This window comes from Zootoca vivipara, chromosome 12 (assembly GCF_965207765.1).
Source record: "Zootoca vivipara chromosome 12, rZooViv2.hap1.1, whole genome shotgun sequence".
Lineage (NCBI taxonomy): Eukaryota > Metazoa > Chordata > Lepidosauria > Squamata > Lacertidae > Zootoca > Zootoca vivipara.
Genome location: NC_142595.1, coordinates 49326858 through 49429046, shown reverse-complemented (window position 1 = coordinate 49429046; position 102189 = coordinate 49326858). Strand labels below are relative to the sequence as shown.

At 47.7% G+C, this 102189-nt stretch overlaps 2 protein-coding genes and 1 non-coding gene across 4 annotated transcripts; all 3 read right to left on the bottom strand.

Annotated features, from left to right (window-relative positions):
• Positions 1-1264: 1264 nt before the first annotated feature.
• On the bottom strand, positions 1265-30870 carry LOC118094283 (polyunsaturated fatty acid lipoxygenase ALOX15B). 2 transcript variants are annotated; one of them, XM_035134513.3, is made up of 16 exons: positions 30714-30870; positions 27313-27416; positions 25710-25870; positions 23769-23987; positions 21684-21888; positions 17732-17816; positions 15378-15500; positions 13239-13342; positions 11145-11317; positions 10353-10496; positions 8924-9127; positions 8392-8478; positions 6979-7148; positions 6630-6852; positions 4783-4953; positions 1265-2416 (listed from the first exon to the last, which is right to left on the bottom strand). In XM_035134513.3, the coding sequence occupies exons 2-16, from the start codon at positions 27404-27406 to the stop codon at positions 2237-2239; spliced, it is 2343 nt and encodes a 780-aa protein (XP_034990404.3). In that variant the 5' UTR covers positions 27407-27416; positions 30714-30870; the 3' UTR covers positions 1265-2236. The 2 variants fall into 2 exon arrangements, with proteins under 2 accessions (XP_034990404.3, XP_034990403.3); XM_035134512.3 differs by lacking the exon at positions 30714-30870 and having other exon boundaries at positions 27313-27802.
• A 10564-nt stretch (positions 30871-41434) lies between these two features.
• Positions 41435-77712, bottom strand: LOC118094284 (polyunsaturated fatty acid lipoxygenase ALOX15B). Its single transcript, XM_060281884.2, has 14 exons — positions 77362-77712; positions 62509-62713; positions 61280-61361; positions 59539-59661; positions 57102-57205; positions 56569-56741; positions 55590-55733; positions 54473-54676; positions 52611-52697; positions 50550-50719; positions 49246-49367; positions 47362-47462; positions 46439-46609; positions 41435-42989 (listed from the first exon to the last, which is right to left on the bottom strand). Exons 1-14 carry the CDS (start codon positions 77656-77658, stop codon positions 42810-42812), a joined length of 2163 nt encoding a protein of 720 aa, XP_060137867.1. The 5' UTR covers positions 77659-77712; the 3' UTR covers positions 41435-42809.
• A 21097-nt stretch (positions 77713-98809) lies between these two features.
• TRNAQ-CUG (transfer RNA glutamine (anticodon CUG)) lies at positions 98810-98881 on the bottom strand. Its single transcript has one exon. It is a non-coding gene; the product is annotated as a tRNA-Gln (tRNA).
• Positions 98882-102189: the final 3308 nt, after the last annotated feature.

The window sequence follows — 102189 nt, the reverse complement described above, 5'->3', positions numbered from 1 at the left end:
CCAATAGGAAGCTGCACGGGCCTCCTTTGCGCTGGAAGGAGCACTGGAAAGTGTGTTTGCACATGCGCGCGCACACTCCGGCCCACTGCTGCATCTGCGGGACCGTGAACCGGCCCAAGCCACAAAAACTTTGCCGACCCCTGGTCTACAAGGACTTCCCAGTGATGGGCCTTCTTCCTACAGTCGTTTAAGCCAGTGATGGCGAACCTATGACACGCGTGTCAGACGTGACACGCAGAGCCCTCACTGCTGGCACGCGCCCCATCGGCCCATTCACGCTGTTGTTGTTGTTTCCCCCCCATTTGTTCTCCCACTCCTCCTACAGCTTGTGTCCACTAGAGCTTCTCTCCGCTACAGCTTGTCTCCGCTGTTAAAACCTGGATCCATTTTTGTTGTTGTTGCTGGTAGCCAGAGATTGGTTATTTAAAGCTTTCTGTGCTGTTTGGTCAGCAGCTCCCCCAAAATCTTTGGTCAGCAGCTCCCCCCAAAAAGCTCAACAACTCTGGGCACTTTGTGATAAATAAGGGGTTTTTGGTTTGGTTTGGTTAAATAGTTAGTTTTTGGTTTATTAAATACAGTTATATATTACACTTATACATTTTTTGTTATTTAAACTATAAATATCGCAAAATTGTGGGTTTTTTCTCGAAGTGACACACCACCCGAGTTATGCTCGGTTTTTTGACGGATTTTGACACACCAAGCTCAAAAGGTTGCCCATCATTGTTTAAGCATTCGCAGCCGGGACGACTATCCCCAACTCATGGCAGAATCAGCTCGGCTCAGTTTGGCATTGTACAGCTTTCTTGGAGGACTCCTGGGGCAAAGCCCATCTGCTCTTTGAGAGTTCTCTCCTAATTTATGATGCTGGAACAGAGTGTGCCTTTTTGTATTGCCTCCACCAAGAATTGCAGTTCCCAGCATCAGTCACAGGACAAAGCCGCTTGCACATATAATTGCCCCTCCTCCGCAAACTAACATACCTTGGGATAGGTAAAGAGGTTTTTCCAGGCACATTGGTAGCAAGCAATCGAATGAATAGAGAGGACACTCTACGATCACTTGCAAGCAATCCTATAAATGTCAAGATTGTAAGTCCCATCGGATTTCTGGGGTGTGGATTCTAGTTCATAGAATCGACAAGAGGGTCTCAACAAAAATGACCATTAAAAAAGTTTGAAGGTGCCTTTCAGTTTATGTAACTTCACATTAGCCGGAGAGGAGTTCGGTGGGAGGAAAAATCTTAAACACTGACGAACATCTATTTTTGTAATATATATTAATTTTTATTAGAGTTTTTCCATAAAAACAAAGAGTTAAACAAAGATAAATTTAAACATACATGAACATAAACATAGACAAATATCCCACTATCCACTTCTTGGGGATATCTTCCTAAGTAACAAAAATATTTGGCCTTTGTTCCGCCGAACTCAGCTTCCCCTTCCCCCTACTTTGGTTTTATTTATCAAATTCTTACACCTCTCGCTCTTCTAAGTCCAAGCTTAATTTGCTTAAATATATTTCATCAGCATCCAAATAAACTCAGTTGTTACTGATGCAGGTGTTACCACATATCTGTGAGTGTTTTTAAGGTTTTACAATACGTATTAAGATATTCCGAAAATTTACACCACTCCTTTTGGGTTTTCTGGTCTTTTTGTTCTCTTACCCTTCCAGTTAACTTAGCTAAGTCTATATACTGTACTCTATCATTTTACATCTCCAATCTTCAATTGATGGAATCACTGACGAACATCTACATGCCTGCTACAGTACGTACAGAAGACAAAGGATCTTGTCGTGTCTCGTTTTACATTCTGAGCCAGAGAAGAACTTTTGAAAGGAATCGAAGAAGAAGAAGAAGAAGAAGAAGAAGGAGGAGGAGGAGGAGGAGGAGGAGGAGGAGGAGGAGGAGGAGGAGAAGAGTTTGGATTTGATATCCCGCTTTATCACTACCCGAAGGAGTCTCAAAGCGGCTAACATTCTCCTTTTCCTTCCTCCTCCACAACAAACACTCTGTTGAGGTGAGTGGGGCTGAGAGACTTCAAAGAAGTGTGACTAGCCCAAGGTCACCCAGCAGCTGCATGTGGAGGAGCGGAGACGCGAACCCAGTTCCCCAGATTACGAGTCTACCGCTCTTAACCACTACACCACACTGGCTCTTAGCGTTGTTTCCAAGATGGCCCGACTTTGTAACGCAGGTCAGGCTGACATTGCTGTACACACCTGAGACCTAAATCGAGATGCTGTTCTCGATCTGAGGTGGGTCCAGGTAGTTGTAGGGGAGGGGTAATGACTTGTTCCTCTCGTTGATTTCCTCAGAAATCTTCGCCAGGTCGTTCTGGAAGTCCACAATGAGCCGCTTTGGCTCGTCCTCAGTGAAATGTTCATCGGGATAGTGGCCCAAAGGTCTCTGGAAAAAGATTTGGGAGAAATCAGGGATGAAGACCGTGCCTCAAACTCCCATTCAAGTTGCAGTGAACTTCTCGCATTCGCAATCCTAAAACACAAACTCCTTGGACACCCCCACATTTGGAAATACAGTGGTACCTCTACTTACGAATAACTCTACTTATGAATGTTTCTACTTACGAACGGAGCTCCGTCCGCCATCTTGGATGCGGTTTAGATAGGGTTTTTTTCTACTTACGAATTTTTAGAAAGGGTTGCTTCTACTTACGAATTTTTTCTCCCAATGCATTCCTATGGGATTCGACTTACAATTTTTTTTCGACTTACAAATGTGCATTCGGAACGCATTAAATTCGTAAGTAGAGGTACCACTGTACTCAAAACGAAGTCAACTTTTTGTCCTGGTTTGCCTTTTAATGGGAATGCTAGGCCAAATGCCGACTGCTGTAATGCTGGGATGTTGAACTGGTGGTTTATCAGATGTTGCTTGACTACAATTCCCATCATCCATGATCACTGGCTATGCTGGTTGGGAGCTGATGGGAGTTGAAGTTTAACAACATCTGGAGGGCCACAGCTTTCCTGCCTGTACTTCCATGCAGTCCCCCGATGTAAGCTAATAAGAAATATATAGATTTAACGATTTGAGTGTTTTATGACGTCATAAGATCTGGAAGTTATCAATCCTATTATCATAGCTGTCAAGTTCTCCCCCTTTTTTTAAGGGAAATTCCCTTATGCTGAATAGGCTTCCTCGCGAGAAAAGGGAAAACTTGACGGCTATGCCTATTATTCAAATTTGTAAGGGATCTTACAAATGTTTAGGGAAGTTTTTAATGACTGACGTTTTAATGTATTTTTAACCTTTTGTTGGAAGCCGCCCAGAGTGGCTGGGAAAACCCAGCCAGATGGGTTGGGTAGAAATAATAAATTGTTGTTGTTGTTGTTGTTGTTGTTGTTGTTGTTGTTGTTGTTGTTGTTGTTTTAAAGCAATCATCAGGCATACTGTTGAAACCCTTATTCTCCCCACAATAATTCATTTTAATTAACAATTTAATTAAATGTATAATGATTTTTTTGGGGGGGAATAAGAGTTTCAATAGTATTGCCTGATATTATTCTTCAAGGAGTTTTGAAGCAGGCATTTTAATGTTTGTGGTTCTCATCCATTTTTTTCTCTTGTGTACCTTTCGTTTGTGGCATTTATTAAATTCCAAAAAATAAATTGTTTTATAGACTAATAATTTTGCAAAAATTCCATTTTGGGGCTGAAATTCAAGAGTTTAGCAACAACATGGAGCACTAAGGACAGATCCACAATATATACCTTGGAAGTCGACAGCTTAATTCCCGAACTTTTTGGCTTCCGAACACCGCAAACCCGAAAGTGAGTGTTTCAGTTGGCGAACTATTTTTGGAAGCCGAGCGTCCCGACGGGGCTTCCGCGGCTTCCGATTGGCTACAGGAGCTTCCTGCAGCCAATCGGAAGCCGCACTTTTGGTTTCCAAACATTTTGGAAGTCGAACAGACTTCTGGAACGGATTCCGTTTGACTTCCAAGGTACGACTATATTCAGAACACATTTGACTAACATTTAAAGCACATGACTTCCCTCAAAGAATCTTGGGAAATGGAGATTTCCCCTCACAGAGCTACAATTCCCAGCACCCTTAACAAACTACAGTTTTCCGTATCATCTGGGGGGAATTATGTGCTTTAAAGGTGCATCGAATGTGCTTTCAATGTACGGTGTGTATCTGGCCCTAAGTTTCTTTTTATTATTATTATTTAGTTTTTATTATTCACAAAAAAAGAAACAAACAAATAAAAAACTACAAATACATAATTTTACAATTACAGATTTACCGATTCGAAACCTGTATTCATCAAAATTATAAAAACAAAACTATACACCCGTGTGGCTTCCCTCCACCTCCACCTGACATCCTTACAACAATAATGTCTATTTCACACTGTGTACTTAAACTAATCATCATCTATCCATTGTTAGTCTTATTTTAGATTGATTCGTCTTTACATACTTAATCTAGGCATATCAACACATTATCTTTGGATCAGTGTTTTTTCATATAATCCTCAAAACATTGCCACTCCTTCCTCAAATTCTGGTTAGACTGATTTCTTACGGCTGCCGTTAATTTGGCCAATCCTATAAAATCACTTAATTTGTTTATCCAATCCTCCTTTGTGGGGACCGTCCACAAGATAAGAAAAGATTATTTTTATACATCACAGCCGCAGCTAGATTATAGCTGGCAAGGAACGGGAAAGGAGATCTGGCCCTAATTTTCTTTACACAGAAAATCTGGTACCTAACTGAGTCCTTCCTTCACTCCAAATCCTTACCGTGTCACCTGCCTCGTTGCTTAGCAACCACAGGGAGCAGAGGGCGATGCAGGTGGTGTTGACCTTGGGGAGGGTCTCCAGGACGGTCTCCAAGGTCTCTGTGCCCTTCATGGTGGGTGGGGGTCTTCTCATGGAGGGCGGGCTGTTGGGGATCCATGCGCCATAGTCATACTGTGGGCAAGCAAAGGACCAAGTTAAATCAGACCTTAAGTGGAAAAACTCTGAAAGAGCGATCTGAAGTTTACAGCCTTCTGGCAGTTGTGTGGCAATGTCCCCCCCTCCACAAGAAATAAGACACAAGACACAATGAATAAGTTTAAGTGGGTGAAAAGGCCAGAACTTTATTGGTTTCGGATGTGGAGCGGTATTGGCTTAGGCATTGGAACCTAACCGGCTATATCGGACTGTAACCCATGTGTCTGGGAGAAATTAACCACCAGAAAGGAGCCCGGTGATGTACATCTACTAGAACACCTCCTGTGGCCACCGTTGGGGGGGGGTGCCATAAGGCCCTGACCTCCGCAGGCTCAGGACAAAGCTATCACCCCCGGAATCCCTTTAACGGAATTAATTCTCCAATTTCTGGGCAGAGGATGACGTAATCTGCCCCCCCCATCTTCTTTATGCAAATTTCCAATGCCTAACTGCCAAACTAAAGTTGTGACGAATTCCTATGAGGTAGGCGAAAAAACCAGTTTGGCTAGCCCAAGTGGAAAAAGTCCTACCAGGCCCCTTGGCCAACCGAGGCGACCAACCGAAGTCCATAGCAGCGTTGGCCTAACCTGCCTAGCCTAGAGGGTGGGTGATCCGATGTAGCTGGGAGCCGGGGCGGAAAAGGCTGAGCTCCCGCCTCCGGCTCGCTTAAAAGAAACGAAGCCCAGCCTCCTGGCCGACCCTATTGGTCAGCCCGGGTCTGACGGAGGCGGGAACTCCCCCCTAGCAAGGGGGCTGAGCTCTCAGTCCCCATCGCGAGAGTTCGGTCGGGACCAGCCCACAACACCACCTCCGTGCAAATGCGGAAGTGGTTTTCCCTCGTTGCGAGAAGCCAAGTTACAGGGAACCAGACAGAGGGCCTTCTCGGTAGTGGCGCCCGCCCTGTGGAACGCCCTCCCATCTGATGTCAAAGAGAAAAACATCTGCCAGACTTTTAGAAGACATCTGAAGGCAGCCCTGTTTAGGGAAGCTTTTAATGTTTAATAGATTATTGTATTTTAATATTCTGTTGGCAGCCACCCAGAATGGCTGGGGAAACCCAGCCAGATGGGAGGGGTATAAATAATAAATTATTATTATATAACAAATAATCATACATATTTCAAGAGACAAAAGGAATCTTATGCATTTTCCCAAGAAGAGGCCAAATCTATGCTTTGCTGCTCAAGTGGGGAGTCAGTTGCGTGCATGTACGTTTCCGAGCACAATTCAACGTGTTGGTGCTGACCTTGAAAGCCCTAAATGGCCTCGGTCCAGTAAACCTGAAGGAGCGTCTCCACCTCCATCATTCTGCCCGGACACTGAGGTCCAGCACCGAGGGCCTTCTGACGGTTCCCTCGTTGCGAGAAGCCAAGTTGCAGGGTACTAGGCAGAGGGCCTTCTTGGTGGTGGCACCTGCCCTGTGGAACGCCCTCTTATCAGATGTCAAAGAGGAAAACAACTACCAGCCTTTTAGAAGACATCTGAAGGCAGCCCTGTTCAGGGAGGCTTTTAATGTTTAATAGATTACTGTGTTTTATTTTTCTGTTGGAAGCCGCCCAGAGTGGCTGGGGAAACCCAGCCAGATGGGAGGGGTATAAATAAATTATTATTATTATTATTATTATGGCAGGAAGGTAAGGGTGGCCTCTCACCTGGCCAGAGTTGACGGCAGCGTGTTGCGCTGAGCAGGTGAAGATCACCATTGTCAAGAACTTGGTCAGCTGTTCCATGGTCTCCAGAGACGAGGGAGCTCCGGAGGTCTCCCTGTTCTTGAAGGCTTCCTTGAAGATCTCACAGATCCAGGCCTGGAGTTCCGGGTCGCTCTGGACGCGGTCGTCACTCTTGTAGTAGATCCGGACGAGGCTGGCCACGAACCTGGGACATAAGGAAAGTGCATGCTGGGAGGTCTTGCCAGGTGTCGATCCAAGATGGCAGCCGCCCCCCAACCGGGTTCCCTCTAGGTGTTTTACGGCTCCCATCAGGCAGGCCTGGTGGCTTCACCTCTCGATGGCGGCCCATATCTTCAGCCCATCATCCCGGTAGTGGTAGTTTGCGACAGAGGCGACTCCGCGGGCCTCAATGTCGTCGGGGAGGCAGAGGGAGGCGTAAGTCATGCTGTAGGTTCCTTTCCCCACAATGGGCACGATTCCTTTGTAGCCTGCTGAGGTAGCCTGGGGGTGGAGGAAACAGTCAGATGTGAGTATCTGAAGGGTGGGACAGGACAGGGAGAAAATGCGTTATAATCTCCAAGCTCCCAGCATTGCGAGAAAACCAGGCCATTATAGTCCATTCCATTTCCAAATTGTGTGCCCCTTTTCTAGATGACCATACTGAAGGAGAAGGGTTGTCGGGTTCAGCCATAGGGGGCAGGTGAAATAAATTTCACAGCAATATAAATTTGCAAGTATCCCTTTCTCATTCTAAAGATAAAATGTGGAATGTTTTAGCTACATCATACCTGCCAAGTTGCTGTCCGAGAAATAAGGGACCGGGCCGGAAGTAGCAGACCGGAAGTAGCGCTGCCGCCATTTTGGAACTGGGCGGAGCATGCTCAGAAGTGACTTTTGATGCTGCTTTGCCCAGTTCCAAAATGGCCGCCGCGCCAGAACTCCCACTGCAGCCATTTTGGAACTGGGCAGAGCAGCATCAAAAGTCGCTTCTGAGCATGCTCCGCCCAGTTCCAAAATGGCCGCTGTGCCAGACTAAACCGGGGAGAAACAAAAAAATCAATTTTTTCAGCTAAGAACAGCTGGAAAAACGGGGATTTCCCAGAGAATACGGGAGACTTGGCAACTATGAGATACATCAGTATTCCAAATTATGGACACCGACGAATTTAGATGGGAGGCTGGGATGTGGGGACTAGACATTAAAAAGCAGAAATTAGCACACTGATATTGGGTTGTTTGTTTCAGATTTCCTCTCCTTTCGGATCCAAGGATCATAGTCGTAAGAGGAAAGTGATGAGAGGGTGGGGCAAATTTTTATATTATATGTTGTTGTTGTTGTTACAAAGTTCTCAGCCATGGATGATGCAGGATTCTGGTGTAACACGCTTAGGTTCATGAGATTTAGGATCCTGTGTTCAAAAATGTCCAAGTTGGAGAACAACTTTAGATACATTTCCGAATCTGACCCTTTTGGGCACAAATTTCAAAGAAAATCTGCCCATTGCAGACAGTGTTTTCTGCCTGGACGTCTCTCCCACTGCTCTCCTCTTGCTTATTTGTGCAATCCAGAGAGAGGGGCGTGGGTGTGGGGACAGCTAATCTGGCCGTGGTGCAAAAAGCTAAAGCAGAAGGGATGCACCTTCTCATTCGGGTCTCGAAATCCATCTCTGAGAGCAGGTAGGGGGGATGCACCAGACAGACAAGCAAACTCCAAAAGGGGAAAGGCGCCTTCTCTCTCCCTTACCTGGTCCATCATCCCACCTTCCATGATGAGCCTGACCCTGGCCAAAGCATTGATCTGGAGGGTGTATCGGAAGTGCGGGATCAGGAGCTGCAAGATGGGAAGGAAAACCTGTTGGAATCCTTGGCCGGGAGAGAGACCTGAAAGTCACGCAGCTGACCCTCCAGCGAAGGCACTCAAACCCCACGACAGTGGATCCTGCTTCCATTCAGTCCCAAAAGCAGGCAGCATGCTTGCAAACCTCTTTATAGCTCACAACGCAAAAAGTTATCGGGCTGTGCTCAGCTTATGAGTAAAACAAGCCCAGCCTTGCAGCAAGCAAGATCCTTTTGCGGGACACAGGTTCTTGTCGCAGTGCCCCTCCACCCTCATCCTGCCATCACTTTCCAAGATGGAGTCGCTCCCGTTCGACCTTCGGGTTTCCCAGGGGCTGCCGCAACGGCAGGAGGGGGAGCCCAGCGAAGCCTTTTCCTCGCCTTTTCTCTCTTGGCTGTGCGAATCCTAATCTGTTGCCCCACCCTCACCGCTGACCTACCTTGAAGACCGGGTGGCACAACGGCAGATGCCTCAGAGTGCAGATAGCAAAGACCTCGGCCAGCAGGTGCGTATGGAGCAGGTGGGAGATGTTCTGGTGGATGTGGAAGTCGGCGTTGCGGACCCACATCTTAGCCAGGGTCCAGTCCCATACGGAGTCACTGGGAAGGAAGATGGGGTTGTCGGGGCCTGGAGTTTGGCTCAGCTAAGGGAAAGAAGGAGAGGAGGTTGTGATGGGGTGGTCGGGGTGGCTGAGGAGAGAGGGTGGGGCAACAGATTAGGAAATGCCCCCCGCCAGCAGGTTTGGGGGTTGAGCGAAAGTGGTTTTTTTCTTTGCCAGAGCGCGTTGTGTTTGTGTTGGGGTGCGCCAAACCTCTCCACTGCCAGTAACCTCAAATACGGAGGAGACTGAGGCCACATCCCTTTCAAGTGCTACGATACCCCTTTAAACAGTCACGGCTTCACGCAAAGGATTCTGGGAGCTGTAGTTTGCTAAAGGTGCTGAGAGTGGTTGGGAGACCCCCCTACAAATCCCAAGTGGGATTTGTTGTCAAGCCACTCTGAGAATTGTATCTCCGCGAGGGGAATAGGGGTCTCTTCACAACTCCCAGCACCCTTAACAAACTACAGCTCTCATAATCCTTTGGGGGAAGCCATGACTGTTCGGTCGCATATTGTTTTGGATGTATGCTGTGGATGAGGCCTGAGAGAGAAAGAACGGCATGCATGAGCAAAAGGAGGAGGAAAGGAGACGTTTTGGGGAGAAGCGTTCCTCCTTGTCTTTGAAAGCCTTCCTCTCACCATCTTACTTATTCCACGTGGTTCCTCCAGCTGATGGGGCCAATTTGGCCGCCGGACGCCAGTTGCCAACCTCTACCATAAAGAAGGCTGATCGCCGAAGAATTGATGCTTTTGAATTATGGTGCTGGAGGAGACTCTTGAGAGTCCCATGGACTGCAAGAAGATCAAACCTATCCATTCTGAAGGAAATCAGCCCTGAGTGCTCACTGGAAGGACAGATCCTGAAGCTGAGGCTCCAATACTTTGGCCACCTCATGAAAAGAGAAGACTCCCTGGAAAAGACCCTGATGTTGGGAAAGATTGAGGGCACTAGGAGAAGGGGACGACAGAGGACGAGATGGTTGGACAGTGTTCTCAAAGCTACAAACATGAGTTTGACCAAACTGCGGGAGGCAGTGGAAGACAGGAGTGCCTGGCGTGCTCTGGCCCATGGGGTCATGAAGAGTCGGACACAAGTAAATGACTAAACGACTAAACAACAACCATAAAGCAACAGAGGAGGAATTGGAAGGCCTGTGGCCAGGCTGCGGCAAGAGAAGTGGGAAGACCCCCCCCCCAGAGAGTCAGGGAGTGGGCTGCAACAGACTCAGTTCTGACATCCTGCCGTGCTTACCTGGCTGGCTGCTTACCTGGATAGCTATGGGGAGGAGCTCCCCGGAAGGTGTCTGGTACAGGAGGCAGAGAGGGTTCGCCATGTACTGCCGTTGCCCTTGAATCGTGTTCGTCGGGATGCCCTGTAGGATCTTGTAATCCACGATGTAAACGTTCCCTTTCTTTTAGGGTCAGGGAGGAAGAAAAAATAAATGAGGGCTAGTTTGTGTCGTCGCTGTGCGGTGGAAATAAGCTAGCCCAAAGCAGCGTGATAAGAACGCGAGAAAGTAAGAATCCAGTCTTGCCCATCTGGTCATAGAATCATAGAATCATAGAGTTGGAAGAGACCACAAGGGCCATCCAGTCCAACCCCCTGCCGAGCAGGAAACACCATCAAAGCATTCTTGACATATGGCTGTCAAGCCTCTGCTTAAAGACCTCCAAAGAAGGAGACTCCACCACACTCCTTGGCAGCAAATTCCACTGCCGAACAGCTCTTACTGTCAGGAAGTTCTTCCTAACTGATCCTGCATCCTGCTGCCACAGTGGCCAACCGGAGGCGTCTTCTGGGAAACCCGCAAGACGGACCAGAGCCCAGGAGTGCTTTCCACCTGTGTGGTTTCCAGCAACTGGTGCTCAGAAGCCCCCACCGCCCCCAGCCACGGAGGGAGCGCATGGCCATGAGGGTCAGTAGCCACTGGTGCAGGTAGCCAGCTTTGGCAGGTGGGACATCCCAGCCGCCTCTTGAGACAAGTTTGGAGCCTCTTACGCTTCGGAAGGATGCAGCGGCTATTTACTTGGAGAAGCAAGGGATGAAAGAATTGAGTCACCTGGATTTCCTCCTGCAGGGTGGCGGATGCTCCGAGAGACGCGGCAACCATCTCCTGGGTCACGGGGAAATTGCTTGGGATCTGGGTGCACTTCCTGATTACCACGGGGTTGACGCCGTTGAGATACTGGGAGCCGAAGAAAGCGTCTTCTTGCCAGTGTTCGGCAACGTACTCTGGGGACGTAGAAAGGCTTTTTTAAAAAACGATGCGTCTCTCTCTCCAAGGCTGTGAGCCCGCTCACCTTTTATCTGGTGGGCGGCGTTGCAGCCAGCCAGCCGAACCTCAACAGTTTTCCGGCGTAGAGGGCGGTATGCGGAGCCCAGTTGCCCCTTCAGCTTCCAACATCTCCTCTTCCCAGTCTGCTCCCTCTTCTCCCTCTGACCACTCAACGTTGTCCCACCACCACTCCCTTGGCCCTCAGCCATCTTCCCTTGGGGGTTCCCCAGCTGGTTTCTCCCTTGCGTCCAACCAGTCTGTGACAGAAGAGCCTGGCCGCTGGATCAGGCCCGGAGCGAGGCTCATCTAGTCCAGCATCCTGTTCTCCCAGTGGCCAAGCAGGTGGGAAGCCTGAAAGTTAGACATGAGCACAACAACACTCTACCTGTTTGCGATTTGCAGAATACCACCTGCAGCACTGGAGGTACTGGGCAATATTTGGCAGGATCCTGTTTCCTCCTCTACTCTGCCCAGAAGCCTTCTGAGGAACAGGAACCCTTGGACTATGTTTGAACTTTTTTTTTAATCTTGCAGGGCTCATGTACTTGCGTCAGTGACAAGATAGGTCTGAATCTGGGAGAGGAAGCTTCCCACTTCAATCTAGTTCCCTCCCTGGAAAGGCTACACCTGTTGAGTTTCGGCCTGTAGAAAGCAGCAAGGTGGGGAAGGGCTGTAGCATCTCATTTGCATGCTGGCGGTCCCAAGTGCAGTCCCCAACGGCATCTCCATTAGGGGCCTGGAATTTCCTGTGCCTGAAAACCTGGAGTGTCGCTGCCAGTCAGTGTAGACAATATTGAGCTAAATGGACCAATAATGATAATGATGATAATGATAATAATAATAATAATAATAATAATAATAATAATAATAATAATAATTTATTATTTATACCCCGCCCATCTGGCTGGGTTTCACCAGCCACTCTGGGCGGCTTCCAACAGAAAAATAAAACACAGTAATCTATTAAACATTAAAAGCCTCCCTGAACAGGGCTGCCTTCAGATGTCTTCTAAAAGTCTGGTAGTTGTTTTCCTCTTTGACATCTGTTGGGAGGGCGTTCCACAGGGCAGGCGCCACCACCGAGAAGGCCCTCTGCCTAGTTCCCTGCAACTTGGCTTCTCGCAACGAGGGAACCGCCAGAAGGCCCTCGGTGCTGGACCTCAGTGTCCGGGCAGAACGATGGGGGGTGGAGATGCTCCTTCAGGTATACTGGACCGAGGACATTTAGGGCTTTAAAGGTCAGCACCAACACTTTGAATTGTGCTCGGAAACGTACTGGGAGCCAATGTAGATCTTTCAAGACCGGTGTTATGTGGTCTCGGCGGCCGCTCCCAGTCACCAGTCTAGCTGCCGCATTCTGGATTAGTTGTAGTTTCCGAGTCACCTTCAAAGGTAGCCCCACGTAGAGCACATTGCAGTAGTCCAAGCGGGAGATAACTAGAGCATGCACCACTCTTGCTAGACAGTCTGCAGGTAGGTATACAGCTGCCCTGGACACAGAATTGACCTGCGCCTCCATGGACAGCTGAGAGTCCAAAATGACTCCCAGGCTGCGCACCTGGTCCTTCAAGGGCACAGTTACCCCATTCAGAACCAGGGAATCCTCCACACCTGCCTGCCTCCTGTCCCCCACGAACAGTACTTCTGTCTTGTCAGGATTCAACCTCAATCTGTTAGCCGCCATCCATGCTCCAACCGCCTCCAGGCACTCACACAGAACCTTCACTGCCTTCACTGGTTCTGATTTGAAAGAGAGGTAGATTCCAATGACCCAAAGATCCCGACTGCTCCTCCTTCAAATGTGCCTGTTCTATCCTGGGCAAATGGCTTCCATCGTCATATTTTATAGCGCTCGTGCATGTGTAAAGGGGCACCTACCGGAAACGGGTGTCTTGTTGAACCAGAAAACCTTCCGGATGTCTTCCAGTTTCTTCCAAGACTCCTGGCAGTTCATGAATCCCTTCAGTTTCACCTCCATCAATCTAAAGGAATCACAGAATCATAAGAGTCAGAAGGGTTCCCGGAGGGTCATCTAGTCCAGCCCCCTGTGATGCGGGGAGAAGGGCAGCAGTGGTGGTGGTGGTGAGAAGAATGGGTGACAGTTGAGGACCGTGGAGCTGAGTGCCAATAGCTGCTGCTTCATAGCAAATAATTAACAACGAGGGAATGGGGGCAGCTGGAGATCAGCTTACTAGGAATGTGGCTGGTCCCCAAACAGCAATCCTTTGCTTTCGCAATGCAAATTGGCACTCGGTCTTGCTAGCTGAACTGGAAACGGGGGGGGGGGTTGCTATCTTAAATCAGGTCCCCTTGCGAAAGAGACCTTGGGGCGGGGGATCTCGGCGACAAATTGGCACAGCAAATTGCACAGTGACGGCCAGCAAAGTGGTTTCGGACTTTGGACTTAAATTGTAGAGTTGGAAGGGACCCCCAAAGCTCATCTAGTTCAACCCCCTGCGATGCAGGAGATGGCCCACGTGCATTATGATGTCATGTGACTTCCAAATGTGGTAAGACAGCCCTGCTGGGTGTTATTTTTTTGGGGGGGGGGGTTATTTTCATTCTGCTTAGTGGGGCCCCGGACTCCTGCCCTCAAAGGCCTGTCCGCTTTTGGTTTCCTCTCATGAAAATTCAACGGCCTGTGTAACGTTCAGTTGTGGTGCAATGGTGTCAAGACCAGGACCTGGGAAACCAGAGTTCAGATCCCTACAAGGCTGTGAAGCTCACTCGGTGTAACCTTGGGCCAGTCACTGCCTCTCTCAGCCTAGCCTACCTCGCAGGGTTGCTGTGGGAATTAGATGAGGAGGGGGAGAAGAACCACATAGCCAATGCAATTCTGCATCAATAGAAGTATAGCATCTAGATCTAGGGAAGTAATAGTACCTCTGTATTCTGCTCTGGTCAGACCTCACCTGGAGTACTGTGTCCAGTTCTGGGCACCACAGTTCAAGAAGGATACTGACAAGCTGGAACGTGTCCAGAGGAGGGCAACCAAAATGGTCAAAGGCCTGGAATCAATGCCTTATGAGGAACGGCTTAGGGAGCTGGGTATGTTTAGCCTGGAGAAGAGAAGGTTAAGGGGTGATATGATAGCCATGTTCAAATATATGAAAGGATGTCATATGGAGGAGGGAGAAAGATTGTTTTCTGCTGCTCCAGAGAAGCGGACACGGAGCAATGGATTCAAATTTCAAGAAAGAAGATTCCACCTAAACATTAGGAAGAACTTCCTGACAGTAAGAGCTGTTTGGCAGTGGAATTTGCTGCCAAGGAGTGTGGTGGAGTCTCCTTCTTTGGAGTTCTTTAAGTAGAGGCTTGACAGGCATATGTCAAGAATGCTTTGATGGTGTTTCCTGCTTGGCAGGGGGTTGGACTGGATGGCCCTTGTGGTCTCTTCCAACTCTATGATTCTATGATTCTATGAGCTCCTTGGAGAAGAAGGTGGAAAATAAATGCAATAAGCAATTTTTAAATGCATAATGCACTTTAAAACAAAACAAAACAAAACAAAATATTATTCTTTCCAATATAATGCATTTTGTGTGTGCTTTTCCCAGTCATTCTTATGCACACTTTCCCCTCGTAGATGCATGTTTGTGTACATTATTAGGGCAACTGCCCTGGAAAATTTGGGGTGCATTTCTGTCTCTGACTTTGGAGGCAGAGCCTAGCCCCCATCCTGTTTTGCAAAGAAGTGAGAGTTGCATTGGTCGCTGCAACGCCAATTTTACTTCTGGATCGGCCCACCCACTGGCCTGAGGTCCTTGGAATGTTGCTGAAGACTGGATGTGGCCCTCGGGCTTGGAAAAGTTCCCCTCCCTGCTCTTGTTTCGGTTGCAAAAGGACCGATAGCAACTGTGATAACTGGCTGTGATAACCCCTATTCACCCAAAGCATCGCAGCACAGGACCCAAAGGGAGCAGACCAGCTTGTTCGACACCCGAGAGTCAAGACAGATAGAGAGCCGGTCAGATCCTGACTGCCAAATGATGGCTTTCCTCGGCTTTCGGGACTCACGTGAGCTTTGACCGCACCAGGAAGGAGCTGAGCTTGGTAAAGGAAAACTTCACGTTGGTGTTCAGCTCCTCGATGTTCTCCACAGCCAGGCAGTGAGGCATCCCCGGCGCAAATTCTGCCCACCTGGTTTTTAAAATCAAGATTTTAATGGGGAGAGGTTTGCTTTAAAATCTCTAGTGTCTGGTTTTCTGCCACTTCAGAAGGCAGGCGAGAGATCCTGTGCTGGAACGCCCCTCTGTTCGAAGTAATGACATGGCGTCTGCAACAAAATGTTGCAGCGTGGGAAGTTCCTGCTCACCATTCCAGTCATTCGGGCTCCATTTCCCCTCCACCCTGGTTTTCTATCCCCACCCCTGGTGATATATGCATTATTGACGAAATATCTGGCACTTGGCCTAGCTGTACCCCAAGAGGCCAGTTCTCAGCTCAGAGGTGCAGCCTGGCTGGAGGAGTTAGCTACCGCTCTGCGCAGGCTCCTAGGCCTCATTGAGGATAAAGTTTGATTTCCCACTAATCTTGTTGTAGTGGGTTCATGCGAAATAGCAGAAGATGAGATACCCTCTACAATAGCAAACCCCCTCCAAGTGTCCCTGTTATCCAGGGGCAGTTCCAGATTTACAGAAGCCGTCTTGGTTTCTGATTTGATCCCGGAATGACTTGCTATCCCTTAGGACAGGGATGCCCAACTTCCAGGAAACTGCGATCTACTCCCACTATAAATAAACTGGCAGTGATCGACCCATTGGATTGATCAGAGTTGTTGAGCTTTTTTGGGGGGGGGGGTTTCGATTGATGGAGTTCATTCAACCAGGATCGAGTAGGGACAGCCTGCGATCAACCGGTAGATTAGTAACTTATACAACCTTTAGAAGACATCTGAAGGGAAGTTTTAAAATGTTTAATGTTTTATTGTATGGCTGGGGCAACTCAGGTGGGTGGGATATAAATAATAAAATTATTATTATTATTGAATAGGACGTCCCTATTTTCATCAGATAAATGTTGGAGGATATTCAATAGTCTGTCATCAGTCCATACCCAGGAAGAATGTTAAGTCCTTTCTGGGTTGTTGAGGTTTTTTTAGGGTTGTTTAGGGTTTTTACTCCCCCAACACCTATATAGCTTCTGCCAAAAAATACCTCCTGCTTCGACATGGATGGTGCCATTTTGGCTAAGTGTCCCTGAGCTTGCTTATTTCCTCCTCCCTCCCACTCTTTTTGTGCTGTATCCTTTTATAAAAAAATTGGAAGCCAAAAAGCAGGGAATGCCTTCATCTTTATACAATCTATAAACCGCTCGGGAGTTTTTTTTATCTTTGGGGGGGATTAAAAAAGTAAAATCATTTCAATAATGCAGAAAGCATATGTGACACAAGGATTGGCACTCAAACCCTTAATCCTGGAAACGGACTAGAACGTCATCATCCCCGCACATAGAAAACTAGGTTAAAACCCTTCTCCCTGACATGCTAGATTTATAGGTGCGGGGATTCTACATACACACCCCGCATTCATGCTCCCCATAATCATGTGAGCTCTTAAACTGCAATCTGGAGTAAATTGTTCCAGGTGGGGCAGGCTCAGTGAGCTCCTTGGAAGTCAGGGAGGGAGACTAGCTCTTGACAAGTGTTAAATCAAGATGTTTAAGGACTAGTATTGCAAAATTCACCCCCTTTTAAAAACAAAAAACAAACTCTGTCCTTCTGGGGTGGGGGTATTGTTTAGAGTTTTTTTTCTTACCATTGTCAGTATTATTATTATTATTATTATTATTATTATTATTATTATTATTATTATTTTATTACATCTTTGTTCTTATAATGATTTATGTGGGAATTGTTCAATGGCAGCTGTGTGCTTTTTGACGTGTTTTATTTAACATTCATGGCTCCTTGGGTTATTTGTGTAATTATGTGGGCTTTTTCATGTTGTAAACCACCTTGAGCATGGCTTTGGCTATAGAAAGGGGGCATACAAATTAAATTATGATGATGGAGATATTTGGAGAACGTCAAATGAAGTGTAGGCAAGCACGTTTTGTTCCGCAGGGTTTGCTGAAAGACTATTTCACTGGGAAATATTTCCGCCGATTTGGCCGACATGCAGCAGCAACGAATGACCCATTGCATGTCGGGAGAAGGGAAGCGAAGTGGAGACAGATATTTAGGAGAAGCTGCTCTCTAAAGAGTTGGGTCATTGGCGCATCGAGCTCAACTTTGCCCACATTGGCTGGCAGCAGTGGCTTTCCAAGGTAACTCTTCCAGCCCCGCCTGGGGCTTGAACCAGGGCACCTTCTGCACCCAAAACAGGTGCTGTTCCCGCTGAGCTACAGCTCTGAAGGCAAGACCTCCTCACCTGTATGCCACCTGTCTCGCCTTCACCTCCTCTGCCCGGTGGTGCAGAAGCAACTGGTTGCCGTCATCGTCACAAACAAGTTTGGCTGGAAGGAGAGAAGAAACGGAGCGCTGTTGTTTCAAAAGACATTAGCATTTGAAATGTGAAAACTTTCCACTGTGGAGGGTGGCTTAGCAGACACGGGCTTGCGAGGCCAGGGTTCAAATCCCCGCTCAGCCATAAAGTTCACTGAGCCCCCTTGGGCCAATCACCCTCTCTTGGCCTAAGGAACGGGGAGCTACGAATGCCAATGAATGAATAAGTCTGGGGTGGCTTTGAGCAGCAGCAACAGCATCATTTGACTATGATTATTAAAACTCTGACCCGCCCTTCGCCAACAGGTCCCAGAGCAGGTTAAGGCAACTGAAAATTCGGAACTGATATGCAAAACATGTTCACAGGGTGGTTCTGGAAAATACGCTTCTCAAGGCAGGGATGCCAACTTCAATAAAATATTGGAGGAGGGGAGCAGGTAAGCCCTGCCCCCACATTATATATATATATATATATATATATATATATATATATATATATATAAACTTTATTGAATTATACATTAAAAATACATTCACAATCACACCGGGGGGGAAATTAAAAAATAAACAAAATTGTTCAAATCATAACAACCAGTAACCAAACTTCTAAAAAACAAAAACAAAAGGACAAACAAGATCACACATTTACAAAAAAAGATAGAAATCATAATAATCCTCATAAACATAATCATAATCATAAATTAATTCATAAAGAACATAAACATAATCCTAAATTAAATCATAATTTTTTTAAACGAATTCTTACATTCATTCTCTCTTTCATACCCCAAAATTCCCATGTTGTCTTTTTTCTTAAGATTAAATCTTCTGTCCCCTACCCCCCCACCAACCTCCCTTACTTCCAGTCTTCCCTATATATTGAGTTATTCCATTCTTGATTAATGCATGCTTATTTCCAATTTCTCTCTTTCTTTAATTTCCTCACCCTTCATAAATCTGCCACAAGATTTGCTTTCTCTTGTTCTTTAAATATGTCTCAAAGGATTCCCAATTTTCCCCTGCTTTCTCTTTCCCTATTCCTTTGGAGATCCCATATTTTATAGCCAAATTTTTATATCCTATTAATTTCGTTTGCCAATCTTCTATCTTCGGTATTTTCTCGCTCCCCCCCCCATAATCAATCACATGTTATAGCACATACACGCCATTTGAATGGCAAAGCCCATCAACTTTTGGGGGAGGGATCCCGCCTTCTGAAATATTTTATCGGGGGTGCCAAAGGGACCTTGTCCCCGAGGAGTTAGAAAGTGAGGCATTGGGAGGGGCTGGCTAATAAATAATCTGTATGTAGCCAGTAATGAATGATGTGCATGCAACCAGTCGGGCAAGCCACACAGCCTAGCAATCTATAAATCAGTTCTGGGAAGAGTTTTTGAGAAGCTCGTGTACGGACTGATCGGCCGCAGGGCCGTGCAAACTGAGGCTACCCGGGGAAGTCACTTCACCGCTTCTTGAGAGCTTCCAAGTGGAAGGTTGAAATGCTCGCTTGGTACACATATATCGTTTGCTGTTTAGAATAAAATCTTTAATCTTTTCGCTCACTTGTGCTTTGTATTAGAATCATAGAATCGTAGAGTTGGAAGAGACCACAAGGGCCATCCAGTCCAACCCATAGCTGCCAAGTTATCCCTTTTTTAAAGGGATTTTCCCTTATGCTGAATAGGCTTCCTCGCGAGAAAAGGGAAAACTTGGCAGCTATGGTCCAACCCCCTGCCAAGCAGGAAACACCATCAAAGCATTCTTGACATATGCCTGTCAAGCCTCTGCTTAAAGACCTCCAAAGAAGGAGACTCCACCACACTCCTTGGTAGCAAATTCCACTGCCGAACAGCTCTTACTGTCAGGAAGTTCTTCCTAATGTTTAGATGAAATCTTCTTTCTTGTAGCTTGGATCCATTGCTCCGTGTCCGATTCTCTGAAGCAGCAGAAAACAACCTTTCTCCCTCCTCTATATGACATCCTTTTATATATTTGAACATGGCTATCATATCACCCCTTAACCTTCTCTTCTCCAGGCTAAACATACCCAGCTCCCTAAGCCGTTCCTCATAAGGCATCGTTTCCAGGTACATCGTTTCAGGTAATACATCATTTCAGGTAATACATCATATTACAGTGTTTTGTTCCTTTAATTTTTTGGGGGGGGGGCAAGAGAGTGGGGCCCTAAGCTATAGCTTGTTTATACGTAAATCCGGCACTGGTAAAAACCATCGCTCTGCCTCGCTCAGTACCGTACTGTCAACAGCACAGCCTGGCAACCTTTGTTCCCCAAGGTTTTAGGTGGGGGGGGGGACATTCCCAGCCCTACCAGTGTGGGGGTGGCACAAAGGGGCACAATATGTGTACCCTTGTGAAACCCAGAGTGTGCTGCTAATAGGGAAATTATGGTAGCCTGTCACTTTAAGAAATTGCTGCCTTAAGAAACCGTTGATTCTGCAAGTTCACGGTCTCCATCGGGGCAGCAATACAGCTAATAGTAAATCACAAGATATAGCACAAAGCTAGAACATAAGTTGCTGCAAGAAGAAACACAACATACAACAGAACGCAAATGGTTACACGGAACACAGGTTCCCATATACCAGGCACGTCCAACAGGTAGATCGTGATCTACTGGTAGACCACTGGATGTCTGTGGTAGATTACTGCTAGATTACTGGCTCCCCTAAAAAAAGCTCACCCAAAAATTCCCTCCTCCCTAAAAAAACAAAAAGCTGAACAACTAAGACCTAAAGCCCTTAAAGAAATGGGCCTTCCTCCGTCCTAAAATAAGCTCAACAAGTTTGACATGAATCCCCAAAAAACAGGGCTTCCCTTCCTTAAAAAAAAGCTCAACAGCTTTGACCTGAACCTGCCAAAAGGCGGTAGGTCACTGCCAGTTTTTAACTCTGTGAGTAGATCACAGTCTCTTGGGAGTTGGCCACCCCTGCCATATACCACAGGGGGGGGGGCTTTTGCAACAGCGTGGAGGCCATGGGTGGGAATCAAAAGTGTGTCAGCAGAAAGAGCCGGTGCTCATTGCGCAAGCGTACTAACATGAAATGCATCTGACAACTTGAATGAGGTAATGATTGTATATGACTGGGTGAAATTAAAATGCTTTGTAAAAGAGTTATAAATAACCCCCCTCTTGCCACGAGGAAGGGGGCGGGACTTGGCGGAACATACGCTGGCAGATCCATGAGTTTTACAGTGGTAAAGTGGTGCCTCGCAAGACGAATTTAATTTGTTCCGTGAGTCAATTCGTCTTGCGAAAAATTCGTCTTGCGAATTGCGGTTTCCCATAGGAATGCATTGAAATCTCCTTTTTTCTTTTTTTTTGCCCATTGGAATGCAATAATTAAATTTCAATGCATTCCTATGGGAAACCGCGATTCGCAAGACGAATTTCTCGCAAAACGAATTCTTCTTGCGAGTCACCTTCGTCTTGCGAAAAATTCGTCTTGCAGGGCATTCGTCTTGCGAGGTACCGCTGTACCTTGGTTTAAGAACAGTTTAGTTTAGGAACAACTTTGATTAAGAACGCTGCAAACCCGGAAGTAGGTGTTTTGGTTTGTGAACTTTGCCTTGGAACAAGAACATGTTCTTCTGAGCTATGACCCTTCCCAGGAGCTCGAATGCCCCCAGCCCCCCAGCCCTACCTTTGGGGCCATAGTCTGGAATTATTTTCTGGAGGGACGTGGGCCGACAGATGTCAGCCACCTCCAAGAGTTCACATATGACACAAACCAAGGGGGTGGAACCACGACATTATCCCTGAGATTGCAGGCAGAAGGGACTTGGCGACCTGGGAGCGTTCGCCCTGCGTCGCCGTCCCAGTGAAGGGCTTCTCTGCACAGATGCTACTAGCGTCTCACCTGTCCCTTCTCTCAGCTCCACGGTCGTGTACCCCTCGAGCCACTGGTAGCAGGGGAAGCGGTACGTCTCTCCCTGTGGGGTGACCAGCTGGACAAAGTTGCAGTACCAGCTGTCCTCGGGGAAGAAGAGGTAGGGTTCCTTGTGGAGGTGGACCAGCAGGATCGGTCCCAGCTCCCCATCGATGGGCACCTTGTATTCATCCACCTGCGGAAAGAAAAGGGACAACCGCCGATTCGCCACGGCACCCAGAAAGCAGGACTTCACCTGTTTGATTTGGGGCCTGTTAAAGCAGCTCTGGTCCGTGGGCCTATTTTTGGCCCACGTGGCCTCCCTCAATTTTGGCCCTTAGCCAAAAATGGCACTATCCATGTCACCATCCATTTTGGCCCGTGGGGCTGTTTTAGTCAAACCAAGCCCCTCCGGCCCAATGATAGTGAAGGATTTTGCTTGGATGAATTTCCCATCAGACTTTTTGACATGGAGGGTGTGTGTGTGTGTGCAGGAAACCAGCAGACAGTTTGATTATATTGCGCCGTTTGATTTTAAAATGTTGCTTTTATTCTTGAGCTTTGTTTGTCTTTATAATTGCAACCCCCCTTTGAAGGGGCTCTGCGCTTTTAATTTAAGTAATCACAATATGCGCTTCTTACCAAAGCGCCCCTTGCAAAATGGTATGAGACCAGCTGAATTTACTCCCAGGTAAACGGATAGAGCAGGGGTCCCCAAACTAAGGCCCGGGGGCCTGATGCGGCCCAATCGCCTTCTAAATCCGGCCCACGGACGGTCCGGGAATCAGCATGTTTTTACATGAGTAGAATGTGTCCTTTTATTTAAAATGCATCTCTGGGTCATTTGTGGGGCATAGGAATTCATTCATATTTTTTTTCAACATATAGTCCGGCCCCCCACAAGGTCTGAGGGACAGTGGACCGGCCCCCTGCTGAAAAAGTTTGCTGACCCCTGGGATAGAGGATTGCAGCCTAAACCTCTGATCAGTCAGGTAATGGGTCTGATTACGACTAAATTAGATGCATGTTTCCCCTGCTGGCCGTTTTGTGCTTTTTTTCAGATTTTGCAATTTGTAACGTATTTGGGGCGCCTGTGCATTTGCATTTATTCTTTGAATTATTTTACTGTTTTCATGTGCGGATATGGTCACACACAGAACGGTGATACTAAAACGCTTTAAATAAATAAATTCAATCCCTGCTCGATTTAGTAGCCATTCTAATCTACTGTTAACATTATGGTAGATCAGGCATCCCCAAGCTGCGGCCCTCCAGATGTTTTGCCCTACAACTCCCATGATCCCTAGCTAACAGGACCAGTGGTCAGGCATGATGGGAATTGTAGTCCAAAACATCTGGAGGGCCGAAGTTTGGGGATGCCTGTGGTAGATCTTAATTATCTTCCCATGCCTTTTAATTCTTTTTAACTGTTTCTATTGATCATTTCAATATTTCTGAATCGCTACGAGTTGGCATTGAATCGTATTAGCTACATGTTGCATTTACATGGGTTTTTAATTGTATGAGAAATTTTCTTCCTTTTTATATTTACTTAACTTTTGAGGTATTTTGTAATGGGTGTAATTAGAATTGGAAAACGTATAGAATGCTATGATATGAAGGTTAATTTTTTTGTTTTTGTTTTTGTTTTGTATGTTTGTTTGTGTTCTTATAAAATGAATAAAAATTATTTGATATAAAGGTTAATTCTGAAAGCCATGAGGCGGGAGGGAGGGAAGTGGACAGGCTCTAGAGCAGGGGTCAATAACCCAAGGCCCATGGGCCACAAGCAGCCCATGAGCCGCCCCCCAACCAGCTTGGCGAGTCCCCGCGCGCTGCAGTAAAATGGTGCAGCACGGGGATTCGCTTCCGCGGCGCTGGAAATTGCGTCTGCGCAGACAGAGACGCCGAAAATCTGTTTTGTGGTTATATATTGTTAAATGGAAAACTAATAAAAATTATTTACATATAGAAAAAGAATTGCAGTGGAGAGACGAGCTCCTCAGCCCCCCCCCCCCGAGCTGCCTCCCTGCCTCCCCACACCCCCCCCAAGTCCACCTCTGCAGGTCCTCTCACCGCTCCCTGGGCAAAGTCCTTCCCCGTATTGTTCAGCGTCTGCTTGGGGCTGCTGCCCCTCGAGCCCACCAGGGTGATGGAGACGGTGTCGAAGGTCCCCGAGCCCCAGAACGTCCCGGTTGCCACTTGAACCTTGTACGAAGCCATCAGGATTCCTTCTTCGCTGCTGGACTCGGCCGGCCGTCCCCTGCAGCAGCTCTCCTCTCGATGCTTCGTGGGCTAAAGGTGAAGTCCAGAGGGAGGTATGAGGGACTGCTGGACGAGCAAGATGCTTTCGGTGGAAGCTGGGAGGTGGCCGCAGCAGATCTGCCAGAGATAGCCCCTCAGCGTCATGTGGGCCAGAGGTTATCAGCGAGGGGCGAAGAAGCAGAGGGGACAACTCCCCTGGGGACGGCTGGGCAGGAGGCAGGGAGCCAACAGGAGGGGGAGCCAGAGGCAACGGCCGGCAGAGCCAACTAAATCTAGCATCGACCCTGTCCTCTTCCTCCCCAAGGAGCAACAAAAAGGCTAAGGCTGGAGGAAGCTGGTTGTAAGAAGGGGACTAGATCATAGCCCCGTTTCTCTAATGGTCCAGCCTTGTGAAACCAGTTGAGCTTAACATTCCTCAATGGGGTGGTGCGAACCAGTACAGGATGAAGACAGTTGGGTGTTTGAGAGGTAAAGGTAAAGGGGCCCCTGATCATCAGGTCCTGTTGTGTCCGACTCTGGGGTTGCGGCGCTCATCTCGCTCTATAGGCCGAGGGAGCCGGCGTTTGTCCGCAGACAGCTTCCGGGTCATGTGGCCAGCATGACAAAGCTGCTTCTGGCGAACCAGAGCAGCGCACGGAAACGCCGTTTACCTTCCCTATTTATCTACTTGCACTTGGATGTGCTTTCGAACTGCTAGGTGGGCAGGAGCTGGGACCGAGCAACGGGAGCTCACCCCGTTGCAGGGATACGAACCACCAACCTTCTGATCAGCAAGCCCTAGACTCTGTGGTTTAACCCACAGCACCACCTGGGTCCTTGAGAGGTAGCAGCCTGCAAATTCTTTAGCCTGAGGCACAAGTTCTCTAGAAGCTCCTTTCTGCGAGGTAGAGCTTTATGGCCAACCCACGTATCCTCTCCATCTGAGGGTTTATGGTGCTGACCTTTAAAACCTAAAGGGCTTCAGCACTATATACTGAAAAGAGCATCTCCACCCCCATCGTTCAGCCCGGACACTGAGGTCCAGCTCTGAGGGTCTTCTGGCTGTTCCCTCCCTGCGAGAAGCCAAGTTGCAGGGAACCAGTCCTGTACAGTCGTACCTCGGAAGTCAAACGGAATCCGTTCCAGAAGTCTGTTCGACTTCCAAAACATTCGGAAACCAAAGCGCGGCTTCTGATTGGCTGCCGGAAGCTCTTGCAGCCAATCGGAAGCCGCAGAAGCCCCGTCGGACGTTTGGCTTCCCAAGAAAAAAGTTCGCCAACCGGAACAGTCACTTCCAGGTTTCCGGCGTTCGGGAGCCAAAACGTCCGAGAACTGAGCTGTTCGACTTCCAAGGTACGCCTGTACAATGAAGTTTTTAATGTTTAATGTTTTGTTGTGTTTTAAATACTTTGTTGCGAGCTGCCCAGAGTGGCTGTGGCAACGCGGTTAGATGGGTGGGATGTAATAATAATAATAATAATAATAATAATAATAATAATAATAATAATAATTCATTATCTTTAAAACGGACCTGACGGCTCTTCAGGCAGAGACGCCTTTCCAACATTGGCCTGTCCTCTGACGGCTTTAAAATACAGGACTATCATCTGTGAAGGAGGTTGTACAGCCACATTGGGGGAGGGGGTCAGACGCAGCACCCCCCCCCAAAGACCTCGGGATATCAGACTGGCGGTCAAAACGTCCCAGAAGTCTCCCAAAACAGCTGCCCAAATTTTAAGATTCTGCTTTCTGCTGAAGGGACGGAAGAGTTACCTGAAGTTCTTTCTGGAGATGGGTGGGTTTCTCCAGGGAAGCAGCCCCCCTTCCTTGGGCACCCAGAAAGCCAGCAGGGATTCCAGAGCAACGGCAGGCCCCGTTCAGAGGCCACCTCCTCCCCAAAAAGGCCTCCATTTTCCACCGGGCGGCATCGTAAGCTACGGAGACAGGAAAATGTTTGTTTAAATCTCCTTGGCGGCTTGCTGGCCGTTTCCCACTTCAGGCAGACACTGCGTTTATTGATTCGGGGCAGGAGAGGAGAAGGGGCCTGGGGATGTTCCACGCAGCAGCATGGGGCCAAATGTTTGCAAATGAGCGACTTCTGGGCAGACAGCTGCAATCCTGACACTGTGACCCAGGACCTGGCCGATACCCGCATCCTATTTTATCGCTGCTTCCCCATGCTGTCATATAGAGGAGGGAGAAAGGTTGTTTTCTGCTGCTCCAGAGAAGCAGACGCGGAGCAATGGATTCAAACTACAAGAAAGAAGATTCCACCTAAACATTAGGAAGAACTTCCTGACAGTAAGAGCTGTTCGGCAGTGGGATTTGCTACCAAGGAGTGTGGTGGAGTCTCCTTCTTTGGAGGTCTTTAAGCAGAGGCTTGAAGTTGACAGGCATATGTCAAGAATGCTTTGATGGTGTTTCCTGCTTGGCAGCCAGGGGGTTGGACTGGATGGCCCTTGTGGTCTCTTCCAACTCTACGATTCTATGCTAGAGCTGTCGTGGCGCCCAGCGGCGATGAACTCGAACTCAGGGGTGGTTTCCACCCAATGCTTTGATGTGCAGGACCTCGTCGCACGGATTATGCAAATCGCTGTTCAGCGGGCGGTGTGCATGGCTGCACAAATGCAGAGCGGGCGACACTCATGACTATTCAAGGCGCTGATCCAACCGCAGCACACCCCCAGAAACCCCCAAAAAAGGTGGGCACAACTTGGCGCGGCTGGCTGCTCCTAACCTCAGCAGCCTGGCGAGTCTCCGAGAGGCCTGAATTAGCTGTTTCCCCACATGGAGGTGTGGCAAAGGGGAGGGGGCTTCCCCTGTTGGATTTCTGCCTGCCACACAACTGTCACAGGCGCAGGATTTCTGCCAGGGGAATAGCGGACGCTCAGATTAAGTACACAATTGCTCTGGGTGTGGACCGCCAGGCCAAGATTATTCCTTAGGGCAGTGTTTCCCAACCAGTGTGCCTCCAGATGTTTTGGGACTACAACTCCCATCATTCCTGACCACTGGTCTTGCTAGCTAGGGATGATGGGAGTTGTAGTCCCAAAACATCTGGAGGCACACTGGTTGGGAAACACTGCCTTAGGGCATGGGTAGGCAAACTAAGGTCCGGGGGCCAGATCCGGCCCAATCGCCTTCTCAATCCGGCCCGTGGATGGTCCAGGAATCAGTGTGTTTTTACACGAGTAGAATGTGTGCTTTTATTTAAAATGCATCTCTGGGTTATTTGTGGTGCATAGGAATTCGTTCATTATTCCCCCCCCAAAAAAAAATATATAGTCCGGCCCCCCACAAGGTCTGAGCGGCCCCTGCTGAAAAAGTTTGCTGACTCCTGCCTTGGGCTGTTCTTTCCACCCCAGAGACCATTCACCTGCTCCTGGAGATTTGCTGGTGGAGACGACTCTGCGAGCGCCCTCCAATCTCTTCCAGCGCTCTTTCACCTTCCAGAATACCCTCAGCCTCATCTTCGAGGTCCTTGGAAAAGAGAAAGGGAAAGGGTGGGAATCCAGGCAGGTTTTTCCAGGAAGCAAAATGCCACACATTCCTAACCTGGGGGTGGGGAATGTCAAGACTGGAACGCGCCGTTTTATTTTTAACTTTGCTGTTTGCACAGGAACGTGGAAAAGGGCCCGCTACTGACACAGACTGTTAGTTCAGTGCTGGCAACAGGGGCTGGCAACAATTCTGCTTTCTGAAGCCTTTGCCAGGATCAGGCCAGCGGCCCACCTAGTCCAGCATCCAGTTCTCACAGTGAAGCAGATGCCCTATAGGGAAACCCACGAGCAGAATTCGAACACAAGAGCAACACTCTCCCCCTCCTGTAGTCTCAGATGGCACTGCTGCCACTGACCGTGGGAGCAGGGCAGAGCCATTGTAGCATTATCATCATCATCATCATCATCATCATTGCTGGGAGCCATCGATGGCCCTCTCCTTCATGAGTTTGGCTAATCCTCTTTCTAAAGCCATCCAGGTCGGTGGCCATTACTGCCTCCTGTGGCAGGGAGTTCCGTAGTCTAACTATGCGCTGCGTGAAGAAGTACCTTTTTAAAACTGTCCCAGATGTTCCGACGCTCAACTTCTTGCAAGTGAGCCGTATCTGAACCAGTCCTGGCCTGAATTAGAAGAATGAGGGTTCTGGAGCGGATCTGTTCTAAGCGCCTTTTCACAGGTAGCCACCGAAATCTTAAGCATGCTTCCTAAGGAGTTTGCCGCATGGAGCAGGAGGGAGGGCTTAGGCCCCATCCACTGGCGGAGGAAGAGGGGGCGGGGGGAGTGCATCATGCCCCTGGGATACGCACCAGCCACGCCCCCAACTGCTCTACACCCCCCAGTGCCGGAGCATGAAGCTCCGCCACTGGGCCCATCCAAACGTACCTTTCCTCCACATTTTCCAGGTGTGGTCTGTGTTTTAAAGCCCCATGTCCGATTTCTCTTTCATTTTGTGTTTTTTTTTTAAGCTCCAGAGCTTTCCCCGCAGAAATCTGCTCTTTACCGCCGAATCGGAGCAAACAGCAATATGCAGAAAGCCCAAATTGCTGTTTGTTGCGCTTTAGCATTAAAGAGCGGGTTTTCACAGGGAAAAGCTCCGGAGGCAAGGAGAGACCATAAGAGTTGGAAGGGACCCTGACAGTCATCTAGTCCAACCCCCTGCAAAGCAGAAATAGTCAGCTGCCCCATATGGGGATCGAACTTCCAACCCAGGCATTATCAGCACCGTGCTCTAACCAACTGAGCTCTAAGCCCTTCGTTAGGGGTAAGCTCTTTGCTCAGAGTAAACATACATAGGATGACTCTGCAAGGAGGGAGGAGGGATGAATTCAATTCAGTTCCCATTTAAAGCTAAACTTTTTTTTTTGAAGCAATGCAGCCATTCTTGGAAAAGCTCTCTGAATTTTGCAAAGCAGTTCTCCAGTCAAGTACAAAAGCACATCTGGTAAGGGTATAAGTGCTCATATTGTAGAAGAAAGCACATACAAAGCACATTAGGAAAAGCCTAGTAGAATTGTACATGAGAGAGAACCGAATTTAAATGTTTGGAAGCTATTTTTTAATTTGTAAATTTCTTCTTTGTTTTCTTATTCTGTTCTTATTTTTTCTGTTTTTGTTTCCTTTTCTTTTTGCCGATTTTTCTTTTTCTTTTTGAATTTTTTTTTGAAAATTATGTTTGATTATATTGGATTATATTGGATTATGTTTAATTGGGTTTAGTTAGATTTGATTATGTTATGTTTATGTTGTGTTATGTTATGTTTTGTAGATTTTAACTTGAAATAAAATTAAGCTTTTTAAAAATTAAAAAAAACACATACAAAGCTCATTATATTAGAGGGGAAATGCAAAAATGTGCATATTTAGGGGAAACGAGATACAAAGACGTATTTAGACATTGAGAAAGTTGACGCGAGTCTTCACCAGTTTTTAGCTTATTAACTTTCCCCAAACCCTAATTCATTGTTGTTAATTCTTCTTGTTGTTTTTTTGCTTTATCCTTTTTTTGTAAACCGCTTTGAGGGTTTGTTTGTTTGTTTTGCAATCAAGCGGTATAATCAATTGTATGAAGTAAATAAATAATGCATTTTAAATATTTGGAGAAATTTTTCGCTGATGGCTTTCTCCCGGACGAGTCCCAAACAATCGCAGAAATGTGGAGAGCCAAACTTTCCTAAGAGCAGAAAAAAACGAGAGCAAGCAAAGCTGCCATATCCACGCATTCCCAAGCGCATAGCTCTGCCCCTTCCCAGCTGCGCCACGCAAGGCACCATGCTGAGACACAGGCCGTGCGGGGAAAGGTTGCAATTCTTTGATTACTGCCTGCGATAAAAGCAGCCTGGCTAGAATGCTGCGCTGCTCAAACTGCTGTGAATTGCTGCAGCTCAGAATGGAGCCTTTGCAGCATCAGACAACGTTAACGCGCCGCGAGCTAAACTTCTTGTGGTCTTGAGCCTTGACGGGGGAAACATCGAACGGCTAAAAGGGTGAGCCACGAGAGGGGCATCAGTATTATTGACTTATGGCATTCGCATCGCTCTTTTTTTCTCCAAGGAATTCGACGGTGGCACCCATGGTTTCCTCCCTCCTCAATTAATCCCCACAACAACCCTGCGAGGTAGGTTCGGCTGAGAGGCAGTGACTGGCCCCAGGCCACCCAGTGAGCTTCATGGCCGAGTGGGGATCTGAAGCTTGGCCTCCCAGGTCCTAGTCCAACACTCTAACCACTGCACCACACTGCCCCGCCGGTCACCAGTCTTTGCATATACAAATCTGTGGATCTATGCCTCTCTCTCTCTCTCTCTGCATTTTCCAAACACACATGCGTGCGCACACACACCATTGTGTTCGGCCAGTGGGTTTAGCTGCCACGATGAGGACTAGAATATTGCATGGGCTGTGGCTGCTCTTTTTGCAAGGAGCATTCCCTCCACGCCAGAGACATTTTGGCAGCTGAGGCAGAAAAAGAAAGCAGGCAATCATGGCGAGGAGAAAAGATGACAGAGAGCGAAACCCCCAAAGGACCATGCTCAAATGCACCCTTTGGTGGTGCCTCTTGGCGCATTGCAATCTCTAACTTCTGAGAGGCAATGTTGGGGCACAGAGGCAGGACCCCCTGAGAACAGAGAGGACCTACAGAGTTCCCCTGCCTTCTCACCCAGCTGGAGACTGGTGCCCTCTAGGAATTGGGCTGCCGTGATGCTGGGGGAGTTTGCCATAGTTTGGGGAGGGGGCTAAGTGGAATTCCCTCCCCCTCCCAGTCCTCCCCAGGGTCCTCACCCCTCTCTGGCTGCCTCGGTCAGGAAGGCAGAGTGGGCCACACCGGCTGGGGCAGTCGGGCAGCGCAGGCAAACAGCTCCGAGATGCACCGAACGAGTCGAGATATTTTCTCCTCCTCCAGCTGTCTTTCCACTTTGCTTCCTCTTTGAGGTAGGTATTGGGAGGAGCTGTCCCAGCTCGAGGGAGTGGCAGAGTTTGTGCTTTCGCTAGCACTCTTTGGAGAGGAAAGAGCATTCCTCGCAGAGAGGGCACCTAGCCAAGCACACGGTACAGACCTCTCCAGCCAGCAGGCCCCGGCTTCCAGGCCACGGGGTGGAAAGGAAAACCGAGCCAAGGGCCCTCGTGGCTTCAAGGAACGGGGGCTCCCACAACCTTGCCCTCCTCCAGGAAACCGGGCCTGTCAGAAGGATCGGCAGGGCAGGTGGGGATTTGCGCGGCAGCGGGGCAAGGAACATGAAGCCATTGAGGGGCAGAAATGGCCAGTGGCCTTGCCACGGAAGGAGCCACGACTGCAGTCCGTGGCGGCGTGGTTCAGATCCCCCAGTCTACAAAAGAGGGAACTGCTGAGCGCCAGACCGCAGAGTTCAGCCTGAGGGCATCGTCTTTTGGATGGACACCAGCATCTTCCTGAAATGTGTGCAAGATACATATGCTGAGAATTTGTACAGCTCCTGCCTGGTTTGTTTTTAAACTGAACAGGATCGGGCGCCCCACCAACAGAGAGTGGTGGACTGCAACGGTTAGAGTTTCGGACCAGGGCCCGGGAGAGGCCAGGGTTCGAATCCGCTCCCTGGGTGGCCTCGTGGCCGGTCACTGCTTCTCAACTTAGCCTACCTCGCAGGGTTGTTGTGAGGATTAAAGGAAGAGAATCGTGAGCTCCTTGGAAGAACAAATATGTGTTTGTAATAAATCAAATCAAAAGACATAAAGCTAGGCAGTGCCCCACCAATCTCAGCCAGCCCCCCGCCTGCCGGCCTTCTTGCATTTAGGGGGAGGCACCTCCTGCCTGCTTCAACCTCCTCAAGTCTCCATGTTCCCAGAGTTCCCTGGGATCCGTTCTTATCAACTATTTTCGGATGGCAGACACCATGGCTTTTTGAAGGAAGCTGGCATTTGGCTTGTTCTCAGTCCCCGTCCGGCATTCTGACACTTTAAGCAGTCTATGGTTTTCCCCCAAAGCCTCCTGGGAGCTGTGCCAAGGAGTCCTTTCACAAAGCTACATTTCCCATAGTTCCCTGGGAAGAAGGATTTCTCCTTAAACCCCTCTGGCAGTTGTAGCAGCTCTGCGAGGGGTATAGGCTCTCCTCCCTACAACTCTCGGCACCCTTAACAAGCTACCAGGATTATTCGGGGGAACCGGTTTAAAGTGGTCTAGGACAGTGTTTCCCAACCAGTGTGCCTCCAGATGTTTTGGGACTACAACTCCCATCATTCCTGACCACTGGTCTTGCTAGCTAGGGATGATGGGAGTTGTAGTCCCAAAACATCTGGAGGCACACTGGTTGGGAAACACTGGTCTAGGGGTCATAGCTGCCAAGTTTCCCCTTTTCTCGCGAGGAAGCCTATTCAGCATAAGGGAATTTCCCTTTAAAAAAGGGAGAACTTGGCAGCTATGCTAGGGGTTCTTGAAACGTAGTGTGTGGGTGTGACCTCCTTCCGCCTAATAGCAGAGCCGGCCCCCAGTGGGCGGCACCTGGGCAGGCCTACAGTTGCCTGCCGTCAACCTGCTTCTCAGGGACGGCAGAGCTCTCACCGAGGCTAAGAGCCACAACGATACCTGAGGCCAGGTGTTCAAGGACAGCATCAAAAGTCAAAGCTCTCTCTCTTTTTTTCCAAAACCAGGCCCCACCACTAAGCAACCTTCAGCGAGGAACTTGCCTCTGTTTATATGTCTCCTGGCTTGCTCAGACAAGCACATTTTGCACGGCCTTTCCCAACTCGACTTCTCAAACTGCGTTTGCCCTTTGGGGCGTGTGGGTTTCTTCCTTCTTCTTTTGTTTTAAACCGTTTCACAACGGCCCTTGTTTACATGGAAGACAGGTAAAACTGTCCTGACACACAAGAACCTTTATGGTGGCAGGGCTGCTTCTCGGAATATAAAGGAGGGGGGGAGCCCTTTGCATTGACCCACAGTTTTGTCAAATTCAGACACCGCTGCCCCATAAAACTCAGTTTGTCCTCAGCTAGCCCCCTCCAGCCTGTTTCATAGAATCACAATATACGGGGATCTTTTTGCCCAATGTGGGACTTGAACCTTGATATTCTTGTAAAGAAGCTGGTAAAATGTGGGCTAGACAATGCTACCATTCAGTGGATTTGTAACTGGCTGACTGACCGAACCCAAAGGGTGCTCATCAATGGCTCCTCCTCATCCTGGAGAGAAGTGACTAGTGGGGTGCCACAGGGTTCTGTCTTGGGCCCAGTCTTATTCAACATCTTTATCAATGACTTGGATGGTGGGCTTGAGGGCATCCTGAGCAAGTTTGCAGACGACACCAAATTGGGAGCGGTGGCTAATACCCCAGAGGACAGGATCACACTTCAGAATGACCTTAACAGATTAGACAACTGGGCCAAAGCAAACAATATGAATTTTAACAAGGAGAAATGTAAAGTACTACTGTATTTTAATCTGTATTTTAACTAATTGTTTTTATGTTTTATTGTGGTTCTGTTGGTGTCAGCCACTTATGGCCTACTTGAAATGAGGCTGCACTTTAAATTTTAATACTGTATTTTAATCTGTATTTTAACTAATTGTTTTTATGTTTTATTGTGGTTCTGTTGGTGTCAGCCACTTATGGCCTACTTGAAATGAGGCTGCACTTTAAATTTTAATACTGTATTTTAATCTGTATTTAAATTAATTGTTTTTATGTTTTATTGTGGTTCTGTTGGTGTCAGCCGCCCTGAGCCCGGTTTTTGACTGGGGAGGGCGGGGTATAAATAAAAGTTTATTATTATTATTATTATTTATTATTGGGCAAAAAAAATTGAAAGGCACAAATACAGGATGGGAGACACCTGGCTTGAGAGCAGTACATGTGAAAAGGATCTAGGAGTCCTGGTAGACCACAAACTTGACATGAGTCAACAGTGTGATGCAGCAGCTAAAAAAGCCAATGCAATTCTGGGCTGCATCAATAGGAGTATAGCGTCTAGATCAAGGGAAGTAATAGTAGCACTGTATTCTGCTCTGGTCAGACCTCACCTGGAGTACAGTGTCCAGTTCTGGGCACCACGGTTCAAGAAGGATACTGACAAGCTGGAACGTGTCCAGAGGAGGGCAACCAAAATGGTCAAAGGCCTGGAAACAATGCCTTATGAGGAACGGCTTAGGGAACTGGGTATGTTTAGCCTGGAGAAGAGAAGGTTAAGAGGTGATATGATAGCCATGTTCAAATATATAAAAGGATGCCATATAGAGGAGGGTGAAAGGTTGTTTTCTGCTGCTCCAGAGAAGCGGACACGGAGCAATGGATTCAAACTACAAGAAAGAAGATTCCACCTAAACATTAGGAAGAACTTCCTGACCGTAAGAGCTGTTCGACAGTGGGATTTGCTGCCAAGGAGTGTGGTGGAGTCTCCTTCTTTGGAGGTCTTTAAGCAGAGGCTTGACAGACATATGTCAAGAAAGCTTTGATGGTGTTTCCTGCTTGGCAGGGGGTTGGACTGGATGGCCCTTGTGGTCTCTTCCAACTCTATGATTCTATGACCTTGAGATTGAGCATCTCATGCTCTCCCGGCTGAGCTAGAATGCAGTCAGACAATGGCAAGCTGCAGTAGACCAGCCAGTTGCCACCAAGGCCCTGCGGTTAACAACCTGCAAACACCTGGGTGAACAGACAGGTGCGGGCAACACATCAAGGGCAACGCTTTCAGAGCGGTGGAGATTTTAATCTGGGCACCACAAACAAACAAGCAAACAAACAAGCAAACAAACAAACAAACAAGCAGGGGCTGGTAGGTCGGAAGGTAGGGAGGCCAACAGTAGGTGGTGCCAGAGCTGATCAGAGGCAGGGCCACCTGATTCCGGCTTGGACCCCATCTTCCTCTTTTCTGGGCTCTACAAGGGCAACATTGAGACTTAAGGAGGAGAAAGATGATGTCAAGTTTCACCACCTTGGGCTGCTTGCGTGTAATAAGGCAGGCAGGCAGAAACTGGCTGGGGTTAGGCTGAGGTTAATGGGGCAGCGCCCTAATAGACCAGCTCTCTTGGCTCCCGGTTGCCGGAGAACAAAGACTCCAAAGAAAGATTCCTTCCGAAGGCTTTAATATTTAGATCGCTGCGGTCCACATCCAAATCGTCCGACTTCAGGCAACGCACAGGGTGAATCCCGAACGCAGCTGCAACAAAGGCAGGTGCTTCGACTACACGAGCTCTGGAAGCCAATCGGAAACGGTTGTATCCCTTTGCTACCCTATATTTATGAATGGGGCGGGCCAGGGGATGGGTGGTGGGATGACAATGAATGGCCAGAGGGAGAAGAGGGAGCAGACCGGGAGGAGGAAGTGCCGGAAGCTGAAGAGGCAACAGGGCTCTGTGAGTGGGAAGAGGCTGTGGCAGAGAGCAGTCCGGAATGAGAGGCAGAAGAGGAGGCTGGATCAGAGGCTGGAGAGGATGGGGGCCAAGAGGCAGAGGTGAGGCAGGCTGGCGAAGAAGCCAGGGGGTCTCCTCCTCCTGCTGTGACTAGCTCCCCTCCTCCCTGGTCTCCCAGAACCAGGAGAGGTATGAAAAGGGAGGAGCAAAGACAGGCACCATGATGTAGTCTCAGCTTGCTTCATAACGATCTGGGAGAGGAGGAGAGTTTAACAACAAAAACCCTTGCTGGTTTTGCTGCAAGAGATTAACATGGCCACGCCTCGAGAAACCACACCGGAAATTAACGTGGCTTTAAGCAGGGATAGGATTTGTAAAAAGGCCCTCTAAGACTTCCCCAAAGGGGCTGGGGGGGGGAACAAGGGCAGTGAACCAGGAAACAACCACAAATGGAGCCAGCTGCAGAGCTGTCCTGGTGACTCTTGGGTCCTGTCTGTGACATTGGGGGGGGGGCAGAAGACACACACCCTCTCATCCTGTTTCACTTCCCTCCAGGCTTGCGGCGGAAGAAAGCCTTCTCAGGAAAGTTTATTTTCTTGAAAGCTGTGTTTTCTCACGAAAGGCACCGAGTGCGCCCAGGCGAGGGCTTGGGGGGCAGACGACGAGCCCACAGCCCCTCAGCAGAAATGGCATAAGGGACCCCAAACAATAAACCAGACCAAAGTGCCGTTGGTGCACGTTTTGATCATTTGCCCGGTGTTTTGATCCTCGCCCAGTTCTGGAAAGGAGTTGCACTCTTCCAGATAAGCCACCTTTGGCAAACAGATTGACGGCAGCACCTGCTGCTCTGACGCTCCCTCCCTCCCTTCCCCTCTGGATTACTGCAATGCCGTCAACATGGGGCTGCCCTTGAAGTCTCCCAGAAGCTGTACCTATCTTAGGATACAGCCGCTAGATGGTTAAAATCTGCACTACACATTCAGAGCGGTATCACAACGCTTTAAACAGTCCTGGCTTCCCCCAGAGAATCATGGGAACTTCCGCTCTTGTCGTTTTAGAAAATGTTTTGTCGTTATTTTAGGTCGAGTCAATCTCACAGTACATTGGTACGTACCTTGGTACTCAAACGGCTTGGCTCCCGAACGCCGCAAACTCGGAAGTGAGTGTTCCGGTTTGCAAACGTTTTTCGGAAGCCGAACATCCGACGTGGCTTCTGCTTGAGTGCAGGAACCTCCCGCAGCCAATCGGAAGCTGTGCCTTGGTTTTAGTAGAGTTTCGGGAGTCGAACGGACTCCCGGAATGGATTAAGTTTGAGAACCAAGGTACCACTGTATTTTGAATGACGGCTGATTTATTCTGGACTGTCGGCATATCAGAATCGTAGAATCCTGCGTGCAGCTATCCCTGGATGGGCTCAAACCACCAATCTTCTGGCTAACAGGCAGCTTTTGTGATGTTTTCTTGAAGTTACTGCACTATTGACACCCAGAAGGGACCCAAAAACCTGAATTGGAGCATTGATGGCATAGAGAATTTTCAGCGGGCACAAACTGTATTGAAATAGGGCATCTGCACACCTGCCCTGATAATACTGTCGCAAGCACAGCTTATTGTCAATGCTCAATAAACGGGGTGGTTAACTCTCTCTTCTGCTGTTGGGGCTTGAATGAATTTTATGGGGAGATAAGGGACGGGAAGCAGGTAGTTTATGGCAGATCTTATCGTTTCACAAGCAGGGTGGGGTGGCGGGTAGATCTGAAGCAGAACAAATGTACACAAAGCCACCAGATTCCTAGGAAGCCTTTGGCAGAATATGTAGCCTGGCAGGGGAGCGCTCTGTTTGCAATACTCAAGAGCTCCTTGTTGTCCCACACAAATGTCTTCTGAATGGCTTTTCTCTCGGGATCTCGCCAATTTCTTAAGCAAATACCCACGTTCTGCTTCTGGAAGAGGAGCGAAGGGGTGTTCACGGCCTCCAACATTTCTCTGATGAAAAACAGGGACATCCTCTTCTACACCAGAAAGCTTCTCCCCTGTTTGATCTCGCTGCACACATCTGTCACCTTGAGCCAAGTGAAACCTCTCAGCCTAACCCTACCTCGCAGGATTGTTGTAAGGAAAAAAATGTGCGAGGGAAGGGGTCGCGTGCAAAAACCGCCCACGGGTAAATAGAATGAAATAAAGTTTTAGCTGTAAGCAGCCTTGAGTCCCTGTCTGGGGTGGGGAGAAGGTTGGAAATAATAACAATAACAATAACAATAATAATAGAAACTGCAAAAATGATCACGAGCATACCAGAAAATCCTAGTGAACTCAGAGAGAATTAGTTCTGAGTAAAAATGCTTAAGATTTAAGAAGGCTATGCAGTCTTTACCTAGTTACCTGGGAGTAAGTTCCTTTGAATACAGTGGGATTTACTTCTCAGTAGACAGTGTAAGGTTTCATTTACAATGAAGGAATAAACACTCCATGTGCTTCCTGCGAAATAGCTGGCTGCTGAAGCATCGCAATTAAAGAGTTTAAAGTGGATTGGTAACCTTTTCCTTTGAAATTATAGGAAGGGCTTTGAATGCCAGCTTCACCATTTCCTTCATTTTTTTCCTGCGTGGGCATACTCCTAAACATTTTGTGAATCTAAGTTTGGCCTCGTGGAAGGCCAGTATTTCAATATGAGTAGGAAAATGAGAGTATCTCTAAACATTTTTTTAAAAGAAAAGAAAAGCACTGGGTGCAGGTTTTTTTTGTCCTTCTCTACAGTTCTATGGGATGCGGGTGGCGCTGTGGTCTAAAGCATAGAGCCTAGGGCTTGCCAATCAGAAGGTCAGCGCTTCGAATCCCTGCAACGGGGTGAGCTCCTGTTGCTCGGTCCCTGCTCCTGCCAACCTAGCAGTTCAAAAGCACATCAAAGTGCAAGTAGATAAATAGGTACTGCTCCGGCGGGAAGGTAAATGACGTTTCCGTGTGCTGCTCTGGTTTCGCCAGAAGCGGCTTAGTCGTGACGGCCACATGACCTGGAAAAACTATCTGTGGATAAACGTCAGCTCCCTCGGCCAGTAAAGCGAGATGAGCGCCGCAACCCCAGAGTCGTCCGCGACTGGACTTAACCGTTAGGGGTCCCTTTACCTTTACTTTTTTTATTTACAACAGTTCTATGAGTCTATGGCCACCCCTTTAGCACCATGAGCACAAATAATCATCAACGTGGAATGAAATGGATTTCTCTGGAGGGGTATCTTTGTAGCATTCTGACTGCTGAATTTTCTTTGCTCGCAATCATTTGGACAAACCAAAAGTGTCTTGAACTGGGAATGGAAGATGAACCAAACTAGCTCATTTGTTTGCAAAGGGACAAATGTGGTGCTGGAATTAGTTCCTTTTTAGAGATGCCAAACCAGAATTGCTTCCTTTGATGAACGAACTTCCCATTCTGGGAAATGTAGGTTTGCGCTGTGGAATTGGGTCGACACACGATGTCCACCCTAGAGCAACAAATCAATGTTGTTGTTTTTCTAAAAATGAGCTTTTTGTGGTTTGGAAAATGATGGGCAAATGCATTGCAAAGTGCAGAATGATTAACAGGAAGGGGTGTGTGTGTGTGTGTGTGTGTTTTAAAGGACCCCACAATAAAATCAATATGAATCTTCTTGGCTTCCAGCCTCCCTGCAAAACAAATCAGAATAAGTGCTCAGGATTTCATCTAATGTGCCAGCATTACTGAACTAGATGGACGAAAGACCTGACTCTGACCTAGCTGCCTTCCTGCGCTCCTGTCTTTTCATTCATCAGCCACGGAAAAAAGAGCTGGATAGGCCCTGAGACTTTATCCCTTCAGTTTCCATTGTTTCGCTAATCAGAAAGTCGATAGGACAAACACGGGTACAAAATTGACAGCGGCAAAAAACCAGTGTATTTTAACCTCCGACATTACTTGGTAAACAGTAGGCTAGGGGAACGAGGTTAGGGTGACGCAAAGGCCTCGAGAGAATTAGCAGAATTTCACATGCTGGGAAACGGAGAAAAAAGGGAAATCACATTTCTGGCAGAAGACAATCGGCAAGAGTTCACTGCTGGGGGTTCGGTCTGCAGAGTCTCTGAGCACATCTGGAATAAATCACACACACACACAAAACATGGCTTCTTGCACAGCACAATCACATCTTATGCAGGGGTTCGGTTCCCAGGGCCTCACAGATACAAAAATATGTCTATTTGAACTGCCCCCACCCTCGAGCATCCTTTGCCTTCTGGAGTTGGGATGCAGAGTGGGTCTCGCCTGCCCTCCTCAAGCAAGGAAGAGAGCTTAAAAGCATGGGGCTTTCCTGGCACAGAAAGAGCTCTTGAGCTCTTTGCCTTGCTTGCATTTAACATGTGCAAGGCATGTGAAAAGGATCTAGCAGTCCTGATAGACCACAAACTTGACATGAGTCAGCAGTGTGATGCAGCAGCTAAAAAAGCCAATGCAATTCTGGGCTGCATCAATAGGAGTATAGTGTCTAGATCAAGGGAAGTAATAGTACCACTGTATTCTGCTCTGGTCAGACCTCACCTGGAGTACTGTGTCCAGTTCTGGGCACCACAGTCCAAGAAGGATACTGACAAGCTGGAACGTGTCCAGAAGAGGGCAACCAAAATGGTCAAAGGTTGGAAACAATGCCTTATGAGGAACGGCTTAGGGAGCTGGGTATGTTTAGCCTGGAGTAGAGAAGGTTAAGGGGTGATATGATAGCCATGTTCAAATATATAAAAGGATGTCATATAGAGGAGGGTGAAAGGTTGTTTTCTGCTGCTCCAGAGAAGCGGACACGGAGCAATGGATTCAAACTACAAGAAAGAAGATTCCACCTAAACATTAGGAAGAACTTCCTGACAGTAAGAGCTGTTCGACAGTGGAATTTGCTGCCAAGAAGTGTGGTGGAGTCTCCTTCTTTGGAGGTCTTTAAGCGGAGGCTTGACAGACATATGTCAAGAGTGCTTTGATGGTGTTTCCTGCTTGGCAGGGGGTTGGACTGGATGGCCCTTGTGGTCTCTTCCAACTCTATGATTCTATGTGAGCTTTCAACCGTGCACAGTTGAAATCACACAAGTTAAACGTGTGTAAGGTATGGTCCTAGTGTACACTCAGACCTGCTGAGGTTATAGTTATAATAATCATAATCATAATCATATATTATTCATACCCCACCCATCTGGCTGTGTTTCCCCAGCCACTCTGGGCGGCTTCCAACAGAAATATTAAAATACAATAATTTATTAAACATTAAAAGCTTCCCTAAACAGGGCTGCCTTCAGATGTCCTCTAAAAGTCTGGTACTGTAGTTGTTTTTCTCTTTGACATCTGGTGGGAGGGCGTTCCACAGGGTGGGTGCCACTACCAAGAAGGCCCTCTGCCTGGTTCCCTGTATCTTGGCTTCTCGCAGTGAGGGAACCGCCAGAAGGCCCTCGGAGCTGGACCTCAGTGTCTAGGCTGGACAATGGGGGTGAAGACCATAGCTGCCAAGTTCTCCCTTTTTTTAAGGGATTTTCCCTTATGCTGAATAGGCTTCCTCGCGAGAAAAGGGAAAACTTGGCAGCTATGGTGAAGACGCTCCTTCAGGTTCGTGGACTCCACCTCCCAACAGGTCCAGCCACACTTCTGCAGGGCTACACACACACACACACACACACACACACACACACACACCTGCCCTAGCAACCAACAGTTGGCCAGTTGGTAGCAGAAATGTCTACTTGTTCGAGAGACTTAAAAGCAGCATCACTCAGGCGACAAGGTAAAAAAAGGAATGGGCTTGCTTCAAAAACCACCTGACTAAATATGGTTCCAAAAATAATGCTTGGTTGTGCTTAGGTTAATTTCACAGATATAGTAAGAAAAAATGAAGAAAGGAATACAGATTGTTGGTAACCAATGAGAAGTGTCGAAGCCGCAAAGAGGGAAGTCAACTAACATAACAGGGATTCAAACAAGTTTACTGGAACAGAAAGCAAGTGATTGTAAGGGAAGAAACAAAAGGAATATAAATGTACAGTAATTTCTTTCTGGGAGCCTTTTGTATAGAATATTCAAATTACAGTTTCTATCCTTTGAACAATTTTGTGTATGTCATTAATTCTTTTTCTTCTTCTCTTTATTGTTGTATTTTTTTCTTTTTTCTTTCTTTTCTTTTTCTTTTTGTGTATTCAGGTGTAATATTTATTCTTTCTCTGTAAATTTTCAAAAATGCAATAAATTTATTTTTTCAAGCAGCATTTTCTGCCTTGACCTGAAAGCAGTTCATTCGCAATCCACCATCCACAAGCTCTTACTGGGTGGGGAGTTATTGTTTTATTTTGTTTTTGCATTTTGCATTTTGATGTTGTGAACTGCCCCGTGGTCTTCAGATGAAGGGCAATATACAAATTTAACAAATAACAACAATAATCTTTTGAAGTCTCGCTGGAATCAAAGGGGCACAAAGCCAGCAACGGGTTTAAACTACAGTATGTATGCTTGGAAATTGAGTTTTTTGTTTGAAAAATCCGCTAAGGCACAAAGCTATCTGGATTGACATATTTTCTTTTCACTTAGCCTGAAATGGGTTTGGGTTGCTGGTGTGTGTGTGTGTGTGTGTGTGTGTGTGTGTGTGTGTGTGTGTGTGTTTATGACCTCCCCATGTGTTTTTGTCTAAACTTCTCCTACCACCATCCCCACTGCCTGCCAAATGGAAAGAAAACACGGCTCTGTGTTCGAATCACGCCGCCAAGTGGCAACCTGGTGATCTGCAAGTGGTTCTTCCCTCTCCAAACTCCTGATCCCTTTAAAGTACAAGGGTGAGGAAGGGTATGAAATGATACAGGAAATGTAATGTGCAGGAGAAGCTTCAGCTAGGCTCGCCTCCACAGTGAAGAGTGCAGTCTTAAAGGGCAGCCCCACACAGAGCGCATTACAGTAGTCCAGACTTGAGGTTGCACGAGAGAATAGGAAGCTGCTTTCTGCAGAGTCAGACCATTGGTCCACCCAGATCACTTTCCCTACCTACACTGACTGGCAGCAGTGGTTTCATGCAGAGAACTTCTCTCCCAGCTCTACCGGGAGACACCAGGGATTAAACCTCAGACCTCCTGCATAGAATACATAGAGTTGGAAGAGATTCCCAAGGGCCATCTATCTACAATTCTGTGATTCTAAGGAGCACCCCCAAACGGCATCCCTGCTCCTCCGGGAAGGATGCCGCCCCATTCAGAACAGGCCCTTCATATTTTGTGGATGTTTTTTTTTTTAGAGGGTTCTGTGAATCTTCAAGTTGCATGCTGCCAGCCTGAGCCTGCCTGCTGCAGAATTCCTGTCCTAGGGTCGTGTTTACAATCGCAGGCCCTAGCCTGCTGCACTCAAAGAAATCTCTAGCGATGTGGGGCTGCATAAAGAGAAACTGAGAAGCAGCCTTCCCCCAACCGGGCGCCCTCCGGGTGTTTTGGACTGGGGGCTGGTGGGAGTTGTAGTACCGAGCACCCGGAGGGCGCCGGGTTGAAGAAGGCTGCACCGCAGCATGGCCAGTGTGGTCTGGAAGCATGCGCTGCTTCTATATGCATGTGCTGTTCTCTATGTTGTCTGGGCAGAGGTAGGTGTACGGCAGCTTCATCGACTTGTTCCTGCTCTTGATTTCCTCGGAAATGTGCGCCAGGCGCTCTTGAAAAGCCGTTATGAGCTGCTTCGGTTCCTCCTCAACAAAGTGCTCGTCGTCGTATTGCCCCAGAGGTTTCTGCAAACAGAAACAGAGAGAGAGAGAGGCAGGGTCAGTTTAGTTCGAAGATGGGGTCACCTCTGGGAACTGCTCGATCGTCCAAAGGGATGTGTGTCTCTTCCCTTTGTGCAGAACATCTCTCTGCCTTCAACATGGACATTTTAAGAAATTAACCCCTGGAGAAAGCGCTGGAGGTGCCTCCTCTCTAGAGTGCCACGGAAGGGACAGCTGCCACCCTTCCTAATTGACAAACCACAAAAACAACCGGTTGCCAGCCTGAAAACTGCCGCCGCTGCCGCCGCCACCCCACTGCCATTGGCTGAGCTGCCGTGATGTCAGGGAATGTTTGCCAACCCCCCCAAGCTGCTAAGGTGCCGCCCAAAAAACCAACAACAGTTGCTGGGAAGGAAGTGCTGGGGGCCGGTGCGATGGACAGAGGAACTTTGCAAGGGACGCCGGAAAAAGAAAGGTTGTGGGTTTTAGCAGAGATGAGTAAACAAAGGTTTTCAGGGAGATGAAGTAGCTGAAGGCCGAGGAACTGACTAGTGGGGAAGGAGAGCTGAAAATAATGACAATGTATTTCACATCTGGCAACTGGTGTGCTCCTTTGGTGTGTTTTTTCTATTATTATTATTATTTATACCCCGCCCACCTGGCTGGGTTTCCCCAGCCACTCTGGGCGGCTTCCAACAGAAAAATAAAACACAGTAATCTATTAAACATTAAAAGCCTCCCTGAACAGGGCTGCCTTCAGATGTCTTCTAAAAGTCTGGTAGTTGTTTTCCTCTTTGACATCTGTTGGGAGGGCGTTCCACAGGGCAGGCGCCACCACCGAGAAGGCCCTCTGCCTAGTTCCCTGCAACTTGGCTTCTCGCAACGAGGGAACCGCCAGAAGGCCCTCAGCACTGGACCTCAGTGTCCGGGCAGAATGATGGGGGTGGAGACGCTCCTTCAGGTATACTGGACCGAGGCCATTTAGGGCTTGAAAGGTCAGCACCAACACTTTGAATTGTGCTCGGAAACGTACTGGGAGCCAATGTAGATCTTTCAAGACCGGTGTTATGTGGTCTCGGCGGCCGCTCCCAGTCACCAATCTAGCTGCCGCATATGGCAGATGGTTTCAGATGGTACACAGATAGAAGAGTCCAAAAAGCCCGGGACACAAATTTTCATGGCGCTCTAATGGATATGGTGGCTTGTTGTTGTTACCAGAAGTAATGTATTTCGTGTTAACTCTGAAAGTGCATGCTCGATTCTGACCAAACTAAGGCTCCTAGAGGACAATATACATCAAAATGCAGGCAGGCTGATGAAGAAGGCTGGGGGGGGGGGGTGTCTCTCCCTTCTGCTGTAACCAGCTCCTCTTTCCACTGGTCTCCCAGGACCCAAAAAGGGATGAAGAGGGTGGAGCAAAGGCAGGCACAATTAGATTAAATCAAACAAACAAGGAATATTCGGTGTTATGTTGGAGGGGATGCCAGGAAACCGGGAATTACCTTCTCATGTGGTGGGGGTGTAAATATGCACAATTTCTTTTGGCAAAGCATGTTTAAGGAGATAACAGAAACCACTGGGTTAAAGCTGACCAAAAGTCCAGAAGGTAGCATTGTTATAGATTTATAACGGGGTGGAAGGTTCGCAGGCTAAGAAGGACTTGCTCACAAATTTATTGACAGCTGCATGAATTACTATAGCTAGGCCCGGAAGAATCCGCAATCGGGGAGAGAAGCGACAGAAGAAGAATGGAAAGATTTTAAGTTATATTTTAAAAAATATGCAAAAGTGACATATTAAGATCAGAAATTAAGTTGTAAATAAACTGTGGAATTTATGAATATGTTAAATGAAAGGAGGAAAATAAGATTATACAAAGTGATTAAAATGGTTTAGAATTTGCTAAGTATAAACGAGCTAAAGAAACACAGGGGAAGGGAACCCGAGGAGGTCCCAATATACAATGTGAACAAACAGAGGAATAAGTATTTTTAATTGTGTATTTGTCTTTCTTTTTCTTTTCTTTTTCTTGCTTTTTTGCTTGTTTAGTGTTACTGTTATAGTTTTTTTCTTTCTGTGTCCAATTATTGTTGCATTTTTGAAAATTTTAATAAAAAGCATTATAAAAAAAAGAATTACTATAGCTAGGAAGTGGAAGGGGCAAGGGGAATATAAAATGGAAGAATGGTACAAAGAGGTGTGGGATATAGCTATTCATGATAAATTAACATGTGCCATTAAGGTAAGACGGGGAATTCGCAGGAGGAATGCTTTTGAGGAAATATGGAAGGTGTTTGCAGAATTTGTACTGCTAAAACGGAAAGGGGTCAAACCATCGCAAAAGGTGTTGAAATTTTGGGAGGTTGGGTAGTTACAATGGTCTCGGTGGCGGGATGCGCATATTTTTATTCTTATTTATTTATGATTATTACTTTGTCAAAATAAAAGGGGGGGGAATGAAGAGGGTGGAGCAGAGACTGACAAAGGGAAGCAGTCTCAGTTGCTGTGATCACTAGGCCTGGCCTCCTGAGCTTTGAATGAAGCGAGCTCACTTCACTGGTGCCATGTGATTTATTGCTGACCTGGTGGCTTAGGCCGAGAGGCAGCGAGGTCACCCAGTGAGCCTCGTGGCTGAGTGGGGATGTGGACCCAAGTCTCTCCCAGGTCCTAGCCCACCCCCCTCCCCTTGTCCATTTGCTGCCTTTCTTGTTGTTGTTTAGTCGTTTAGTCGTGTCCGACTCTTCGTGACCCCATGGACCATAGCACGCCAGGCACTCTTGTCTTGCACTGCCTCCCGCAGTTTGGTCAAGCTCATGTTCGTAGCTTCGAGAACACTGTCCAACCATCTCGTCCTCTGTCGTCCCCTTCTCCTAGTGCCCTCAATCTTTCCCAACATCAGGGTCTTTTCCAAGGATTCTTCTCTTCTCATGAGGTGGCCAAAGTATTGGAGCCTCAGCTTCAGGATCTGTCCTTCCAGGGAGCACTCAGGGCTGATTTCCTTCAGAATGGAGAGGTTTGATCTTCTTGCAGTCCATGGGACTCTCAAGAGTCTCCTCCAGCACCATAATTCAAAAGCATCAATTCTTCGGCGATCGGCCTTCTTGATGGTCCAGCTCTCACTTCCATACATCCCTACTGAGAAAACCATAGCTTTAACTATACGGACCTTTGTAGGCAAGGTGCGTATAGTTAAAGCTATGGTTTTCCCAGTAGTGATGTATGGAAGTGAGAGCTGGACCATAAAGAAGGCTGATCGCCGAAGAATCCTTCATGGATCATTGCATTGTCGTGGCGAAGGGGCTTGAATAACTCAGAGAAGCTATGAGCTATGCCATGCAGGGCCACCCAAGATGGACAGGTCATAGTGGAGAGTTTTGACTAAACGTGATCCACCTGGAGAAGGAACTGGAAGCCACTCCAATATCCCTGCCAAGAAATCTCCATGGACAAAGACAACAGGCCGCCTTTCTTACCATGTCAAAATCCTCGTTCCGCAAGACCCAGATGACGGCAAGGACTTGGCTGGTGGTGTTCATCTCGGGGATGATGTCCAGGTACTCCTTCAGCGTCACTGGGGCTTTAACATCGGGCGGAGGCTTCCTCATGGACGATGGCAAGTTGGGCATGAAGGCACCCAGTTCGAACTGTAGCCCAGGGGAGAGAGAGGGGAGGACAGAAGAAAGTTAAAGAGAGTCTGCAAACTCAGCGCCTATCTATTGATTTAAAAGCACAAGAACATAACACTCCTCCTTTCTGTTGTTATTTCGTTTTACTATCCCCAAAGATCAGAAAGGATCTTTTTTTTTGGCAGGCAGCGAGACAAATTGCATCTTTTCTTTTCTTTCTTTTTGCAAAAGTCGAACTGGAGTGGAACAGAAACGCCGCTGTGACAAGCATGTTTTGGAGCTGGAAAGATGAGAAGATACCTAGAAGGGAGGACTTGGCAGATGAAATCATTGGACGATGCAGAGATGGCAAGACTGACCGGGAAAATCGGAAATCAGGAAGATCAAAACTTCAGTACAGAATGGGGCAAACACAGAATGTATTTAAAAGAACACTGTAAACACTAGAACTCTTTGGAAGGCTTTAAATAACTCTTGCAATGGCACAAAGACTTTGGATATAATGGAGGGTTGTAATTTGGATCAACTTATAATACGCAGTTGATAAAGTTATTTAAAGAACCCGCGGAGAGGAGGAGGGAAGTCCTACGATTCGGAGGAATCTCATGTTAAATTCTAATATTTGTAAGAATTTGATTTGTGTGAATGAACTTGTAAAACCAAAAGAAAAGAAAAAATATTAGCATGTTTCAGAATGGAAATCGGTGCCTTCAAACATCCCTTACATAGATACTCTATGTACTCTAAGGAAGGAGAGCAGATTCACTTACCTGCCCACTGTTTACGGCCGCGTGATGGGCTGAGCACGTGAAGATCGCCATGGTCAGAAACTTGATGAGTTCCGGAACAGAGCGGATGGAGGAAGGGATGCCTGTACAGAAGCGAGAGGACAAGTCCTTTACAACAGGTAAAGGTAAAGGGACCCCTGACCATTCGGTCCAGTCGTGACCGACTCTGGGGTTGCGCGCTCACCTCGCATTATTGGCCGAGGGAGCCGGCATATAGCTTCCAGGTCATGTGGCCAGCATGACAAAGCCACTTCTGGCGAACCAGAGCAGTACACGGAAACGCCATTTACCTTCCCGCTGTAGCAGTTCCTATTTATCTACTTGCATTTTTGACGTGCTTTCGAACTGCTAGGTGGGCAGGAGCTGGGACCGAGCAACGGGAGCTCACCCCGTCACAGGGATTCGAACCGCTGACCTTCTGATCAGCAAGCCCTGGGCTCAGTGGTTTAACCCACAGCGCCACCTGGGTCCCACTTACAACAGGTATCTTCAACCAAACATAGAATCATAGAGCTGCAGAGTGGGAAGGGACCATGAGAGTCAGCGAGCCCAAGGCCCTGCCATCTTTTGCTCAAACTCACCACCCTGGGGTTTAACCCAGCCATGCATATTGGGAGCCGTTTCTTAATCTTGTACCATTGCAAGGGGGTTGTGCTCCTGTTGCGACCCACAACAACTCACTTGCAGGTCCTGACCCACCAGTCGAATACTGGTCCCTTTACAAAGCATGTTGGATTTTGACAGTGGAACGGACCCCCCTCGGAAGAAGGCATTCCCTCCTTCGTTGGAGGTTTATAAACACAGGTCGGGCGGCCCCAAAGTTGATAGCCATTGCCATTCAAATGGGTGTGTGTGTGTGAGAGAGAGAGAGAGAGAGAGGGAATCTTGTGATCAATTATATGGGGTGAAGCTTGCCTGCCCACCCCACCCCCAATATTTTATTCAAGTTGGCTGGACACAGGGACCCTAGGGCAGAAATAGGATTGGGTCTTCCTCCCTTCCCTCGTGACCATAGCTGCCAAGTTCTCCCTTTTTTAAAGGGAAATTCACTTATGCTGAATATGCTTCCTCGTGAGAAAAGGGAAAACTTGGCAGCTATGCTCGTGACCCCAGACCACTACAGCAGTGTTGGAAAAGGACAGAGACAAAACTAGAATCCGCCTGCTCTTGGCTCTGGCGCCATCTAGTGTTGGGCTCCCTGGCTTCCATCCAAGGGGGAAAGCTCAACAACTTTGATTTCCTTTAAAAACAGCAACATCTTTGGCTGCCCCCCCCCCCAACAAAAATCCTGGCTACGTCCCTGCTTCCATCCTACCAACTCTAAAAGGTACCAGGGGCCACTAGCTGCTTCCATGGGCCAGCATCTCATCATTCCAAGTCCCTCCGTATCTCCTCCTGCCCCCATAAACTGGAGGAAAGAGCCTAGGAATCTGAACTGCAGCTTCAACTGCCAGGGGTCTCGAGACTCTGCTGTGACAAGTACCCCCAATCTAACTGCACCTTCCTTCATGCGTTTTCACATTGTGACTTGCGTTGAGGCTGAGGCGTGGCTGAAGAGCATAATAAAACTGGTGTGCATGCTAAATGCACATTCCTGCAGGGGGTTGGACTAGATGACCCTGGGTGTCCCCTTCCAACTCAACAATTCTATGATTCCATGAAATGGTGCATCGCAGCTGACTGCACACCAGAGGTATGGGGCAGCGTGACGTTTTGCACTCCTCCGCCAGGTTAAAGGGCCTACAGGAAAGCGGATACTTTTTATAGGTTTCCCAAAGTTGTGACGGGCTGCCTAAACAAGTCCCGAAGGAAGGAAAACAGCGAGCAGAACAAAGAAGCAGCAAGAAATGGTTTTTGGCGGAGTACCTGACGAACGCTTGGACAGGAAGCCCTTTGTGAAGATGTCGCAGATCCAGGCCTGAAGCTCATAATCTCGCTGGACAGACAAGTTGTTCTTGTAGTACAGTTCCACAATGCCAGAGACGAAGCTGTGGGGGGAAATGAGAAGTTAGGCTGGCTCCCCAGGCAGGCTGTGTGCGGAATTGTAGCTCTGTGAGGCGTAAACTATAACAATAAGAACAACAAACAACAACAACAACTACAATTTATTTACACCCCACCCATCTGGCAGGGTTTCCCCAGCCACTCTGGGCAGCTTCCAACAGAATATTAAAAACACAATAAAACATTAAAAACTTCCCTAAACAGGGCTGCCTTCAGATGTCTTCTAAAAGTCAGAGAGTTGTTTATTTCCTTGACATCTGATGGTGGGGCATTCCACAGGGCGGGTGCCACCACCGAGAAGGCCCTCTGCCTGGTTCCCTGTAACCTCACTTCTCACAGGGAGGGAACCACCAGAAGGCCCTCGGAGCTGGACCTCCGTGTCCAAGCAGAATGATAGGGATGGAGGAGCTCCTGCAGGTATACTGGGCCTTTGAGGCCGTTTAGGGCTTTTAAGGTCAGCACCAACACTTTGAATTGTGCTCGGGAACGTACTGGGAGCCAATGTAGGTCTTTCAGGACTGGTGTTATATGATCTCGGCGGGAACTACCACCCCCCAGGATTTGTGTCTGTGCATTACATGTGCTTTGATGCCTTGCTTTTGAGTAGCAGCTCTCCCCACCCCTTACATGGTGGCAAACTGCTCTGGAAACTGGGAGCAGAGCTTGAGATCAGGCATGCAGTGTGAGGAACAGGTGGGCACGGGGCCATAGCTGCCAAGTCTCCCGTTTTCCCCGGGAAACCCCCGTTTTTCCGGCTGTCCCCAGCCGAAAAAACGGATTTTTTTGTTTTCCCCCGGTTTATTCTGGCGCGGCGGCCATTTTGGAACTGGGCGGAGCGTGCTCAGAAGCGACTTTTGATGCTGCTCTGCCCAGTTCCAAAATGGCTGCAGTGTAACTTCTGGTGCGGCAGCCATTTTGGAACTGGGCACAACAGCATCAAAAGTCACTTCTGAGCATGCTCCGCCCAGTCCCAAAATGGCCGCCGCACTACTTCCGGCATGCTAATTTCGGTCCGGTCCCTTATTTTTCAGAGAGGAACTTGGCAGGTATGCACGGGGCTGATGTTTGAAGAAGACGCCAGCCATTCCACTGCAAGCACCCAGACAATACCTGGGCACCTTCCGTGAGCCCGTCCAACATTTCCTCGCGAATCCTGTTTCTCTTACCTCTCGATGGCATCCCATATCTTCAGCCCGTCGTCCCTGTAGTAGTAATCGGCAAGAGAGCTGACTCCTCGGGCCTCAATGTCCTCAGGGAGGCACAGATCTGTGTAGGTCAGGTTGTCCAGGCACTTTTTAAGAAGCACAGCTAGCCCTCGACGCCCGGTCGCTATGGCCTATGGTGGAAAGCGGGTGGGGAGGGGAGAAGACCACTCAGCACACTCCCAAATGAGGCACATTTGGAATTCTGCCCCAGCTGAAGTTTCCAAACTGTCTTCAGAGGCACCCCTGTGTATAATCTATTTCCAGGGTGTCCGCAGCGGCAGAGGCCGTTTCTGCGCACTTCCGGACATGCGTGGAGGCGACTTCTGGCACTGCGGACGTGTTGGGGGTGGGCACGGCGGCATCGGGGGTCGCTTTTGCGCATGTCCGGAAGTGCATAGAAGCGACTTCCGGTGCCGGCGCGGCACCAGAAGAACATGGCCGCCGGCAGGAGTTCCGTAATCCGGGGGGATATGGGGTATTTTGCCATTCAGGACACATGTGGGAAACAGTAAGAAAATACGGGGGGTTCCTGGGGAAAACGGGGTACTTGGCAGTTATGCTCCTGCTGCAACCAGCTCCCCTCTCTTCTGGTCTCCTGGAACCAGAAGAGATATGAAGAGAGAGGAGCAAAGACAGGCCCAGTGAGGGAGCCTCAGATTGTTGGGGAGGTCCCAGGGAAGGAGGAGACTTAGACAAGTGTGGGAAGGTGGGGAACGTCAGTCCCTACAACTGCCTCATCATCATCATCATCATCATCATCATCATCATCATTTTATTTGTATGCCGCCTTTCCATAGTGAAAACAATGCTCAGCATGACAAGATTTACATAATCATATCACAAAGTATCAAATGTGGTGACAATATTCCAACTCTATGATTCTATGATTCTATACTTGCCAGTGCTGATCTACTTGGAAACAATTGCTATAATTTAGATACCTTTTGTCATATGTGGTGGACGTGTCAGGTAACAAAAACTTTCTGGGAGATGATATATAATGAAATGAAAAAAATGTTTAAAATAACATTTGCTTTAAAAAAAAACCAACCAGAAGCTTTCTGATTAGGAATTATAGGTACCGAGATCCCAAAGGACCAGAAAAGACTGTTCATTACGCGACAACAGCCACACGGATGTTATTTGCCCAGAGATGGGAGGAAAAAACAATCCCGACCAAGGAAGAATGGCAAACCAAGTTGATGGATTGTGCTGAAATGGCAAAATTAACTAGGAAGCTCGGGAACCAAGAGGACAAGAACTTTAAAGAAGAATGGGGGGAAATTATAATTTATTCAGGAGACCATTGCAAGCAAATGAAAACATTAGCAGGATTTTAATCACACTTGTAATGTAACAAAAACTATGGACAATTTAGATGGATAAAAAAATGTGTATTGTGGACTGGTTGATATTAGGACCCATGGAGGGGATGGGTGGGTGGAAGTCGTGAGATTCAGAGTAATCTCTTTATATGGATTTTAAATTGATTTTGTTATAAGTTTATATTTTTAAAAAACCCAAATAAAAACTACTTTACCAAAAAGAGAGAGGAAATAATTGCTATAATTTAAATTGGGTTGTACTCTGTTAACTTGTACTCAGAGCACATCCATTGAAACGGACAGTCTTAAGTTAGCTACATCTATCAAATTCCGAGTAAGACTAACCTGGGATCTATCCCCAATGCATTTCAATGTGGCTCAACCCGCTCCCCAGGTGTTAACCTTGGGAGGAAACCTCAAAGCTCCCCAGTGAATCTCCCCTTCTTAGGGTTCTGCATCTTTAAACCAAACTGGGCAGCCTTCAAAGGCAGGGCACTTCCAAACAGAAGACTGCCCTCAAAGTCCTGCAAAGCAGAGAGGCACTCCCAGAAAACAACTCCCCAAGTCAGCTGCGAATCACCCTGTGGTGGAATGGGTGGGATGTGGAAGTCCCTGGGCCTGAAGAGCTGGCTCAGTGCGGAAGGCATTCCACAGTGGCGTCATTCCTCCAAGGGCGTCCCACGAGTCTCCCACTTACCCGGTCAAAGGTACCTCCTTGGCTGATAAGGTAGGTTCTGGCCAGTACGTTGATATGGATGGAATAACGCAGGTGAGGAATCAGAAGCTGGAGGGGGGCAGAAAGGGAACACGTGTGAGGATTGGGGGGGGGGTGTCTCAAAGTACGCAGAGAAGGTCTTGTAACTGAAGTCATAGCATGTTCTCTCTCTGATTCTCCCCTTCGCAGCCCCTCCACCCCCCACACACCCCTCTGTGGTTTTCCTATACAGTGGTACCTTGGTTCTCAAACACCTTGATACTCAAATGCCTTGGTTCACAAACGCCGAAAACCCGGAAGTAAGCGCTCCGGTTTTTGAACGTTTTTCGGAAGCCGAACGTCCAATGTGGCTGTTGGCTATTGTTTCCGGGGTGCCTGCACCAATCAGAAGCTGCACCTTGGTTTTCGAACATTTCGAAAAGGTGATTCTGGATGGATGGAGGCAGTTTGGAGGGTCTGTTGACCTCCACCGAGTCTCATTTGGTGGGCGGGTGCCTGCAAACCCTCGCAAAGCTAGCTTCCTGCTCCTCCCTCCGACATAATAATGCAAAAAGAGTCTCCCGGATCAGGCCAATGGTTCATCTAATCTAGCATCCTATTCTGGGAGTGGGCAACCAGATGTCCCGGTGGGAAATCCATGAGCAGGACCTGAGGGCAAGAGAATTCTCCCTTCCTGTGGTTTCCAGCTGCTGGCCTGCAGAAGCATTTCGTACAGGCAGAGCCCAGCCGCGATGGCTAGTAGCTATCAATATCTGTCTAGGCTCTGTCAAGGCTTCGGGAAAGCTATTCCTCCCCCCAGTTGCAGCCAGAGCAGAAAAAACAATGAGTTTTATTCAATCCTAAGAGCGAGAGACGGAAGAGAACAACAAGCCTTAACAATGGCATTGCTCCAAACTGGGCTTCCTCCTCCCACATGCCTAGCAACAGCATCTCCCTTTACGGTGGCAGCTTGTAGCCCAAAGTCTCTGATTCCGTTGTCCCTGCACTCTTAATGAATGCTGAGTTCTGGGAGAAGGGGGATCAGAGATACTCTCCAGTGACAATGTGTCAGCTGGCTGCCCTGTCACAATCCCCCCCCAACACGTCCCAACTCTTTTGTTCATCTATCTCTGCGCTGTGACCTTCCTCAAACTCCTCAAAGCCCTGCTGTAAATCAAGACTGTCTCTCTCTTCTCCTGCAGCGTCAAGAGAAGGGGGGGGGGGTCCCCACCAGTTCTCCCCCTCCATCTCTCCCTCTTGAGCCCAATCCCTGACAATAGTCCTCTCTCTCTCTCTCCATGAATTTGCCTGGTCCTCTTCTTAAAGCCTTCTAGATTCTTGGGTCTGCAGAAGCGAGTTCCACAGTTTAACTATTCGCTGCACCAAGAAGGACTTCTTTTTATTTCTCCCCAATCTTCCAACTTTCAGCTTCACGAGATACCCACAAGTTCTTTTTTTATAAAAGGGGGCAAAGTTTTCTTTCAAAGCCATCAGGGCCTTCTCGGTGGTGGCGCCTGCCCTGTGGAACGCCCTCCCAACAGATGTCAAAGAGGAAAACAACTACCAGACTTTTAGAAGACATCTGAAGGCAGCCCTGTTCAGGGAGGCTTTAAATGTTTAATAGAGTGACTGGGTAAACCCAGCCAGATGGGTGGGGTATAAATAATAAATTATTATTATTATTATTATTATTATTATTATTATTATTATTATTATTATTTCCAGGCTGGTGACATCGCTGCTTCCTCTGGGAGAGGCAGCCTCCCCCCCCCAGACGCGGTTTGTTTCCTTCAAAAGATAAGAGGATGTCGAAAACATCCCTCCCCGTACTTGCCGCTAAATGCCCCAAACTTAACCCCTCTCACCTTGTACAGGGGGTGACACATGGGGAGTTGCCTCAGTGTTGACACCGCAAAGACTTCCGCCATCAGATGTCCACGGAGCAGGTGGGTGTTCACCTCGTGGATGTGGAACTCGGCATTTCGCACCCAGGTCTTGGCTAAGGTCCAGATCCACTCTTCATCGGTGGGCAAGAAAATGGGACTTTGGGGACCCGGGCGTTGGCTCAACTGAAAGGGGGAATCACAATGGAATAAAATGAACAACGGCTGTCTCCAGACTGTCCGTAAGACAGACTGCCCCATGGCCCGTCTAGGCCATCATCCTCTTCTTAAAGGTAAAGGGACTCCTGACCATTAGGTCCAGTCGTGACCGACTCTGGGGTTGTGCGCTCATCTCGCATTATTGGCCGAGGGAGCCAGCGTATAGCTTCCAGGTCATGTGGCCAGCATGACAAAGCCGCTTCTGGCAAACCAGAGCAGCACATGGAAACGCCGTTTACCTTCCCGCTATAGCGGTTCCTATTTATCTACTTGCATTTTTGACGTGCTTTCGAACTGCTAGGTTGGCAGGAGCTGGGACCGAGCAACGGGAGCTCACCCCGTCTCAGGGATTTGAACCGCCGACCTTCTGATCAGCAAGCCCTAGGCTCAGTGGTTTAACCCACAGCGCCACCTGGGTCCCTTGCATCCTCTTCTTACAGTGCCCAAGCAAATGCCTGTAGGAAATCCACAAGCAATAGAGCCCTCTCTCCTCTCGAGGTTTCCAGCAACTGGGATTCAGAAGCTGTGGAGGCAGAGCGTAGCCCTCAATGCGTCTGGAGGTCCTGGGCTGCCCAGACAACAAGACACCCCCCCTCGGCCTCACAGGTGTGGTCCAAAGGAAAGCAGAGCAAGACGTTTGGCGCCCGCATGGTTGCAGGAGTTGCTGGATGGAAGGAGGCGTACAAGGCTCCATCGAACTGTCTTAGGGACTCCATTCCGGATTTGTGTAGGGTTTACTCCTTGTGTGCTAAAGATCAACCGCCTCCTTGGTCTCGTCGAATATCTTTTGACTTCCCTTAAGTGAGGGGGAACCTCCTAGCTTGTTTGGAATCCTTCTGGTGAATTTTCCCCTGATTGCTTTTTTTAAAAAAATAGCTACCTGAATGGCTAGAGGAATGACTTTTCCACAAGGCTTTTGGTGGAGCAAACACAGAGGGGCAGCAATGTATTGCTCTTTGCCGTTCACCAGGATGGTAGGGATATCCTCCAGCAACTTGTAATCCGCTAGGTAGATGGTTCCTTTCTGAAAAACAGAGTTGGAGGGGGTTGGAGAAGGGAGGAAAGTTTGACTCCCATCTGACATCAGCCAGCCCAGCCATTTTGGTCTAAGGTTCCCATCATAGCTGCCAAGTTCCGGCCTGAGAAATAAGGGACTGGACCGGAAGTAGCAGACCGGAAGTAGCGCTGTCGCCATTTTGGAACTGGGCGGAGCATGCTCAGAAGCGACTTTTGATGCTGCTCCGCCCAGTTCCAAAATGGCCGCCGTGCCAGAATAAACCGGGGGAAAACAAAAATAATCCGTTTTTTCGGCTGGGGACAGCTGGGAAAACGGGGGTTTCCCGGGGAATACGGGAGACTTGGCAGCTATGGTTCCCATCCCCCAGCCACCATGCTCCTCTGGTGACGGCTGCATTCTTGGTTCTTTAGAGCTATTTTGGTTAGCTGCCTTGGATACTATTACTGGGCTATGGATATTTCAAGACATATGACATATACAGTCATACCTCGCTTTAAGTATGCTTCGGTTTGAGTATTTTCAGTTTAAGTACTCCGCGGACCTGTCTGGAACGGATTAATCCACTTTCCATTACTTTCAATGGGAAAGTTTGCTTCAGGTTAAGTACGCGCTTCAGTTTAAGTACTCTGCAGACCCGTCAGGAACGGATTAATCCACTTTCCATTACTTTCAATGGGAAAGTTTGCTTCAGGTTAAGTACAGACTTCCAGAACCAATTGTGTTTGTAAACCGAGGTACCACTGTATATGCATAGAGAAGGGGGGGGGGGAACACACACACAGACAGAGGGAGGGAATGTGACTCTGAGATACAACCAATGACTAAGAGAGCAATGAACGACCTTCAACTCTTCCTTGAGGGTGGTGGATTCTCCCAAAGGCCCGGCCACCATCTCCTGGGTCACAGGGAAGTTTTCCGGGATCTTTGTGCATTTCCGGATCAACACAGGGTTGATTCCATTCAGATACTGGTAGCCGAAGAAATCGTCATCTTTCCAGTGCCTGAACACATACTCTGGAGAAGGGAAGAAGGGAAGGAGAGATACAGATAATGAAAAGCCTGGTGGAAAAGAAGCGCTTTTGCCTAGAATAATAATAATGATGATGATGATGATGCCCTGCTCATTCTGGACAGTTTCCAACAGAATACAAAAGCACAGAAAAACACCCGACACTAGAAGCTTCCCTAAACAGGGCTGCCTTCAAATGTCTACGGAAGGTTGTATAATTGTTTATCTCCTTGACATCTGACAGGAGGGCGTTCCACAGGGCAGGTGCCACCACCGAGAAGGCCCGTTCTCATATTGCCACCCTCCGGACCTCTCATGGAAAGGGTTTGCTTTGAAGAGAGGCAGCCTCCTCAACCTTCACTGACCTGAGACAGGGGTGTGGTAGAACCAGAAGACCTTGCGGATGTCCTCAAGCTTCTCCCAGGAGTATGGTTTGTCCAGGAAGCCCTTCATTTTGGCCTCAAACAGCCTGAGGAGGAGGCACAGAAAGAGAACTTGTCAAGGAAGAGACATGCCACTACAGAGGAGGAGGAGGAGGATCTGCCCTTGAGCAAAGTTTCCTTGTACGCAGAGTCAGACCATAGTGCATAGCTGCCAAGTCTCTCGTATTCCCCGGGAAACCCCCGTTTTTCCAGCTGTTCCCAGCCGGAAAAACGGATGTTTTTTGTTTCCCCCCGGTTTATACTGGCGCGGCGGCCATTTTGGAACTGGGCGGAGCATGCTCAGAAGCGACTTTTGATGCTGCTTTGCCCAGTTCCAAAATGGCTGCAGCGCGACTTCTGGTGCAGCGGCCATTTTGGAACAGGGCAGAGCAGCATCAAAAGTAGCTTCTAAGCATGCTCCGCCCAGTTCCAAAATGGCAGCAGCGCTACTTCCGGTCCAGTCCCTTATTTCTCAGGCCGGAACTTGGCAGCTATGCCATAGTGTTGCCAACTCTGGGTGGCAGCTGCTGTCCAAGGTTTTGTGCAAAGGGAGGTGGCTGAACAGACAAAAGAAAGGATTTCTTCACATCTTGCATTGTCAAACTAGGGAACTCAGTCCCACAAGAAACAGCGATGCCCACCAACTTCATACCTTCCAAGTGCACTGCAAAAAAACAGGGTTTTCCCATTTTTTCCTCTCGAGATCTCGGCAGCCATTTTGGGTGCTGTGATCTAGCGTGCCCTTGCGCTGCGCTGTCACCCCGCAAAGCACTTTTTCAGGGTGAGAGCAAGGCACGGGTCACGTGACTCGCTTGCGTCCCGGAAGATGAGCGTCCCAGTTTAGCATTGGGGAAAAGTTGGAAGGTACGCAAGTTGCATTGTTGGAAAGCAATCCCCAGGGGTCTTGCAGGTCAGAGCGGCTAGTCACACCTGGAGGGTCACACATCCCTCTCCCCCTGAAATGAATAGGTTGTATTATGTAATATTTGTATGCAGCTTTTTCTACAACCAAGCCGAGGTCCAGGTAGCTCACAGCAGCATTCAAGCCTTGAGGAATTCAAGACAACACTCCCAGCCTAAGACTGAATCCATACATTTGACTATCAGGGGAGTCTTTAGCCAAAGATAAAACAATGGAAGAGAAGTGTGACATGAAGCTACGCTTTGACTGCATGCTCCTTCCACTGCAGAAGTCACCTCTAGCTTAAGAAGTGCTCGCAGGCACATACAACAAAAAATAATATTTACAATATTGTTGTTTAGTCGCTTAGTCGTGTCCGACTCTTCATGACCCCATGGACCAGAGCACGCCAGAGGACCCCGTTATGTTTCTTTAAAAAAGGTATCTATCTAACCCAGGTGGCACTGTGGTTAAACCACTGAGCCTAGGGCTTGCTGATCAGAAGGTCGGCGGTTCGAATCCCTGTGACGGGGTGAGCTCCCGTTGCTCGGTCCCAGCTCCTGCCAACCTAGCAGTTCAAAAGCACGTCAAAATGCAAGTAGATAAATAGGAACCGCTACAGCGGGAAGGTAAACGGCGTTTCCATGTGCTGCTCTGGTTTGCCAGAAGTGGCTTTGTCATGCTGGCCACATGACCGGAAGCTATACGTCGGCTCCCTCGGCCAATAATGCGAGATGAGCGCGCAACCCCAGAGTTGGTCACGACTGGACCTAATGGTCAGGGGTCCCTTTACCTTTACCTTTAAGGTATCTATCTAACTGTTGGAGATACAATAGGGATAAGGCTTTTCTGAAACGTATGTTTTTTTCATTGTCCTATATTGAAATATTTTTTGGCAGAAGGTAACTGAAACTATCGACAGAACTGTACGGAACAACCTTACATTTACAGAGCAAAATATCCTCTTGAATTCTAGACCCAGCATGTTGAACCTTACAAAAGGACAATGCGAGTCGACTCTCTGTGCCCTCGCCACAGGAAAAAGACTGATACTGATGAATTGGGGGGGAAATAAAAGTGTGCCTCCCTTCTACAACTGAAGACTTATACAAACTCACAAGATATGAACAACTTGCATTTAACGCAGACTTGCCATGGACAAACTCAACAATATTTGGAATCCACTCTCACAAATAGTGTAAGAGGTTAAGATCGGGTGAAGTACAATAACAACCTTGTAAAATATAGTTTCCCTCCCACCCCCTTTATTTTCCCTTCTACACAGGTTTCTTTTTCTCTCTTTTATTTACGTCTCGCCATGTTTGGTGCACATATGGTTACGTGCTTTTTGAACTTTCAATAAAGATGTTGGAAGGAAGGAAGGAAGGAAGGAAGGAAGGAAGGAAGGAAGGAAGGAAGGAAGGAAGGAAGGAAGGAAGGAAGGAAGGAAGAAGCGCTGGCAGGTTGCCCAAGACTTACGCGAGGGTCCCACGCCCAAAAAAGGCAGTGGATTTGGGGAAAGAGTACTGGATATTGTACTCCATCGTCTGGTCTGTGTCGACATCGGCACAATATGGAGTTCCTGGGATGTATTCCTTCCACCTGTACAGATAAATTAATAGAGAGAGGGAGAACAAATGAACGATGGCCAGGCAATCCTGCGAACCGTGTTTGCCAGTGAGAAAATCCTGCAGAACACCACGAGGCTTCCTTTTGTGTAGGACTTGAAGTGTAGGTGGGTTCCCACGAGGCAAGACACAGCGATAACAGCAAGAACCTTTATTGAACCACAAAACTGGGAAACAAGGGCAAAGCAACTGCTTATATACATTCCTGGAAACCTGAGCCACTCCCACTCCCAATGTGATTGGCTGTCTAAACTTCCGAACTGCAAATCATGACTCAGAGTTCAAGGGCCAATGGCAGAGGCCCAAATCCTGAAATGTCCTGTGATTGGACAACATGTATCGAATCAGAACACGGGAGCTCAGAATCCTTAGTCCAGACTCAAACTCTGGCAAACACAGACCACTGAATACATAACAGGAGGGCAGAACGAATTGCCTGACGGTGGGCACTACGGCTGTTTGAAGGGAGGCAGGATTTGGCCCATTGTCAGGCCCCATCTGCACTCTGCGTTCAAAGCGTTGGGAATCCCGAGAACTGTGGCTGCTTAAGGATCTTGAAAGTTGTTAGAGGAGCTCTATCTGTTTCCGTCACAGAGCTGCAATTGCCTGGGAAAAGGGATTGACTGTTAAGGCCAAGCATCCCCAAACTGCGGCCCTCCAGATGTTTTGGCCTACAACTCCCATGATCCCTAGCTAACAGGACCAGTGGTCAGGGATGATGGGAATTGTAGTCCAAAACATCTGGAGGGCCGAAGTTTGGGGATGCCTGGTTAAGGCGCTCTGGGAATCGTCGTTCTGCGAGGAGGACAAAGAGGGCTGTGGGGGGGGTGTGTGGCAACAAATCTACTCTACAAAGGCAAGTTTTAATTTGTGGCCCCACCCACTTTAGCCTCTGGTCCCGCCCACCACATGCACCTACAAGGTCGCCTTACCACTTCGATCGGCAGAACTGGTGTCACACAATAACCGTTTCCCACATTTGCAAGAACTAAGTCTTTTAGTGGGGTAGCACAAACACTTTGGAACTCCCTGCCTCATGAGATCAAACAGGCACCTTTCGCTTTACTCTTTTTGGTGCCTGCTAAAAATGTTCTTGTTTAAACAAGGCTACCGACAGGTAACTTTAATCTGTTTTAATATTTTAACTTTTGTATGTGTTACAGTAGGGTGGTAAAACTTTCTTGATTTCATTGCCTTATCTTTTTGTAAGCTATTTTGAGGTTTGTTTGTTTGTTTTACAATCAAGCGGTGTGTAATTTTTATGAAAGAAAGGAAAGGAAAAAGGAAAAAGTGGCTGCCGTAAGTTTTCCCCAGAAGGGAATGTGGCCTTCAGGTTTCACCATGTTCTCCATGCCTGATGTAAGGACACTTCTGGGTAGTTAGATTTCAAACACTATGATAGCAAAATTAACATGTGTCATGATATGATGAAGATACCCGGTTATTAGGGCCGGTGGCCAAGGTAGAAGATTACCTCCTGCAAAACAAGAACAGCAACAACCGTTGCTGCTCCTCCACCTGTTGAGGAATGAAAGTACTGTAGGTAGGTAGGTAGGTAGGTAAGTCTCTCTGTACATTTGTTCCCTACTCACCCATATTTCGTATGACTCAGCGCCAACTCTTCACGGCGGTGCCTCCGCTGGAGATAATGAGTGTCGTCCGCTGGAGTCTTGGCTGTACACGAAAGGAAGAAAAGGGTCAAGTGGTTTTGACACTTTCCCTGGCTTTTCCCAATTTTTAGCATTTCTCCACTTTTTACGCATCCTTACGGATGTGGGAGATAGGCAGTCAAATCTTACAATGCACGTTCTTGCTAGTTAGTGTGTGAAAGGGTTAAGGCCATAGAGCTGTATTGCTGCCGACTCAGACCATAGAAATGTAATTGGCAGAGAAGGCTCTGTGTGATGTCATTTCCCCTTCTCTCCTGGGAGGGAAGAAGCTGAAGCAGAGAAGTACAGTCTTACCTTGTCTCCCAAACGCCTTGGGAGTCGAACGTTTAGGCTCCCGAACGATCAAAAACTGGGAGTGAGTGTTCCAGTTTTCGAACGTTCTTTTGGAAGCCAAACGTCTGATGGAGTTTCCGCGGCTTCCGATTGGCTGCAGGAACTTCCTGCAGCCAATCAGAAGCTGCACTTCCGGAACGGATTCTGTTCAACTTCCGAGGTATGATAGTGGATTTTTGTCCACATGTTCCAGCATCACAAGCATGCCTGACGCTGTTTTTGCTGTAAATGCAAGTATTTTAACTGTATTAGTTTTTACTGCTGTTGCTGTTAAGGACAAATGCTTGACCGTGAGTAAACTATACATTTTATAAACTTAGTTTCCAGTCTGTAGCCTGTTTCTTTGATAAACAGGGAAACAAAACAGCCGATCTCTATGCTTTCAATTAAACTGCTTAAAATGAGATTTAGGCTCTGCCAAGAGGGCTCTCTCTTGTGAAAGAGTCTGCAAAAAGCCCTGTCCTTTGAGGGATCAAGTGCAGTTAATATATTCCCTCACCTACCCAATAAAAGCCATAAACGAATGCAGGAAGTGTCTAATGGGATTGCCCTATCAATAGGCAGAGGAAAAGACACAGCCATGCATTCTGCTATGAGGTCCTCAGCGGGAGGTAAAAATGAAATAAATACATCCGATTTAAAGAAGTTTTCGGGGTGGGGGTTGTCTGCAAAAATAAAGCAAGCAAGCAAACAAACATACAAAGTATTCTTCTGAATTTCAAATCTCATTTCAGGACGAATCATTATGGGATGGGACCTTGCCTCTCCAGCAAGTGCCAGGATGTTCAGGGTGGGGGTGGGGAGTGAGGAAGACTCACCTGCTCCTTCTCTGAAGGACTTGGTGCAGAAACCCTCTATCCACTGGTAACAGGGGAAACGATAGACCTCACCATGTGGAGACGTCACCTCGACAGAATTGCAGTACCAGCTGTTCTCGGGGAAGAAGGAGTAAGGGTCCTTGTGCAGGTGGATCAGCAGGATTGGGCCCAGGTCATGGTCACAAATGACTTCATGCTCCTCCACCTGTGGAGGGAGGGAGGGAGGGAGGAGGAGGAGGAGGAGGAGAAATCAATTCGATTCTGGTCCAAACTTGGGATGGATTCTGTCACAAAATGTGATTGCAAAACTCACACCAAACGCCAAGTGGCAGCACTAACGGACAGGCTGTGATTGCAAATAACAGGCTGATTGCAACTGCACATTGGTTGGCCACTGTGAGAACAGGTTAATAATAATAAACAACAACAAACAACAACAACAACAACAACAACAAACAATATCCCAACAGAATATTAAAAACACGATACAACATCGAACATAAAAAACTAAACAGGGCTGCCTTTAGATGTCTTCTAAAAGTCAGGTAGTTGTTTATTTCCTTGACGTCTGATGGGAGGGCGTTCCACAGGGTGGGCGCCACCACCAAGAAGGCCCTCTTCCTGATTTTCCGTAGCTTCACTTCTCGCAGTGAGGGAACCGCCAGAAGGCCCTCAGAGCTGGACCTCAGTGTCCTGGCAGAACGATGGGGGTGAAGAAGCTCCTTCAGGTCTACTGGACCATTGGCTATGTTCTTATGTCTGCTCTCCAAGTAAGCCCTGTTGAATTCAATGAAGTTTACTCCCAGCCTAAAGCGTTATCTTAATTTAAGAATCATAGAATAGCATCATAGGGTCATGGAGTTGGAAGGGACACACCCCCTGCAATGCAGGAATCCTTCACCCAGTGTGGGGCTCGAACCCACGACGCTTAGACTTGATTTACTATATCCTTAAGAACGTGAATGGTTGAAACAAAATAAAAAAAATCCTTCCAGTAGCACCTTAGAGACCAACTAAGTTTGTTATTGGTATGTTATTGGTATGAGCTTTTGCACTGAAACAAAAGTGCATGCACACGAAAGCTCATACCAATAACAAACTTAGTTGGTCTCTAAGGCGCTACTGGAAGGAATTTTTTTATTATTGTTTTGTTTCGACTACGGCAGACCAACAGGGCTACCTACCTGTAACTAAACTGAATGGTGTTTTTTAATTTTAGTGGAGGACCTTCCTTTTGCTTCAGGGCCCTTTAATGGGGATTGTTTTTGTTTTATTTTCACCAGTGTATTCTGCAACAACTCACTGATGCAATAATAGTGCACAGGTGGTGGACTGTTGGAACATCATTCCGCTTTGCTAGTTCATCGCTAGAAAAATTTGGACCTGGGGAGTCTGCAAACCCTGATTCAAAGATTGGGGGGGGGGGAGCCCAAAGCTTGCCCCATCCACCCAAAAATGTCATGCCTTCGAACGAACTGCCATTCATAAAAACATAAAATTGGAGGGGGCCCGTCATCTGGCCCAGCCCCTGCAATGCAGGAATTGCAACTAAATAACTTGTACACCCACAGCATAAGACGCCCTGAGGACTAGAAACTTTGGGGTGGAAAGCTATGAAAATGGAACCTCCGTACATGTTCTCTCCAGAGCAAGGAACGTGCAGCCGGCTCTCCGCTGCTTAACGCTGCTTCCATACAATGCAGAATGCTTATGGTGACACACTCTTTAATTCCTTTTCAAAACGGAGTCTTGCATAACCAAAACAAATAAACAGTCATAAAAGATCTGCTTAGCGTCGGAAATACCAAGCAGGGCGTATAATGATGTAATCATAAACGGTTAGAGCATTTGCAAAGCGAAGCAGGGCTTCAAATTGAATTGGGGGGGGGGGGTTGCGTGTTGAGATTCCTGCGTGGCAGGGGGTTGGATTAGATGACCCCCGGGGTCCCTTCCAACTCTACGATGCTATGATTCTAAGAGTTATGGCACCCGAATCCTAAATCATGGCACCGATATGTCTCTAGGCAACACAGGGATAAATTATTACGTGTCCAAATCTAAAACATAAGAGATTACAGTCCTGTCACACTGCATAAAAATCTTCAGGGTTCCCCTGAGACCAGTAATTTACAAGGTTCCCCCCCCCCATACTAACCAAGGCCCACAAGCTCTTATACCACATGGAAATGTTTAAGTTTTGTACTGTTTTCCACTGTTGGGCAGTGAAATCCTGCCAGCCGCCAGCTTCCACGTTCCTTGGAACAGTTTTGGGGTCAACATGACCCCAAACACCCCATTGATTTACTGGAGCAGTCCGGAAACAGGACACTTTTAACATCTGAGAAAATAAAAACTTAGGGCATGAAGTTTATCTCAAAACTATTGGGGAAGAGACGTCTCTCGGGGCCTTCAGTCCTCTGACCTGTGGAATAGCTCGGTCGGTAGAGCACGAGACTTTTCATCTCAGGGTCGTGGGTTCAAGCCCCACACTGGGCAAAAAGATTCCTGCATTGGAGAGGGTTGGACTAGATGACCCTCGGGGTCCCTTCCAACTCTACGATTCTGTGATCTTCCTGGCAAGGCTGGGAGAGCTTCCTGTTTGAGGTCTTGGAAAGCTGCTGCCAGTCAGTGTAGACAGTACTGAGTTAAATGACCTAAAGCAGATCCCTGTGTGCCTAGGAAGGGATAAAGAATAAAAGGAGAGCAGAAAAATGGGGGAGTGGATTGTAAGGGAGCCCAACAAAGCCCCGAATTTGACTGCTTTGATTTTGTGTGGGTATGTGGGTACAACAACAACAACAACACACTTTTTGGGGGGATGGGAGCTGTTTTGCTCCTGCCCTGAGCCTGTGCTGAGTCTGCCCATTGGACAGGCCTTGCTGCCCAGCTGTGAATCAACTTGGAGTTGGTGCTGAGGATTCGCTTTCAATTGACGTTAGCCATAAAGCGACGTCTTCCCATCACGTTCCGTCAGATTCCAGACCAGACTGTACTTGCCACTGGAATGGCACGTGGGTCGGAGCACATGCGAGAGAGAGAGAGGAACTCCGGTGCGCTGGCTGTCGGCTGCCCATCACGGAAGCAAGTGACAGGGTGGATCGAAAAAGGCAACTGAACAATGAGAGGTGCCACTATATTTAAAAAACAGGGCTCCTCTGCCAAACAGGCTGGAATCCGGCAAGCCCTGCATTCCCAGAATGGATCGATTCACCTCTTTAATTTCTTCCTGTTGCTAGGCAGTTGCGAAAGGTGTGGTTTGAGTGTGTGTGACAAAATGGGCCTTCCTAGGGTTGATTACGATCCAGACGTGGGTGGCGCTGCGCTCTAAACCACTGAGCCTCTTGGGCTTGCCGATCGGAAGGTCGGCGGTTCGGATCCCTGCGACGGGGTGAGCTCCCGTTGCTCTGTCCCAGCTCCTGGCAACCTAGCGGTTCGAAAGCACGCCAGTGCAACTAGATAAATAGGTACCGCTGCGGCGGGAAGGTAAACACTGTTTCTGTGCACTCTGGTTTCCATCACAGTGTCCTGTTGTGCCAGAAGCGGTTTAGTCATGCTGGTCACATGACCTGGAAAGCTGTCTTTAGACAAACACCGGCTCCCACGGCCTGAAAGCGAGATGAGCGCCACAACCCCATAGTCGCCTTTGACTGGACTTAACCATCCGGGGGTCCTTTACCTTTACCTACCTTACGATCTAGATCAATTGTACACATAAATGGCTCAGGACCTCAAGGACAGCCTCTTTCCATATGAACCTACCTGGACCCTGAGATCATCTTCTGAGGCCCTCCTTCGTGTGCCTCCTCCTCGAGAGGTCTAGAGGGTGGCAACACGAGAACGGGGCCTTCTCTGCAGTGGCTCCCCGTCTGTGGAATGCTCTCTTCAGGGAAGTTCGCCTGGCGCCTTCATTAGGTGCCAGGTGAAAATGTTGCTTTTTAACCAGGCCTTTAGTTGATCTTATTAACATCCAACACCCTTTTAGAATGTGGTGCTTTGGGGTTTTTTTAAAAATTGAGTTATTGTTTTTAGTTTGATTTTATATGTTGTGGTCTTGTTTGTGAACCGCCCTGAGACCTACGGGTATAGGGAGGTGTATAAATTGAATAAATAATAATAATCAGCCACTTAAAGCGCATCCAACATAGCCCAGCCCACAAAAATGGATTTCTGCACACAGAAGCACAGTTCCCAGCAATTAACAAACTACAGTTCCCAGGGTTCTTCGCAGGGGAGTCTTGTGCATTAAATTTACCTTGGCCTTGTGATTACGGTGGAACATCTCATAAGTAGTATACCAAAAGTTTTGGAGAAGGTCCAGGAATTTGGCCAGGTGGCAGCTTTTAAACTATATAAAAACAAAACTAAAGTTTTGGTGAAAAATGTGACAGAACAATATAAAAAGGATTTACAACAAACTATGGCCTTATGTATAGAGAAAAAAGTCAAATATTTAGGTTGACAGCTAAGAATATTAATATTTTTAAAGATAACTTCATAAAGAGAAAGAGAAACTTAGAGATTTTGGGAAGGATGAACCTATCATTATGGGAAGAATATCAGTTATGAAAATTAATGTATTGCCGAGAATGTTATTTTTATTCCTGTGGTCATTCCTGTGGTCAGCGGCGCTGGATGCTTCCAAGAATGGCAAAAAGATTTTACAAGATTTATCTGGCAGGGGAAGAAACCAAGAATAAAATATAAATCGTTAACGGGTGCTAAAGAAAGAGGGGGCTTCGCCTTGCCAGATTTAAAACTATATTATGAGGCGTCTTGTCTCTGCTGGCTCCAGGAATGGATATTATTGGAAAATGTAGATGTTTTAGATTTGGAAGGACATGATAATAGATTTGGATGGCATGCATATCTATAGTATGAAAAAAGCAAAAGTACATAAAGGTTTTCAGAATAATCTAGTAAGGAAATCAATTTTTATGGCATGGGGGAAATATAAAAATTTACTAGAACAGAAAACACTGTGGTGGCTTTCCCCAATTGAAGCAATATCTCCGAAGAAAGTAAATATGAGAAATGAATGGGTGACTTATATAGAGCTGTAAATTGAAGTAAAACATCAGGTGAAACTGAAAGATTTTGGAGAGATAAGGCATTTATTAACTAATTGGTTACAGTATCACCAATTAAACGAGACTTTAAGACAGATAAAAAGAAAGGATTCAGTTGTGAAGCCTCAAGATTAGAAAAAGTTCTGTTAGAAAATAATGTAAAATTCCTGTTGAAAATGTATAGATTACTTTTAGAATGGCACACAAAGCGTGAACAGGTTAAATCAGTAATGATACATTGCATGAGAGATTTGGGACATAATATTCAATTAACCGCATGGGGAAAGTTATGGAAAACACATTTAAAATTTTCAGCGTGTTGTACCTTGAAAGAAAACTATATGAAAATGATGTATAGATGTTATCTGACTTCTACTAAATAAATTAGCAAAAATATACAGTACAAGTACAAATATTTGTTGGAAATGTAAAGAACAAGAAGGCAACTTTTATCATATGTGGTGGACGTGTAATAAAAGCCTTCTGGGAAATGATATTTATAATGAAATGGGGGGGGGGAGAATGTTTAAAATAGCTTTTATAATTAAACCTGAAGGGATTTTAGGTACAAAGATCCCAAAGGAGCAGAAAAGACTTTTCATGCATGCAATGACGACTGCATGGATGCTTTTAGCCCAAAGATGGAAAGAAAAAGTAGTCCCTATATAAGAGAGGAAGGGCAAATCAAGTTGCTGGAATACGCCAAAATGGCAAAAAAGACTGGAAAGCTCAGAAACCAAGAGGACAAAAGTTTCAAAAAAGAATGGGAAAGATTTACAATGTATTTGAGAGACCACTACAAACAAATGAAAACAATTGCAGGTGTTGAATAACACTTGCAGGGACGCGGGTGGTGCTGTGGTCTAAACCACTGAGACTCTTGGGCTTGCCAATCAGAAGATCGGTGGTTCGAATCCCCGTGATGGGATAATAATAATAATAATAATAATAATAATAATAATAATAATAATAATAATATATTTATAGCCCGCCCATCTGGCCGGGCTTCCCCAGCCACTCTGGGCGGCTTCCAACAGAAAAATAAAACACAATAATCTATTAAACATTAAAAAGCCTCCCTGAACAGGGCTGCCTTCAGATGTCTTCTAAAAGTCTGGTAGTTGTTTTCCTCTTTGACATCTGTTGGGAGGGCGTTCCACAGGGCAGGCGCCACCACCGAGAAGGCCCTCTGCCTGGTTCCCTGCAGCTTGGCTTCTCGCAACGAGGGAACCGCCAGAAGGCACTCATTGCTGGACCTCAGTGTCCGGGCAGAATGATGGAGGTGGAGACGCTCCTTCAGGTATACTGGACCGAGGCCATTTAGGGCTTTAAAGGTCAGCACCAACACTTTGGATTGTGCTCGGAAACGTACTGGGAGCCAATGTAGATCTTTCAAGACCGGTGTTATGTGGTCTCGGCGGCCGCTCCCAGTCACTAGCCTAGCTGCCGCATTCTGGATTAGTTGTAGTTTCCGAGTCACCTTCAAAGGTAGCCCCACATAGAGCGCATTGCAGTAGTCCAAGCGGGAGATAACTAGAGCATGCACCACTCTGGTGAGACAGTCTGCAGGCAGGTAGGGTCTCAGCCTGCATACCAGATGGAGCTGATAGACAGCCGCCCTGGACACAGAATTGACCTGCGCCTCCATGGACACAGTTACCCCATTCAGAACCAGGGAATCCTCCACACCTGCCCGCCTCCTGTCCCCCATGAACAGTACTTCTGGCTTCTCAGGATTCAACCTCAACAGGGATGAGCTCCTGTTGCTCGGTCCCAACTCCTGCCAACCTAGCAGTTCAAAAGCACGCCAGAGCAAGTAGATAAATAGGTACTGCCGCAGCGGGAAGGTAAACGGCATTTCCGTGCATTCTGGTTTCCGTCACAGACAGTGTCCTGTTGCGCCAGAAGCGGTTTGGTCAGTGCCGTAACCCCATAGTCACCTTTGACTGGACTTAACCGTCCAGGGGTCCTTTACCTTTAACTTTTATAATGTAACGAAAACTTTGGACAATACAGACAGATTTAAAATATAGAGGATGAAATAATACGCAGTTGAAAACGATGACAGAAGGGCCCATGGAGGGCAGGGTAGGAAGCCGGGAGGTTGAGCGGAATCTCGAAAATTTGAGAATACTCGTGATATCGTTTTAATTTTATATCTGTAAAACCATATATATATATATATATATATATATATGATCTTTCATTGTCTCCCAAGGCAGACGGATGCCAACCAATGAACAAATGTTTACACAGCGTAATCCAAGTTAACCGCAGCTCTCCGCTCTGGCATTAAAGCAATTATTGTGAACCAGCTAAGAGTAGCCGGTAGATTACCGAATTAAGATTGGGGACGGCCGCTCCTGCCATTAGGCAGATTGAGGCAGTGCTGACTCAGGCAGGCGATAATGGGCATCAAATTCTTTAGATATTCAATTTGTATTCTTGTATTTTTGCAGCCGGAGAGGTGCTTTTGGGGATTTTTGGCCTCAGTTGCCATTATAACTTGGTTGGCCGTGGATATCCTCCGGTGCACCGTAGCTTGATGTGTTTGTGTGTGCCGTAGGGGTGGAGATTTTGATAGTGCAAGTCCCCATTTGCTGGTGCGCCTCAGGCAGCAAAGTATTTTGGGCCAGCAACCCTTAGACTGGAAAGATCATAGAATCATAGAATCATAGAGTTGGAAGAGACCACAAGGGCCATCCAGTCCAACCCCCTGCCAAGCAGGAAACACCATCAAAGCATTCTTGACATATGCCTGTCAAGCCTCTGCTTAAAGACCTCCAAAGAAGGAGACTCCACCACACTCCTTGGTAGCAAATTCCACTGCCGAACAGCTCTTACTGTCAGGAAGTTTTTCCTAATGTTTAGGTGGAATCTTCTTTCTTGAAGTTTGAATCCGTTGCTCCGTGTCCGCTTCTCTGGAGCAGCAGAAAACAATCTTTCTCCCTCCTCCATATGACATCCTTTCATATATTTGAACATGGCTATCATATCACCCCTTAACCTTCTCTTCTCCAGGCTAAACATACCCAGCTCCCTAAGCCGTTCCTCATAAGGCATCGTTTCCAGGCCTTTGACCATTTTGGTTGCCCTCTTCTGGACACGTTCCAGCTTGTCAATATCCTTCTTGAACTATGGTGCCCAGTTCAGATCCAGATAAGATCCAGCTTCCAGCCACTTTCCTGCTGCGAAATTTTGTGTGTGCGGTCTCGAGCCTTAAATTTATTTCAGGCAGAGCTACCTACCTCGCAGGGTTGTTGTGGTGGCAAAATGGAGGGTGGGGAGGGGAGGAAATCCACACATACAGCCTGGAGCCTCCTTGGCTGAAGCTCAAAATAAAAAAACAACTGCAGTAAGTGGAATCATAGAATTCCATTTAACTCAGTACTGTCTGCACTGACTGGCAGCAGCTTTCCAAGACCTCAATCAGGAAGCTCTCCCAGCCTTGCCAGGAGATCACAGAATCGTAGAGTTGGAAGGGACCCCGAGGGTCATCTAGCCCAACCCCCTGCAGTGCAGGAATTTTTCGCCCGATAAAATTCAGAAATACCCAAGAGACATGCAAGCAAATGCAGCGAAAGGCTGGTTCAAATTGAGATGTGAAATTAAGATTCCACTACTGCTGTGTCAACAGAATCCTGCTGAAGTATCTTCCTGGTTCGTAGTCCCTCGGCACCCAAACTTCTCTGACCTGTTTACAGCCCACAGCCCTTCCCATGCTTCTGTGACATACTTCTCGAAATAATATCCAGTTCCTTCATGGCAATTGTTGTCCATTAACATTCTGCGATGGCAGCTGGAATGTTGGTGAGCATTCCGTGGTACCACCGAAGCTCATTCATGCCGGCCACACACACACACACACACACACAGAGAGAGAGAGAGAGAGAGAGAGAGAGAGAGAGAGAGAGAGAGAGAGAGAGAGGGATGCACTGCTTGGCCACGAGACTTGGGTTTGCTTGACACGCCTTGGCTATCTCGTGTACATCAGGCTCTTTGCATGGCAGGGGAAGAGATCAAAGATCTCCAGGTATTCATGTGATTTAGTCCGTAACGCATTAAGATGTGCGCCCTGATTGCACCCTCACCAAGCCAGTTCACATCAATGTGACAGGCAGGGAAGCCAAAGTGACTCACTAGCAAGAGTTCCGGAAAGCAGAGAAAATTGGTGGCCTCGGATCATCGGTCCGAGGGCTGCCAAATTAGCTTCGGTCTATACCAGAAAGCTTGTGATTTCCACCATAATAGAAGCAAAAGGGGGGCGGAATGCTATTTCCACCTCCCCCCATAATCCATAAAACGTAATAAAGTTTTCAAATAAAAAAGTCCAGGCGCCCATAAATGTGTGTAGCATAGCAGTCTCTCTTGCATTGTGCTGGGGCAACTATCTCCAGATCTGTAATGCTGCAGCAAGACAAAGCATAAAATCGGGTGGGGTTTTTTTGTGATTCCTGCTTTGCGGGGGGTCAGACTAGATGACACGTTGGGTCCCCCTCCAACTCTACAGGCCTGTGATTCTATAAGATGAGCCTGCTGCTGGATCAGGGCAATGGCGCCCACCTAGTCCAGCATCTTGTTCTCCCAGTGGCCAACCAGATGCCCATTACGGGAAACCAGCAAGCAGGATTCGAACGCAAGAGCCCGCTCTCCCCTCCTGCGGTTTCCAGCAACTGGGATTCAGAAGCCTCCGATTGTGTGTGGCAGAGCACAGCCATCAGGGCTAGGAGCCATCCATAGACTTACCCAGGGCCGGATTTAGGTTTGATGAGGCCCTAAGCTACTGAAGGTAATAAGGTAAAAAGGTAAAGGGACCCCTGACCATTAGGTCCAGTCGTGACCGACTCTGGGGTTGCGGCGCTCATCTCGCATTATTGGCCGAGGGAGCCGGCGTATAGCTTCCAGGTCATGTGGCCAGCATGACAAAGCCGCTTCTGGCAAACCAGAGCAGCACACGGAAACGCCGTTTACCTTCCCGCTGTAGCGGTTCCTATTTATCTCCTTGCACTTTGATGTGCTTTCGAACTGCTAGGTTGGCAGGAGCTGGGACCGAGCAATGGGAGCTCACCCCGTCACAGGGATTCGAACCGCCGACCTTCTGATCAGCAAGCCCTAGGCTCAGTGGTTTAACCCACAGCGCCACCTGGGTCCCTTTTATATATAGAAAGGAGTAAACCAGTGATATTTTAGGGAGCAGGCTGACAGGCAGGGCCCATGACTTACATCATAGGAGCCTACACAACACAAAACACTGTTGCTGTATGTAGATTTTATTTTAGTTGTTTTGTATCTTATACAGTATTTTGGAAATGTACATCCAGTTATTTTTTCCCTTTAATTTTTTGGGGGGCCCCCAAGAGAGTGTTTAGCTAGTTTAGCTTACACCTAAATCCGCCACTGGACTTGCCCTATGTTGACGGTAATTCTGTTTCCAAGCAGTCCAAATTCCATAGTTAAACCGATGAAGAAGTGTTTCCCTTTATCAGTCCTGAATCTCCTAACATTCATCTTCGTTGATGTTATGAGAAAGGCAGAAAAACTCTTCTCCCTCTGCTTGCTCCAAGCCAAGCACAATTTAAAAACTTCTAATTATTTGCGTATCTTTTCCCCAACACGCAAACAGGCATAGACAGTTTAAAACAAGGGTGTGATTTGTGTATTCCCTGTGAGCCTCTTTCAGATTTCCGTGGCTGAACTTTGCAACAGCAGCAACAAAAAAGTGCCTTGTTGCATCAGCTGAAAGATGAGAGTAATCAGATATGTGAATCTTTGGCGCACGTGGGTGTAAGGAGGGGGGGGGGAGAAGGAAAATGGAAGCAGACGTCAAAGACTGACTGCAAGGAGGACAGGCTGTGACAATTCAATTAAGGGCTTAGATGCATGCCAAGTTAAACTCCCAAAAACAGTAATTGGAAGATAACACAATCATCCAAGGCTCTAAGCAATGCTGAGTCAATTAGCACCTGCATTGAGACAGACAGGAAACCCTTGCAATGGCTTCAGAATGCACTGGAAGAATGCAGCCAATTCCCCATCTCTTTCCGTGATGGAAATGGACAGGAATGTACAAAGGGTGGTTGACAGAATCCCCCTTCAAATGCGTTTCGGTTCTGAGTTGTCCAGAATGCAAACATGAGAATCACAGCGGATCTGTAGCTGCGATTCCCGCACTGCAGGGGGTTGGACTAGATGACCGCTTGGGCGCCCTTCCAACTCTACAGTTCTAAGATTCTGTGAGTTTCAAATGTGAACTTTAGTTCTGTTTCCAGAGATCTCCAACACCACCCCTTTTTTCCTTCCCCAATCCCATTTGAAACAAGGGCCAATCAGGTTAGACTTCCAAAAAACTTATCCAACTATCAGAAGCGTTTCTGAAGAGCCATCATCAATAAATGCTCTGAGATTGGGCTGTATCCAGGTAAGTCCTACTCAGAGTAGATCTGATGAAATTAATTGGCCCCGGTTAGTCATGTCCATTGATTTCCACCTGCGTACCCTCAGTAGGACTAACATTTGATATAACCTATTATAACCCTATTATTATTTCTGATGGCCATCATTATGGAAAGGTTATATGAGGATTAGACAAACTCATGGAAGAGACGGTAATCGATGTCTACCAGCCACAATGTCTGTGCTCTGCCTTCATGGTCAGTGGCACTAATGCCTCTGGATATGAGCCGCAGGAGGGGAGAGGGGTCTTGTGTTCGAATTTGGCTTGCAGGGTTCCCACGGGCACCTGGTTGGCCACTGTGAGAACAGGATACTGGACTAGATGGGCCATTGGCCTGATCCAGCAGGACTCTGTTGTTGTTAACATTTATATACTGCCTGTAAGGGGGGGGATTATAGAGAAACCTCCCCTCTCATCAGGAGCAGTCCGTCCCCAAGCAGCCATGAAAACGTGGGGTCTGAAGGGGCTAGTCAGGAAATGGAGAGGGAGTGCCAGGTCTCTGGCAGCATGGGAGAGCCCCTACTCCTCAGGCGGGAAGAGAGAGAGGCAGGAAGAATGGACAGGGAGAAAACGGATCGTAGACCCTTTCCCCTGGCACCGGAATTAAGGAGGAGGAGAAAGGGGAGGAGATTCACTGTCCCGAGGCTTTTATGTTGGTCAAAGTCACGTAAAGGGGCAGTGCCGGATTCTGAAACGGAGACAGCTCACTACACTGTAAATAACGTGCACCAATAAAGACTTTTGAAAGACAAGTATGTGGAAGGTCATTACGCAGGAGTAGTCGTAACAACCTCTGACACTGCCCTTCATCCAAAGATCTCAGGGCAGTTCAGAAGACAAAAAGCACAAAATAAACAGTTGAAACAGAACAAAACAATAATCCCTGTTTCTTATGTTACCTACCCATCGCCTGGAGTGATTTTTAATAATATAAGTTTAAACTGGACATAGCCAAATGCCCGTGGAATAGCTTAACACTCCGGGAGTGTTGGGTTGCATGTGTGCTCTGCCTTTGAAACCCATTCGAAGCCCATTCTTTTTCTCAAAGGATTCTGGGCCCTGTAGTTAATCAAAGCTTCCTCTACTGCCTGAGCTATGCAATGATAGAACACAAGGCTCAGTCGCAGAGAGAGTGTGATTTGCATCTGGAAGGCCCCCAGTTCACCACCAGCATCCCAAGCATCAAGCAACAGGTCCTGGGGAAGGTCTCACTCTTGAGCCGCGATCCGGACAGCTGTCACCAGTCTGAGGAGTCAATAGCTTGTCGTGATCTAAGGCAACTTGCCACGTGCCTTTGAGTCACTTCTTACAGTCAGTCATCAAATCGCCATGGAGCGAGAAGCAATCGAGTGATGCACCTGCCAATATGCAGACTAACCAAGTTTCTAGACCTCAATGAGTTACTGAATTCACTTCAAGATAACAATAAAAAAATTCCTTCCAGTAGCACCTTAGGTAAAGGTAAAGGGACCCCTGACCATTAGGTCCAGTCGTGACCGACTCTGGGGTTGCGGCGCTCATCTCGCATTATTGGCCGAGGGAGCCGGCGTACAGCTTCCAGGTCATGTGGCCAGCATGACAAAGCCGCTTCTGGCGAACCAGAGCAGCGCACGGAAACGCCGTTTACCTTCCCGCTGGAGCAGTACCTATTTATCTACTTGCACTTTGACGTGCTTTCGAACTGCTAGGTTGGCAGGAGCTGGGACCAAGCAACGGGAGCTCACCCCGTCGCGGGGATTCGAACCGCCGACCTTCTGATCAGCAAGCCCTCAGCTCTGTGGTTTAACCCACAGCGCCACCTGCGTCCCTGTAGTAGCACCTTAGAGACCAACTAAGTTTGTCATTGGTATGAGCTTTCGTGTGCATGCACACTTCTTCGGATACACTTCTCCCAACTTTGAATTCACTTTGGGCCAGCTCCTTGCATTCAGGCCCAACATCCTGTTCTCACAGTGGCCAACCAGATCATGCCTCTTCTGCGAAGACCCCAAGCAAGACCTGAGGTTCGACAGCAGTGTGCATTTCTGGTTTGCGATTCCCAGCGAGGGATAGCCAGAGGCAAACTGCCTCCGGCGGCAGAGTTAGACTTATCCTTTGTCAATGCAGCTCTCACGCCCTCTTAGCATACCCTTGTCCTGCGCCCTGTCTGCGCATACAATCCAGGTGAGCAGATGATATTGCCCATCATTAGTTGCATTTCTCAACTGAGGCCACAAATGAGCTCCTCAGAGATAAAGGTGGGATATAGCCCATCAGATAGCTCAATCAGCAGAGCATGAGAGTCTTAAGCTCAGTGTTGTGGGTTCAAGCCCCACGTGGGGCAGAAGATTCCTGCGTTGGACTAGATTACCCTCATGATCCCTTCCAACTCTACAATTTTAAATGAAACCAATAATATAAATAAACAAGTTATTTGTGGTATGGCGAGTTTGCAGTTCCTGGGCCGCATCCAATGTCAGTTCCATGCAAGGTAGACCCCACTGGAATTAATGGTCGTCGTGGCTAACTTAGGCCCATTGACTTCGATAGGTTTTATTTATCTATATTGGAGAGAATATACCGGTACAGCCATTTAAATCTCTCTCTCTCTCTTTGTGTGAAAATATCCAAGGAGGAGAAGGCATGCAGAAAGTCCCTGGTTTTTTAATCCCCAGCATCTCCAAGTAAGGCTGGGAGAGGTCCCATCTGAAATCTTAGAGAGCTGCTGCCAGCCAGTGTAAACAATAATGAGCTAGATGGACCACGAGTCCGGCTCAGTATAATTCAGCTCCTAGGTCCCCATGTCTGAGGGCCACCGCTCCAAGTCTCAGTAACCACAAGCGAGGCCGGATCAATTTAGATTTAAATGCCTTCAACATTTTTGGCAGACTCCTTGCATTTGAAATGCAAAATTAAGTAGCCACGCAGAGATCGTCCCCCTGTTTTTCACCTCCAAAACCCGACGTTCAGCACAAACCTTTCAGGCTGCTACTTGTATAGCGAAACGAGAGAGTTCTTTGGTCGAGTTTTCCGATCGGGTTTCGAAAGCTAAACGTTGCAAAATGTCGGACTCAAAAGGATACCCGGGTATTAATTTGAGCTCTCCTGCAAATTTGTTTTGGTCCTGGAGCTGTCCCTTGTGGCTTATTGTAAAATCGCGTGTGAATTAAAAATGTAGAAGCAATTTGCTTTATTGTCGTTCGTTTAATCGTAGCTGCCTTGAGATGAAAGTTCCCTTAAGGTCATCCTTAACATGTTTGCAAAAGGAGCTGCTATTTGCTCTGGGGAGCTGCCAGACCACCCTCTCCCCAACGCCCTCCCTTCTCCCTGAACAGCCAAACCCCAAAAGCTTACCGATCCCTTGGCGCAACTGGTTCCAACCTGGTTCAGAAGTTGCTTGGCGCTCTCTCCGTTGGTCCCCACCAAGGTGATGGAAATGGAGTCAAAGGTCCCAGTTAGGAGACCTTTCCCGGTTGTCACTTTGACTTTGTATGTAACTGGTTCGGCCGGCTTGGCGGAGAAGATTCCCACTTGCTCCATCCTGCCCAGGTTTGGACCCTCGGGAGATCGGGGCGAATAGAAGCTGGGAAAAGCTTCGGGAACAACCCGGGAGCCTGGCTTATAAGTGCGGTGCGCAGGCGAGGCAAACATCTGATCCAGGAACCGGCTCGTCTCCCTTTTGGCAGAGCTACGCCCAGGTGCCTCTAAGCGACAGAGCTCAGTCCTCCCACCCACTCTCGCTGCCTCAACTCATACAGGTAACCTCGTGCAGCGCAGGCTAACGTTTATATATATACACATCCACACACAGGCCTTCTCCTCCATCCTCCCCGCATAGAAAAAGGGGAAAGCAAGCTGCACCTGGACATGGAGGGCCGGACCACCCATCTCTCCATCGTGGGTGGCTCGACCTCCCATCTCGGCAGGTGCATCTCGGCAGGGAGAGATGAGAGGGCGATGGCAGGGCTGGAAGGCAGGGGGATGGAGCGAAGCAGATGGGAAGATAGGCAGAGAGAAAGGGAGGGTAACTTTTCATCGACAGAAATTAAGATAGGGGTTCGGGACTAAGCCAGGCCGTGGCCCACTGGCACCTCCAGAGTCTTATTCCAGCCCTATCTGGAGACGGCAGGGATCGAACCTGCGATCTTTTGCAGCCAAAGGAGGCGTTCTTCTGTCCCCAAGCTAAAGCCCAACTCCACAAACTCCTTCCAGAGCAGTTGGAGGGGGCAGGAGTTTTTTTTGGGGGGGGGGGTTCAGTGCCCCTCTCTGTTTACCTGGTTGCTAGCATTGCCAGGTCAGGAGCAGCCCAGGCCCCAGATCTAGGGGCACGCCCTACTGGCAGTGCCACGGGGGCAGGCCCCCGGAGATGGAGGTGAATAGGAGTGAGTCCTTGATTTCCCATTCCCACCCCCTTTTTGGTATATTTGTTGTTGTTGTTACAGGATATTTCAATTGAACAGAATAAACAGAAACAGGATATTTCAATTGAGCGGAATAAACAGAAATAAAAAGGGAATAAAATATATAAATTGAAGACAGGAGTGCCTGGCGTGCTATGGTCCATGGGGTCACAAAGAGTCGGACACGACTAAACGACTAAACAACAATAAAATATATAAATTAATAATGGAATAAAAAGGGAAAGGTATATTATATCACTATATATGCAAACAACTACAGTTCCACATGTTTGTCTAGCACAGTGGTACTTCGGTTTACGAACTTAATCTGTTCCGGAAGTCCGTTCTTAAATCGAAACCGTTCTTAAACCGAGGCGCGCTTTCTCTAATGAGGCCTCCCGCCTCCGGTGCCCTTCCACCGTTCGGATTCCGTTCGTAGACTGAGGTAAAGTTCACTAACTTCCAGTTTTGTGGAGTTCTTATACCGAATAGTTCATGAAGAGGGCTGTTCTTAAACCGAGGTACCACTGTACATCAATATGTAAGTGTTATTATTATCCAAATACGCATATGCAGTGCTTTTTTTTCTTTAAAAAATGTTTAGGGGTACTCTCATTTTGACTCAAGAAAATCACCATTTTATAGTTCAAATTGGGGAAAATAAATACAGTAAATGGACAAAAGGCCGCCATCGGGGGTAGCAACGAAATTGACGATTCACCATGCAAGAGAAGAAACTGTTTTTTTAAAAAATTATTTTCTTCTCCCATTAGATTCACAAAATGTTTAGGGGTATTCGTCCGCCTGCGTCCCTCCAGAAAAAAGGTACTGGATATATGATTATTTATAACCTACTATATTTTTAGTAAACACACTTCCAAGCGCCCTGTCACCAGACGTCACCGTGAAGTCAGGTTATTGACAGGTGAGAGGCCCTGCCCAGCGGTCAAAATTGTCCCACAAGGCTGGGTCCTCATAAACACCTTGACCCATGGAGTCCCAAAGTCTCCTCACCCCTGATATGAAAGGTGGGCTGCAAATGTAATAATAAATGAATGAATGTGAATTCATGGCAGGCACAATCTTTCAAATTCATCGTTCCACCCGGAGAGGACAATTGAATTGAATTGAAATACTTGTATACAGTGAGATCATACTGTATTCTTCAACATCAACTTCGTTGGACTGGTCATGTTGTACGGATGCCTGATGATCACCTTCCAAAACAACTACTCTATTCCGAACTTAAAAATGGAAAGCGTAATGCTGGCAGACAACAAAAGAGGTTTAAAGACTGTCTCAAGGCAAATCTAAAAAAATGTAGTATGAACACTGACAACTGGGAAACCCTGGCCTGTGAGTGCTCCAGCTGGAGAACAGCCTTTATCAAAGGTGTCATGGGCTTTGAAGACACTCGATCTCAGGACGCAAGGGAGAAACGTGCTAAGAGGAAGGCATGCTTGGCAAATCCACACCGTGATCAACTCCCGCCCGGGAACAAATGTCCCCACTTTGGAAGGATGTGTGGATCCAGAATTGGCCTCCACAGTCACTGTTAAAACTGTGTTTATGGAAGACAATCTTACTTGGATACGAGTGATCGCCAAAGAAGAAACAGGCTCTCTTTGAATGATGATCAATTCAATTTATATATTTGAATTTGATCATATTCTTTCATGGGGTGTGAGTGGTTCCCCTGCTGAGTCGAGGGGCCGCAAAATTGAGAAGACCCGTCATTGAGAAGACTCATTTGGGACCATTTGAGAGGCTACTATATGCGGTGGCAATGTAAGGTTATTTGAAAAAAGCTTGGATAATGATATACAGTATAATGATTTGAAGAAAATGCTTAAAATAACCTTTGTTAAAAAACGGAAGCCTTGACATTGGGTTCTACAGGATCGATTGTTTTCAAAGGGAAAAAAGAATCTCCCCCTGTATCGGATAGGAGATTCTTGGCCACGATCATCCAGAATTTGAAAAGGAAGACGCCCCCGCCAAAGAAGATAAAGGAGATTGGTAAAGTAAATTAATGGACCATACAGGAATAATCAATTAATTAGAAATCCAAGAAAATAAGCAGACAATAATTTGGAAAATGGAAATTTGTTCTTGCATGCTTACAACATTATACATTAGCAGGACTTTGGAAAACACTTGTAATATGATGAAGAATGTATAAAATTGGAAAGTACACTCATACCTCGGGTTAAGTATGCTTCAGGTTGAGAACTTTCAATTTAAGTACTCTGCGGACCCGTCTGGGACGGATTAATCCACTTTCCATCACTTTCAATGGGAAAGTTCACTTCAGGTTAAGTACGGACTTCCAGAACCAATTAAGTACTTAACCTGAGGTACCACTGTATTATTATGGGCATGCAAGATTAAATGTAAAATAAAAGAACCAGGAAGGGAAGGGAATTCTAGAAATCCCATGTTTGGGAATTGTTAATAATAATAATAATAATAATAATAATAATAATAATAATAATAATAATTTATTATTTATACCCCGCCCATCTGGCTGGGTTTCCCCAGCCACTCTGGGCGGCTTCCAACAGAAACATTAAAATACACTAATTTCTTAAACATTAAAAGCCTCCCTGAACAGGGCTGCCTTCAGATGTCTTCTAAAAATCTGGTTGCTGTTTTCCTTTTTGACATCTGATGGGAGGGCGTTCCACAGGGCAGGCGCCACCACCGAGAAGGCCCTCTGCCTGGTTCCCTGCAACTTGGCTTCTCGCAATGAGGGAACTGCAAGAAGGCCCTCAGAGCTGGACCTCAGTGTCCGGGCAGAACGATGGGGGTGGACCGAGGCCGTTTAGGGATTTAAAGGTCAGCACCTACACTTTGAATTGTGCTCGGAAATGTACTGGGAGCCAATGTAGATCTTTCAAGACCGGTGTTATGTGGTCTCGGCGGCCGCTCCCAGTCACCAGTCTAGCTGCTGCATTCTGGATTAGTTGTAGTTTCCGGGTCACCTTCAAAGGTAGCCCCACGTAGAGCGCATTGCAGTAGTCCAAGCGGGAGATAACTAGAGCATGCACCCCTCTGGAGAGACAGTCCACGGGCAGGTAGGGTCTCAGCCTGCGTACCAGGTGAAGCTGATAGACAGCTGCCCTGGACACAAAATTCACCTGTGCCTCCATGGACAGCTGTGAGTCCAGAATGACTCCCAGGCCTGCGCACTTCAGGGGCACAGTTACCCCATTCAGGACCAGGGAGTCCTCCACACCTGCCCGCCTCCTGTCCCCCACAAACAGTACTTCTGTCTTGTCAGGATTCAATCTCAATCTGTTAGCCGCCATCCATCCTTCAACCGCCTCCAGACACTCACACAGGACCTTCACTGCCTTCACTGGTTCTGATTTGAAAGAAAGGTAGAGCTGGGTATCATCCGCATACTGATGAACACCCAGCCCAAACCCCCTGATGATCTCTCCCAGCGGCTGCATGTAGATGTTAAAAAGCATGGGGGAGAGGACAGAACCCTGAGGCACCCCACAAGTGAGAGCCCAGGGGTCTGAACACTCATCCCCCACCACCACTTTCTGAACACGGCCCAGGAGGAAAGAGCGGAACCACTGTATAACAGTGCCCCCAACTCCCAACCCCTCTAGACGGTCCAGAAGGATGTTATGGTTGATTGTATCAAAGGCCGCTGAGAGATCCAGCAGAACCAGGAAACAGCTCTCACCTTTGTCCCTAGCCTGCTGGAGATCATCAACCAGTGCAACCAAGGCAGTTTCAGTCCCATGATGAGGCCTGAATCCCGACTGGATTGTATACATAGCTGTTCCAAGGATTACGGCATGGTTATTTTTATTTTTATTTTGTTATTATTGTTAAAATTAATAAAATAGTATTAAAAAGGAGAGAGAGAGAGAAGACCCATTTGGAGGAAACAGATATTGGCCTCATTCAGAGCCCGAGACCACACAAAAATGACCAAAGTCCGTCCCTGATCCAGGTGGCTGCTGTGAGGACAGGATCCTGGATTAGGTGGGAGCAGCTTGCCTCCTCTAACATTCCTGAAATATCAGGAGATTAGAAGGCAGGAGCAGTTACTCCCAGGGCACAGTGTCCTGTTGACCCATTTATTTGTCCTGTTAACCCACAGCCCACTCTCCTCAGCCCTCCCCAACCGCACGTCTTCATCATTTTCTGAGCGTGTCTCCCTCCACCTTCCACCTGCTTCCTCTGGAAAACCAGGAACTGCCTTAACCAGGGCAGGAAGTTGAGCAGTGGTGCAGTTACACTTAAATTTCCCTCGGGATGACTCAATGGATTACCGGTAGTTCCCATTGCAATCTAGGAGGAGTTCTGAGTCATTGGCATATTTAGAATAGGGAAGGAATTTTGTCAGCTAGTCATCACGTTGGCCAATGGCTCTAAGTGCTTGGGGATTTTTGTTATTGTCTGGGATGATGTGAAGTATGTGGCTTGGCTTGCTTGTGTGAGTCGCCTCTTGGGCTATTCCGTGGCTGGGCCGATCTCCGAGGGGCTGAGCGTCTTTATCTGACACAGGGCCGGATTAAGCCCTTAAAAGATTTGGGGGGCCCCGTATATATCTAATTCAAAACATAAAGAACAATAAACCGTAAGATGAAGTTTTATCCTTCGAAATGAAACAGATGGAAAACAATGGTTATTTTTGTTTATTTCCGTTTGAGAAATTTCCTCCTAATTTTTCTAATTGCAAAGTCTTTGATCAGGTCCTCAAAACTCATCTTACGCAACACATTGGCTTCTAAACTTAGAGATAAGCCATCCAGCCTGCCTTGTTGCATTGCTGTTCGGCTGGGATTTTTAATATACTTCAACTGAGAAAATGAACACTCAGCTGGGCAATTTGTGACCCTTAATGTTAAAAATCCGGCAATGGGATATTTCTGCAGTGTCCCCCTCCTTCCCCGATGCCCTAAGAACGGGCTTATTTTGCTTAATGGTTCATCGGGCAGTTGTTCGTTGCTAGGATTAATCAGAAAAGTTTGTACAAATAGCTCTGGCATATATTTGCTGGTTTAAATAATTTGTTCCTCTTCCACAAGACCTAGTGAGGGGCAACAACAATAAAGCCGTTTGGTGATCAATAGTTTTCCAAGTGTGGATTGCACACTTTGAAACCTGCTGTGCCAATGTAAGGGCAAGAGGCTGGTTTAGTTTTGCTTTGTAAAAGAAAGCCGAGATTCTCAGAATACTGATTTCTATGCCTCAAACTATTGTTGTTGTTGTTGTTTAGTCGTTTAGTCGTGTCCGACTCTTCGTGACCCCATGGACCATAGCACGCCAGGCACTCCTGTCTTCCACTGCCTCCTGCAGTTTGGTCAAACTCATGTTCGTAGCTTCAAGAACACTGTCCAACCATCTTGTCCTCTGTCGTCCCCTTCTCCATGTGCCCTCCATCTTTCCCAATATCGGGGTCTTTTCCAGGGAGTCTTCTCTTCTCATGAGGTGGCCAAAGTATTGGAGCCTCAGCTTCACGATCTGTCCTTCCAGTGAGCACTCAGGGCTGATTTCCTTCAGAATGGAGAGGTTTGATCTTCTTGCAGTCCATGGGACTCTCAAGAGTCTCCTCCAGCACCATAATTCAAAAGCATCAATTCTTCAGCGATCAGCCTTCTTTATGGTCCAGCTCTCACTTCCATACATCACTACTGGGAAAACCATAGCTTTAACTATACGTTTGACTAAACTATACGTTTGACTAAACGTGATCCACCTGGAGAAGGAACTGGCAAGCCACTCCAGTATCCCTGCCAAGAAAACTCCATGGACAAAGACAACAGGCATATAAAAGTTATGACGCCTCAAACTATATTATGTGGAAATATGGTCTAATTTCATGTGGTCCGTGGATTGAGTTCAAAAACTCCTTGTGAGTGATCCATTCTGGAGTATTGTATCCCTTCCCTGGGCTAAGGGGGGGAGTGGGGGGGAGTGGGGGGACATTGCCAGCTTTTGGACCTTGTCTCATTCAAGGTTTGGATCCATCAGGAGTGCCAGCTTGGCCCTGTGACTGTGGGTCCCCGGGTTCGTGGGTGCCATGTAGTGTGAATGAGCCCGCCACCGAAATTTCTGGGTACCCAGCCGCTTCACGGGGAAATTTGTGGGTGCTCTGGCACCCAGGGCCGCAGGGAGTTGGCACCTATGGGACCCACCCACTCTGTAGGGAGTTGCCCAGTAGGGAATGCAGGGAAAAGATTGCCTACGCCTCAACGAAGGGACGTGGGTAGCTCTGTGGTCCAAACCACTGAACCTCTTGGGTTTGCCAATCAGAAGGTCGGCGGTTCGAATCCCTGTGATGGGGTGAGCTCCCGTTGCTCGGTCCCAGTTGCTGCCAACCTAGCAGTTCGAAAGCACACCAGTGCAAGTAGATAAATAGGTACCGCTCCGGCGGGAAGGTAATCTGCATTTCCGTGCACTGCTCTGGTTTCGGTGTTCCGTTGCGCCAGAAGCGGTTTAGTCGTGCCGGCCACATGACCCGGAGAAACTGTCTGCGGACAAACGCCAGCTCCCTTGGCCTGTAAAGCGAGATGAGCGCCGCAACCCCAAAGTCGTCTGCGACTGGACTTAACTGTCAGGGGTCCTTTACTTTTACCTTTTACAGCTCATTGAGGGGCAGATGGGGCTTGTCCACCTGCAAGGGAGCCCATCTAGGAGGAAAACTCTGATCCTAAACCTCTGCTGCCTACCTAGCGGGATATCGCTGGGAGAAGAAAAGTCTCAGGAGTAAACCCTACACAAATCTGGAGTGGAGTCCCTAAGACGGTTGGATGGCGCCTTGTACGCCTCCTTCCGGCAACTCCTGCAGCCAAGCTGGTGCCAGACTGAAAAGGATCTAGGAGTCTTGGTAGACCACAAACTTGACATGAGTCAACAGTGTGATGCAGCAGCTAAAAAAGCCAATGCAATTCTGGGCTGCATCAATAGGAGTATAGCATCTAGATCTAGGGAAGTAATAGTATCACTGTATTCTGCTCTGGTCAGACCTCACCTGGAGTACTGTGTCCAGTTCTGGGCACCACAGTTCAATAAGGATACTGACAAGCTGGAACGTGTCCAGAGGAGGGCAACCAAAATGGTCAAAGGCCTGGAAACGATGCCTTATGAGGAACGGCTTAGGGAGCTGGGTATGTCTAGCCTGGAGAAGAGAAGGTTAAGGGGTGATATGATAGCCATGTTCAAATATATAAAAGGATGTCATATAGAGGAGGGAGAAAGGTTGTTTTCTGCTGCTCCAGAGAAGCGGAGACGGAGCAATGGATTCAAACTTCAAGAAAGAAGATTCCACCTAAACATTAGGAAGAACTTCCTGACAGTAAGAGCTGTTCGGCAGTGGAATTTGCTGCCAAGGAGTGTGGTGGAGTCTCCTTCTTTGGAGGTCTTTAAGCAGAGGCTTGAGAGGCATATGTCAAGAATGCTTTGATGGGGTTTCCTGCTTGGCAGGGGGCTGGATTGGATGGCCCTTGTGGTCTCTTCCGACTCTATGATTCTGTGATTCTGTGATTCTATGTCTTGCTCTGCTTTCCTTTGGACCCCATCAGCCAGGCCGAGAGGGGGGTTTTGTCGACTGGGCAGCCCTGGACCTCCACAAACACTGTCCAAGCTTGCGTCTCAAGGATGCTGCAACGTAGCAGTTTGGCTTCACCCCCCAGAAGTACACTCCATTGTCTCTCGAGACAGGCAGGTGCCAGCAAAATATATACAGGCGCTGCATAGGTGGAGACCCACCTCAAATGTCCCAGCAGACAGGGAGGGAGCGATTGCTCAGTGGCAGAGCACCTCCCTTGGTTACAGAAGGTCACGGGTTACGTGGGGGGGGGGGACAAATGACAAGCAAAAATTACATGCCTTGCATAGGCAGGCTGGAATAAACCAATGCACAAGAAGAGAGAGGGCTCTTGAACTCGGATCCCGCTTGCAAGTTCCCCACAAGCATCTGGTTGGCCACTGAGAGAACAGAATGCTGGACCAGGTGGGCTGCCGGCCGGATCCAGCAGTCCCTTCTTACGTTTTTAGCGGTAGAGTGAAGGTGCTGGCCTAGCATCAATGAGCGGGGAGTTCCAAAGTTCAGCGCTGCCACATTGAAAATCCCATCTCTTGCAAGAGTGGAACAAACACTACGCACTGCTTGTAGAGGTATCCGTTCCGTCGATCTAAACATCCAAGTGGGCACATATCGGGTGAAGCACATACTGTACTGGGTTATCCTCGATCCACTGGTTTGGCTGCATGCATAGAACTATGGCAGGAGTTCCTCACAAGTGTGGTTCCCCTGGGAGCTCCAATTTAACACACCTTCCGATTCTTAATGCTCTGTTCTCATGACTCATCATCATGTTTGTGAAGTACGCAGACTCTTTTAAATTTAACTTCCACACCACCGGGGTGGCGCAGTGCTGGGAGTGCGGCCTGGTCATGTGCCCCACGAGCCTCAGGTCTTTGATACTAGCTCTTAGATCTCCACTTTCTTCAAACAAAAATTATTATTTTTATTGCTTTGCTCCTACGGTGGTTTCCCCTCCGACGACCGTTGCCCTGAATTTGCACCTATGCATTTACATTAGCAGCTGTTGATTTTTGTGCAAATTGCAATGGGGTGGTGCCCAGGGGCTTTCGAGGATAAGGGAGGATAAAAGAAAGTACTGCTTTGCGCAGTCAGTGCATAGTTCAACTATGGAACTCATTGCCGCAGGGAGCTGCGATGGCCACCAACCTGGATGGCTTTAGGATTGGGCAGATTCGTGGAAAAGGAGAGGGCTGTTGGTGAGCTCTGGCCGGGACGGTTGTGCTTTCTGATTCGCCTCTCTGCCAAAGGACCTGCTGGATGAGAGTGCAGTATTATGACTGCTCTGCTTAAGTATAATTATAATTGAGGATATAGGGCCTGAAAAGTCTTCTCAAGATGAGGAAATAACCACAAATAGTCCAGAACATCCGGTGGGACCAGGTTGGCAAAAGCTGCTCGCCTCCGTTTGCCCTCTTCTCGCCTGACCACCTGCAATAAGCCGGCTAGAGTCCACCTAGCTTTGTTGAGAGAACTAAACGCGGCCCCTGAGGCCTCTCAACCTGGCCCTTGGAACCTGCCTCAGGCCACAGCCCTCCCTGCTCCAGCCTTGTTCACAGGGCCGGATTACCAAATAGGAAAAGAAGATACCGGCCTACTGGCCCCACGCCTTCTAAGGCCCCCGCAACAACGGATTAAAATAATACCGATTTGATATTGAAAGAAAATTGCAATCAAGCTTTATCAGTTCAATGTTATCCCACAAGAGGGCATGCACGAGCCCCCCCCCCCCCCGGGAGATTTTGACTGCCTAGGCCAGGCATCCCCAAACTTCGGCCCTCCAGATGTTTTGGACTGCAGTTCCCATCATCCCTGACCACTGGTCCTGTTAGCTAGGGATCATGCGAGTTGTAGGCCAAAACATCTGGAGGGCCGCAGTTTGGGGATGTCTGGCCTAGGGGTCTCTGCATGGTTTGATCCAGCACTGTTTTCTCACCTGGGTACGGAGGGGTATGTGAATAAACAAGCTTGCGGTGCAAAAGAACAGGTTGACATGTGTGGCCCCGCCCACTTTTGCCACTGGCTTCCACTGCCATGTGGCCTTCAGACAAAAAAATGCTCAACAGCCTGGCCTAAGCCTCCCAGGTTTCCAGACAGATGCCAGGGATTGAACCTGGGAGCTTTGCATGCCAAGCAGGTGTTCTGCCGCTAAACTGTGGGCCTTCCCCGGAAGCATCAGGCAGGGATTCGAACCCATGTCCCGCAGATAGACTGGACTAGAGCCCAAATCCAGCCCCTTGGACCACCCAGCTACTCTATGCTATACTAATGAGATATACAGTGGTGCCTCGACTTACGAAGGCGATCCGTTCCGCGGCACTCTTCGTAAGTCGAAACCTTCGTTTGTCGAAGCGTCCATTGTGCGCATTTGCGAAGCGCGATTTTGCGCTTTGCGCATGCGCAGAATGCGCGTGCTGCTTCTGTGCAGGCGCAGAACGCGCACGGGGCGGAAAGACTTCCGGGTTTGCCGACTTCGTAAGTCGAAACCTTCGGAAGTCGAGGCATTCGTATGTCGAGGTACCACTGTAGATAAAGTTGCGGTTTCCAGCCTCTGACTGTGGAGGCAGAGCATTGCCATCGCTGCCTCCTGTGGCGGTGAGTTCCACAGTTGAACTATTTGCTGTGTGAAGAAGGGTTTTCTTCCTTCTGTCCCAAAGCTCCCAACCTTCGGTTTCTCAGGATGTCACGGGACGTCATACTGGATGGTTCCTACGTTTCCGAAGCTGCTGCAAAGAGGAGCAGATTTGGCGCAAGACGTTCCCGGCGAAGGAGACCGTTCAGCTCGCGGCCTTTATCCTGTAGATCAGGCACGTCCAACAGGTAGATCTGTGGTAGATCACTGGCTTTTCTCCTCCCGAAAAAAAGCTACGCAATTTAGACCTGAACCCCTAAAAAATGGGCCTTCCTCTTCCCTAAAAGCAGCTCAACAACTTTGACCTGGAGCCCCCAAAAGGGGATAGATCATTGCCAGTTTTTAACACTGAGAGTAGATTGCAGTCTCTTGGGAGTTGGCCACCCCTGCTGTAGATGTTTGGCTTGAAAAAAGACACATGGCCTGGTTGCACCAACGTAGCTCAGATCCCGTCCGATGCAACCCTGGAGACACAGAGGCCTCCTCTTGCTCAATTCCTTCCCCACCCAAGGACACGTGAAACGCCGCTGCCTCCTGGCATTTCTTCACACCCCAGCTGACAAAGCTGCGTGACTCACCGGCTGAGCAGATGGAGAACAAAAGAGTGACACAGCAGAAAAGCAGCAAGCTGGTCCGCCTCTGGCAACCAGCTGCCCTCCAGATGCTGGAACTGGATGGGAGTCATACACAAAACATCTGGCAGGTGCACCAGCTTTGCTGAGGTCTGCAGGAGAACATCTGGACTTCTCTGTTGTCCTTGGGGCTGCATTTTGGGTCAGGCAGCTCAGAGGTTTGCTTGCAAGTGCCTGCCACAGGCTCTCTGCTCTGCTATTTCCCTGACGGCTGGAACAACTATTACTTTTTTTCCAAATTATTATTTTTTATTTTCCAATACAGTATAAACTCAAAAACACACTTATACATTATCATAAAAAAGTACAATCCGTTACACATCCATGAAATTACTTCTATTACATTTCTACTTCTACATATCTGGAGAAGAGAAGGTTAAGGGGTGATATGATAGCCATGTTCAAATATATAAAAGGATGTCATATAGAGGAGGGAGAAAGGTTGTTTTCTGCTGCTCCAGAGAAGCGGACACGGAGCAATGGATTCAAACTACAAGAAAGAAGATTCCACCTGAACATTAGGAAGAACTTCCTGACAGTAAGAGCTGTTCGGCAGTGGAACTTGCTACCAAGGAGTGTGGTGGAGTCTCCTTCTTTGGAGGTCTTTAAGCAGAGGCTTGACGGGCATATGTCAAGAATGCTTTGATGGTGTTTCCTGCTCGGCAGGGGGTTGGACTGAATGGCCCTTGTGGTCTCTTCCAACTCTATGATTCTACGATTCTATGATTCTATCTACTATGCTCCGCCGAGCTTGACTTCCTCTTTACTCCGCTTTTGGTTTTATATATTGTTTACATAAACACTGCGCTTTTTAATTCCATCATCCAGTTGTTTTAGATTATCGTTACCACTTCTGTTAAATTTGTTGTTATTCCAATTGTAGGTATTATGTCAATTTTACAATACACCCTCGGATATTCCACAAATTTACTCCATTCCTTTTGAAATTTCTGGGTTTTTTGCTCTCTTATCCTTCCAGTCAATTTGGCTAATTTTGCATATTCAACCATTTTTACCCTCCACTAGTTATCTAGAATCCTTGGAAAAGACCCTGATGTTGGGAAAGATGGAGGGCACAAGGAGAAGGGGACGACAGAGGACGAGATGGTTGGACAGTGTTCTCGAAGCTACGAACATGAGTTTCACCAAACTGCGGGAGGCAGTGCAAGACAGGAGTGCCTGGCGTGCTATGGTCCATGGGGTCACGAAGAGTCGGACATGACTAAACAACTAAACAACAACAGTTATCTCTTGCTTGGACTACTGCAATGCGCTCTATGTGGGGCTACCTTTGAAGGTGACCCAGAAACTACAACTAATCCAGAATGCAGCAGCTAGACTGGTGACTGGGAGCGGCCGCCGAGACCACATAACACCGGTCCTGAAAGACCTACATTGGCTCCCAGTACGTTTCTGAGCACAATTCAAAGGGTTGGTGCTGACCTTGAAAGCCCTAAATGGCTTTGGCCCAGTATACCTGAAGGAGCATCTCCACTCCCATCGTTCTGCCCGAACACTGAGGTCCAGTGCCGAGGGCCTTCTGGCGGTTCCCTCTCTGCGAGAAGCCAAGTTACAGGGAACCAGGCAGAGGGCCTTCTCGGTAGTGGCACCCGCCCTGTGGAACGCCCTCCCACCAGAGGTCAAAGAGAACAACAATTACCAGACCTTTAGAAGGCATCTCAAGGCAGCCCTGTTTAGGGAAGCTTTTAATGTTTAACAGACCATTGTATTTTAAAATTTTGTTGGAAGCCGCCCAGAGTGGCCGGGGAAACCCAGCCAGATGGGCAAGGTATTATTATTATTATTATTACTAATATTTGATCGTCATCTGTTGCAAAACTGACCATAATAGCTAGGGGTCCATTAGCCTCAGGTGCTGTTGCTGCTTCATTCATGGGGGAAAGCTACACTGTCTGTTCCCTTTTAACACATATGCATAGCTGTCAAGTCTCCCGTTTTTCGCAGGAAACCCCCGGATTTAAATCAGTTTCCCGCTTTGTCTCCCGAATTGAAAAATATCCCGTAAATCCCCCGGATTTGCAGCTCCTGCCGAGGCTAGCGGCGGCCATGTCTCAGCTCCCAGCTGGCTGCTTGCTCACTTGGCTTTGGATATTGCCTCTGCGCATGTGCAATTTCTGGTTCCCAGACATGTGGACACGGGCAGCCCAGCTCCGGAAGTCGCTTCTGCGCATGTCTGGACATGCGCAGAACCGATTTCCGGTGCCGCTCTGCCCATGTCTGGATACCGGAAATTGGGCAGAGCCAGCACCAGAAGTCGCTTCTGGTGCCGCGCCACCACTGATCCCTTATTTCCCCTTATTTTCCTATCCAGAAGTTGACGCCCATGCGCATATGATCTTCAGACCCCACAGCTGCAGCTCTGCCTCTAGAGCTGGAGGCAGCGAAGCTTCTGGATAACAGCTGCTGGGAAACCAGAGGAGGAGAGGGGGCTCTTGAGTTCGAATCCTGCTTGCAGGTTTCCCACAGGCATCTGGCTGGCCGCTGTGAGAACAGGATGCTGGACTAGATGGGCCATTGGCCTGATCCTGCAGGCTCTTATACTATTTGAGCGCTGGTGGTTTGGAAAATCACTGCTTTTTTATCATTCACTTCGATATAAGGCATGGGACCTAGTTAGCACTGTCAAGGGGAGAGAGAGCAGGAGAAATGGGTGTCCAATGAACTGTCCTGGCAGACTGGCAGATGAGATTTTTTTTTTCCTTTGGGGGTAAATTGTTGTCATTAAAATGAATAGGGTGGATGGGACACATTCACCACCGACTATAAGCTCCTGTTTGTTTGGAAGGAAAAGACAATAGAATCCAGCTACCTTGGGTTTCCAAAGAATATTGTGAAACGGAAACAAAGGTGTTATTTGGAAAGACCGGGACGTGCAAGAGGATCATGACCCAGAAGGAGGCTGGCCAAGTCAAATCCACCCTGGAATTCCAGGTGTTCATAGAACTCCACTGAAGAGAAATTAGTAGAGTTTATGAATCTGGCCAAAATGACTGCTGCAATTAGAAATATACCCAATATATAATGGAATGGAAATTTGTGGAGGAATATTTGATTAAAGAAAATTTCAATATCAACTTGGTGATTTGCTTAAAATGAGGGAAGAGTAGGGAAAGAAATGTGATAATTAAAATAAAGCAGGATTAGAAGAAAATAGGAAAAGGGAAGTGATGTAGGAGTGGTAGGAAGTTAAGTTTTAAGTTATATGTTTATTGATGTTTTGTTTTGTTTTGTATATTTCTGTTATCATGATTTATATTATTGTTTGTTATAAATATTATCTTTGTTTTTGTTCCTTTGTTTTTGTTTTCTTTGTGTTTCTCTTTCTTATTCCCTTTTGTAAATTTGATTATGTTATTTTTTATGTCTGTTTTTCTATTATTTATGTATTATTTGTATTTTGTATTATTTGAAGAATTGAAATAAAGCCTTTTTTAAAAAAAAAAATTAAAAAAATCCACCCTGGAATTCCAGATGTTCATAGAACTCCACTGAAGAGTACCAAGAACATTTTTTGTACTTTGCTGACTTCGGGCATGTTGTGGGTACATTATCACCGTTTTCACAGTTCATGCAATTAGCCATTTGAAGTCTACGGCCACAGCAGGCACCCTTCCAACAGTTTCACTTCACCCCCAAAGGTGCATGGCTCCATTGCCTGCCAACTGATGCCAACCGAAATTATACAGGTGCTGCTCGAAGTACTAGGCCACAGGGTTGGGTGGGGGGGTTAAGGAGGGGATCGGGGCAGGAGTCAGAAGTGGGATCCACCAGGGCCCTGCTCGCCTGCCCAGGGATAGCAGGCGCTGCTACAAACCCTGCCTCGAGGGGGGCCACCAGTGCCGGATTTACATATAAGCTAAACAAACTATAGCTTAGGGCCCCACTCTCTTGGGGGCCCCCCAAAAAATCAAAATATAAGATAAATAAAATAAAATAAAACCTACATACAGCAACAGTGTTTTGTCTTGGGCAGGCTCCCAGGATGTAAGTCATGGGCCCTGCCTGCTAGCCTGCTCCCTAAAATATCCCTGGTTTGCTCCTTTGGTTAAACCACTGAGCCTAGGGCTTGCTGATCAGAAGGTCGGCGGTTTGAATCCCTGTGACGGGGTGAGCTCTCGTTGCTTGGTCCCAGCTCCTGCCAACCTAGCAGTTCGAAAGCACGTCAAAATGCAAATAGATAAATAGGAACCGCTACAGCGGGAAGGTAAACGGCGTTTCCATGTGCTGCTCTGGTTTGCCAGAGCGGCTTTGTCATGCTGGCCACATGACCTGGAAGCTATACGCCGGCTCCCTCGGCCAATAATGCGAGATGAGCGCGCAACCCCAGAGTCGGTCACGACTGGACCTAATGGTCAGGGGTCCCTTTACCTTTATATATAGGGTGCCTACATTCTGCATGGACTGGTTGCAGGGCAACATGGGCAAATGGCTTGAGATACCTATTAAGTCCATAAATGACCATATAGCATATATTCAACCCAAAGGAGTTGGTCCCTTACCTTTCTCACCCTGATCTGCCCACAGTGACCCATGTGACGGTCACCTCCAGGCTTGATTATTGTAATAATAATAATAATAATAATAATAATAATAATAATAATAATAATAATAATAGTTTATTATTTATACCCCGCCCATCTGGCTGGGTTTCCCCAGCCACGCTGGGCAGCTTCCAACAGAAAAATAAAATACAGTAATCTATTAAACATTAAAATCCTCCCTAAACAAGGCTGCCTTCAGATGTCTTTTAAAAGTCTGGTAGTTGTTTTTCTCTTTGACATCAGGTGGGAGGGCGTTCCACAGGGCGGGCGCCACTACCAAGAAGGTAACTTGCTTTATGCAGGGCTCCCCCTGAGGCTGACTCAGAAACTCCAGCGGGTGCAGAATGCCGCGGCGGAGCTCCTTACGGGGTCCCTGCCGTGCGGAACCACATTCATCCAGTGCTTTACCAGCTGCACTGGCTCCTGGTGGAGTACAGGATCAGATTTAAGGTGTTGGTTTTGACCTTTAAAGCCCTATGCGGCTTGGGACCCTTGTACCTACGGGACCGCCTCTCCTGGTATGCCCCGCGGAGGACCTTAAGGTCCACAAATAACAATATTTTGTAGATCCCGAGCCATAAGGTGGCTAGATTGGCCTCAACTAGGGCCAGGGCTTTTTCAGTATTGGCCCCGACTTGGTGGAACGCTCTCTCACAGGAGACCAGGGCCCTGCGGGCTTTGGCATCTTTCCGCAGCGCCTGCAAGTCGGAGCTGTTCCACCTGGCCTTTGGGCTGGACTCAGTCTGACCACTATGTTTTTCCTCCCTTATGGTTTTGTTTTGGGCCATTTTAAAATGAGGCTGCATTTTTTAAAAATTCTTAAATCTAAATTGTATTTTAATCCGCATTTTAATCAATTGTGGTTTTTTTCTTTTACATTTTATTGTAATTGTTATTTTATTGATGTCAGCTGCCCTGAGCCTGGCTCTCACTGCGGAGGGCAGGGTATAAATAAAAATTTATTATCTATATATATAAAAATGTAAAAATCTTGAAATTTACGGCCGCTATGTTCTCCGTAACCGCTTGACCGATCGTCCTGAAATTTTGACACAGCGATCCTGGCCACTCCCAGAGGGTTGTAGGGGCCATGATAAACCTCAAATCAAACACCTTGACAGGATTTGACCCGCTTTTCCACCAACTCAAACAGCGCCCTCAAGTGGAATTCCTCCCACAGTACACCCCCTCCCTTCCTGTGAAATCTAAGCCACACCCACAAAGACCTCAACGGAGACACACAACGCCGCCATCTTAACATCCTACCAACGTCCAAAAATCTAATAGGAGTATACCTTTCCCTTTCACACTCCCTCATCCTCTCACCTATCCATTCCCTCTTATTCTTCCTCCAATCTTTCCCCTATCACACTCAAACCCCCACACACACCCTCCGACCCTATCCGCCATCTTGCAGCCCTCTTAACAACCACTCACCGTCCTGCAATCCTTCGGCTTCTCAAAAACACGCACCCCCACAGGCCCTCAAAAACACTTTCCTTCGTAATTATCCTAACATCTCGAACATCGTACTCTGATCCATTCACACCCACAAACCAAATGACATCATCATCAACCAAGCAACTGAAACCACCAAGGCGGCCATTATCAGACAGACTAGGCCGCTTTCCAGACTAGGCCAAGTGGAGGTAAAGGGGGGGGGCGAATAGAGGGCAGGGATACGTAATGGGTCAGAACAGGGGGGGGGGAGACACAGGGATGAAACCTGCCCTCTCCACAATATCTCACCTCGGCTTTGCAGACTCGGCCGCTTTCCAGACTAGGCCAAGTGGAGGTAAGGGGGGGGGCGAATAGAGGGCAGGGATACGTAATGGGTCAGAACGGGGGGGGGGAGACACAGGGATGTAAACTGCCCTCTCCACAGTATCTTGCCTCGACTCAGGGGGACTCTGAGGCTCAGGGGGATCTGAAGGGGGGCTATTACCCTCCATTTCACAGACTAACGCACAGCAACGCGTGCAGGGCCAGCTAGTATTATTAATAATAATTTAAAAACAGTGACCATTTGTTGTTGACAAAGGACAGCTGGAGCATATAAAGGGCCCCATTACCTTCAGTAACTTAGGACCTCATCAAACCTAAATCCGGCCCTGGCGGGCCACCATCGCTCTTCCTTCCTTCAAGTCCCAACTTGAACCGCACTTTGCTTAACAATCACCTCTTAATCTCCTGCCAAAAGAACACTCAAATGACAGCTTCCTGCGTTTGCACATATCTGCTCTTTGCTGAACAGGCTTCTCCTTATCTCGATCGCACCTTATATCCGCTTCAGTTTATTTATTTAAGTCCACTGAAATTTCAAAAGCTGCCATGTGCTGCTCTTCCTTGTCCCCAGGAGAATCTCCTCCCTCCCACTTTCCCATGGTGATAAAGACCTGCTGTGACTGGGTCTCTCAGCTCATTTTTCTCCTGGAATAAATGTAACAGAGTGGCCTGTTTTATTTTTATTTTTATGCCCTTCTTCATTTAATCCCCACAACAACCCTGTGAGGTAGGTTAGGCAGAGAGTGACACTCTTCCCTGAAACTTTTCCTTCCTCCGCCACTTCCTTCTCTTGTCCGCCCCACTCCACTCCACCCCAATACCTCTCTCCCTCTTCCTCCTTGCCCAGTGAACTTGCAAGGCACTGGAGACTTCCCAGCTCCAAGGGCCTTTTGACGGTTCCCTCTCTGTGAGAAGCAAAGCTACAGGGATGCAGGCAGAGGGCCTTCTCGGTAGTGGCGCCCGCCCAGTGGAACGCCTTTCCATCAGATGTCAAGGAAGAAAACAACTACCTGACATGTAGAAGACATCTGAAGGCAGCCCTGTTTAGGGAAGTTTTTAATGCTTAGGGAAGTTTTTAATGTGTGACATTTTACTGTATTTTTAATCTTTGCCGGAAGCCGCCCAAATGGGCAGGGTACAAATAAATTATTATTATTATTATTATTATTCCCTTCCCCCACCTGCCCCCACCTGCCTGCCTAACCTTCTTACCTACATGCACCCCAGGGATCGCCCTGCCTGCCTGCTCCATCCTCCTTAGCCTCAGTGATGCTGCCCTTGCAGAACTCAACAAGGGATGAGGATGCAGGGACAAAACTAGCAGTGGGTTGGCCATTGGCCATGGTTGGTCTTGCCATTGACCCTGGCTCCACCTAGTGTTGGTCTACTGCCTTTGCACCCCACTAGAGCCGGTCTTAAAACAGCATCTTAAAAAGCAGAGACATCACCTTGCCGACAAAGGTCCGTATAGTTAAAGCTATAGTTTTCCCAGTAGTGATGTATGGAAGTGAAAGCTGGACCATAAAGAAGGCTGATCGCCGAAGAATTGATGCTTTTGAATTATGGTGCTGGAGGAGACTCTTGAGAGTCCCATGGACTGCAAGAAGATCAAACCTATCCATTCTGAAGGGAAATCAGCCCTGAGTGCTCACTGGAAGGACAGATCGTGAAGCTGAGGCTCCAATACTTTGGCCACCTCATGAGAAGAGAAGACTCCCTGGAAAAGACCCTGATGTTGGGAAAGATTGAGGGCCCTAGGAGAAGGGGACGACAGAGGACGAGATGGTTGGACAGTGTTCTCGAAGCTACGAACATGAGTTTGACCAAACTGCGGGAGGCAGTGGAGGACAGGAGTGCCTGGCGTGCTCTGGTCCATGGGGTCACAAGGAGTCGGACACGACTAAACGACTAAACAACAACAACAACAGAGCCGGTGTGGTGTAGTGGTTAGAGCAGGGGTAGGCAACCTAAGGCCCGGGGGCTGGATGCGGCCCAATTGCCTTCTCAATCCAGCCCGCCAACGGTCCGGGAATCAGGGTGTTTTTACATGAGTAGAATGTGTGCTTTCCTTTAAAATGCATCTCTGGGTTATTTGTGGGGCATAGGAATTCATTCGTTATTTCCCCTCTCCCCCCCCCCCCCGCCAAAAAATATAGTCCAGCCCACCACATGCTGCTGCCTCTCAGCCTAAACTACCTCGCAGGGTCGTTGAGTGGGGGAAACCCATGAGAAAGGGGAGAAGTATGTGCACCATCAATCAATAAAGAAATGCATAACCAAAACGGGCACCAGCAACCTTTATTTATTTAATTTGTCTCCAACCTCCCATCAGCCCCCATTCCCCTTCCACCCCACCTGTGCTCCTGCTGCTTCTGGGAGTTGTAGTCCAAAACATTTGAAGGGCAGCTGGTTGTTTTGACCTGTTTTTGTGATCCTTTGGGGTTCAAGAGAGGAATTGTAATATTAAATCAACCCATCATTCTTGTAAACAGTCTCGTGGGTTAGGAGGACCTTCAGTCTGCTCCAGGCATCCCCAAACTGCGGCCCTCCAGATGTTTTAGCCTACAACTCCCATGATTCCTAGCTAACAGGACCACTGGTCAGGGATTATGGGAATTGTAGTCCAAAACATCTGGAGGGCCGAAGTTTGGGGATGCCTGGTCTGCTCCATCCAGGCTTTCCTTACCTTCTTTTTTAAAAAAAATAATGAAAAAATTCTTCCCAGTAGCACTTTTTTGTTGTTGTTTAGTCGTGTCCGACTCTTCGTGACCCCATGGACCATAGCACGCCAGGCACTCCTGTCTTGCACTGCCTCCCGTAGTTTGGTCAAACTCATGTTCGTAGCTTCGAGAACACTGTCCAACCATCTTGTCCTCTGTCGTCCCCTTCTCCTAGTGCCCTCAATCTTTCCCAACATCAGGGTCTTTTCCAAGGATTCTTCTCTTCTCATGAGGTGGCCAAAGTATTGGAGCCTCAGCTTCACGATCTGTCCTTCCAGGGAGCACTCAGGGCTGATTTCCTTAAGAATTGATAGGTTTGATCTTCTAGCAGTCCATGGGACTCTCAAGAGTCTCCTCCAGCACCATAATTCAACTTTAGAGACCAACAAAGTTTTTCATTGGTATGTGCTTTCGTGTGTGCATGCACACTTCTTCAGATCTCCTTAAATGTTTCCTGAGGCAGGGGATTACTATGAAACGACAGAAGAAAAAAGGGAAAGGTCCCACCGAGATTTGAACTCGGATCGCTGGATTCAGAGTCCAGAGTGCTAACCATTACACCATGGAACCTCTGCTTGTGGGACATTCGAACGCTATTCGTTCTCTGCTCGTCGGGGAGGAAAGGCGGGGACTCCGCCGGCCAATGGCGTCGCGTCGTTCGGCTTCTGCTTTGCATTTCCGGCTCCTTCCTCGCACTCATTTTGTAGCAAGGCCCCATTCAGAGAACAAAAGAAAAGACTCGCGCGGGGCTGGGCGAAGCTGATTGGCCGGGAGGGAAATTAAGCGTTCCAACCCTTTGCAGGTAGGTAGCCGTGTTGGTCTGGATCGAAGTAAAATAAAAAAAATTCCTTCAGTAGCACCTTAAAGACCAACTAAGTTTTTATTTTGGTATGAGCTTTCGTGTGCATGCACACGAAAGCTCATACCAAAATAAAAACTTAGTTGGTCTTTAAGGTGCTACTGAAGGAATTTTTTTTATTTTACTTCAACCCTTTGCACTCCCTCTACTCCCACGCCTTTCTTTTATGCTTCGTTCTGTTATTATTGTAAAGGATCGTGTTAACCCTCTAGTTGCCGGCGCTTTGTAATTTCCCCCTCTTCCTCCTTCCCAACCCCAGATAGTTCAGCTTCCCTCCTCCATTTCCGCTGCCTCTTATCTCCCCGCCCCTTCTGTGCCCCCAAATCGTCAGCCTCGCTTGCAAGGCGATCTACTCAGCGACAGCAGAAAACAACAACAACAACAACAACAGGTTTGTTCAAATGCTTTGTAACCATTACTGAAAATTTGCGGGAGGGCGGGTGATGGAAAGGGGAATCGAGGCGGGTGGAGAGAAGGAAGGGGCTTTGAACCGTAGTAGAACCAGATTTTATTATATTTTTTAAACCGTATCGCTAAAAAAAAAGTAATTAAATTTATTATAGGAGGGTGATAATAATATTGAAGATAAGTAGGTCAGCTCCAAACAGTATCTCCCCTTATGGCTTTGATCTATAGGCTACCACTAAAACGAGGCTGCATTTTAAACTGTATTCTAACATATTTTAATCAACTGGTGTTTTTTTACTGTATTAGCCGCCCTGAGCCCGGTCTTGGCCGGGGAGGGCGAGGTATAAATATTTTATTATTTTATTACTTTTTATTATAATAATAAAATATTATTAATATATTATTATTAATCTGCAAATATAGCACTTTGCAGTATCTAAGGCCCTTCACAACACCCCTGTAAGGAAGATCAGTATGATTGTTCCCCTGCATTGCAGGTGGAGACCAGGGCCAAGAGGAGAGTGTCCGTCCCCTGCAATGTTGTCAGGATGGCACAGTATATATAAAGAATAGAACATGGGTTCCCAGAATGGTCTGTAGGCCACCAGTCATCCACAAGCTTCATTCCAATGGTCCATGGCGTGTCCGCATTAAATGATTGTACAGTATTTATTTTTAATTCCATTTTTATTGCATCTCTTATTTCTCATATTGTATTTTATTGCATCCTAATTTCAGGTTCTGGTGCAATAAAATACGCTGTAAGAAACGAGAGAAGCATTAAAAAATCCAATTAAAATTCCTGCAGCAAACCAACAACGTGCATTACACAATGGTCCCACCCAGACCCTCAGCTAATTTTCGGGAGGTCCAAGGGGGAGATAAAGTTTGGTAACCACCATTCTAGAATGATGGAATTTCCAAGGGGCTTACATTTTGAGTAAGATAATTTACCAGTGGCAGGAGCAATTGCCTTACTCTCCGAGTCCAGGCTGCAAGTTTGTCAACCATGTTCTATTCTTTGTATATACTGTGCTATCCTGACAACCTAGATTGCTCATATAGGTGAATCTTACTGTGTGTGTACCTACCTACAAGACGGTGAGGGGAAGCCAGAGAAGGGAGGTTATTAGACAATCTGACGTGGGGATGACAGCATTCCAAATGGGGCAACCAATCAGATCTTCAGGATCCTACCGGTATGCATTCAAGAAAGAACCGTGTTAGGATAGCAATGGGGAGCCTCTAGATCAGGCACCCCCAACCTGCGACCCTCCAGATGTTTTGGCCTACAACTCCCATGATCCCTAGCTAACAGGACCAGTGGTCAGGGATGATGTGAATTGTAGTCCAAAAGTTGGGGATGGCTGCTCTAGATAATGTTCGACAACAACTCCCATCCGCCCAGCCAACATGGCCGATGGCTGATGACAACGGGAGCTGGAGAGCCAGAGGTGCCCCACCCCTCTGTTAGGGCAAGAAACCACCTGGGCCTTTGGGCATCCTGATGTTGACCAAAGGTGAGGATGAGGCTCCCATCCCTTTCATAAGGAAACCTCTGCTGGACCAGGCCAGTGACCCACCGGGTCCAGCATCCTTTTCCTGCAGTGGCCAACCAGGCGCCCCAATGGGAAACCAACAAGCAGAATCCAAGCGCCAGAGCCCTCTCCCCTCCAGCTTCCAGCAACTGGCAGCATGACTGTAGAGGCAGAGAGAATAGCCACCCTGGCTAGTAGCCATCGATAGCCCCCTCCTCCTGCCTGCCATTCACACACAGAGAAGCTGCGCAAATCTTTTCTGCATACAGTGGTACCTCGGTTTATGAACACAATTGGTTCCGGAAGTCTGTTCATAAACTGAAGCGTTCATAAACTGAAGCGAACTTTCCCATTGAAAGTAATGGAAAGTGGATTAATCTGTTCCAGACGGTCCGCGGAGTACTTAAACTGAAGCGTTCATAAACTGAAGCGAACTTTCTCATTCACAGTAATGGAAAGTGGATTAATCCGTTCCAGACAGGTCCGCGGAGTACTCAACCTGAAGCGTACTTAACCCGAAGCATGGGTGTAATTGGTTCTGGAAGTCTGTTCATAAACTGAAGCGTTCATAAACTGAAGCGAACTTTCCCATTGAAAGTAATGGAAAGTGAATTAATCCGTTCCAGATGGGTCCGTGGCGTTCATAAACCGAAAATTCGTAAACCGAGGTGTTCATAAGTACACAATTGGTTCTGGAAGTCTGTACTTAACCTGAAGCGTGCTTAAACCGAGGTATGACTGTACAGTGTAAAGCTGGGGGGGGGTCAACCTGTGGCCCTCCAGATGCTGCGGTCTCTGGCTCCCATCACTCCTAGCGAACCTGGCGAACGGTCAGGCGCGATGGGATTTGTATTCCAGCAACCTCTGTACAGGAACCCTTAGATTTAAAGTACGGGATCCATCTCCTCTCCCGCCCCCGCCCCTCCCCCCAAATTCTGATACTGAAGAGGAAGTAGACTCTGTGATGGAATGCACAGAGGGACAGTTTTTCCTTACATCATTAGCTGGGAAAAACACTGTCGAGCTAACAAACTTGTTTTTCCAACTGGAAGTTTGACTTGTCCATCGACAAG

What these genes read in the sequence shown, in the direction of transcription:
- LOC118094284 (XM_060281884.2), bottom strand. Translation starts at nt 77,658, where the DNA reads ATGTTTGCCTCGCCTGCGCACCGCACTTATAAGCCAGGCTCCCGGGTT. An exon ending in TCATTCCTCTAGCCATTCAG is followed by an intron (nt 54,677 to 55,589) that starts GTAGCTATTTTT and finishes TCCCCCTTTCAG; the next exon opens with TTGAGCCAACGCCCGGGTCC. An exon ending in GGAACGAGGATTTTGACATG is followed by an intron (nt 42,990 to 46,438) that starts GTAAGAAAGGCG and finishes TTCTGTTTGCAG; the next exon opens with AAACCTCTGGGGCAATACGA.
- LOC118094283 (XM_035134512.3), bottom strand. Translation starts at nt 27,484, where the DNA reads ATGTGTGGCATTTTGCTTCCTGGAAAAACCTGCCTGGATTCCCACCCT. An exon ending in CAACAAGACACCCGTTTCCG is followed by an intron (nt 11,318 to 13,238) that starts GTAGGTGCCCCT and finishes CTACGTCCCCAG; the next exon opens with AGTACGTTGCCGAACACTGG. An exon ending in TGTGCCACCCGGTCTTCAAG is followed by an intron (nt 8,479 to 8,923) that starts GTAGGTCAGCGG and finishes CCCATCTTGCAG; the next exon opens with CTCCTGATCCCGCACTTCCG.